Source organism: Cuculus canorus, chromosome 3 (assembly GCF_017976375.1).
Source record: "Cuculus canorus isolate bCucCan1 chromosome 3, bCucCan1.pri, whole genome shotgun sequence".
Lineage (NCBI taxonomy): Eukaryota > Metazoa > Chordata > Aves > Cuculiformes > Cuculidae > Cuculus > Cuculus canorus.
The window spans coordinates 97292592-97436770 of NC_071403.1; the positions used below are offsets into that span (position 1 = coordinate 97292592).

General features: G+C 40.9%; 1 protein-coding gene and 1 long non-coding RNA gene across 3 annotated transcripts; one reads left to right on the top strand and one right to left on the bottom strand.

Annotated features, from left to right (window-relative positions):
• Positions 1 to 9395: 9395 nt before the first annotated feature.
• LOC128851828 (uncharacterized) lies at positions 9396 to 63177 on the bottom strand. Its single transcript, XR_008449323.1, has 3 exons — positions 60451 to 63177; positions 17682 to 17769; positions 9396 to 10028 (listed from the first exon to the last, which is right to left on the bottom strand). It is a non-coding gene; the product is annotated as an uncharacterized LOC128851828 (long non-coding RNA).
• Positions 63178 to 64679: 1502 nt separating this feature from the next.
• PKDCC (protein kinase domain containing, cytoplasmic) lies at positions 64680 to 100553 on the top strand. 2 transcript variants are annotated; one of them, XM_009559502.2, is made up of 7 exons: positions 64683 to 65414; positions 79631 to 79753; positions 82360 to 82631; positions 86150 to 86229; positions 86942 to 87049; positions 96432 to 96605; positions 99350 to 100553. In XM_009559502.2, the coding sequence occupies exons 1-7, from the start codon at positions 64770 to 64772 to the stop codon at positions 99433 to 99435; spliced, it is 1488 nt and encodes a 495-aa protein (XP_009557797.2). In that variant the 5' UTR covers positions 64683 to 64769; the 3' UTR covers positions 99436 to 100553. The 2 variants fall into 2 exon arrangements, with proteins under 2 accessions (XP_053918955.1, XP_009557797.2); XM_054062980.1 differs by lacking the exons at positions 96432 to 96605; positions 99350 to 100553 and adding an exon at positions 92408 to 96425 and having other exon boundaries at positions 64680 to 65414.
• The last annotated feature ends 43626 nt before the right edge of the window (positions 100554 to 144179 follow it).

Here is a 144179-nt window from a genome sequence, read left to right on the forward strand (position 1 = left end):
CTCCTGGGTTGAAAACTGGTTGGATGGCCGGGCCCAGAGAGTGGTGGGAAATGGAGTTAACTCCAGCTGGAGGCCAGTCACAAGTGGGGTTCCTCAGGGCTCAGTACTGGGTCCAGCTCTGTTCAATGTCTTTATCAATGACCTGGATGAAGGCATTGAGTGCACCCTTAGCAAGTTTGCAGATGACACTAAGCTGGGAGGAAGTGTCGATCTGCTGGACGGTAGGGAGGCTCTGCAAAGGGATCTGAACAGGCTGGACTGCTGGGCCGAGACCAATGGGATGAGGTTTAACAAGGCCAAATGCCGGGTCCTGCACTTGGGGCACAACAACCCTATGCAGTGCTACAGACTGGGGGAAGAATGGCTGGAGAGCTGCACGGAAGAAAAGGACCTGGGGGTGCTGGTTGACAGCCGACTGAACATGAGCCAGCAGTGTGCCCAGGTGGCCAAGAAGGCCAACGGCATCTTGGCTTGTATCAGAAATGGGGTCACCAGCAGGTCCAGGGAGGTTATTCTCCCTCTGTACTCAGCACTGGTGAGACCGCACCTTGAATACTGTGTTCAGTTCTGGACCCCTCACCACAAGAAGGATGTTGAGGCTCTGGAGCGTGTCCAGAGAAGAGCAACAAAGCTGGTGAGGGGGCTGGAGAACAAGTCTTACAAGGAGCAGCTGAGAGAGCTGGGGTTGTTTAGCCTGGAGAAGAGGAGGCTGAGGGGAGACCTTATTACTCTCTACAACTACCTGAATGGAGGTTGTGGAGAGGAGGGAGCTGGCCTCTTCTCCCAAGTGACAGAGGACAGGACAAGAGGGAATGGCCTGAAGCTCCGTCAGGGGAGGTTCAGGTTGGATATCAGAAAAAAATTCTTCACAGTAAGAGTCATTGGGTACTGGAACAGGCTGCCCAGGGAGGTGGTCGAGTCACCTTCCCTGGAGGTGTTTAAGGAACAGGTGGATGAAGTGCTTAGGGACATGGTTTAGGGAGTGTTAGGAATGGTTGGACTCGATGATCCAATGGGTCCTTTCCAACCTTGTGATTCTGTGATTCTGTGATTAATAGCAAGTCTGGCAGGAGAGGAAGACTGTGACAAAGCTCTGGCTGAATATTTAGGCCTCCTTAGCTGTTGCTCTGGGCAAATCCAACACCATTCGGCTTGTGGGAAAATGTGCAACCTTTGCATACACATAAGAAGCATTGCAGACTCTTCTGAGGTGGAACAGTGCTGAATGAGAAAATCTCACCAGGATGTCTTCCAGAAAGAGCCATGGGCAACTGATGCTAGGTTTCTGTGCCGCCTCCTCCCATTCATTTCACAGGATGCGATCTGGAGCGAGCACTCCAAGACTGCTGGAGTAAATATGCTAAAACCTTGCTATAAGGTGCAAGACGGGCATCCAGGTGGTGTTAACCTGACTAGTTCTGCAATAACTTACTATTGAAATATATTCTTACCTCTTTCCTCACAAAAATTGTGTTTGGATCCTGAAGATCAATTCACCAGACACAATTCCCCCTACTTTGTGAAGGAAATTAATATGACCCATGCACCGTAAAAGCAATGGAAATTCCTGTTTGAGTAAGACTGTAGAATGTGTAAGGAGATGTATTTAAAAGTAGGCAATGCAAATCTCCGTACTGATAGGGTACATCTCAGCTTTTCTATACAGCCAGTTGTAAAAATATGTGCCTGGTATAGTTAATATCCTGCTTTAAGACAATTTTTTCACTTGAGGCACTAGATATCAACTCCAGCTCTTTAGGGTATCACATGGAAAATGTATTGCTGGCTCTTATGCCAAAAGAGTTCAGGGTTGATACCCTATTAGAATCATAGAATGGTTTGAGTTGGAAGGGACCTTAAAGATCATCCAGTTCCAACGCCCCTGCCCATGGGCAGGGACAACTCCCACTAGATCAGGCTGCTCAAGGCCCCATCCAACCTGGCTAAGTTAATTTTGTAGTTCTAGTACTGCCTTTATTTGGCTGTCTCAAACAGTTTTCAAATGCAAAGTCGGGTTTGCAACAGGCAGGTTGTAATGTTATGAAGGATAAATTAGACACAGGCAGCTTCATTTATTTCCCTGAAGGCAACCTAGTATGGGGCTATAAATGCAGCAAAGGGTACTCCAAGTTCTCTGCTCTGGTCATGAGACTACACAGTCCTTCATTTCCACAGTGATCTGCAAACAGCCTGTGTGGAAAATCTTATTTGGGTTACAGCACTGAGAGTCCACAAATATTAGAAGAAAGAAATAGCAAATACCAAATTATTGCAGGTGGGGACAAAGTTCCACATTGTTCAAAGACTTGGAATTTCTCTGGGTCACTTCAGAGGGAGCCCTTCAGGTCTTTAGTGCTTACAGATACTCGGGGGAAGTACAGAGGAAAGCCAATACTGGCAGTATCAGGAGCAATTAATATCCTCTGGAAGGTTTTGGTTTTCTGTCAATAATCCTAAACCAAATTTTATTGTGTACTCATTTAGGACTTTGAAGTGGCAGCTGTGCTGATACTTTAGGTAGTTGTGCTGAAATGAATGTGTATGTGTGACCTGGTAGAAGAGATCTTCCAAAGACCAAGTCCTAATTGGGCTAATACACAGATCTGAGTTTCAGGATGCTTTTGTAAGGAGAGTGCTGAGGAGTGGAGTGAAGAAATCATTCTCTTTAAAAAGGATTTACAAATCACTCCTGAATTTCCCCACAATAGACTTTCCATTGTTAAGATCCTGCTTCAAGCTGATAAGGGCTTGCACCAAACATGTCTTGTGTCCATAGATTTCTCCCACGTCCATCTAAAGGCAGTGGGCATTTTCATTTTGTTCATTTTGTACAAATAGTCCAGGTACACTAGAAATACATAGAAGGATTTTAATGATAAGAATGCACTGTATCTTCTGACACTATTACCCATGAGAATGATGGGGACTATTGTCCTTTCCATATTGCACGCAGCAAAGACAGGTGGAGACCGTTAGGGAGGTGCTAGAATCTGTTGTTCACTTTTGTTACTTGTGATGATGACCTGAGCCAGGGAAGGAAATAAACACGCGTTTCCCTTTTTTTTTTTTTTTTTGCTGAAAACATGCACATTTTAGATATGGCCTTATCCAGATCACATTCTATCAGACTGTAGCCTTGCCATTCCTGCTTGGGTCCTACCCCCTACTCTGTTCCAAAATAGTTGCAACTGAAAATCCAGCTTGTTATATTTGTTGCAGAAATGAGTAGGAGAGCAGTGACTTTTTTTTTAATACAGTCTGAAAATTCTCTTAACTGCTTAGAGCCGTTACCAGCTCTGCATCAAGAGCTGGCTTGAGGGAAGAGAAGGTAATAGAAACTGCATTTGAAGTCAGCCAGAACTCCAGATGCTCTACTTTACAAATCAGAACCTACCTGTTTCCAGTGTTATCTTTTTGATTTGAGCAATATTTAGACCTTGTGAGAATAGTTTCATTAAAAGGAGAAAAAAACTCAAAGTGTATAATTCAAACATTCCTCCCTGTTTCAATCCTATATTTTTATGGAGAATGTGTGAGATTCTGTGCACAGCAAATGGCAGCAGGTAGTGGTTTGTTACTCAGAATTGAAAGGCTGCTTTTGCAAGGTACCTTGCTCAAGAAAGCACCTACTTTTAGCTTCACTCAAGGTTGAAACTTTAGGAGCCAAGCTGTGAGCCAGAGAGCTGCCTCTCCTTGCTCCTTCCCTAGGGATCCTGTATGCTTATTGTTCTAGGGGCTGGTAGAGAATAGCAAGAGGCAGGATGGCAAAATCCTGGTGACAGAGTGGTAGAGGCTAAATATCAGTCCCTTCTCCTTTCCTTGGAAGAGCTGAAATGCACAGGCACTGATTACTGCTGGAGTGAATATTGCCAGGTTGAGTGACGAGGCAAGACTACTGCTGAACTGACTATTAAGGAATTTAATTTCTTCAAATAAAATACACATTTGGACTGTGTGTTTGATCCACCCTGGAAAAACACAGGGGCCAAAGAGGGAAAGACATACTTAAAAAATGTCATTCCTCTGTGTGCTTTCAGTTGGCCAGCATGTGTTTAATGGGCAGGCTATAACTGGCCTTCCCAAGTCGGTATAAAGAAATGGTATCTTAATTAACATTAATCATTAAAAAATCACCATGAAGGACTAAATTTATTCAACTTCAGAAGTCCTCATGGCAGCCTGAATATAAACCATAGTATTTTTTTTAAATTCACAGTCTTTTTTTCAGGACTCAGCTGTATAGTAGTACAGCTGGAGAATTTCTCCCTGGATATTAGTTAAATGAGGATTTTTGTGCCAGATGTGAGAGACTTCTAAAGGACTTGCATCAGTTATCACTGTTCCCTTTTTGACTGCAACTAATTTAAATCTTAGGCTACTGAACTTTGGACTGGTAGCATCATTAATACGCAGTATCACTTTTTTTTAAAAAAAAAACAAACACCCACCATGAATTGCAGAAGGCCAAGAACTGATAAACTCACTTACTAGATGTTGACTTGAATTGGTTGTGACCCTTGGTTGTCTGAAATCAGAAGCCCAGAAATACAAGAAGACTTTTTCAATCTTGTTCAATGGTGTGTGCAAACCCTGTTTATTTAAATAACAGCAGATATTTTAATGTTCATCATTCAAAGTGAACTTTTTATAACTTTTTCCTCAAGGTTCATGCTTGCTTTCTGACCCTACTGCTCAGATAAGCTGCAGGGTTTGTTGCTCTTTACATACCAGCAGTTTAAGTTCTAAAGCCACTCTTACTGACCTGAGATCAGTTAAATACTCTTCTGGGAAGTTTTAAGTTATTTGCTGACACACAGTTGGATTAGGAAGGACACAATTTTGTGCAAAAGCAGAGGAAAGTGGAGATGTTCCTCTCTGTGAAAGATCTTTGACCCTTGGTCTTTGCCCATGAAAAAAAGGCTGAGGGAACGTTCTTGCAGGGTATATGAAAATGATCTGTCAGTTTTCTTCTCATGAAGAAGCATAAAGAAATCTACTTCAGCTCTATGAGTATAGAAGATCTTAGTCTAAGCCTCAGTGGAATTACCAGAGAAACACTAGTGAACTTCAGCAGAAACCAGATCTGGTCTAGAAAGAAAACTTTAGGATAGGGTATAGGCTTTTTGAACACAACTAAAAAACCAAAACAAAACTTGCAAATCAGCTGCAATGTCTTTCCAAGCCAACTTGGAAAGTATTGATAGTCATGAAAGATTTCTTGCTTTTAATTCTCACAGCACAATGAAATTACAGAGGCAGTGATTGTAGAGCTTAGAACACTAGATTTTCATACACTTTAGAAAGGATCTGGGTGAAACTGGGAATGAGGGGTGCTACACGAAAAAAAAGGCTATTTTGTTGTCAAAAATAACTTGCAAGTGGACAGGACAGAAAAGGCATCTTTGTAGTTTAAATTTATGTGCTTTAACATATTTCTTCTTTCTGTCTCCTCCCACTCTTGTTTTAGTATTTTCTTGGAGAGGATTTTTACTGATCTAAATTAAAGCAATAATATTTTATACTCACAGGGATACTTGCCTGTTTTACATCTCTGGATGAATGTTAAAAAGCTGCAATACTGCTTTTTCTTCTTTCTTGCTATATATATTTGAGTGCCAGATTTATCAGTTCTAGTTTTCCCAGTGATGGAAAATGAATTTACTTCAAATTATAGCTGTTTGAATGAGACCAAATAAAACCCATTACTGTGCACTTACAATATGGCCAAACCTCTGATCTCAATTTCAGCTTTGTAAATGAAGAGTCGACTCTAATAACCTCAGTCAAATCGCTTTGGATTTACACCGTGGAAGCAAAAATCGGAATCTGGAATTTGTGTTTAGTCTGGGAAGCATTTTGAAATTCTTGTGGATGAAAGATACTAAAAATGTATGTTATTATTATGTTATTCCTTTTCCATAACCCACTTCACATCATAGGACTGGCCATGTATCCTAGGATGGTTAAACCCAAACACTTTTCCTAAATTTTACCTCTTTAATTTGATGATTATGGCTTTTACATGTCATAGCTCTGCAGTTAAGGTTAAGCAATCATTTTGATTGGAAACCATTCTCTTCAGTAGTATCCTGGGAAATGTGAATGAAATGTATTCCGCCATTTTTTGAACCAGAATATGGGAAGTTAGTATCTTCCCCATTTTTAATTTAGCCAGCCTTTTCTTGCCAGCAGTTTACTTGAAAACTGCTTAATGCACAGTCTGCAAACTTGGCGTGAACATCTGAGGAGTAATTTTGTATATGTTAAACCCTTGCTAATAATAGTCCCAAGCAAACTGCAAGAGGAGAAACTGCGCTGGCTTAATGTATAACAAATATAACAAACAACTTGTAGAATAAAAAATATTTGGAAAGATACAAAAAGATACTAAAGTCGCAGCACTTAATATTGCGCAGCCCGATGAAGTTACCTCTTCAGAAAAGTCTGGATGTTGAACTGATCAAATCAACTGTTCTTGAGCTTGCAGGTTCTGTGTCTAGATCTGGTAGTCTGCAAATAAGTGTCTGAAAACTAAAGCTTAAGGGTATAATGAAAACCTGAAGCTTAAAGATTAAAACAATGAAAAGGGTAATTTAAGGTGGATGTATGAAGTTATGGTTCCAAAGCAGACATGCTTGAGGTCAACCCTAACTCTGTGGAACCCTGTAGCTGTATGGGGAGCTGGACCCTGCAGTGCATAGGGCCTCTGATCCATGTCTCGCTGAAATCAGTGAGGAACAGCCCTGTCCCTTTAGAGTAAACTTATCTCAATTAGGCCAAGTTTAGGGTAGCTTTGAAGCATGGGCTTCAGTCTTTTTGACCAGAATTTGCCCTGTTCTCCTGCATGACATCTGCACATCAAATTTTGTCCCAGCGGTGATTGTTTTCAGTTTCTAAAAATAAGTTGACTTGCTCAAATCTTTTTGCATGGCTTGGTCAATCTTAAAGTGAGGTTCAGAATGAAGCTTTGTAGTTATTTTGAATTTTTGGGAGTTTTATATGACTTTCTGTTTCTTGAGTTAATAGTTTAGAAAAATATTGGAAAGCACAATACAGCATTGCAGCTATTCTGATATGCAGTTAAATTTTCTGGAAGGATGTCAAATTTTGTTCACGACTGGAACTATCTGAAATCAAACCAAGAGAAGCCAAGAATGTTTGCACTAACTACATTTGCAGTGGTAGCATTTTTCATATTTTCTGCAAATGCAACTGTAGCAAGGATATCGTACCTGAATCTTCTACAAGACTTCTCTTAAAGTGTTTTGCAAGCACTGGCAATAATAAGCCCCTGTAAAATGAGGAATCATGGCACAGGGTGATGGAAAGGTTATCCAGCAAACTGATGTCAGGAATGGGACCAGAGCTGACTCTTTATGCTGTGAGTTAGCTGTTGCACTGGTGCCTTGATAAGTGCTGCTAATTGTCAGTTGGACAGTCTGCTCCTATACAGTCTACATCCCTACTTAAAAAAGAAGGCAGCTCTCTAAGCTCCTCTCACGGTTCATGCCTTCCCTTCGTATGAAATCTCACTTTCTCAATTAAAAATCCTTCTCAGAGAGAAAACTAAAACTAAACATGTTGAACATGTATCTGAGGTAAGGAGGAAAGTAGCTGATGACACAAAGAGTGTTTCAGGTGGCTAGCAGTTTGCATAAGACTCCATAAATAACAAAGAATAAGCTTTTAGACCTGTAAACCATAACAGACATCACTGAAGGCCTTAGAACATAACATTCTGTGTAAGAGCAAGCGTCATTTAGATTTTATTCAATTAGGTACTCAAGCATACAAGCCAAATGGCAATATCTATGTAGTAGTCTTCACGGTAGATCAAGCATAACTTTTTTTCTTGGAGATGTGACAGGACAGATAAAGGAATGCATTATTTTGAGACTTCTTAAAAAATAAGAAGCAGCTAATCAACACCTTTACAATTATCCTATTCTAAAAATTATATTTTCTAATTTATTTGTGAAGTGTAGATACTTTGCACTTACACTTTTAAAATAAAGTACTTATGATAGGAAATGTCTCCACTATCTGATATATAATACATAATATTACACTCTTCATGGAGGAAAAAGGTCTAGTTACATTAGCGGATATTTTGAATACCTTTATTGTAAATCTTTTTCAGGCCTATCAATTTCTTCCAGGCTTTTGCCTGCGAAAGAGCCATATTATGTAAACAGGAAACATATAGGAACTTGTTAATTGCTGGTTTATTTTTCTTATGCAGCAACATAGACTGTTTTTCTTATTGTCTCTGGAGGGATCAAATTACGGCACAGAGCTTACATGCTGGAGGAGAATGTTCAAGAAATAAACTGTTTTAGGCTGAAAGAAAAAGGGAAGGATAGGTCTCTGCCTTCATAAAGCCCGTCAGTGTTCTTTCAAAGCTTGCTTATAAATCTTGGTGAAAAGACAGTTTGGGAAAACTGATTTTCTGTCACAAGGTGATGCCTAATGTTGATGTTTTTAAAGTTGTTATCACTGCTTGCAATGGCCAGTATATATATCTGTGGGGGCTACAGAAGAGAGAAGATTTTATTTTGTTTCTGCTGTGCTGGAATCCATACGTAGATGGCACCTCAGCCTTGCTTTCAGCTGAGATAGACACTCCCTTGAGGCCTTCTGGCAATAGTACGAACACACACATGTAAAATATCTAAAAAGGACTAGAGTTGGCTCTTACTTGAAGAAAATACAGAGGAAAGGGTGTTCATTGATACAGAAAGCTGGAGGAAGACCTGTAAACCATTTGAGAATCTCCCATTTCCAGTTTAGAAAACTACCCACTCAATTAGGATGAGTTTTTGCATATGAACCTTTAATCTTCAACCACGATCAGCTTTTAAAACCACTATAACCATTCTTTTGGGACTAGGTTCTTGTTGTAATTACCTCTAGCTTCTCAGTTTGATTATTGTAAGATTCTCTACTACAAGAACAAGTGTCTCTACATTTCTTTTCTCAGTGCTGTTGTTTGAGAGATTGTGGTCATCAGCTAGTGTTGGATATTGTCCCTTTCCGGCTTTACTTTCATCGGCAGGCACTGTGAACCAACTTGAAGAAATCCTCAATAAATATAATAATCATGTATTGATACACAGTTTATTTCCATGATTCATTATACAAGATGCTTACAGAGTATGTATTACAGTGGGCTGATGCATGACTGAATATAATGTATGTCCCTAGATTCATGTTTGAGAAAATATATAGTATTATTGCCCTGTGAATAGCAGTTTCCTTATCTGACAAGAAGCAAGATGATCATTGCTGTGATCTTTAGGAACCATCATAACTTAACTGGGTAATAACTCTGTAGTGTGAGATGATGGGGTGTTTCTTGGAACACATTCAGTTCCTCAGGGAGGGGGGGAGGGGGAAGCAACCCTCTAACCTTCCAAGTAGTAGTTCTAAGAGGAAAGTAGTGGTGTATTTTCTTGAGAGAGAGGATTTGTGACTGTTAGTGTACTATCAATGCCAGAAGCAGAATATCACATCCTATTGCAAAGTATAACATATAGTGGCATTTAGAAGGCCTGAGGAGATAGGACTATTTCAAACGAGCCATGTGTTACAGAAAATAGGCATTGAATCCAAGTGAAAAATGAGAGCTAATGAGACAGAGTGATGATACAATGAAGAGTTTACCAGTAATCTTCAGCCAGTGGTTTCTGTTCCCTTCTGAATTTCTGTCAAATTCCCTTACTATTACAGTAAAAGATTTCTGAAATGAGGACCAAGACTCTACATAAAACCAAAATAAATCATATGCTATAATGAGGAACTTGTCAAACAACCTGAAAAGTAACAAGCAAGTAGCAGGGAACATTTTACTAACCTGGTATTTCTGGTTGCTTACAATTATTGATATAAAAACTTCTTTGGAGGTCCATGGCTCTCTTAGGATGGCCACCTCTTATGCTAAATTGCATGTTTCCCAGGCAACAAATGCATTTTGCCTCTGTGCTTTAAGTTTATTTAGGAAGAAATGAGCCCATCGGGATGTAGGGGACCTAAAGAGAGGAAGGAAGAGGAATAGTTGCAACAGGAGAACATCAAACAGCAAGCAGGAAAGAGAATAAGCTTTATTCTCACTCAGAACTGGGTCCTGCATACCTCAGTCCAAAGTGTAGCCCCAGTGAAGTCAGTAAGGAAAGTTGTGCAAGGTAAGAGAGAAGTTGACTTCAAATTGGAGGCATTTATCTGAAAATGCCTTAAAAGTAGAAAATCTATCAAATTTCAGTTAAAATAACAGCAATTCTTTGCAGGCCTGCCAAATGTCTGCAGGCTTTGGGTGATTTATTGTTGAATCAATGTGCAGAGAACGCAAAGTCTGCCTTCCCCTCTTTCCCTGCCAAACAGAGGAACCTTCACAAGAACTTGGCACTTGTCAGATTTAAATCCTTAGGGCAGTATTTCTCACCCCAAGTGCAAAATTCACCACTTCCCTGTGAAAATCAGTATGATTGAGAACTATGCGTGTAGAGCAGAGCTCGCTGCTAGCATTTATACAAGATTCATTATATGGGTTCTGGGTTTGTGCTCAGTTCTGTCAGTAACTGAGTGGGGGGACGACGATGACTGCTAAGTCTCCTCCACCCCCATTTCAAATAAATTTAAAATAGCTGCATTGGAGTGCAATCCTGGCCTGCCTAATCTCAGTGCTTTTTTTTTAGAAATAATCTAATCATTCCCACTCTCTCAGCTTCTTTGAAACATAATGAATTGGAATTACATGTAAATGACAGCAATATTTCAAAGGGAGGCTGAAACACAATGTCTGGTCTCTAATTAGTTTTGCAGTGTGTGGCCTGTAAACTTGATGATAAATGAAGCAATTAGCCATCAGTGGCTTCAATTAGATGGCAGTAAAAACGGTAACAAAATAAAGTCACCAGCAAGGAAATTTGCTCTGAAAAGTGCTGCTGTGGATTGGCTTCGAGTTTAACAATGAATTGGGGTTAATCGTCTCGTTTGTTCATTGTTTCTTGGGGGCAGCATAACTGCCTAATTACTGAGCCCTTTCAGGGACCAAAGAAAATGGGAAGGGAAGATGTGACATTGCTCCTTTCTCGAGGAGCACCCTATTTCCTCACGCCAGGCAAAACACAGTGAGGAGAGCATGCCTTCTCTTGCTCCTCTCCTTTGGAAGAGAAGCACTTTGGTTAGTATCATCTCCCTGATAATCACTTAAGCCTTGCATCCTAGAGCACTTCTCAGACATTTGTGGGCAAAGCAAACTTCAGTAGAGTCCTCCCAGACCCTTTTCTTGAAAGAACAACCAGAAGCCAGTAGCGGGCTTGCTGGCATATTGGGAGGCGAAGGGAAAGGCAGAGCTGAGCAGTGCTTTCCAGCTACACTTAACTGTGTAGCGTGTGGCTCTTTTGGTATTGACACCTAAGTGGAGGAAAATAACAATACAGCAGTATTTTCCTAGTGAGAGATTCACCAATGATTTCCCAATTTGACCAGTATTTTATTCAAGGACGCTCCCCTTTGTATAAACAGGACAATTTAGTTGTTACTAAAAGTACACAATAGGGGAAAAGAGTCAGGCTGGTGGTAAAAACTGTTTTCTGTCTGTGATTCTGAACACATTTGTCTGTCCCCACCTGTAAAGCCATGCCTATCAATGATGATTATCATTATTTGTACTGGTAGACACTGTGACTGTCTCATTTTTCATGTGCTTTTCAAAGATGGTGAAGCACAAATAAGATAAAGAAGCGTGAAAACACAAGAGATTTCCAAATCTGGGTTTTAGTTTTCAATTAGGAGAGTTTGTTATTGAAAGCAAGAAGCCAATTTGTCAGAAGCAAAGGCTAATTTGTCTTCACCTTGGAAGACAGGAGGGAAACAGTACACTCTGCTCACTCCAAACCCACTGGCTGGGGAAAATGAAAAGGCCACTTGATTCCAGTTCTCTCAACTTGGCCTCTGTAGGGACTGCAGTAGATGTTTTAGAGGATGATGACTATTTCTTTCCAATGCTCATGGTATCCTAATACACATTCTAATTGAAACACAACAACTAGAGGGGAAAAAGTAAGTATTGTAGTGTCAACACTGGTTATGTGACTTGAGGCTGAACTAGTCTCGCCCTGAAGACAAATTCCTTTTTGAAGGTGTTAAGCCATCTACTTCCAGGAAAGCTGTTGTCTTTCACTACGGATTTTACCAGAATGATACCAAGATGATTTGAAGAGTCTCTGTGGAAAACCGCAAATGCAATTTGATAGTATAAAAATACTGCTATGACACATGGTAATTAACATTGAACTTTCTCCATTGACATCAGCTGTGGGTGAGACCTACACTGTGATCTGAAGAGATGGTCTACTCTCATGACATAAAAGCCAACATTCTAGAAAGTGCAGGATGTGTTTACATGCAAAGTTATTTCTACTTATATTTTAAATATAAGATTTTAAAGATCTGTCTTTTTAAGTTAAAGAGGTCCCTCAGTATCACTGGCATTCCCTGGAGAAAGACCAACAACTCTGCGTGCTCAGAGAATTGTACCTATTTCTCTCTGGGCAAAATGACAAGTTTCCAACAGTACCCTACTTATTTATTAAAGCCGACTATCTGAAGAAAAATTAAAACTTCAGTGCCATTCCCTCAGTTCCCTGAGTAATTGAGCTGTGGCATTCAGAAAGGCTTTGTGGTATTTCAAAGAACAATCTACCATTTTGATGCTCTTCAGGGAAGTCTGAACTGCTGCAGTTAGCAATCCTGGCTGACATCTGAATTCTTAACAGGAGGAATATGCTCTTGCAGAGCAGGGAGAAATAACTGAGGCTGCGTTGCATCCCCTGCTAGTTGTGGTTATTATCAGTACACATATATTACTAGCAAACTGCTGCGCTGGACGTTTAGCCCATAAACTAAAAATACTTTTAATGTTTTGTTCCTCTGTTCAGAGATTTGCAATTGGAAAAAAAAAATAAGGTTGTTATTTAAAAACAGGCTGCTAAAATGAGACACATAAAATATTGCAGTATTTTTATTATATGTAAAATGAACTCTCTGCATTTGTTTTTTATTACTGAGTTACACACAACAAATGAATATGCTCTGAGCCAAAAATTTCTACTCTGTTACACATGTGCACTGTGTTCCTCTGACTGCAGTGGGGTGTGACTAAGCCCTTCTACCCAGTTGAAAGAGTAGGCTGAATGATATTAGCTTAAGCAATGAGAGTCAACAGGAAATGGGGGATTTGGGATCTGAAGAGTAAAATGAGTCTTGGAGCATGTAATTTGCACAATGGCAGTTTTTGGCATTCAGTGGCTTTGTGCTAAAAATGAGAGTTTATTCCTCAAAAATCTCCAATTTGGGAATGTGTGGTAGGCTTGAAAGGGCTCAGAACCTCTTGCCTGAATGACACTGCTGGGGCTGCGGGGCAGATGAAGACATTAATCACTTCCAGCCCTCTGCTTTGTATGGTTCAACGGGAATGAGCTAGAGAGCATTTCTGTGAGCAATGCCAGCATGTAAGACATTTTGAATCACTGATGGGTTAAAACTGGTTGAATCCTAGGGCTAACAATATAAAAAAACCCCTATGACTACTATCTTACTGTTTTATCTGCAGCATTGACATGATAACCTTGCCCACCTACTCCACAGGTGTCTGAAGTGTAGTGGCTGAATGCCACCTAAAATTGCCTGGTAAAACTTAAACTTTTTTTAGATTCCTTGCAGAAAAACAATTGCAACAAAATAAAGAGCAAACTCCCCTCATATTGAAGTAGCTTCAAGGAAGAAGGCAAGGTCTGGACCTCCTTTCCTTTACTTCAATATTAGTGTCATATCTTTGGAGAGATTCCTGATGTACATCAGAGGAAGCCAGTAAAAAGTAAGGTCTGATAACTTCATGCAGAGATAAATAACAGAGCAGATTAGCAACCACAAATCTTCCAATATTGGAGAAAAACAAAGCTTTTCATTGCAAAATTGTATCTCGAGGCAAGTTACAGAGTGGGTGTTTGTCATGTCAGAGAGCCTTCAAAACCTTATAAAGCAAACAAAACTATAATGAAGGAAAAATTTGGGAAGTTGTTATTCAATAGGGTCTGAGCACTGCAGAAAAGCTCCTTCCTTACCTCTGAGTCTGTTGACTCTGGTAACGCCCTGAAACTACCAAATAAGCTCACGACCGTTTCCAGGTTGTCCCACGTTGCAGGGTTAGGCTGTGGAACATTTAAACCATATGTTGTCACATAACAGCCTGCTTCATCCTGCATTTAGGATGGACTGACATCATTCCAAACTATCTCCACATATAGCTGCGCCTTGAAGACCCACATTAAATTGGGTCTGAACCCTTCAGTCCTAGTTCGTGCCAGGCTTAATTCACATTTACCTTCAGTGATTACTGTCTTCTCTCTTCAGTGATTGTTGTTGCAACTCGGTGAAAGCAATGGGAACAAAGACTGGAAATGACTCTACATCCACGTGTCCATGTCCTTGGTCTGCCATTCTTCTTATTGATGCCAAATGGGTTGTTGAAGATTAGTTCCTAGTTCCTTCCCATTACATTCTCTTCCAGAGTGAGCTGTAAACCTCTTATCACTTCAGAGGAATTAGTTATAATTTTGTCTGATTATGAGGTTAAAGTGTGATTAAGAAGATATAAAATGGCAGTGGATGTAAAGTCTATAACATGAAGAGAAGCCAAGTTCCAGGATTAGACAGTTACTCACTAGAGGCTATTTCTCCATGGATTCACCTGCCAAATAGCTTAGTAAAATACTCATTACTTGACTCTGGACAGGTGAAAATTGTACTTAGTTATGACCAATGAACATGGTAGCCAATGAATTAGTGCATGGAAGACCAAAACTCATTCCTGATGGGGTAGAGGTTGAAGAAAATTTTGGATGGGATGGTGTGGAGGAAGAAAAGAATATTAATATTCTCCAGGGCTAGAACAAATATTATGAAGGACGTTTGTCTAAGTCCTAATAGTAATTAATGAATATAGAGTCATCTAAAATAGATTGCTTTCCTAGGAACAAAGGATTAGTAAACAAGTAGCTCCCTACATATCAAAATGTGAAACTTACATAGGCTTTTCTTGCCCTGCTTCTGTATAAATCTAAATACTCCATAGTCACACATAGCATTCTTTTCACATCTGTTCACCTGCTTTTACAAATGTTGAAGCAAAAAATAACTGTATTTGGAGTTTATGAATAAGCTGTTTATTTGTACTTATCAATAACCTAAAAACTACGTTAAGATGAATGAAAAAGACTTTCCATTCTTTCAGGGTGGCTCTCCTTAAATCTGGGATACATGAATATGCACTGTCCCTTGATGTGGTGTTCTCAGGGGAAGCCAAAGGATACCATGGCACACTTCAAAATAGCTACTCACACTGGTAAGACAGATGTTCAAGTGGACCAAATATCTTCTGGTGACCATCACAGGCTTGCAAGTTCTCCATCTGCCTCAGGACAGTGAGGAAGAGTATAAACCCTGATGGCTGCAAGTGAATTTGGTTTTTTGAGTGTTTATTGAGCCTGTTCTTTTAAGTGACTCAGACAAATTTCAGAGACAGTGTTGAGCATTTATCGTTTTTACTTACATAAAACTGTTGCCTCCATCCTTTGAGGTTTATTTTTAATGAATGAAAATAATGCTTAGATGAGCAACAACTTTGAGGAACCATTCACTATGCACCATTCCATAAGGAAAAAAAAAGAAATAATAAAACCTCTGCCAGTGAGAATAGTAAGAGGAGGCTGGAAGCCCATCTCTCACCTCTACCCACAGGACAGAAGAAATAAATGCCAGGCATGACTATTTGCCTGGAAGTTAGTAAAAGATAGAAATGGGGATAGACTACCCAAAGCATCAGTCTTATATGGCAGCTGCTGTGTGAAATCGAGATAGAGGACCAGTGTGCACAGTGGAAAGATGGATGGTTATCTTTTTAAGCTGCAGTGAATAAAGCTCTGAGAAGGACTGCCAGGATCGCTTTTACATATGCAACTTCTGCAGCCACATGAAAGTAATTTTCTAAGAGCTGGCAAATGCTAACAGGGTGTATACCAATGAGCTCTATCCAGAGGCGAAGGTCTTTTCCACAGAGGCTGAATGCATTTTTGGCAGCTTATGTTGCTCAGAGAAATCAATGGTTTTTGTAACTGCTTGTTATCAGAAGGCTCTGTGTGGGGCTCTGCAGTGGTCTCCAGAGCAAGTAGATTAGAAATAGACTTGAATTGCGGTAAATAAGGCTTTACATCAGGCTCTTGCTGTTTGAAGTTTATCAGTGAGCTTCTCCCAACCAAGAATCCGGGGAAAAGAAGTGTTTGTAGCTGATGGTTTTGTGTGTTTTTTTTTAATTATTATTATTATTATTATTATTATTACTTGTATTGCAATACAAAGCAGTGCCCAGAGATCTGACCCCAAATGATTTCCTGGAGTGTTATCATAGTAAAGATGTAAAGACAGATAGTGAGGTAGCCCAACAGTCCTTACCCTAAGAAAGCTTGAAATAGAAGAAGATAAATAAGCTCAAAGGGGACAGAGAGGCATGCAGAGATCAAGAGATCATATGATTTTACTCTGTCTTCGCAATGGAAGGGAAAGAAGAGCTTTGATTTTTTTCCTGTTGATATGCCAATATACTATCAATTAGTCCACATAAAAAAGTAAATGATGTTGACACTCTCTTTTCACACAACTGCTCACTATTTACAGTCCAATACCACCTGACATCGATAGCAGAAATCCCAAAGAGTCAGTGGAATCAAGGCCTGTGTGTCAAATCCTAGCTCTTGGACACATTCTACAGGACCAGACTTGAGGGACGATGGAGCTGCCTGATAAACAAGCGCTGCTGGGAGGGACTTCAGACAACACAGGTAGTGTGGGGCAGTTAGGTGAAATGCCGAACATATAGGGGACAACTGGTCATGGGCTAAAACCACCAAGAGAAGAGATGCTCTGAATTATAACTACCACCCTGTGGAGGAAGTAGTTAATAGACTGTGAAAACAAGGTTTGAGATTATTGTGCTGGTCCAAAAGACACTCTGTAAACACTATTAAATGGATGTATGGAGGAAAGAGTGTACATTTTTGAGATATCATTGAATACTAAACCAGAACCTGGATTTTGATGCCAATGCCAACAGAATGTCCTGCTTGTCTTATGAGCAAAACTGGAGTGAGAGGTGACCAAATAAAGTGTGAGATGGTTATTGTTAGCTCATGGTTTTGTTAGAATATCCATATTTTCCCCTATTTTTTAAATTCTTGGTTCCTGGGCATGTGTAGTCACATTAGAATCTCCTTTAGGACTGTTTTTGTTTCTTCTTGTTATTTTAATGTATATATTTATGGAGGAAAGCTTAAATATGCTATGTGACTAAAAATTGATGATAAACCTGAGGGCAAATGAAAGGAATAAAAGTGGCTATTATTTTGATTCAATTTGTTTTTCAGAGACTTTGTGATTTTTAGGCCAATGTCCTGAATTTTTTAAGAGTGATTCAACATTTCTGAATTCTTTGGCTTTTCTTTTTTTTTTCTTTTGGTCTTGTTCTGAGAAGCCTCTGAAAGAGGAGTCACACAGACATGCAGAGTGGGCCTGTCGTGTGTTACCTCTGATCTGATTTTGCTGTATTTCATAGGAATCCTCATTCCTACCTGGGAGGCTGAAGCACAATTTGGAAGCTGGAGATAAGCTTTCATCGGACACTAGAGGTTAGAGGCTTAGAAATGCTTCCTTTTCCTCCTGAAAGGCAAGATGACAACAACAGAAATGAGAGAGGAAAAGAGAGTTAGGAAAAAGGGAAAGAAAACATGGTTCTGATACATTCTGAACACCACTATGCTATGCCTTGGCTGCTGTCCTGTAATTATTAAAACAGGCTTTTGGCTAATACATACGTTTTATTTCCAGAGGGTTTGCGCAGAATTATTCACATTTATGCATTTTATATCTCATAAGCCTGGATATGAATAATAATGGCAGACACCTGATTGTCCTGAGCAGCCTAATGTCAGTCAAATGAATTCTCCAATTCAAACTAACAGGTAGCAGTAGCTTCTGCAAATAGGACTTTTTTTATGTGGAAGCAACATTATTCAGGTTAGAAGTTTTAAAATATTGATAGTGTTGTCTTTAGCTCTTTTGCTCAGGAATAGATATAGCTGGAATGGCAAATATAACACCAGACACTATTGAACCTGGGATCCTCACCTCTGCTAGCACGGGCAACTAGTTACTCTCAGGTTTAGGATGTGCAAAAGAGATGCTACATTATATTTCTTCCATGAGGTTTAATGGGAAAAGTCTATCAGCAGATTGAAACCAAACCAGGCTCTTCTGTATCGCGATATGGCTGCTGTTTCCTGCAGGATGATTTGTCCTGTGACAGCTACAGGAGAGGCCAATGAAAAATGAGAAGAATGTGCTGGCCATCTTAGATGCCATATTTCACAGTGTGATTTTGAAACTGTTTGTTTTCTTAACTTCCTGAGGTCAACGGTTACAGGAGATGGATGTCACCACATGTGCTCATTTGGAAAAATAACAATGGCCAGGCCTTAGGTTAGTGAACAGTGCTATGGGAAAGTAAAGAAAAATAATAAAAAAATATATTTGTTTGGGGTATGGTCGTGATTTCAAAAATCTCTTTTTAGGATGTTGATTGAGCAAACTCAGTAGGTCTTTCAATTATTCTGTGATTTGTTCCAGAACTGAATAAATTATGCATGCATATTCAGAAATATTTTAGGCTTTTAAAATGAATATTAGGGCTTTCTTGAATTCAAGTATGACTACAGATAGACTTGCATTTCTTCCTATGAACTTTTGATCTCAGCTTAGTATGAAAGCTTTTTATTATTCCTCAGGTACTGAAAATGCATTCACTTAGCATACCAGTCAAGCACTTGAAGACAGGAATTATTAGGGAAAGTAGTCACTGACAATGTCTATTGAACAGTCTAAAAGCTAGGAAGTTTTAAATAAAACACTTTCATTTAAAATTTTAGACCAATTCAAGAAGCTAAAGTGCAATAGTAATGTTTACAGCATTCACATAATATCTTCCCTCCCAGCTCCAAAATGCTTCCCAAATAATGATACACATGCTCATTTTACAAATAAGGAAGCCTGCTGATCTTTATTTATGTTTAAGCACATGGCTAAAGACCTGGAGCCAGCTGTTAGCAGGGCCAAGAGGCACTGGTCTCCAGGCTCCTCAGCCAGTGTCAAACTTGGGGAGCAGTGGGTCACCCAGTGGGTGGAGCTGTCTCTGAGCCCCCGGAACAGTTTCAAAGCCCAAACTAGCTCTAACCTTGCAGCTGCTGGTTGGAAGCACTGCCCAGCCAGATGTGGTCCCTCCCTGTGGTGCAAGAAACCTGGGCACAACTGACTGTGGCGATCCACGCAGAACTTGCAACAGCATTGCCTTTCCTGTATTTGATTAAGTGCCTGTGCAGTATTCCTCTTGCGTGGGCACTCTATCCTGTTGTTGGCTGTGGGATTTGCCACACGATACTCACTGGTTCTCCTGGAAGCAATGCGGGCTGGTCCCCCTAGGCAAGGAGCGGAGAATATAACGCTTCTGGCAATAATAAAAAGCGAGCTGATGCTCCCTCCACTACTTCAGTTTCCTGGCTGAGTCATGCAGCACATTTGTGCGATACTCGGTGCAGGCTAGTGATGAAAAAGCAATGAAGTGGAAGAAAGGAGTATGACAAAAACGAATGGTATGGTATAACAGAAATTGGTTACAATGCATTAGACACCAATACGGTGCAATTAAGCTTAAAAATGCTGAACAGATGGCATAGGACAATGCACAGATTGTTTAGCATTACCCTGAGGTATAGTGAAATATTGTCAGAGGTGTGGGAATGTAGTGAGATTTTCCAAAGAGATCTTCTGGGACTGCTCACACACCCCAGTGTGCTGGCAAGCATTGGGAGACAAATTGAAACTAATAGCTGAGCAGGTGAGACCAACGGGATCTGCACTCATGTTGTTAAAATGAGGCTTTTATAATAGAGAGTGGGACAGTGCTGTATATTCGATAGCTATTTTTGTTGCCGTTATATGTAATTTATTTTATGTAGACATTGGAAAAGATGAATTCCTAGTAGCAGTGTGATTAATATGTTAGGCAGAAACACTGCAGCTCTTCTTTCAATTGCCAGTGTCCATACGCAGGAAAATTTACAGGGAGCTGTGAAGCTATGGCAGCCACTTTAGAGTGCTTGAAATGAAGGCAAGTACTAGATTTAAAACAAACTTAAACAAAATGCATGTAAATAAAGGAAAAAACCCCGAACAGCCTACTATTTTTCAAACAAGCTTAACTATCACAATTGGTTAGTTGAACAAGTTCTAAATAAGAAAAAAATAGTAAATTACACTGTATTTTTTTCAACTTTAATTCCTACATCACATTAAAATAATTAAAGAAAAAAATCCTACTTCTTGACTTCTGTATAAAAGTAAAAGACAAAAGTTGTCAAATATTTGTATGCGGTTTTTGTGGAAACAGCCCAAAAGTGTTTTCAGTTAAAAGAAAAAATGCTCTAACTTTTTGCAAATTATTGGCTTGGGATGTGATGATGCTGGAGAATTGTTTTCTGGTTTGTATGTAAAATGAAAAATTTTCAGAGATCGTATGTCAGACTTGAGATTTTCCTGTTTTCCACAAAATCAGCAGGTGGTACTTGCAAGCAAACTGTATCTTCTAATTTGGCAGAAATTCCCAAGAAGGAAATATACGGGAGATCTGCAGTTTGTTGCAGTGTGAAACTTGGCAAGAAAATTTTTTGCCTGCAAAACTCGGGGCTTATTACATTAGGCACTTATTTTTCAATATGCAATAAGGACATGAAACATCTCCTGGATGCTCCCTAGAGATGGACAAAGTTCTTTCTTGAATTCTTTCTTATGAGAAATGCATGCACATAATTTTGTAAAGGGTTTCCATGAAATAAAAAAGTAAAAGCTGAAAATGTTGTGAGGTTGTTTGGATTTTCTTTTTGTTGCTGCCCCAAACAAAACCCAAATAAATCACATTTTGACAAAACCACAGAAATACAAAGACTGTTGTTTACTTATTTAATTTCTGCTGAAAGTTTTCAGGAGCTGTTTTCTTTCTGCCTGTCAGCTCTCCTAACCTCCTCCTCTCTTCAGGAACCATATCAGTTATCTCTTATTTTGTTCAGGATCGCTTTGTAAGCCTATGTTATTGTTTACAAATATTAAAACTCACAAAGGGAATATACTATTCTTATGAATTCCTGCCTGTATGGTGTTTTTAAAGTTTACGTTTATAAAATTAGGCACTTCGGCTGTTATGAGTTTAGTCCTCCAGTTCAAGGCAAGAAAAAAACCTTCTCTGTGTGTGACAGATGCTAAGACACCAGGACCAAGCCAAATTGTTGTTGGCCTGCAGTTCCTTGGGTTTATGATCCTGCAGTGGGGTGTGTTTTGGACGTGGACTAATGTGAAAGACTATGCCCTGGAGGGGCATTTCATGCCAGCAGAGGGCCAACACTATCACATGCCCTCCTGGGATCCTCTTCAAACTCTTGGCTCACTCCAGAACTCAAGACGGCTTCTCTAATCCAGCCTCCAGCACTTGTAGGCCATAAAATATTTCTTCTTGCTATTTCCAAGAACTATTGCCCGCTTTACTCTTTAGCCTTTGAAAACCTGTTTCCCAATGGCTCTCCTCATGTGTGCATGAGTCCAAACAGCCCTCAGGATTTCCTCGACCCCTTTCTTATCTTGTGGCACCCTCCGAGAGCAAACTTGACAGCGCCAAGGAGAGCCACCTCCCTTTGACGTCTGATTTATTGCTTCTCCTCCTCTAGTTGTTGCTGTAGGTCAACGCCACACTGAGGCAGTGACAGTCTCCCTGTTGGAGGTGGCCCCATTTAACACTGCTCTCCTCAGGGAGGTGGGTGGCCTGGCTACACAGTGCCAGGGCTGATGTCTGACAGACAGATGAGGAAGTCAGTGGGACATCACTTTGCATTTTTTCTTGCTTTTGTCTCTTTTTTTTTTTTATTTCTGTTTCTCTCTAGAGTTGTCAGGGTTTCTGCTCATGGTATTTTTAAACCAGGCTTCCAACAGCTTTTTGAGGCAGAAGAACTGCCAATATACTCTTTTTTTTTTTTCACAGAGTAGAACAGTCCAGATGATGAAAACAATGTCAAAAAGAAACATGAAGATTTAAGCAGAGCTCTGTCAGTCTAGTCTTTTTTTAGTAGTTTAAGAAAAAAATCATAGGAAGCAAAAGAACACTTTTTTTTTTGTGCAACATTAAAATAAACAAAGCACAGTGCATCCAGCAGAACATGCAGCTGAGAGGAGTTCTACAGCAAAGCTTTATTTTTAATGTTTGATTTCTCTATGACTGCATACAGGGACACTGTGTCCGTAAAACTGAATGAAGTTTTAAAAGTTTAAATAACATGTCTAATTGTTCCCTGTCCTATACCAAGGTACACAAGTACCATGGCTCATGTTAGCAGGGCTAAAACCCAACATCTGACAACAACTTCTAACTTGCGATGTACTTCTGCATTGCCTGAATAGCACAGATGTCAATATTTTTAAAAACTAAATTAGCAAATTGAGATAGCAATTGTTTCTCATAAAATAAACCATAGCATGTGTCCCAGACAACATGCATGTGGGAACTAATCTCAACCAAGCAGGGGCTTATTTAATGGATTAATTTTTAGATATGGTAAGTATCCACATTGTAGCCAATGCAATAAGTAAGGGCAAACATATGCTTCATTTTTACAGGGCTGTGGTCTTAAAGCTGCAAAGGTATAAAATAGCTGCTTAGCTGGAAGCCACGAAATTTGCAACCTTTGTCTCTTTTAACCATGTACAAAAGAAAATATTTTGCGTTATTAACTGCTTCATTTATCCAGAATTTAAATGCAGTTTCCAGAAAATATCTGCCATTAGGATTTAATTAGAAGGCACTAACACTTTTTCCAGCATGTGTTACTCTCTTCCTTATGATTTTTGTGGGAATTAATGGTAGGGAACACTTTTCATATTGAACTGATGCAAGATTCAGCCTCATACTGAGTTGTAAAAATTGTCCCCTGACATTTTAGCCTCAGATCCTCGTAAATGCTCATTTCAGCACAAAATTTCTATCTGAAACACTTAGCATAGGCAGAGCTTAAAGTACAAAAGGTATTTTGTATTCAGAAATTCTCCCATACCACTTCCAGTAGTGGCTTGGATGTGGCTGGTGCCTGCAAGATGTTAGGGACTGCTGACAGCAGAGGAGGGATGTGAAGGCCAGTGTCCCCCTGAAACCCTCTTCAGCAGACAGCGTGCAAGGCTGGCAACATGCAAGTTGCTGGCTCATAATCATATTTTGAAACGCTAGCGTGGCCTCTCTGCTATGGAATATTAGGATCTAGATGCCATGTTTCAAGATCTTCAACTTTTCTATGGTTTTTACTTGAATGCCAAAAATAGGTGGCTTCCCAGAGCAATGGCTGTGAAGTATAGTAAGGGATGCCTGCTCTTTCCCCTTGCCCCCACTGACTTGTTTAGATCGGGGTTTCAGAGCCATGCCGATAAAAGGCAATTTCAGCTCAATTTTAATCTATGTGCAGAGCAAAAAGGAAATCAAAAGCCCTAGTTTTCCTATTTGTGGATTTACAATGCGCTGCTTATTTTGGATCATCTCCGCTGGCAGCTTGGAGCTACTCTCTCATTACACACCATGCTGCAGTCATGATGACGTCTTGTAGTGGAGTGCAAATAACATTTATTTTTTCAGGCAAAAAATAGATCTAGTGATTTCTGAAGGTTGTGCTGTTTCATTTTTTAAGGATTTTTTTAGATGATATTGAACCTATGTCAGGAGTAACATTTTCCTGGCATGTATGGTACTAGCAGCAGCGTGGCGAGGCTGCTGAGCCTCGGCTGTGCTCAAGGTACGCTAGGTTTTTTGCAGAGCCTGTTGCATCTCTCCTGGCCTACCATCAGTGATGCCTGCCCTGGGGCTTTTGGGAGCACTGGATCTGGCTACCTCTAAACTAAATGCTCAATCCATGATCTGATCCCTCAGCAAAGCAGTTGTATGGAATGCTCGCCGATCTGCAGTAAGCACTGAAGAACAGCAGGGGATTTTTGGAAGGGATCTGCCATGCTGAGAGTTTACCTGGCTGACTGGTAGCTCAGGCTGTGCAACATGCAGATGTCTGAGTGATAGGCTATTGGCACAGATAACTAAAATTGAGACGATGGAATATCTGACAAACAAAAATGGTTACGTGAGATGCCTGGAAACTGGTACCCTATTCTAGCAAATGCAGACATTACCAAGTGACAAGTTGTATCACTCTCTCATTTTAAAATAGTACGGAAAGAAAAATGTATGTTTATTCCAGTATGTAAAGGGAAATTCAACTAATGTAGACTTCTATGTTGCAAAATTTTTCACACCGTCAATTTATTTACTTGCACAGATCATGTGTCACATATCTGTTAAATAAGAGCCATCCAGAGTGTGTTTTCTTGTTTGAATGTTGAGTTTGAACAGTATAGTTTGAAAGACTCAGAAAAGACCAGATGTACCGAATAACTATATCAATATTATTCTAGTTTCTATATTATTTATGTATAACATATATATGTATTTTATACATTTATATGTTTAGGCAGGTTATACATAACTGAATCGGACCATGTTCCAAACTGCTGCAATATTGGGTTTGTTTCAATGAATACTGTGCCGTATATACTAAGGACCTGTCCTTTTAAGTATTAAACTATCAAAATACATGCTTGACTTCATACATTCACCAGATCCACTGCCACACACAGAATATGAAATAAAGTATGTGCAGCACCAGGCCTTAATTTGTTAAATCAAAAGCTCATTTGACTTAGTCTGAAGTGTTCTTTTGTGGAGTGAAATTTCCCATTTGTCATTAAAGATGATATTTTGTGCTATAAATGCAACTGCTCCAAAACCAAAGAAAAAAAGAAAACCAAAAAAAAAAAAAAAAGGAGGAAACCAGAGTAAAAATGAAACAAAATATTCCTCCTCAAAATTAAAACCAGGATGATATTCTTATGCAGAATGTGAATGTTTTGGACTGATATATGCGTGTGCGGATATATATATATATGTAAACACACAGACAACTAAATGCTAGTCCAGAAAGCAGTTCTGTTAGTGTGTGAATTTGTGAATTATTATATAATTAGACATTTTCAGACTTTTTTTTTTTTTTTTATAAATATGTAGATAGTTTACTAGGGGTACTAAAGGGCATAGGAAAATATCTACCCCTATCATTTCTGCATTTAGTCTGATTCAGTGATCAAGATTTTCACATAGTCAAATTTGGAAAACATTTGGTAAGCGTAAAATGGCTAATAAAACATGGCACTAAAAATTTCAAATGTCGACAGACAGCCCAGGATGCAATTCTATGCCTGCAGTGCTTTGGTGCTATAGCAAGAAGCACAAGTTTGTTCTTTGAAAGGCTGCAACATAACCTGCCATGTATTTATACCTTCAAAAGCAGTTTTTTCCCCAACTTATTTCATGTTTACAACTGAATTCTTCTAAGAATAAGATCTGTGCATGGAGAGAAGAAAGTGTTTAATGGGTGGGAGGGAGACAAAGGAGCACTATCAGTTAGAAATGACTTCTGAGTTCATGAATGTAAAAGAGCAGGATGGAGAGCAGAAGGCCAATGCATTTTCTTTCATTGGAAATCGCACAACATAGGCAGTAATCTTTCCAGTCGTTCATAACTGTGCTTCCCTTGGACTCTAGACTTTCCCTGTGATCAGGACAGGCAGAAAACATGAAACCAGTTAATTAGCCTTTCAGCTGGAAGCATTTTAATCTGCTGATAAAAATCAGCAATTGGAAAGGGTGGAAGGAAGCAGCTGTAATGCTTAATGATTTTTTTTGCGAGGTATATAATTAAATCTCACGGGATTTTCTTACTGGTAAAATATTATTTCGAAAATTCTATCAATGTGTTACACGTCTTTCAAGGATTCTGGTGCTTTCTGTAAACTGCTTCCCTTAAAATGACAAATTACTTATCTATCACTTTGGGTTAGTTGGCCCTGTTATGCAGCGCAGACAGACAAAGCATGTAATTTCATTCCTCCTTGCTTTGCACACTCTTCCTTGGCCTGCTGGCAGAAACCCTCTGGTGCCAGGTCTTGCATTCCAGCTGTTGTGCATTTATCTTACAATCGGACAAATACGTTATCATCCCATAACTTTTTTTGGAATGGGACTGCAGGGCAGACAATATTTGTGGGAAAATGCATGGAGTTTGGCTGCGCCTCCTGATATGCTATGGGATGAAGCTGTTTCTCCCTGCTGTTTAGAAAGGTCATACACAGGCAGGTATTTGGCTAAACGCCACCAAGAACACTTTGCTGAGCCAACTTTCTGCACATCCCTATTAGATGCAGCAGCAGCCTCCTACACTCAGGGAAACAGATGCTTCTCACCTGATAATGCTTTTCTGTTTGCAATACAAACATGTTTCCTGCACCACTGCCACTACAACCTCATGTCTTTCACTGTAATTGCCTTCTGACAGCTACTTGGGTTTCCTCATCCACTTCCCCCTTTCCAGTGAAACCCGAAACCAGGTGAAACTTGCTCAGTATCTGATTTCACTTCCAAATTGAAATTCAAGGCCAAAAGAAGCCCCGGGTCTTTCAAGGTTCACCAGCCTCTTGTCAGACCAGGATACAGACACATACCAATATAAGTCAATTTAGGGCAGTATGTGGAAATAATGTGACTCAAAGTCTATTCTCATTGCTTTGGTCACGTGCCTTTACAAAAATGCACTTACTTGGTATCTTTCTCCTTCCTACTTGTGTGTCCTATATCTGATAGAATATATCGATTGTGCTATTGCATCAAGGGCTTGGCATGTCTGAGGTACAGGACAAATGCCCATTTTTTAGCAGGTGGCTTAATGATATAACTTAAAATGTATGACAAAAAATCACATGATTCATAACCATGTCTAAGACAAACCTCTCACTGAACTGAGAAGTTTTGCTTGGATGAAAATAAACAGGTATGTCCAATTAGGCACAAAGTCTGAACAGGGGGATTATTTTTGTTATTTAAAAAAGTAATTTTATTTTTTTTTTTTTAAAGAAGGAATACCAGCGGTAGTTTACTTTGGATAATTCTACTAAGCAGCTGGACTTTGAGGAGATTATGTAAACTGAAGTAATTGCCAAACTTTTGATGCTTGTTCCTTGCTAGGCGTAATTTCATTCCATATTAAAGTTTCCGGCTTTCACCCTTAGTTCCACATGATCTGTGCTTTGTGTAGGGCCTGGGATGGTGAGTAAACAGTAACTATGGTAATCCTGAAGTTCCTTTGTTCCTATGCCAGCCGTTGGACCCATCCACCTTCTAAGTGCATATTAGAGTTGCCTTAAGGCTGCTCTAACTTACGCCTGCTTGACTCCCGCAGGAATAGTCACACAGCTTGGAAGAACAAGTCTGCCATTACTGCACAGATTTTATTTATTGTTTCAGGGTAGTATTTATGCTGGCCATATTTTATACTTACTTTGAAACCAAAGGTCTTCAGAAGTGGTAATTTTATGAAGAAACCAGACAGTCAAAAACATTGGAGATACAAAACCTGTTAAAGCCCAGTATATTGAAGGTATCCAATCTACCCACAAGCTGCATAATTATAGCAATGGGAAAATGGGGAAAAGCACCCATGTGATAAGGCACCAGCTGTGAACACTTCCATGATCTACAAAAATGCTCCTATTGTTGCAAGTGCTAGCGGAGTGACCCAGGGGGTGAGGGAAAGTCATGGTAAGAAATGTGAACACAAATGCAAACACAGACCCAGCCACAGAGGCATATTTTATCGCTGTTTAAGACTGTGACTTTTACCAGCATATCAAAATGACCATCCTACACTGTTCCAGTGAGATCTACTGTGAAATTTAAACATTTCATCAGCCCCATAAGGTCTCTTCTGGGGTGGGAGTGGAAGTAAAAGAGCAGAGTTAAGTTACTGTATCAAATCCAGGGAAAGTTTTTGATAGGAGAAAATAACTGTATCCTTGATTCTCATTGCTATTCTTAGAGAAATTAATGTTTCAGTCACAGCTGGAGCTCAGCTTCTTTCTTCGCCCAATCCTTGGGAGGGTCATATGTAAGTCCTGAAGAAGTGTGCTGACATCTAAAGGGCAATTTAGCCTAATAAACCGAGGAGATAGATGTGTTAAGGGCAGAATGATGGGCTGCATTTAGGGATCTTGGTCCCCTCTGCAGTGCTCACCTAGCCGCTCAGGTGTTTTCTGTGTTATCTGTGTTGCCTTTAGCACTGAGTGAGGCTGGTGCCTTTCATTCACACAGTTGTTAGTGCAGCCCTGAGGTTCCTTCTTTTCCCTCTTCCCATCTTTCCACCAGCCCATGTCTGTGAGGAAGCAGGTTGGGGCTACGAGTGTGGAGCTGAACAAATAACTAATGGATAATTCTGGGACCGGGTAGATGGATTTTTTTTTTAAAAAAATGGGCTAACTTAATATTGTGGTCTTCTTTTTGACGCACAGAGTGATTAAAGTGTTGTCATTACTCCTGAAAGATCATGGAGTTATGGATGGAGATTTAGTTATGGACAATTTGCCAATTGCTGTTTGCTGTTTATAGTGGGTTCTCCCTTCTCCAAGTAGATAACCAAAAACCATCATGAGAGCAATGACACAACACAGATCGCACAGCAAAGAGCAGCACACAACACCTCTTCAGTGCAAACTCATGAAATCTGCTGGTTCCTCCTTGAATACATGATTGGAGACCCCAGGGCTGGTGGGTATGGGCAGCATGCATCTGAAAATGGGGTAGCTATCAGCCTCTCCAAGGGCTGCATGCCTGCCCTCAGCCTCTGAGGCCCTCACAGATGAGTAGACAAAATGATCAGAAGGCAGTGGGATCTTCCTTCAGTCTCTTCCTATCTGCTGTGGTGGTGACGCAGGATCTCACTAGATAATTGACCTGTTCATTTTTTTTAGCATAAGTACCTCTTGTATATCTTCAGATGTATGGATCTTAAGACTGTCTCCTGCTATCACAATGTGACAAGTGCCTGGACAAGATTTCATTGCTGGGCAGCCTTTACAAATGCCCAGTAAAACTCCTGCCAAAAAGAACAATGAAACTCTGGTCCTGTCCATCCTGCAGCTGACTGATCCCCTAAGGGATGCAGTGACCTCCCATTCCATCAGGTAAAAGCCCATATTCCACTTGGTGTCCTTGTACTCTTACCTCCCTCACCTCCAACCCTTCTCTGAAACCATGAAATATCAGTCTGTGGTGTCCTCGGGCATGAAGGACACAGATTCCTGTGCTAAATTAAAACTGGTCCAGTCTTTGGTTCTGCCAGCAGTTTTCATAACTGCATTCAAGATGACCTCTGCTGAGGTCAGACACTGAGATTGGCACCAACACCTCATGTATGGCAGCTGGTGACCAAAACAACCCATTCTGAGTACTGCAGCTGGGACTCATTAGTCTCCCACTGGGACAAGCACTGCAAGGCAAAGGGAAAGGTCCTCTAAGCCAGGCATGCCACAGAGGGAAGGAGGCAAAAGCTTTGCAGTGACCTCACTCCTTCCTCCCCCAGGATAAGGTGGAGCCACACACTTTTCCCTTCTGAGGCAGCCACTGGTGTAAGTATAGCACCAGAGTGCTCTCTCTAAATTGGTGCACCTCCTAGAAAGAGCACTTCTCATAACTCAGCCACTGATCTTTCCCTCATCACAATGACTCCTCTCTAATGAGGCTCATCATTTGTGCTTCTGCCTGACCTACATGTCTATGCTGTAAGCTCTCACCTCCACTGGACTTTTGACACTGGCTTTGCCCAGCCAGCACACTGGGACTCTTCTGGTTTGGTGTCTGCTGGGTGTTTCAAGACCTGCTATGCAGACAGCAAGGACTAGATTTCAGCCACTGAATATAAAGAAAGAGGTTTTGTTCCCCAGAGAGTCCCTAGATAATCTCCCAACACCAAAATAGCAGTGGGGTTATCTACATGTTAAGCAATGCCAGCATCATGTCTCATCACCAAAGGTTTCCTTACCATAACTGGATGTAGCAGAAATCTCAGTGTGGATACAAGACAGTTTAAAAGACTAATGATTAGGATATCCTATGCAGATATGCAGGGCTGTGCGATAAGATTTTCACCATCCCAAAGAAATCCCATAATCTGCAAAAAAATCTTGTCCATTCTCCGTCCTGCCTCTCCTACAAACAGTGGGCTACTACAATTTGAAACTCTTGTTTCAGAGGATGTTTGCAAGAAATCAAAGAGAGATTCTGAGAGCCCAGTCTGTGGCTTGACTCTTTTCTCCCTAGCTTGATTTGAAATCATTCATTCCACAGCAAAAAAAGCTACATTTGGTGAAAATGGCAGTAAAGGACAGAGTACGAAACATCCCCCTCTGTTTGTTAAGAAGTCACATTTGTTGCTTAAATACAGATTGCCTTTATTTTCTATTTGCTCTGTATTATTCACTAGAAATTTGTTTGCCATTAATTATTAACTAGATTACTAAAAGGTCAAACTAGGTCTACAGAAAGAATCCTTGCATTGGATCATGTAGTATATCCCGACTGGCCTCAGTGGATCAGGTACCTCAGGCTCCATCAGAGCACCAGCACCTTTGCCTGGCTGTGTCAGCTTTGTCACTATTTCCCATGTCTTCAGTGAGAAAATCTGTGTGAAGCACCAGCAGCTGGTTGAAAGATCAGGTTCAAAAGAAGAGCAGTGCAATTGCTGACTTACCCACTGAAACCTCTCTGTTGTATCCAGAAAAGTCATTTACCAGTCACCTTTATTGTAACCTCTGCTAATAGGTACTCAAAAGAGAAATATTGCTTATTTGCCCTGTAGCCTCAGTGGTCCTCTGAGCTGTTGTAGCCATCATGGAACTCTGGCCTATTTTGCACCTCAAGATTTATCTGTTGCCTCTATTTTCAGTGTTCTCTGAAAGCTGGCACCCAGAGGACCGTGAATGCTGACAGGCACCCTCAAGAGGCGATGTATGCGATGTTGGAAGATCCTGCTGACAAAATCCTCTCTTCTCAAACTGATGTGCAAGCTGGCTGATACCAACTGCAGCAATCAACAGTGTGGTTCATAGTTACACTAATAAATAGGAAATTATCTCAGTAGGCAATGCTAGTAGGCAGTAGGACTTCCCAAAAGAGCAACGAGCTTGAATTCAAACTTTTTATGTATCAATGGATTGGTGAATTTGTTTAATAATGATCTAAAGAGCTTCATCTCATATTTTGATCCCAATATATCAGTAAGCTGTCCCTGCTTCACGTTTATGCGCGTGTTGGATTTGCTTTTCCTGCACCTGCTCTTACTGTTAGGTTTCACTGATGAACAGAGACAAAGATTTCCTCTTCTGAACCATTATTGAATTACATTTCTTTTCTTGTGCTTTTTATTTGTGCCTCTGGAAAAGATCTCAGGTTCACAGGCTTAATGCCTGAGTGATCCTCAGAGCCCCATTTCCTCCACATTTCAGTGCTCCAAGTAACAAAAGTCATCTCTCTCTGGTCTCTGGAGTGGAAAAGCTAACTGTTTCCTTCAGAAAGAAACCCCCTTTTGTTCCTACTTTATTACTGATGACTAATGATATCATGAAGGGTTTGCCATCGTATCTCTGTTCTTCCTGCTGAGGCGTATCACAGTATGCATGCATGTGATTTTTGCTATGCTCCTACGTGAATGTGCTTCTTACAGCATCTCTTTGGGCTGCACAGCACATGCCATGTTTCATGGAAAATCCTCATTACTTTGGTGAGACACTGTGTCCTCAGTACTCCAGATGACTTCTCTGCTCAAGAAGGATTACCCCAACAACCTCAAGGGTGGGTTTTATGAAGCAAAGGGTTCAGCTATCATCTCTGCATCTGCCTACGGTGAGAGTTATCTCCAAATCACTGTTGTTTGGAATTGCTTGTTATTGATTCCTGTGAATTGTCTTATTTGTCTGAGAGCCACCCAGATGAACAGCAGACGCTTGAGAACTCTAAATAGGAGTCAGCCACAAAGTTCAGAGATTAATCTGTCCCTTTGGGGTGCTGAGCAGCCAGCAATCCAAACAGCTTGTTGTAAGAGGCTTAACAATGCAGAACAGCTGATTTCAGATTCACCCATTGAAAACATACATTCATGTTGTTGGATGTTGGAATAATGCTAAATCACTTTAATCTAAACCACATTTGAATACAACTCCCACAGTTTAAAGGGCACTGAATTAATCTTGTGAGTAACGGAGTTGCCTTGTAAAATGCATTTCTGTGATGTTGTAAGAAACTTATAAGAATCTTGACTGTGAAGGGGGCAGCTCTTTGAACTTGTAAACCCTCACTGTTTAGAAATATATAGCTGTTTGAACATGAGTCTAAACACAGCAGAATTTGAACAAAATGTTCCCCTGCTTTCTCATATTTTAATGTGCTCATCAGTGAGTATTTATGTATGAAGCCTGTAGTAAGCGCAGTCGTCATTTCTCAGCTGTCTCCAATTGGCAGATCGATGAAAAATTTGGTGTGCTCCCACTCAGTTGAAAAAAGTAACTAACAGGCTGCTAGGTCATTTTCTCTCAACGTTAATCCATCATTATCACCTGAAGTGCATTACTTTGAAGATGGAAAAAAGTCCATATTTCAATTTAAATGATGCCTAACAGGTATAAGCTTGACATTTTCAGTTCCCACTAAGGCTTAAAGAGCTGACAACGTTCTATTTTGCTGAGAATATATCTTTTCCTCCTCAAGGATTTCTATACAAAGAACTACCAGTAGGCATGTCTTTATGCTAAGCAGAGACAAGTCTAGTTAGTTATTTAGAAATGCCTTCATTTTTCAGAGCTTTAAATTATTGTTGTGTTAGAAACAAGTTTTTTCCTCCCCCCCCTTCCCCGTTAATTCATGGCAGGGGCACTGGTAATTTGGCAGGGACTACTTGTAGTCAAAATCTTCATGATCTTAGAAAAGTAGGGTGATGCTGGTAGATAGGATACCTACTTTGTTTGGGAAGAAAATGGAGGAATCTGGTTTTGCAGCAGCCAGATGCTCTTCAGCTTGGATCTGTCATCTAGCAGAGGAAAAGAAAGGCGGTAGCTCCTTTTGGGTGAAATGGCAGAAATTACCTCTATGGAAATCCTTTTGGAGGTATAACACAGGTTCTTCAAACTTGCTGTGGACCAAGTCCTGCTCTGTGTGAACATCAGGACTGCCCACAAATAGAAGGACTGGAACATTGCTGGTATCTTATACCCCAAAGGAGCTTGGATAAGGATCCCACTTTACCTGAATAAGTCCAGCCCTTCCTTGCCTTTCCCCCAAGGCACATATGTGCACAAATACATGCCAGGCGTAATACGGTTGCCTAAGGCTGAGAATGTCAGGTTCAGTCAGGTCTCAAGAACCCACAGATGTTTCAAATCAGAATGTTACCCTAATAGGAATAATGAGGTGTTTGAAAGAATATTTGGTCTGTCCCAGTTGAATAGGAAAAATCATCTTTTTCTACTGAGGGCATTCTGTTCATTTGAACATCTCCAGCTTCAGACCCTTCCCATAAGTTATTCATAGAAGAAAGCTGGTGATGTTTCTCAATGGCAACATTGGATATAATTTATTCTGAACAAATGTCAGGTGGTCTATTTCCAGTGCTGCCGGCCTGGGGTGCAGGCACCATTCATGGGATGGACTCCACATCATCTGGCAGCAGGTGCAGAGACGATTAAGATAGGAGAAACTTTGGGGAAATGTAGTACCCGTTACACTTTCTTTCATACTGGTCACAGCAAAAGCATGTCTTGCAGCAAGCAGATGGGCTCCAGTCTGAATATGTCATGTAGGGAAGATGGTAGCTCCATTTCAGAGAAAGGAAGGAGCTGCAGCTCTTAGAGACCTACTGCCTAAAAGGTCATGGGAGAAGACAGAAAGCATTTTTACATAACATTCTGCTCTTCCTGGAAGAGTCCTTGGAGTATGGGCCACAGCTTTTGTTGGATGTAATTCACTTGCTGTTTAACTTTGAGGATTTTTTTCCTCCTCACTCTACCATTCCTTAGAGAATCTGTCTCGTGCTGAGCAGTTTTGCATAGTTAATTATTAACTACACATTGTTTCAAAAAACTGCTTTGAAATAATTTCCTTTTGTTTATTTTATAGGAAAAAAAATTAAAAAAACTTTTCCCCCTAATTATAGTATTTCCTTTACTAACATATTTTGCATGAGATTGCTGTTTTATGGGAAATTACACAGCTCATTAACTTTTGGAATAATTGGTATCCAACAGTGTAATCGAATCGCAGGCTATAAATAAAAGGAATTTTAAGGTACAAAGTCTTCATTGAGCCTGTCTCCCAAAACATCCAATTTTTGGATGCATCTTGCCAGCTCAGCAACATCTAATTTACCAGCTTTGTTTGAAATGTTTGCCTGTCAGAATGACCTATTCCTACGGATAGCAGAATATTAAATCTTTTTAAACATACTGTTTTAATGTCATATGAACTCACTGACCTTTTAGAGATTATTCTCAAAAGGGGCTAACGAAGATACACACACAAAACCCCCATTTATAAATAGAAAGGCTGAAAGGAGATAGCCAGTTGAGCAAAAATACCAGGTTTTTAACCTGGAGATTTATACTTTTTTAGAAGTTAATTATGCATATTTTCCTGCCTTCCACGATCTGCTAAATATCACTAATCCCATTCTATTTTTTCTACCCATCTAGATTTATACCGCATTCCTCATGTGGTAGCTGGGCCTTATTATCTCAAAGCGTTATACCTATTCAGTTATATCATCGTTAGATGATAGGTGGCCTATAAAACTAAAATTCAGTGAGATGAATTAGTAGTGACATATTTAATGGTCTGATCCTTGTAAGATATTACGATTTTATTTTCACCACCTGTGCTAGTGGTGCACACTAGATAACAAGCTGACAATAAGTACTTTAGACTGTTTAAATATATATACAGGAGGGGAGAGGGAGATGTATAAATATATATACCCATTGAGGGACAGAAACATACAAATTCAGATGATGTCCTTTGAAAAAAACTGTTTCAGAGAAAATTGTGGACTTCTCAAGAGGATGCGGTAGAGGGCCTAGTAAAAGGGGTCAAGCTTAGGCTTGAAAACCAATAATTTTTATACAAGGAAAACCATAGATTAATCAGATGTATGTGTATGTATATACACATATGCACATACATCTTTAGATCAAAATATATCTTTACTTCCTTGCACTGAAGGCAGAAGGCCCAGCAAGGCAGGTTACATTGGCCAGACTTGTATTAATGCCCCAAGTGTCTGCCAAGTGAAAATCTGCTGGGTCTCCAAGAGTGTAAACCAGATGCTCTAATTTCTGCCTCCCTTAGCCTCCTTGCCAGGAAGGACATGCTGCTTGTAGTCCCTCTTTCATGGTGTTAGAGCTGAGACCCTCTGAGGGAGTATCCATAGATATATCATTTCTATTCTTCCCACGTGTTTTAAAATCCACACTCCAGAGCCTCAGGCATTGTCCATTTCTGTCCATCATTCACAATCATGCAGAATGAAGGACCATGAATAATGGTAATGTAAAAAGCAGCAGGCAAATGTGATCTGCAGCAATACTGGGCGGGGAGCAGCACCTCTAACTGGACTTGTCTTGTGTTTATATGGGCTGCTAGCAATAATAAACAAGAATCTCTACTGCTTTGGCATATGACAAGCATTATGTTCAGTATAGAGTTTCAAGATTTGGATCTGTCATTGAAATCTCTGAAACGGTACATATGTGACCAGATCTGAACCATCTGAACTGTTAGAAATACAACTACTCTGGAAAAGCCCACTGTGGAGCCAGATGCTGCGGCCATGAGAGCAGCATTTACAGGCTCTCAAGAGAAAAAAAAGGGTCACACTGGGCCAGGATGGTTTTCAGTACTCAGCTTTCCTTTGGTGATATGGCTAGACATGGAGAATATTTAAACAGAGTTTATAGCAACTGGCAATTCAACTGCCTTGAAATGATATGTATAACAAGGGATCTAATGAAAGACTAAAAATATAATCCCTAATCTAACATGTTTTCTGGACAGTACTGGTATTACCCAGATGAATGCTGACAGAGCAGTCTATGCAAATCAAAAACATCCATCACACTGAAATGAGTTTAATTATGAAAGTTTAGCTTTTCTAGTCAAGCTTTAATTTCAGTTATTCCTGATTTCACACTACTTAGCCTCTCCTTTTAAATTACATCCTGCTGCATGTCCATCATGCTAAAGCTGTTGGAATCATGAACACAAAAGAACACAAAGTTAATTCCTAAAGATGGAGATTAAAATCTTCAAACCCCTATGTTTCTAATGGAATGCTTTCCTTAATCTTCACAATATTTTTAATTTGTGAATTTATTAAAAGAATGAGAATTAATGAACACAGCAGTGCATATGTTTTCAGATCCTGAAGACACATGAGACCTACCGTAATCTCAGACCGTAGTGCAGCTTGGACAGACCTCTGCATAAATCTTATCATCTCTGTTTGGTAATTCAAAAATATTGACCTTCCTGAGGTGAGCACTAGGATTTAGTAACCCATGCACAAACCCACACCAACCTAGAAAAAGCCAGCGTCAGTGTTACCTTTACACATGATAATTTCTTTTTTGTGCTCTGGTCATGGGTCTTAGATGGCCGTACCTGTGCTGCTAAGAGGTCCGGGGTCAAACTATTGCCCCACAGGAGCATGGTGCACACTAGCTTGGGTCCCCACGGCTCAGAGCTGCCCTTCACAGCTGGGTTGCCTGGGCAGACACCAGCTGGATCCTCCCAAACAGCCAGAGGAAAGCAAGAAGTGAGGCAGTGCAGGAGCAGGGTTGAACTTGGTCCCCAGACCCTTTCCCCAGGCAATGCAGGCAACCCTCAGATATGCCTTCACCAAGCAGGGCACGGGGCACAAAGCAAGCTGTTTTTCCTCAGCCACCCAAAAGCTTTGCTTCTGTGTGGGAAGACATCTGTATGTGTCAGAAAGCTTCACTGCAGCCTGAAATGACCCTCAAAACCTACCTGCAGCTTAAAACTCAGAAGCAGCGTTATGCTGGCTTTCTACAACATGTAAGCAGTAGACATAGATAATTCCAAGCTCTTGATTTAAATTTTTTTCAGTTGCATATTTAATACTGATACAGCATATGTTTAGCTGTGGCCCTGCTCATCTGATGCCTTCAAAGGACTGAATTAATCCACATGGAACCTTAAAGACTTTTGTGCTTAGCTTAAATCTGTATTTCTGCGATAGAAAAGTGCCTTGAAGGTACCTTCATCTTTAAAGAAATGATAATTACAACATCAATATTCTCTTTTGAAATAGCTATATCATTTCCACATCTACTTGTTTTGAATTTAAGATGCTGATGAAGTGTCCCTCTGGAAATCCTAGGTTTAAAAAAAACCCTTGCCATAAAGTCAATAATATGATGAAACTTGCCCTAGGCAGCTCTGTTGTGGTTGCAAGTAATTATTAGAAGTGCTGGTTTGGTGAGGGATGTTAGTGCCCAGGATCCCGACCTGTCTGGCACTGGAGTGCTTATCCCTGCAGCAGCTGCAGAGAGTGGTGTGCCACCTGTGAGGAAGGACAATAAGAACATGGAGATGATGGTAGCCATGCTGACCTGTAAAAAGAGAACAGTGAAATATCACTTTCTTGCTCCCGTTCCAAGTCTGGGAGGTCTTACTCAAGATCTCCAGCCTTTGGTAAAGAACTACTTGAAGACTGTCTTCTTTTAATGTGATCAATTTGTGTAAGGAAAAAGAATAATCTTAGGTATATGTTTGAGTGTATATATATACACACACCATATAATATTATTATTATAAAAAATATGCAGGCTTTCAGATTCAGAGTCTCTTCAGGGTTATGTTATTGACGAGTTTTTCTAAACTTTTTTGCAAGGGTGATTTATTAGGAGCACACCTCTTCTCAGGTGACCCTCATCATTACTGTCTACCAGTAGCTTGCTGTCTTTAGTGTTATAGAGAAAATAGGAAACAGCTGTAATTAACAGATCTGAATTCATACCTCTACTGCAGAGTCCTCAGAGAGTTAGTACTTACTGATGGTTAAAGATCTGTGGTTATATCCTGGTTAGTCAGTGTAAGTATTTGCAGCAATGACTGATTTCTCAGTTTTCTGGCCATGAGGAACTAAGCTATTGACAGTAAGAATTTATGTATTTTTTTTCAAAATAATGAAGGGTCTTAATTGTAATTAGTGCTTTTAGAAAAGTGTGGCCTTATGTAAACTGTAGGTTGCTTTTGAACCTTTTTTGTTACCTTTGACTATATTGGTGGTCGTCACCTGTATTTTAAGAAATTCAAGGGGGTAAAGGATTAAACAGTGAAGTTATGTGAAGTTCTTTTAATAACTAATGATCTTCCAGCTCAGTATATGACATTTCTTACGCTATAAGGGCAAGCTGGTATGTAAAGAATGATGCAAGAGACTACAGAATCTCATAAATAGCTACAGCTTTCTTTTTCTGAGTACCTGGGGCAAAGTGTTTACTAGATGCTGATACAGGAAGTACTGAATAGTCCACAATATAAAGAAGTAATATTTCTATGTTTATTTTTTAGTCAGTCCTAAAGATTCAAATTTCATTTATTATTTTTCAGTCTTGTTCTGGTAGTAACCATTCTGCCTGTGAGGCTTCATATTTGCTAGGACACCTTTCTATTTGTTATAATTTAATATTCCAGTAAGCTTATTTTAACAGTGCATTTTACTTTTCATTTGGCGAAAATGTAGCTACAGTAGGATGGACAGCGGTTTCCATTCTCAAAAGCCACCCAGAGCATTTCTTTCACAGCACAGAAATCTGAAGCAAAATCTGGATTTTTTGATAAATTACACTTAACTTCCCCAAAAAGGATTAAATGGTGCAGCTATCCTGATAGGCTTCAAGGTAAGTGGGTTCTTAACATTAATTCCAATTGGTTCCTATGAACTGTTAAACAAAGGTAGCTCTAAAACAGTTGGAAGTGTCATTTTTGCTGTGAAACCTTCTGAATGAGAACCTGTTTCCTTTAGCACAGTAAGGGGAAGGCTTCAGACTGCTTTCCCCTCAGACTCCTTATTTATTAAGGTAACTTTTAATTAACTTTTAATTTTATTTTATCCTCTTGTTTTGAGCCAGCCTGTGTAACTTAATATATGGTTTTATTTCTACTGCTAAACTTCTTTGCTTAATAACTGGACAGGTGGTTAGCCATCATTTAAGCAGCTAAACCATTTAACAGGTCACCACTAGTTTTGCATTAGCACCAACTCTGGGATATTGATTACATGGTTCAGCAGTATAGAAATACAATGCCTTATATGCCAGCAGGGTTCACCTTAGGCTGAATTCTGTTTGATTTTTAGTCTTGGTATGGATGCAAAAAGGCAGCAGTCTTGCAAAAGGCATGGTTGCACTAGACAGCTTGTCTTTGGACCATTTCTCTACACTTGCAATGAAATCGGTTTACGAGAAGTGCTGAACTCTCACCAAATCAGTCCTTCGTGAAGGGGCAGATGCATCCTGAGTGTCTGATGTGCAACCCTTGTTATGGAAGGATGTTTCCCACCTCAGACTGGTTTAGGGGAGGAGAAAGAAGAAGAAGTTCGTATTCTTTTAATCATTCACCACATACACACACACACACACCAATGAAGCTTCCAGCAGTTACTGCTAACTTCTGAGATGGTGTTTGTCATGTAGATATGCAGCCATAAGAAATATGAGAACCATCTGGTTCCTCTCTCCTTAGAGAGCAAACAGCTATCTGCCAAGGTGGGCTGAAGTCAGAATGATTATTTCAAGATAAAAGGCTTGTTTTCTTTCTGTAGTTTATCTCAGACACTCAAAATAAATGCATATATTTATTTTTCCCTGCTGTTACTAAGTATAGCTATATGAAGGTCCCCCTTTTAGCCCTCTTTTTCTATCAGTTTGCCCTTTGCATACCTTCCCTTCTCTTTCACTGTTTTCATTTAATCCCAGCTCAGTTCAATATTTGCCTCTGAGTAAAGCAGTGAAATAGCCACCTAGTCAAATCTACAATAAAGGTTAATCTTGATCTGTAAACTGGATTTAAAGAATTTTTAATGTATTTTTTTAAAGAATGGCTGGGATTTTCAAAGAGTGCTGTATCTTAAAGGAAAAAAGTCATAATTTTGAACGGCTACTGTATTCTCATAATCCTCTACCCTAAACAAAGAGGGATTTCCTAGGAAAAGAGACAACTGTTCAGGATGGTCCAGTTTTTAAAATGATGACTATATAGATAATCACATACAACAAACGTCTGACAGATCAGTTTGACTTTATTTTTTCCAATGAGAAATTTTGAAATTTGCAGACTCACATTTGGAATGTTGGGGCTGAAATCACCCATCCCAAGCCTCCTTCTACCCCTGGTGCTGTGCTTGTCCTTCCCCTGGCAGCCTAATTTAGGGAGGTGCTCGGCCAAGGGCACAGGGTGGGCTGTGAGATGCTAGCAACATCCCCCAGCACCCTGCTCTTTGGGTAAACTGGAAGCTGTGCTATGCCAAACTTCCAAGAAGTTAAAAAAAAAAATAAAAAAAAAAAGATAATTCTTTCAGGAAAGCAGGGAAACAAGCTGGAAATACATGTATCAACATTTGATTTCTTGCTGCTCAAACATACTTCGAGGCTTCACTTAGCCTGAGCTCAACTGCTGGTTGTTTATATAGGCTACTGGCTGTTTGCATTAGGTCAATACACAAGACGGGCTGTTTATACCAGAGCAGCAACAAATTCCACAGCATGGTCTGTGTCTACCACTGCTGCTCTTTTATATGTGCAGAGCTGTAAAGAAAAATTTGGCTCTGGAAATAAACAAGAAACAAACCCTCCTATGTGTGGACTATTCCCTCTTGCCTGAGAAGTGACCAGCACCATAACTTTTTAATGATCTGTTCAAAAATATACAGGATGGGGAATTAGCATGGTACAACGTGAATGGCAAAGGATGGGGAAGAGGAGAAAGTGAATGATCCAAGCTGATGTTTGTCTCCATCTACAGGGGACAGAGACTCATTTGTAAACAATTCTTGGTCTCTATTTCAGCTGTAGATAGAGGTTTAGAGTGCACTTAGCCCAAGGCGTAGCTGGTTCCAGCTTCACAAATTTAAAGGCTCTCATGTTTTGTTTAATTAAAGTGTTTCTTTTCTAAATGAATATGTGGGGAAAAGCTCCCTGTGTGCTTTCTCAGCCATGATCCATGGGAGGAGAGCAATGAGGAAGGGCATAATGTTGAGCAATACCTATCCAGAAGGGGATTATTTCAGCCAGTTGGCCAAGTAAACTGAAGCTAGTCAGCTCTGTACCCTTAACAGCTGATGAAGAGAAGGGGCATCTCCCGAGGGTCATTATTCCAACAAGATACAGAAATGAGCCTAAAGCATCTGAGCAGTGTCTCATCTCACCTCATCTATGGACTATTGATTACAGACGAAGCCTAGATGAGTATCTTGTGTAAGATATCGGCCTTCTCAATGACTAAGGTGAGGGCAGAGAAATCCCATTCCAGCTCCCCCAGTCCTGTGTGCCTGTGTGCACCAGCCTACCAAGTAAGGAAGTAACAAATGAGTTTTGTGAGGATGCATGCAGAATTTGCAAGCCTTCCTTAATACTATAATAAGCACTACTACTTCAATACTACTCCAGCCACACTACTGTGTCTGACAGATTAAATTCCCTCGTGACTCCTGTCCTGTTTGTTTGGTTTGGGTGTTTTTATTTTTTACTTTCAGATGTTCATTCCTATACGTGTGTCATGCAGGATCAAACATGAGTGTCCTGGTTTTGGTTTTAATGTTAACGGTAGATTTTGTTAATAAATAAATTGCTCTGGGATGGTGCAACTGGTTTAGTATAGCTTACTATTTCCATCAGGAACTGAAGCCTGTTGGGGTGTTGGGGTTCCCCATACTTGCCCTCAAGCCAAGAGGTGATTTAATGAACTGCCTGCTCTAACAGTTGGCTTACACTTAATTCTGAACAAGAAATTACTACCGTGCTAGATTTTCTGTTTTCACTGCAATAATATCGTCAGGGTGAATTCAATACAATTTCAAGGTTTTGACTGAGTTTTATGTTTCAAATTAGCCTTTTTCAAATACCACATAGTTACAGCACTATGTCACAAAGGCATCTCATTTGGCAAGTCTGTCCACGTGCAGTATTTTTTTTCTTTACCTACTCTTCTTGTGGCCATTGCAACAGCCTGAAGATTCATCATCTTTGAAATCTTCCAGTTAAATGACAAAAGAAATTTTTTCCTGAGATAGGCAGTACTGGACACGTTCCTGATAGTTACACAAGAAGGAACTGAATCTCACAAAGAAACAGAAGCTCTTAAATTTTGGCAGCATTCAGTAAACTGTCTCCCATTAATAAATAACCGACATAATTTTTAACTTTTTACTACTCTACAGATGCCTCTGACTTGGCAGCTGGCCTCATCGAAGCCAAGTTGGGAGTAAAAGTTTCCACTGATTTCAGCTGGCTGAAGGGTCGGGAGTCTGAGGCTGGATAGCTAGGTGCTGCAGCGCTCCGGGTTGGGGAGCCGGGGGGAGTGATCACTCAGAGAAGCCTCTCTGAGTAAAAACGTTCACTCTTATCTTCTTTAAAAAGCTTTTCTCTGCTTTGTAATCTTAAGCACAGATGAACTTTGCAGGACTCTGCTCCCAGCACTGCCTTGCAGAGTCCCTTTGCTCATCCTTCATGCTAAGGAAAGCAAGCTGTGTGGTATATGGCAGCTGTATGGTTCTGGTTTGGGGAGGTGAAGAGTGTGCATCCAGGCAAATCAATACTTGCTAGAGAGGATAAGATGTCTGTACCTTTCTTTCCCTCTTCCCTAAATCAGTCCCCCTCAGCCCAGAGGTAGGCAGGCTCACACATTGGGAAATGATGTTGCTATGCAGCCTTCAGTGCTCCTCAGACCTCGCTGCCTTCAGGGGGGCAGGAAACATGCCCCTTCTTTCTTGCATGCCTGCAGCTGGTGCGGAGCGGCGCAGGACACCCGGAAAAAAGGAAGAATAAAAACCCCACTGCAGCTTCAGGTTGCAGCCTTGGTGACTCATTGTTCAGGGTGGTTTTTACTCCAGTGGCTGAAGGCTGGTGAGAGCAGCACACGGGCTCCAGGAGCGTACTTGCTCTTTGAAACTCAGAGCCTGTACTGGCAATGTGGTGCTTACTGGTATCAACTTCAGGATCTCTTCTTCACTTTGTAGGGTTGGGCCTGGAGCTCACACACTGCCCTGTTGCTTCAGTGTGAATTTGGAGCAACTCGGGATTTGAAGCCATGTAAGCTCAGGCAGAAATTTGCCCTTAGCAAATGCGCTACTGCTTGACAGGGCTCTGCGCCTGCTTGTTTAATGTAACAACTGCACCAGTTTTCTAACAACAACTTTAAATGCCATTCCTCAATAAATCCATTGGGCTGCTCAGCTTGTATTACATGCCACTGATTAACTACCATTAAATTAGCAGTTAGTGTAATCAGATATAAACATTCCTTTGTGGCTAAGCTGTTAAACTTTTTTTTCCTTTTTACAATTGCGTGTAACACATGTCGGCACGAGACAGGCTCAGTAATTTCACATTACTGCAGCTAAATTATGTTTGTGGGCTCCAGAAACGCTTCTGGTGCTACCAGGCTCATAAACACCTACCTGGCAGGGAAAAGCTACAATTTCTGCCCCAGAGCATTCAGGTTTTAACAGGATCCAGTGTAGTACAGTGAGTAAATTTACTACATAAATATGTGCATGGACCACAGACAAGCAATTGATAGGAGGAGGCCAGAATTGATTTGCTGCTGATTTAAACCCTGGATCTTGGTATTGATTGGTGTAAGTCAGCACCCAACTTGTTACAAGGGGACATGAAAGAAAGGTAGGCATTTGCTGTTTAAAAGTAGAGGGATGTGACTCCATGTGGCTTTCAGCTCTGGGAACTCCAGGCTATCTCAGTCAAAAGGTTATTTTGAGTTTTCAAAAGGAGACATTTCAAAGGTATTGGTTTGTAGAGTATAGTTAACTCTATCTACTTTATGTGCATTAATAGCTCTGCATCCTCACCATTGCTAGGCACTATCGTTAACTCTTTTAAAGACAGAAATTAAATACAGACCTGCAATGATATCCAAAAATCATTTTCTTATATGCCTGTGCAATATAGCACACAATGAAATTATTACTTTAAGTTGCTACCTCAGTGCCAAAGTTAAATCACAAATTTAACAGCCAGCAAAAATGTTCCCGTCAAAGCCTTCCATTCCCTCACAAATTAAGAAAATATCTAAAATTTGCAACATAGCCAGAAGATGGATAAACTTATTTTCAGACAAAAAACCCACTGTGGAACAGGTTTCTTTAAAATGTCAGGGTGATATCTTGTATTTTTGGTCTGTATTAAATCTGATAATGTTTTTATTATTTAGATGTTTTTGTATTGGCTTTTAGATGCTTACAGGCTATAGATTTTACTTGCACATAATTACAGGTGAAAATTCGAACCATCAGATATTGGTCCAAATAACTCATGACCTGGAAGTTAGACTAGATCAGCCTTTTCAAGAATTCAACCCCGCCTCTATAAAAAACTGTAACATCCAAAAAGTAACTCAAGTTGTTGGTTTGTTTTGTTGGTTGGTTTTTCTTTTCATTTTAGTTGCACTAAACAGCCCACATTATATGGGCTGTTATACGTCAATAATGTTGTCATTTACTGTCACGGAAATCTGTAGTTTCTCTTGCTATGTTGGGATGCTTTTATGAGATATCAGCCTTGAAATGGGAAGGCAACAGAATTCAGCTTAGTGACATGTGTTGTCCCTACATTATGTTTGATGATTTGAGAAACAGATGATACAAATGATTTAGGTTTCCAAGACCTAATAGTGGGGTCCTTCCAAATGTATTCTCCCTCACTCCGACTGTGAGAAAGAGGCTGCTTTTAATATTTCCTTCAGGGGTGTAAACCTGTAGAAACTGGATTAGTATGTTGACTCCCTCACTTAACTTTAATCTAATATCCTGCCTATTTTAATTAGTGTAAACACTGGTGTATAGGGTTAAGGGAAAGAGTTGAACTGAAAAAGATTTATTTAAGGATTAGTGTAGTAGCTAAATTAGAATTAAATCCAGGAAGTAAACATCCCAGCAATGCAAGTTGTGGGAAACAAGAGACCACAGCAAAGACTGGCGGTTTGAAACAATAATGTGCCATCATGGGAAGAGAAAGGACGAAGGGGAGAAACAAGTAAATTAAGCATTATTGTACAATTAAGACTCTAAGCCTATTACTGCCACACAGGTTGTGGGGAAACTCCCAATTAAATGCAGTGGAAAGAAACTTTTATCCTTTTCATCTTTCTCCTTCATTTGTTTGCTTGAATTACATCGTGAACTGAAATACCTACAGTATTTAGTATAAAAAGTATAAATTTGTAGAAGAGTTCCTGAGGGTACAGAAATTATCAAATTTGCTGTCATCTGATTTGCTACAACATCTAACGAGGGGTTGTTAGAGCCTCTTGATGAGAAAATGAGCAGAAAGGTGGCTTCACTCTCTGTTAGGCAGTCCTAGGAACCAAATTCGCTTGGAACATAAATGCAGATTTTATCTCTGTTCTGTCCAGCAATGCCACAGCGGTTCACATGGGCTGTGGCTGGTTCCCTGCTCTCAGCACCAGCTGTGAGCCGGCATACAACTGGCTAGGGCTTGTTCAGCTATCCTGCCCTAACACAAAAAATCCGGCGTGGAACCTGACTCCCCGCAAGGCTTGCCCTATCCCCATGCTTGCTGACAGCCTTAAGGCAACTACAAGCTCACCCCCCACATCTGAGAACTGGCCAGAGGTTGCTCCACTTGGATCTTTCTCCAGAATAAATAAGAAGAGTTAAGATTTGAGCGTACTCCTAAATGAAGCATCTTGGACTACAGGAGTCCCTTTGTGCTGAAAGCCAAAAGGAGGCATCTGTGCTCTCGAACTAGGGGAAGCTGCCTTCCAGATTTCAAATAAAAGTCCTAAGCCTGACTGGGTATTCTTTCAGTGATATCTTGGATAGAAACATGCCATCTACTGAATTATTAGTGTTGGAAATTAATTTTTGTTGGCAATTCGCTTACAAGGAATCAATCTGATCAAATCCTACAGAATCACTGAAAAAAAATCTGACAAAAATTCAGCCTGGGGTAATATGGCTGAAGGCTGCTCTGTCTGACTGATTTATAAATTAGATAAAGGCTTGTTCATTCAATAAATGCTGTTTTAACAGGTTTTTTTCCAATATACCCCATGGACTCAGAAAATGTCAAATGTCCTCTTTTACTGTCAGTCCTTATCTGGATAAAAATTGGCCGCTCACTACAGTGCTTCCAAAGAGAGTGGAGGTTCCTGTATTAAACTAGGCTTTACTCACCACAAGCCAATGCAATCCATCAGTGAAAGGCCCACGAGAAGCCCAGCGATGAGAAAGGTCTGAGCTGCAGGCGCCTGGCTGGCAAGGCAAAGCTGGGAGAACCTGTGGCCTAATCTCTTCCAGCAGAACACACAGATTGCTTCCCAGCCACGTATATAACTCAATCTTTTAATTGTTTTGGCAGTTTCTTCACTCTTTATACCCCCAAAAGACTGAAATGATCCAGCCAGCTTAGTCCAAAGGAAAATATCTGAATTTTAACTCCTATGAGCTATTGTCTTGTAAAGGCAGGCAGCTTAGTATTTCATCTTTCTGACTGAAGCACATTTTAACAAGCTCATTCTTGGCAGAAAGTTTTGGACTTAACAATGACTCAAATACATCAAGGGTCTTAACTGCACATTTTCCATAAATGCCACCCTCTTTGGCGGGAGATGCAAAGAAATACTAGCCCAGGGGCAACTTGAACCTTCATAGTGCGTCTTCTGAGGGATCATCAGGGAGAGGGTAAGAGTGCAGCATCACTCTTCATGTAGCATCCTCTCTCTGGACAGTGGAGATATTTTATAAGGCTATAAATTCACTGGAAAAAAAAAAATCACTCCACAAGTTAATTACTCTTGTTCTAATGCTCTTCTCTATCCGTGCACTGAGAGCCCTGTCAGGCAAACATTCCATGGTCTGTTCTGGGTGGATGTGGATGGCAGATAAGAATGCAACAACTTGGTGTTCATCATTCACCTTCAAAAAGCACATCAGCAATATTAAACATGCAGCAATAAGATATCTGGGTAAAAGCTCAACCAAAGAGTTAGCAACAAACTTCCCTGTCCATGTAATTCAAGCTTTCCCCCTGCCTGACACCTGTTCCAGTTGAGCTGCTTGGGTTTAGGGCTTCATAATATTTTTAATAAAGTTGCTTGTCTGAGCTCTCAGTAAAGGGGTGCCTCTGTGGCCTCGGGACATCCTGCTGCAACTTGGGTGATGGACGTGCTCTGCGCTGGGGGCAAAGGGTTCAGCACCTACCCTCAAGGCTGGGAAACTCTCATACCTCTTGCTCTGCAAAGGCTGTGCTGCCCCAGCCTGATGCTGTGAGGAACTGACTGACCTCACATCCCAAAGCACATGTACAACAGAAAGCATCAGCTACGGACAAGATGGAGGATCAGGCATATGTCCATCCCTAATTACATTGGGACGTCTACTTTAAGGTTTTGTTGCTCTTTTTCAGGGTGCATGGTGCCTCACTTTGGGAGTAGTGCCCCTTAGTCGACAACTGACTTCTTCAAGCTAAGCAGATTTGATTTTTCTGACAATGTAGGAGGACTTGGATCTTTTATGACACTCCCTTTACGAGATGTTGGGAAAGAGAGGTCTTATATATGAAGCACTATGAAGTGGGCCCAGACTGTGTAGAAAGGGCAAAATCTGTCCATAGATCAACTTAGAAATGTACTGCTGCAAATAAACTTTAACTCTGCTTAATTGTTACCATGGAGTCCTAAAGAGTTACAAGAGGCCTCTTAGTTTCAAATGAAGTATAAAGATAGAGAGTACTATTTCATGGTTAAGTCCCATATACCTGCCCCTAGAAATCAGATATGAAGGGGTCTCAGCTGCAGTATTAACCCTGAGATGGTCACTGGGCATGTTAGGCCAGTGTGAACCCATTTGCTGGCATCCTGACAGGCCCTTCAAGGACATATATATTGGGAGTTTATATTATTTAGGCTAACACAGGTTGCTGCCTCTACCACTGTCTGCTGTCTCGTCAGCTTGGCAATAGCTGGCAAGGGGCAACTTTTGCTTTACAGCAACAGAAACCTTAAGCTAACCTGGCAGCACCAATCCTGCTCAGTATTTGCTGGTATCAGTTACCTGTGCGGCCACAACAACACTCCTGCTGCCCAGAGGGATGTGGTTTAGCAGCAGTGAGGTGCGGAGAGGGGCAGAGAAGGAAAAGGCGATGCTCCTTCTGTAGCTGGGCTGCGTATGATCATTTATAGTGCTTGTGAAAGTACAGCTGTGATGTAGGACCCATGCAACTCAGTGGGGATTTTTCCATTGATATCAACAGATTTTTGGAGGAGGTCTTTAGACAGGATCAGTAAGGAAAAATCCAATTTACTTCTGGTGTCTTACAGCCCAACACATTAATCCTGCGTATAAAGAACACATCTGAGCAGCGATTTCCTCCCCTTGTTTAAATATATTCAACTACTGAGCTTCTGAATTCCCTTCCAGAGCAACACATTGGCCAGCCCTGTTTGTGGAGAAATCAGCAAGCACGTTTCAGCCAGCGTGGGATATTAACATAGGAAGCCAATGCTGGGTCGGTTCTCCTTAGTTCCTCTTTCTGGCTATAGAGTTTCACAGCTTGGGATATCAGTAAATATTTATGTTTAATTACTTTCACTTAAGAAAAACAACCACAGCCAAGAAAACTACAGAGCAATTTAATGGGTTTTAACTTGCCACACTAAACCACCTTTTTAAACATAATGAATTATATGAAGTCATCCGGTTTCAGACTCTCTTAAAGAGGTAATTTAATTCAAATAAGGTTGCATATTACTAGCTTCAGTGTCTGAAAACATTTATAGTGCCAATAACTGTTCCATTGCCCTGGGTTATTCTGCAGCCTGAAAGACAATAACAAGCTAAGCTTAGAAAAGTGTGCTGTGGTTTTGTGTAACTGATAGATGAAATTGCTAGGTTCATCGCCTCAGGCGAGAAGTGCTGGTTGAGTGTGTTGGAGTCTCCTTTTACGTAACACAGTCTGAGTTAAAATAAAAACAGGAAAGTAAATATAGCATTAGCTGCTCAGCATCATCATTTTTTAATCCTTTCCACAAGAAAACAGCTTACGAAATAACTTTGTGAGCTTCTTCCCTCTGGGTCTGAGTTTGGCAGTGAGAAGCTAGAAAGACTTGCCACATAGGCTGTAAAACTTTGTGAGGCTTTCAGTGTCCTCTAAATGGTTGTCCTTTAAAGTAATTGCATACTCTAAAGCTCCTTATGGGGTTTAAGGGTTTTATTTGCCTAGGACAATTGTAGACCTTGTGAAAAAAGACTGAAATCCAAATCCTGAGCTTGGTTCTGCCAACTTTCTAGATGTTGATTGCTAGACTTGTGAAGGTTTCTCCATATTGATTGCCAAGTATGTAGCCTGCATGTATGTCTATCATGTCAGACAGAAGATACATAAGAAGAGCTCCTATATTCTTGATGTTTCTGCAGAGTGATACACAAGTCATGTTTTGCAACTTCTCTCTTCTATTATAAGCACTTTTAATGAATGCAAAATTGAGGAAATATTTCATTAAAAATTGCTGCAAGTACAATAAAAAGTCCACACATAAACCCAATGTGATCATACTTTAACTTTTCATCGTGACTAGCTGCAAAAACAATACTTTGATGACTTTGGTATGGGACTGTGAGCATAGACAGCATTCAGTGGAGGTAGCTTTGATTTCAGAGATTATGAAATTACAGTATGTGAATTTACATGAAATTACAGTACAGGGTTGTTTGACACTATGTTTCTCCAGTCACTTCCTGGTCCAGGTACCTTTTCTCATTGATTAGTGTCTTACTGAGAACACATTTATTCCCCTTGACTCACACTCTTGCCTTGAAGGAATTCCATGCATCTCAGGCTGACTGATTGAAGAGTGAACCTCTAACCAGTACTTTTATGGGTAACTATATCAGCTTTTGGATCGTTTAAAATCCTTGAAGATACCTTCAGAAAATGTCAAGGTGTTTCTTTTAAATAATGGTCTTCTGTGATAGAGACTGTCACGCAGCATCTGGCTGAATGGAACCATAAGCTTACAGGCTCTACAAATGATGTGGCTGTATTAATTAGGTCTGATTGCAAGCTCTTCACTTCCACTCACACACAACTAGCTCTGACTGCCAATTAATTATGTGCTTTAAAGTTTTACTCTCATAATACAAAAGTCACCCCTGGGAGAACAATGTTGAACATGGTCAATGAAGGTATGATCTATTCTTCTTTAAAATAAGCCACGTATAAAGTTGCTTAAGTGTTCTTACAGAAGACTTCTGATAGGATTAAAAGTGAACTTAGAGCAATGGAAAAAAATATTCTTCATTAGAAGGGATTATAGCTAAACCTTTCAAGACAACTGATATTTTTTTCCTTTTAACTCAAATATGAGTCAGCTGCTGAATGGGGTTTAGAGATTACTTCTTGTCAGGACCTATCAGAAAAAACTGAGATCATTAAGGCATTTAAGCATGTTGAGCATGAAATTTTCATTGTTTTCTATGTTGCATTTTAACTGTGTCTAAAACCCAGTATTTACTTCTAAGAGTACTTAGCCATCTTCTAGGAGAACTAACTTCATTTAAGTTCATGGTCAATAATCAGTCTGGAAAAGCAACCATTAATTTTAATGCAGTAAGTGCATGTATACATTAAATTTTATTGCTTTGTCTGAGTTTAAAAGGGTGAAAGTAGGGCAGCTTCGGGCCAGTGTAAAGTTGCAGGTGCTTGTACTTTACTGCTCACCTCTTAAGAAAGAAGAATTCAGCTTTTCAAACTTTTAGTCCTATGTATCACCAAAATAAATTCCAGTGCTGCATGTCACTGAAATAAAACAGAAAGGCTTCAGGAAGATCAAGCTTTTGGACTGTACCATTTATGCGTGAGGATCCTCTTCCTTAAAGATACATCATCTGTAAAGCATACAACAGACTTGACAGTGTACTACCATTACAATCAGTAATGACACAGATTTCACAAGTCCTGAAACTTGCTACTCAAGCTTCATAAATGTAAAGATCTATTAAGCCGACTATAAATGCATTAAAGAAAGCATAATAAGAAGAACACCACTAAAGCCAAGAATATTTCCTTTTTTTCAAAGGCTTCCAAATATTTTATATGCCGTAGGATCATATGCAGAGTCAAGGCATCACATTTCAAGCTAAAATTAGACATTCAGCAGTAACTTTGAATGTATGGGTTGGAATCAAACTCAATATTTTCACATTACTTGAGTTTAGGCTTTCTTTGTGTTTTTATGCTCTGGTTCAAAAGAAGGGAAATCCCTGATACCAAGACAAGTAATCTGTGTTCTGAGCCAATAAATCTTTCGGGAATTTGAAGCAGGTAGATTGTAAGAGGCCCTTTTAGGAGTCTGAAAAGCAATGGGTGACATTAGATGGATCTTAATGAGAGCTGCAGGTGCTCAGCTTTTAGGACGAAGTCATTTCCCATGTGTTGGCACAATGACAAACATGGAACACTGAACAGTTCTTCTAATTCACAACTCAAAAATATACACTCCTTAACTGGAAAGGGCTGAAAAGAGATCTTTGGAATGTTCTTGGTGCCCTTACGTGTCCTTACCACTGCAGCCAAGTCTCAATATCACTCAAATAATAAGCGCAAATAAGAACCTGCTAACCTAGTAATCAACAACAGCTCCTTTCGCAACTCTTATCTTTTGGTTACATGTTTAATAGCGATATTCTGTGGCTTCATTGCCATCCTGACTGCAGGGGAAAAACCAAACCAACAAACCAACAAACTGCAAACAAAACCAACCAGCAGTGCCAAAGCATGTCTTTGTATTTAATTTTAACAAGCAAAACAGTACAGGTGGAGACTGGAGAGGCTGAGATTTCTCTCTTAGCGTTTTGTGAAAGCATAATTTTGGCAACATGTCCAGCCACAGGCCAGGCCTAAACCACCACCTAAAATCACCTAAACTTCTCTGCGCATCTCTTTACCTCTGTTTGTAGTCAGAGTTAAATGATTCAATATAAATTCCTTTGAATAAACAGGCAAATAAGATCAAGTATTTACATTTCAAATGGATTGTTATTAAGGTTTCAGGCGGTCAATAGGGCCAGCAGAGGAAAATGTTATTATTAGAAAGTTTTCAAGGGAATGTGTGAGAAGAAAGGCTAGTATCAGGGGACCAGTAATCTCTTCCTAACCAGCTTTTAATTCTGCTTAGCAAACATGAATGGTTTGGAGTGTTGAATGAAGAAGCAAGCTACAGAACCTGCACCATGCATTTAAACTACAGCTGGCTGGAACACTACATGCCTGAAGGCAACATTTTTAAGTTCAAAGGTAACCATTTAGTTTTTTATAGAGAAAATTAGTTGTACAGCAGATTTAATTTCGTATATTGCTACCCAGTCCAACTTTTAATTGAAACATATTAAAAAAATAACCCTACTTCTACAGACAGTATGCAGTTTCCTAGAGAGACACATGCTTGCTAGTAAACATCTGTCCTCTGGGCCAGTTCTTGAAGACAGAGGTCAGAATTTCTAAGCAATATTTTCCAAGACACTCTAAAGACTTCCTCTTACCTACCCCATGTAAATTGTTTACAGCCTGCTCCAAAGAGGAACTTCCCTGCAGGACTTTGACCATGCCTATAAACCGACAGAAACCCCCACCCTGCAAATTTCTGCTGGTGAACCTCACCATAATATTTTATTGTCTTCAATCCTATGGGTATATGCAAGGATCCTTTCTGGTAAAAACACAGACAATAAATGATACTGAGCAAGGACAGAGCTATACATTAAACTGTATAAAAGTGGCATTTTCTAGTTGTTTTTGTTGTTGGATTAAAAGGGGTAAAGGGAGCTTTCTAATACTGCTCCAAACACCAGCACACACTGCCCTGCAAAGCTGTCACAGAGCATTTGCATGTGATTTTGGACATTTTAGTATGGCTCTAAGATTTTATTTCTTAGAACTGTGGGGATCTTTTTGTTAAAGTAAACTTTTGAAAAGTGAGGAAAACCTATGTTACACAATGAGGTATTGAGAACCATGTGTTCCATGGTATAGAAAGATATGTTATGATTCTTATCTTTGTGAGACTGTGAAAAAATAGGTCTTTGTCCTCAAACTCATTAAAAAGTTATTTAATAAAGAACTTGAAACCATTATCAATATTTACAAAAGAAATGCTTGAGAGCTGAGTTATGTGTTTTGAAATTCACAGAAGGCTCAGTGCATTGAAGCAACAATATATGTGATAGGAAGTATAGCTGACATTTTCCAAATATAAAAACCAGATGATGGCAGGTTTAATTTCTATGAATTGGAGCAGTAGCTGAGAGCCTGTTAATCTCTCAGGAATATTTTCAGCCCATTGGGGTGCTCAAAGAATATAAAATTCTCAGCATTTCTGGGAAAGCAGTTGAGATCAACATGATTTTGCTACAGGCAAAGGTGGCTCCAGTCTTTGACCTAGATTTGAAGACTAGAATAACTTTGAAGGGTTTTTTTCTTTTCTGGCTAACAGCAATTTTTTATTTTTTTTTTTAATTCTGAGGATAGAGCCAAATTATCATTGAATATTTTATGAATAATAAAGGACTCTTTCTACACAAGTATACATTTTTCCTACTTGCAAAACAACATTGCTGACTTATTGGTTGGTGTCTATTATACTTTAGAGAAGAGTGGGAATAAAAAGCCCCCTGCAAAGTGTAATCAAATTTGACTCAGGATACATCCATCTGGAAAATACTGTGTGAAATGCATCTCCACAAAGAGATGTCGTCATTATCTGCCTCTCTAAGCACCTGAAATCTTCAGAACCTGAAAACCCCTCAGAAATCGTTCTGACTCTTAAGCCAGATGTGTTAATCCTCATTGGCAGGTCAGCCTCCACCAGCCAAGGCTGCGGGGTGCTCCCATTCCTGCGGGGCACGTGCAGTGCCATGCAGCTGTGCATACCCAGGGAGGGCCTGACTGCAGTTATCCTGGGGTCCGATCCAGCCACACAGAGCACTGCTGGGTATCTCCCTGGGGTCTGTGAGTCAGGGTATTTACGCTCCTACAGCCAATGTCAGCAGACTGGCTTTGAAATCCACCTTTGGGATTGTTAAGAGATAAACGCGCCCCAGCTGCCAAAAATGTTTGGTGCCATGCATCTCTGCTTCTTCTGTTCATCATTTAACCAGGAACTTGCGCTCAATTCTCTTACACAGCAGCTGTTAAAAAACACCAGGGTACAGAATAATTCGAGTAATAGTTTTTAACACGCAGCCCAACATGAATAGTCATGATGGAAGGAATCCCATCTTGTACTCTGCTGCCAGAGTACTCCAACAAGAGGTGAGGGGTGAGGAATGAACTCTGGTAAAGCAGTACAGGGATTCAGGGATGTCAATCTCCTGGATCGCAGGACAATCCCAACCACCAGGTTACACGATGAGGTAGCAATACCGAGCCACGATCCCTGATCTTTTGCAGGAGCCACCTGCCCAGGAGTGGCTGCCCAAGCGTAGAGAAGCATCTTCTTTCAACCTTAAGCCAGGCATCTTCCTCTATACTGCACTCTGTACTTCCTGATGAGTTAAACAGCTCTTTTCTCAGCCTGAGGGATGTCCTGACCCCCATTCAGAGCTGGTTCTCCCTCTTGGCATGCCCAGGCTCTTCTAGTGCATAACATGAAGATAAAAGTCCTGTGAGTAACATGGTGCTGCAGTTGGCTGTTGCAATGCTAAGGTGCCTCTTCTACATTTATACTTCCAACAATCTTGGTGTAGTCTTAGTCATACCAATGGCACTCAAAAGAGATCAGTACAGAAGTCTGTGAGGATCAGAATCAGGACCAAAAATACTAAACACCATTTCAGGCAGTAATAACAGCTACAGCCTAAGCATGAGCCCTGCACAAGCCCAGGGATGCCCTATTGACCATGTACTTACTATTGCTGGAAGCGTATTTAGGTCTGAATATTCTCATCTGGGGTCCACACACACAACTATTCAATTACTAAAAGTAGTTATGTGAGATGTTCATCCCTGTGATGTTTGAAAACCTGAACTGTTTCTGAGTGCACATCCTGAAGTGCTTTTAAACACTGTCTTTAGCAGGCAGTTGGCTTTTTAATGCATGACATGGTGTTGATGCCATGTTTTTTCACCGTGAGTGTACTTCACTGGTCATGCTGTCAGGGCTATACATTTCCTACATTATAGCAACAGTTGATTAAAAAATATTTAGGCAAAAGACAAAAAAAAAACCCCACCTGTTTTATTTTTCATTTAAAATTATACTCCAAGGACTTCAAATCTACACTTTAGCAGGCTTAAAAAATGGTCTGTCTGGAATGAAGAGACGTCAACAGGGTCACAGAATAGATGCAGTGACCAGTATCATGGCAGAAAGTAGGAATCTGACTACCAAGTGCATTAGTTTTCCCAGAAGTTTCCGACTCAGTAAGTATTTAATCAATACGCTAAGGCTGAGCTTTAAGCACCAGTTGGATGAGGTCTAATCCATACATCTGGAAACAGCCTGTGTATCAGAGAGTATGTGTAGAGGGAGCTGCTCTTATATTTGTCCCATGTGTTTGCTTTTATTTGATTTTGTATTTGGGTGGGAAAGGGGAAGAGGAAATTCTCTGACATTTTCACATGCCTCTTTTTTTAAATTCCTCTGAGAAACAATTCAACATCTTGTCTATTCAAACGAGTGGCTGTAAAATGACCCGACATCTTTTGTGGATGCAGTCTTGGGTAGGAAGTACCACATTCCCATCCGTAAGAACTACTACTGCAATCAACCTTCCAGCATCCTTGCAGGTAGATACCAAAGGCACAGGAATAAATTACAGATCCAGGTCTTCCCCTTTGCCATGTCTTTGTGAACAGCAAGAAAATCATATTCTGGGTACAAAAGACTCTGCTCTTAATCCTTTCTGGTAGTCTGTGATGGGGGAACAATTAAGATTCAGAAAACATCATTCTGTATTTCTTGAGTCTGGCCCTTGTATTTCTATCCTGCTCTCATTCCAAAATTGTTTAGCCTTCTGGAATACTACTACTGCTCCAAAGGATTTTATGGCCTGGCAAAACATCTGCATTGGTATCTTCTACAACCATGTACAAAAGCTCACAACTCTTAAAGCTCTTCAAGAGTATGAAAAGAGAATAAATAAATTTAAAAAAAAAAAGGTGGTGATTAATTATGCCAGGATTAACAAAATGCCAGCTGTTGCTAACTGTCCTGGGAGCCGGAAGGAAAAGAATCAGCATTGCCATGCTGGAAGTGGCTCAGTGGTCACTGCACCTCTCAAAAGCCCGGGTGAGGAGGCCAGGGTTGAGAAAGTGCCATTTTCTCCACTGGCAGAAGAGATGATGGAAGGGGCTTACTGCATGAAGGGAAATGGGGGTGTGCTGGGAGAAGCAGGCTCAGTGGTGAAGATGGGAAAAACAAGAAGACCACAAGCAAAGCCTAGAGAGATGAGCACTAAAGAGACAATGGAAGCAGACGCATTTCCCATGGCAGTGGGTCTGTGAGGCAGGCAGAGGGCGGCCACTTCCAGGAAAACATCAGGGCTTTGCCTTAGCATTTTGAAGTCTTGAGTTCTAGCCTTTCTTGATTTAATGTTGCAGAGCCACAAGCTGCCCTAGACTCTGGCCCATCCCAGTTCCTCAGAACAAGCTCCTGAATCTTTTATTTGGATGGTATTTATGGAGAAAATTGATGGTGTTAATGGTAAAACACACCAACTTTAAACTATCAATCCCAAAGCCATTCAGTAACCTTCACATTTGCATGACTGCAGGCTATGCTCATGTAGTGTAACACTTACTGCAAATGTTAGTGATGTTGCCTGAACATTTTGCTTCCAGTAATAACTTAGTGAGACATGGCCAGAGAAAATTGTGTCCCAGGTTCTGCAGTAAATACAGGATGCATCCCTGCCCTGCAATATAGCTCCTTTCTGACCTGATCCTTGGCAGAACCCCTGGTTACTTGTGCTGGGTTACATGCTGCTGAAGCTGTTCCTTCACTTCTGAGCAGGTTGTCATTTAAAGTCAATTAATAATGCTCCACAAATTACGCCTATTCACACCTGGAGGCCACCACCCCACCCTCACTAACGTATTACATTCCTGTTTATTAGGCTGAATGGATATGATATACGTGTGTACAGTTTTTGCACTTCAGACGATGAAAAAAGAAGTTGTGAAAGTAATCCCAAGACTCTCCAGAAGCCACGAAGTGGACTGAACCACAAACGCGGGGACAAGGCAAGGTGGTGGGATTCACTGGAAGGAGGGAGTCCTGGGTTGCCTCTTGGGTGCTGCAGCATTGGAGAGAAGTAATTTCCCACTGGCACTAGGACTGCCCACTTTTGGCCCCCAGGGTAAATCCTTGCAGTTCCCTTTAGCAACAAAGCCCTTTGTGAGCAGCACTGGCACCCCACCTACTACTCTGGGGTCCTGATGCTGAGGGGCATTTCCAATGTAATAAAAATCATCAGATGAAAGAAGGTATCTAAAAAGAATTTGTTTTGTGGCTGGTACTTCAAAATACTTTGCAACTCACATCAAGAGGATTTAAAAAAAAAATCTTTCTTTATGAGTTGCTTTCATTTCCAGAATAGTATCCTTGGAAATGACCCACTGGTTTTAAAACAAAACAATAATAAATCCCTGTGAAAAACAGCTGTTTGAATTTCCATGACTGTCATTATCTTCAAAAACCAGGGGAGCCAGCACTGTGCTTAGGTGGCATTGTGGAGAAGACAGAACAGTTGAACAGAGGACTGGCAGCAATGAGACTACTCAAAGATACCATCAAACGTCATCCAGACCACTGGTAAGTACATTTGTCTACATACTAATCTCAAATAAGCCACTTGCAATGTGAATTCACGTCTCTTCCAAGTCATGATGCTACAGTTCATATCAACATAGTCCAGCAAGATACAGCCTCACTGCAAGAGTGTCATCAGTGGGAAGCAAAAGCCACAAACAACTAACCCAAATGCTCAGTGGCAGTAAGTCCAGGCAGCTGCCTGGGCCTTTACCTTGGTATGTACTAGATGATGTGAATACTATTTGCATACAGATATTTGCACCCCAGCTGTGCTGGCAGATTTTGTTTTGCCAGGTGCCAGACAGCACCTAGGAGCTTATGTTCTCAGACTAAGCGGACATGAGGCTTGCTGCCATGTCACTCTCATCAGACCAAACACGTAATTTTTGAGATGCCTGTGAGAGGTAATCTAGAGCCTTTGGCATGCCCTTAGGAAAGGATCAGCCATGAGAACTAACATCAGGTTTTTTAAACAATTACTGAAGGAGTTCGCAGGGATATTATTCACAGACTAGTAGAGGGGCCTGCCACACAGGAGCTCAATCTTCCCTCCTGGCATAATGAACTAGGTGAGCTGGGCAGCAACCAGGAGGAGTGAAGAAGTACATGAGCTGCTTCGAAACATCAGCTTGTCCTCAGCTTACCTGCTTTCATCTTTGTAGAGACATGGGGCAGGTGCTGTCCCTTTGCCAGTCCCAGCATGCCAGGAGGAGTGGGAATGCTGCTGTAGGTTTTGAAGTCATCTTCCAAGCTGCTCTTATACTTCTGCACGTGGTCCTGCCATTTCATTAAATTCTTCTGAATTTGCTCCTGACCTAAGCCAAGTACTTTTCTATTGACATCAACTTTTGCCACTTCACTGTTCACCCCCAGGTTATTAATAAAGCATTAAACAATATTAGTCTGAGTCCTGCTCTCCAGGGCACCTCATTATTAATCTCTTTCCCTACCAGAATCGGCCATTTATTCCATACCTCTTTATAACCAGATTTTAATCCATGACAGGACTTTACCTCTCACCTTGTGGTTACAAAGTTTCCTTAACAGTTTCTTGTATGGGTGTTTATCAAAAGGCTTTTGAATGTCCAAATAAATTATATCCTCTGGTTGTTCTTTACCCACTATTTTATTAACTTTTAGAAGTGTAAGAGGTCTGACTAGCAAGATTTATACTTATAGCTGCTATGTTACTTTTTTCTTTTGCTTGAGATGTGATATTTCCCTGCAGACTATAAAATATTTAGAGCAGCGACTCCCTGAATCTTGTGGCTTGAAGCAGCACCAGGTATGTTGTCAATGTTTAATTAAAAATAAAAGCGAATGTAATATACCACTGAGTTTCTCAACACGTCCTTGTAATGAAGTTAAGCTAACAATGTGAAATTTCCAGGAGTTTGCCCGTCTGTGTAAATATTTACAGGGTCTTTATCACTGCAGTAACAGATTTCCACGTGCATTAATGGAGTTATCCTTGTAACACCTCTCTGATATAGAGAGGCTTTAATCCCAACTGCCCGAAGAACCAGGGCATACTGACATCTGGCACATAAAAACCAAACTGCTGTGCTTTGAAAACACAAGTTAGGAGATAAAACACCACCTCCCACTTACAGATGCTGTATCCACAAAAAATGCAAAGATCATCACAATTCACAAATGTAATCAAAAAGGCACAGTGCCCCATCATCTCTTTCCCGGCTCTCTAAACCCCAAGTTCATTTTTTCCTTTGGAAAAATGCAGAGCACCCCAGGTAGAGTTCAAGATTTTCTCTTTCTTGCAGACTGTTCTGCACTTGCAGGTTTTCGCTGGCTCTGCTATTGACCATTTATTTCACACTACACATCCAGTGTTTCATTATGCATTTTTGCTCCAGCCAAAACTAATACAATTGGCTGCATCTCAGCTTGCTTTAAATGTAGAAGGGAACGGGTTTCCTTTGAGAAGGGGAAGAAACATTAAAAAAAAAAAAAAAAAGAGATCTTATTTAAAGTAAAAAGCACTACAAAGACTTTGCCATGTAAGAAAACCTACAAAAGGCTACAAAATATACATCTGCAAGGCCCACCTCTGGCCCCACAGCCCTGAGGAAGGAGAGGCTTTCCACCCTGCCCTGACAGCAGATGAGACCTTGGCAAAGCAGGGAATGATGGTAGAGGTTAGATGAGGAACCCTCACCAAAAAGGCATGCAGGACATGTACTCACGTTTTCAAGGGATTTCTGGCCTCCTGACTGAGGCTGGGCGTTCCAAAATAATCTTCTCTTCTACATAAGCAGCCCAAAGAGGTGGCCAGGAATTCAAAAGTTTACAAAGTCCTTTCAAAAAAACAAATTATCTCCAGAGTGTCAAAGGCGAGCCATGTGAGTGCAGAGCCCACCTGCAAGAACACTTCCCCAGCAGAAGCTCTGAGGAATTTCAGTTCCCACAAACACATTTCCAGTTGTGTTTTTCAAGTGAGATCTTGAAGTCACCCGTGCTTGAAAATGTGAGATTTCTTTTTTGGGGCCTAGAGTCAAAGTCCCTTGAGACTAACAGTAAGACTTGCTTGAAGATGCCTGCTTGTGGGTGTAAAAACACAGTTGAGTTTAGCTTGGCAAAGTTCATTGATTCTGTAGACCAGTGATGCCTGTGAAGCCTGGCTGGGAGCACAGAGTGGGAGCACAGGTGCTTGAGATTGCCCTTGGCTGGGTTTGGATGCAGACTCCCAAACCTTACTTTCCTGTTGCCTGTTCCTGAAACACTATTTTAGCCTCCAGGATTGCTGTAGCTCTTGCAGCCACAAAATGATTTCCCCAAGGAGCAGTCAGTATATTGCCACAATCCTAATCTTCTTTAGCATGGTAGCATGGTTTTAATTTTTCCACGCTTGATCCCTCAGCTTTAGGAATATTGATAGAAATAGGGACCATGAAGATCAAATAAAGAGCAGCCTGTTGCTTATGAAAAAATACCCTTCAGTCCTCACTCTCTCGGTGGTGATTCAGCTTTTCCAACTGTGCTGCCGAGATAAAAGGCTTGCATGTGAGCAGAAGTGTTAGCAAGGTCTGTAATGCTTTCCGTGCACCGTCTTCCAAAAGAGCCTTGGTTGCTGGAGCAGATATCGTCTACTCCCAAGCCTCCTTCAGTGACGTGGAGACTGGGGGTGCATGTGGGGATGCAGAAAAGGCTTTTGCCCCATTTTCATGCCTGCACTGGCTGTTTGCTGTTGGCTGCAGCTCGCTGTTGACTTTAGTCAGTAGCTCTGTTTACGCACCCGTGTTAGTTTTCCTGGCAGGGTGGTTTGTGGAGGCTGGCAGCCTCTCCTCACCCAGCCAGGCAAGGGAGAGCCGAGCCGGGTCGCCCTAATCAGTGGCAGGCCCTGGGAGCGGGGTAATTAGAAACATGGAAGGGGCTTTTCTGTCTTTTGAAATTTGTCTCTCAACATCAAAGTGCTCCACGCAAGTTGTCCTCCAGACGTCAGCTCCCATATCTAAATGAGTGATGTATTTCATGGTATCTGTCGGGACAGATATAAATGAAGAAAACTGGCTTTGAGATGGGGCATGATGTGAAAAACAGGTGGCCCACTTTAATGGGTTGTGAAGCAGCTGCTTTGCAGTCTGGTTGTGTTCCTGTAAACTGTGCAAAGCCCAAAACACCTTGTTTAAGGGAGAAGCAAAAGGGAAGACAGGAAGAGGGCTGCTCTCCTCAAGTCATTGCTTCCTCATGGTGACACGCAAGGCCCGAGCCACCCATTTCGCTTCACACCTTCTCTTTCCCATCCTGCGAGAAGACCGTGCACCGCCTCCACCTCGCGGAGATGTGCCCCCACTCCTTCCAACACCCCAGTCCTCCAAAGCATCCAGAAACGCAGGTGCCATGCAAGGTACTTGCCAATGCAAGATTTCTCCTCTCTGAGCTGGCCCTCAGCCGCTATCCCAGGGCTGCCTGCACCCCTCTGGGTTCCATTTGCTTTCGTGGCTGGCACGGACCCTCGCGGGAGCTGCCTCCCCCTCCATGAGGTTCTTGGCCTTGTGTCACCCCCGGTTTGGCCTGAAATATTTCGCTGAGATCACTCCTCTTGCTGGTAATGTTTCCAGAGCCTCCTCCTTTCTCAGCTTGCACAACTGATCCGGCTTCGTTCTGACTCTATCTGTGCAGTAATAGAAAGTGTTGGCTCACATCAACTGAGCCATAAATCCAGCGGAGAGTGGACGTTTCAAGTACCCATGGTCAAATCACCGTGATTTCCCTGGAGGAGGCTGCACTGGGCTCGGGAAGGGCGCCTCGGAAAACCCCTTTGCAGTGACCTGATCTGCAATGTGTGATTTAAGGTCACCGGCTGGATAATATTGCACAGTGTCTCCTCGGGAACCCTCTGCCTTGCCAGGGAGGAGGTCTGGTACATTCAGATCTCCCGAACCTACAGAGGGAAAGCAATCGAGCCTCCTGCCGCCTGCGGGGGTGAGGCACATCCCACTCAAAACAGGGAGGGCTGCAGGTGTCCCAACAGCTTTGGAAATGCATTTCATATCGTTATGAACCTGCTTATGTTGCAAAAAAGTTATCTTGGCCTGCAACCCAAGCAATCCCACTGTCTGCAGCAGGAATCATAGAACCATAGAATAGTTTGGGTTGGAAGGGACCTTAATGATCACCCAGTTCCCCTGCCACGGGCAGAGACACCTCCCACCAGACCAGGCTGCCCAAGGCCCCATCCAACCTGGCCTTGAACACCTCCAGGGATGGGACATCCACAACTTCCCTGGACAACCTATGCCAGGAACAGGGTCTGGCTCGGGAAATCTGCAACCAAGCTGCCCTGGCATGGCTGGAAGGTAGCAAATCTGCTGCTCCCGCTAGATAAGAACAGAAACGATCGGGGAAGAGTGGGAAAAGACCCCAAATTCTCCATGAAACAACAAAAAAGCCCTCCAAACAACAAACCAAACAAAAACCAAACAAACCCCAAACCACAAAAAAGCCAAACCCCACACCATCCCCCGGGATACAGCAGGCATAAAGGCCCTGCTCTTCAACACCCCCACCGAATTCCTCCTGCAGGCGCGGGGAGGGCAGTACCGCGGCACTGGGCATAGCCTCCCTATTCCCCGCCCCCCCTTCCCGGTGTTATTTTTACTTTAATTGGTGATTATGCGTGCTCCCGTTATTTTTATGTGGTGGTTAGTGCCGGGCTCCGGGAATCCCGCTGGGAAGGGGCGCCCGATGCTGCTGGCGGGCAGCTGCCGGCTCCTCTGACCGCCCGGTGCCGCCGGGGACTGATGAAGGCTCTCGGGAGGCACTGACTGAACGGCGAGGTTGCTGGGAGAGACGGTGGATCATCCACCTCGCCCCCAAAGGCTGCCGCTACTCCGACTCCAGAGCGCTTCCCTGGAGCTCCGCTTTCTGTCGGCTCCGGAGGAAACACTGGCGATCACAGCACGCTGGGTCCTGGAGAGCCGCCGCCGCCGCCGACTTATTTTTCCTTCCCACCTACCTCCCTCCCGCTTTTTTTTTTTTTCCTTTCCTTTCTTTTTCTTTTTCTTTTTTTTTTTTTTTTCCGGCTTGTCCAATGTGTATTACCTAAATGGCTCGTCCCTTTCCCTTGTTGGAAATGGTTTCCCACTTCTATTGTGGTGAACTTTGCCTCGCCTGACTCTTTACGGCTTTTCTCTTGTTGATGGGCTTTCCTTTGTGGCAGTTTCGCGGGCCGATTGTGTTTGTTAATTAGTTGCTAACAGCATCGTAATGTGGGCTTGATGGATAACCGCGTCATTAGCACTCAACCCCTGCAATTCACATTTCCAACGAGGCAGGGGCTACCCCATGCCGAGACCGTGATTTGTGGCTGTAGCCTCGTGTGGGTGACACGCACCCCGAGGCATCCATCTCTCCGCGCTCGCGTTGTACCGGGAAAAAGGCATGGGAAAACCCCTAATTTTTGTGTGTGTGCGTGTCCTCGTTGCTGCCGGAGATAGGGCATCCCTTCCCAAACCGCTGCCGCTCGCTTTTCACCCCGGACACGCGTGGAAAGGACCACAGCCACACAACTGCCAGAGCCCCCAAGCCCGCGGCGGGGGCTGGAGCCGCTCCGCCCCGCTCCGCCCCGAGCCTTCCCCGCCGGGGGGGCTCGGCTGAGCCTGGGAGATGTAGTCCTGGCTCCCGGGCTCGCCGGAGGCCGGCGGGTTTTCCGAGGGGGACTACGTTTCCCAGGCCCCCCTGCTGGTCGCGGGAAGGGCTGGGCTGTCAATCAGAGCGCGTCGGAGGGGGGCAGCGAGCCGGGGATCTCCCCCCCCCCCCCCCGCCCTCCTCCGCGTCCCGCTAATAATAAGTGCTTCAGAGGCTTAAAAGCAGGGAGGCAAGTGTCATGCGGGCGCTCCGTAAGGGGCTGAGCTCCGGCTGAGCGCTCTGCCGCGGGCACAGCCCGGAGGGGGGGAAAAAAAAGAGGGTGGGGGGGGAAAGATAAAAAAAAAAAGCCTCGGAGCTGGTTCCCGGGGAAGGGGCGAGAAGAGACGAGCCTCAAAGGCTGGCCAAGCCGGCGGCGATGAGGCGCAGGAAGGCGGCGGTGGCGGCCGGCTGCTGCCTCGCCTTCCTCCTGGGCACCCTGCTGAACCTCCTCTTCATCCCCGGCTCCGAGCACCCCCCGCCGCCGCCCCGCGACGGGGCGCCCCCCTCCCCGCCCGGCGCCCCCCTCTTCCCGCTGGAGGAGGAGGGCGGCGGCGGCCGGGCAGCGCTGGAGCGGCAGATCCGTGAGCGTTACGAGGAGGTGCTGCGCTACCGGCAGCACCGGGCTGCGGGGCGGCGGCCGCTGCGGCCGCGGGAGCGGCGGCTGATGGACCTGGCGCCGCCGCCGCGCACCTCGGCGGAGCAGCCGCGGGGCCGGGCGGCGGGGCCGCGGGACGGCGCCGCGGCGGAGCTGTCGCTGGAGCCGCCGCTGCTGGGCTGCCGCGACATCCGCGATGTCAGCGGCGTGCAGTACTTAGGCTCGGGGTACACCAAGGCGGTCTACAAGGCGGTCCTCAACCGGACGCTGGCCGTGGCGCTCAAGGCGGTGGATTTCGGCGGGCACGACATCGCCAACTGCGTGCGGCAGTTCTCGGACCTGGGGGAGTGCTACCGCCTGGCCGCCTACAAGATCGTCAAGGAGATGATCCTGCTGCAGCGGCTGCGCCACGACAACGTCCTGCAGGTACGCGGGTCCTGCGCGAGTGGCCGCGGAGCCACGACGGGGCGGGGGAGGTTTTTTCCCCCACCGTTTTCTTGGCCCCCGCCGCGGGGGGCCTTGTCGGTGGCAAGATCGGAGTTTACTCTCTCTTGGGGAGCCGCATCGCTAGTGCCGTGCTGGGTACACGCAGCCTTGGCAGACACGGATCAACCCGCGGGGAAACCCACTGGGACGGGATGTGTGTTAGTCCTGTTTCTCAGGCGTAACCCCTGCGCCTCGTCGCCACTTCGCCGCCGGCTTGTCCAGCCTTTCTGGGGCTTGTATCCTCTCGCTCCGGGAACCAGAGGCGCGGGTGTAGGCCGGCGGTGTCGACTCAGAGGTCTCTGCCGCTCCTCATCTCTGCTCCCCATCCCGGGTTGGTGGGGAAGGCGCATCGACTGGCACTTTCCGCTGGCAGCCGCGCACCAGCGGCGGTGCTAATTCCCCCACCGACAAGTGATTCGCCCCGCGGGGTCTAAGGGGACAAAGCTGAAGGGAGGTGCGGGATGCGGCATCTTCCCGCCGCCGCCCGCTGCAGGGTTAACCTCACCGGCATCCTCCCGGCTTCGGCTTGTTTTCTGGTCGCTCTTCCTCGGAAACAACACCGAAGTGAGGAAGAGGGCGAGGGCTTAGGAAAGACACGGAGATTAAAGAGCGCTCCCCAAATGTAGGAAATTAAAGGAAATGTAGGTTGAATGTAGCTGCGGGCACCCCTGGAGAGAAGGCATCAGAAGGGCACCTCGGGAGCCACCGCAATGCTACCGGAGCGCCCCTTCGCCGCCTTCTCTCCAGGATGCTCACAGCGAGTGGGAGACGGCGCCGTGCTGAGTACCCGCAGCCTTGGCAGACGGATCAGCCAGCGGAGAAACCCGCTGGGGCGGGCCAAGTGTTAGTCCTGTTCCTCAGCACCGCCGCACTTGCCAGAAGGGCTGCATAGTAGGACTGTTACACATCAGCAGGAATCTCAACGGGTCCATTTGGATGTAAATGCTGGTATGGAAATTCCTATTGCGTTTCGCATAGCTTAAGCGTTGCAGTAGAATAAAAAAAAAAAAAAAAAAATGAACGTTAGACCAGACGGTCTCACAGTAGGTGTTTTTTGAACTGGATCGAGTAAAGGAGTTTTGTGTTTCTTCACTAGCGGCAGCAGGAGTACCAGCTCCCCCACGAGAACTTCAGATCCCAGCCATCAAAGCTCTCGAGTTTCATATACTGATCAAAGAAAGCATAGTCATGATTTATCCACGACAGGAATATAGATATTAAAATCCCTTCCGCCCTTCCTAGCTTCCTATTTCCATATTCTTTCCTCTGTGGTGCCAGGTCTAACTATAATAACTAAGGAGAAGAACATCTAACGAGCTAAAAAAAGCTGTACTCCTAGTAAGGATGTTACTTGTTCCTCTGTTGCTGTGATGAATTCTTGCTGGGAAACCCGTGCTTGGGTGCAGCCATCGTTACTGATTGAGTTGACAGCAGGAAATACACCCTGCAGTTGTAAAGGCGGAGGGTATTTTTTTTTTTCCCAAGATTGTTTTTCTTGCTCGGTGGAAGCAAGCTGGCCAGGTCGAACTTGAAGCATGTGTTTTTAAAGTTACGGGTCATCTTGGTAGGCACTGGTGTTTCTTCTCCGTGTTACTCGCGTGTAGTTTTCAGCTCTGGAAAGATTAATTCGTAAGCAGCTCCTCCTCCTCACAAATTGGAAGGGGGCTGCGTTGTCTGAAGGGTCCACCGTGGTGTTTCTGCGTGTGTGGGCAGCAGGGCCCCCGGCAGCGGGCTGGCAGCGAGGGCTGCGCTGCTAAAGCTGCCTGGAAGCACCGCTCCCCCCGCAACAAACCGTGGAGGAGCCGCAGTAATTCACTCCTCCGTTTCGTGATGTCAGGTGAACTCTGGAGGGGGAAGCGAAGGTGAGATGTGGGGTGTCCCTTGGCTGGAGCAGCTGAAGGATGAACAGGCGCTTCCACAATCGTGGGGAGGAGAAACGCACCCAGCCTTCAGCTGGGAAAATGCTCTTACGGGCAAAAATCCCGCGTGTTAATTGGGGCTTCATATTTACATGCCACCCAATTTAAAAATAGATTACACTTAAATCAGAAACATGTTTTCAGTGTCGTTCGAGTTTTGCTACGGCGTTTTCTTTTGTCTGCCCTCCGTCTCCATCAGCTTGGAGCAAAGCTGCCTGGCTGAGATCAGAAGAAGAGCTCTGAGCCCCCGTAAATCACCCACTTTTTTGTTTAACATATTTCATTCTAGAGACTCACGGGGCGAGGTTACTGCGGCAGGAGTGAGGGCTAAGCTTTTGATAAGACATTACCTTGAAAGGAGACGATAAAAATCGACCTGACAGGCTTTATCTAGGCACGGTTGGGGCAGCTGCCTGGGCCAGGAGTAGGTCTCTGGTGTCACTCTGGAGTCGTCAAGCCGGGGCAGAAGATGGGCACCAGCGAGCAACGTGAAATGTATAGATTGTCTCAGTTAAAATCTCAGAACAGGACCTACTCACTTCAAGACTGATTTCTAACTTGTTTTCAGCAGAAGCCAGCCCAGGGCTTAGAAATCACTGTCCAGGGTTTGCGACCGAGGGAGAGGACATCAGTTAAAAATCTCCTCCCCTCTCCTCTGGATTTTGACAGCTTCCATTGGAGCAGTAGTATCCATACTGCCTACAGATGCCGCAGGCACCAAACAACATCTGCTGGGCTAGCAAAGGCCGGGGGCTTTTCTGCCTTTCTTTCTCTTTTGCTCCTTACCTCCCACTCTTCCCCGCCCCCATCCCCCGGCACACCAAAATCCGAGCCGGTTGCTATAAATAGCCCGAAGGACGTGCCACCCTCCTGCCACCGCGCCGTGCTGGGGGAGGGCAGCCCGCAGCAGCCCCGCTTCGGAGCTGGAAGGAGGGAGCCGGCACCCTCCTGCGCTGCCACCTGCGAGCACCGCCCCGGCGGGGTCCCCGGGGTTTTGGACCCCAACCGGGGCTGGTTTGAGGCAAGCTGGTGGGGGGCTTCGTCCTCCTGCCCCTCCTACCAGCAGCCGCTCCCCTCTCCGGGCTACCTCGTCGTCCTCCCTTGCCGGCTGCCTTTCGCCCCCGTCTCTCCCCGTTATCCCCTCCTCTCTCCCTCTGGGCTTCCTTCTCTTCCTCCGGCGCGGCCCCGGTCAGGGGCTATTCGGGGTGAACGCGTTCATGAGTTCCTTTTGCTGGAAATGAAAGTTTCGTGTAGGTTCAGTCCTAGGAAAGGGATTTTTTTTTTTCTTTTTTCCTGTAAATCTCTGGCAGCTGACAGCCTGAAGTGTAGTTTGTAAGATAACAGGCTTGTTCTTTACTGTCTCAGCAGTTCTCATTCTGGCCTGTCTCTTGTCAAAATCAGCTTTTGCTTTTTTTTTTCTTTTTTGTTAGCCATCCTTCTAAAAGACTCGATTATTGTACAATAGATGATAGAGGGGAAAGGAGCTCACTCCCAAAAGTACCGCTGCCTTCAGACAACATGTTGACATATCCACCATGCCCTGTTGTTGCCTGGGGAAGGAGCCAGATGTGTCAGCTCAGGCAGATGTGGCGAATCAAGTCTACCAAAAAAAACCGTGGAAAACCGGCAAGAGGGAGGGTGGTTTTGCATCATCCAAACGCTGAGGGGAGGGCAGCTCGCCTTCCTATTTTTGCGTACGTGCTCTGTCTCATCGGTAAAAGCGGCTGTGTGCCGGCCAGAGTGCCAGCGCTGGGCCATCGCCCCCCCGGCTCCCAGGAGCGGCGGCCGCTGGGAAGGGCAGGTGCAGATGGCAGGGAAAATGTGTTTGCTTTGGACTGGGGAAGAGAGGTAGTTCATTAAAGTCGATTTTCTAATGAAGGGCGCTAGAGAAGAGGGGGAACTGGGTCACTGATTTATTGTAACAGAGGATTTGGCAGCCCGCTAATTGCTTTGCCGTCGCGCTGTGTCAAATGCGGTGTCTGATTTTTTTGCTTTGCCTCCGTGCTGCGGTTTCTTTTCTTGCAAAGTTCAAATTCTGCTGTCTGAATCCTGGCTTTCCGTGCATTTTAGTGGGGAAGACGATTTAGTGTGCTTTAATTTCTCCCTGTCCGTATTTGAGGAAGACAAGAAAATCAAACCATTTGCAGTTAATTTCAAACAATGAGCGCGATTGTAAAGATACAAAGGCAATGTTTGATATACTGTAATAATGTAATTACAGCCCTGGAGTATCAGAATTAAGGGTGTTGCCATTCATGGGCATAAGCAGCTCTTTGGAGGAATTCTTTTTCCCTTAACATTGCTGAAGCTGAAGAGAAGGGAGGTTTGAAACTGCAGACGTTTTGAAAAGTCCAAGCTTATTTCTGTGATGGCCATTTATTGGCTCTTCTAGTCTGCGTTCACAATATTTCATTTAAGAAGGAGCTGCTACTTTCTTAAAAATAAACTCAAAAGCTCAAGGAAAAGAGTTGTCTTTGTCTGAAACCAATGGAAGGCACCAGCTACTAACAGAGCCAGGGGTATGCTAACTGCTCAGACAGGGCCGTTTCATTTGGCTTATTTAGCTTTAGTGTAAAGTTAAAACACCCAGATGAAATTCTAGGATGGCATCAACACTATAAAAGTCACTATTCAACTTATGATGTCAAAGCGGTTTCCATACTAATTGGTTCAGTCACCACTAGCATGTTTGGGTTTTTATTAATTGATTTGTTTTACATAGTTACAATTACAATGCGAATATTTATCGCTTAAAAAATTAATTGACTGTAATAGTACTGAAAATAATACATGACTTGTGGGTGACAAGTTCAGAGACTTAAGAGGTGCTAGCCGGTCACGATATTTTTAAATGCGTATTTCTAAACAAGATTTTCTTTTCTTTACTTGTGATAATTAACAGACGCTTTACCTTGATGGCTTCCCTATACACATGCACAGCCAACAGAAGAGGGCAGTTTTGATTTTAATGTGAGAATTAAAATAATAAAGCTTTGTTTAGGGGTTTTCTTATTAGAAGTGGAAGTAGACAGTCTTTCTAAGTCTGAAGTAAGTCGATATACAATTGATTTCCAGTGCAAATACCTTTGCATAAGGGAGGGTATGGACTTTCGAAGATGGGTTCTTCCCCATCACTCTTGCATAAATCCACTGTTGTTTTCACAGAAAGGAGGGGGGAAGGGGAGATCAAGTTGTAGCGGAAACAGCTACTCAGGGACCTCTTCCCTGTTGCCAGCTGGTGGGCACTGAATCGCTTTTGTAGCGGCAGTAGTGCAGGATTCCCAGCAACAAGCCTTAATCTGTAGCTGGCTGGAGTTTGACCGTGACAACTTCGGGAATTGCTGGCCTGAGAAAAGTGCTGTGATTGCTGATGCCAGCTGGTGGGTGATTGCATGGAGAATTTGTCTTTCTGAATTTTGGATGGTGTAGCAGAGATTCATAGGTCTTGGGAGCAAACCTTTCAAAATGAAATGCCTAATGACAGTTAACCGGCTGGGACTGGGGCTGGCTGGGGGGTTTGAACATGCACTCCATATGCAGTCATCCATAGGGGATTGCTGCAAGTGGGAGGATCCTTTTAGACTGGCAATTATTTCTAGTGCTTTATTCTAAAGTAACGCAGGTGAGGTGCTTTTAGGACAGGTTGGCTAAACATGAGTGACGCCACCACATATGGTGCAAGACTAGGCTGACAACATCTGTTTAACTGGTGTTAGGATCAGAGGAACTTGGATCCCAGGCAGATGAGCCTGCCAAATCCTGGTGAGGTAGCAGGAGAGGTTCTTACTGCTTGCTCTCTGTGTCGTTCCTCTGGTGAAGCTGCCACCACCACTACCTGGAAAGCAGAGATGGAACTACATCTTTTTCTGGGCCACTCAGCTTTCCTGCTTGATGGTCTTGTAGATGCGCCTAGTAGGAGATGAGGCATCTTAGCCACTTGGGCATCCTTTGAGATCCTTAGTGGTAGGTCGATACAGGGTGTCAGCAATGGACTTTTACGTGGGTGGAGAGAGAAAGCAGGCAGTGCCACCTACTGATGGCTCGGTGGAGACAACTCGCTGCTACTAACAGATGTCCCCACAGCCCCAAGGAGCTCAGGGTGGAGTGGAGAAGGGCAGAGGGAGCAGACAGATGCGGTTTGGCGAGGAAAGAAGAATTACACAAAGTGCTTCTTTTTTGCAAGACTGCTTCCCAAAAGGCCCAGATGTTATCCTGCACTTTTAAGAGTGAAGAAAGGATCTGTTAACAAGAACTCCAGAGCTGCTGGAAGTGCAGAGCTAATACAATTGCAAACCAACTCTAACCATTCATGTCACTGCAAAGCAAGCTGTACGTCATGAAGCTGAAATGGCCAAATAACGTTTTTTCCCATGGAATTGCATGGGAAGGCAGAGGGTGTTCAGCTTGTGAAGCTGTTGGCAAGAATGGATTTCCATAGACACGTGCCATCACACAAGTTAAAAGGGCTACATCCGTCTGCCCTTCTGAAAGCGGCATTCATAAAACTAATCCCAATAATTTGTTGAATGTTTTCTATGATTACTTCTTAGTTTTATATGCCATGTAAATCATTCCAGAAGATTCTGGTTTGAATTTCTGCCTCCTTTATGGGAGCTGATGACTTGCAACCTCATGCAGTTTCCTTCAGGGGAGCCTAGTGTTGCTTCTTCTGCACAGTGGCTCAGGGAGATCATTGGTCACCATGGGATGCTGTGGGTATGATTGAGTTCTCCCTTGCTGTTTGCCTTTTTCAGAGGACTAACAATGAGTGGACAAGGCCACTCATTGAATATCCTGGCTTGGAAATGAATTCTGACCAGGGCAGAATTGTAAGGGAAAAGCATGTGGTATCCGGAGCTTCCCTTTTCACACCAGCACCACCCTCCATCACCCCCGCCCCCACCCCTGGTCCTGAAATGTGGGGTAGCTAGGTAAACCTCTTCTCTCTGATATCTAGTGATAGGACATGTGGGAATGGTTTAAAGCTGGCTAGGGGATGTTTGAGCTGGACATTAGGAGACATTTCTGTACCAAAAGGGTGGTCAAACACTGGAACAGGCTTTTTAAAGATGCAGTCAATGCCTCAAGCCTGTCATTGTTTAAGAGGCATTTGGTCAATGCCTTTAATAAAGTGCTTTAACTTTTGATGAGCCCTGAAGTAGTCGGGTAGTTAGACTAGGTGACTATTGTAGGTCACTTCCAAATGAAATTGGTCTGTTCTGATTGGGGCCATTTCGTACATGCTCTGTCTTCTTGTTGCAGCCATATTTTGGGAAGGGCTGGTAGTAGTTAGCCTGGGAGCAGGAGAGAACCCCTGGAAAGGCATACCAGGGCTGACAGAGCTCTGGACCTCTGTTCGCTGCACAGACACAGAGAGTTGGTGGAGTCAAGCATGAGCTGAGGCCACACTTGGAAGTGTTGCAGTCCTGCTTTATGAAGCATCTGTGTCAAATACACAGGCTGAGGGTTTTTTTAAGGTCTTTTTAATGGGTTTTTGTGCCAACACAGCCATCTGATGGTTTAGGTTGATGCCTTGTGGTATGTAACTCCCGTTGCAATTTTTCATTTCTGTGATGACCGTGAAAACCTTGACAACAACTAGTTCTCACAGGCACTATGCTAATACTAATATTGACTCTGGACTAATTTTAAAGGAGTTGTTATTTCTTGTCACACTCAGCTGAACCACTCAGTTTAGGCAGTAGACACGAAACATGGATGTTTTATATTGTTTGGTCCAATTTTTGGAACAACTTAGTTTGGAAAGAGTTGCTTTTTTTCTTGGACTACATAGCTGCAGACGGACTTCAAGCTTATTTTGAAGCTCTTTGTGATAAAGTACACAGCGGTATGGCTCAGATACATAGGAAGGGAGAATTATGCATGTGATTATATTGAATCCAAGCCGAGCTGTTCTAAACATGCAGTGCACAGAAGGTATTTGTTAATTTTTAGTGCAAAATTGCATCATAATGAAGGATTAATCTCGTGGTGCAGTAGAGTTGAATGCAGTGGCTGTGGATGGAGGTCAGGAGAGCTTCTGGTCTGGCTGTTTATGAGATAATGAACTGAGCCTCCAGGGGTATCGGCCTGTTTCCACTGAAATCATGGTTGTATGAGTGATCGATTTGCCTTCACTGGAAGGCTTTACAAGAGTAGGCTACTTACATGACTAAATATTTGCAGGGTTGGGCCTTGAGCTTGTGCAGTGCAATGCAAATTCAAAGTGCTGTAAATGTTTTAGTAGAAAAATTTTCCACTTCAGAGTGTAAGGCAAGCAGGGAGACTAAAAGGGAGATAACGTTACTAAATCATAAGATTATAGCTAATGTAATATATGTCAGAACAGCAGGTATGTATGTATATGTATACACATGTATACATATAAAATATATAGAGATATCTGTGGACCTCTGAATATACTGACAGATATGATTAGATATACATACATGTGTGTTTCTAAGCAATACATTTCCATTTTTCTATTAATGAACTTCCATGTTTAAAAACAGTGTCAGGTGTGAGATTCTTGTACCTTCTAGCTCTTCTGGAGTTTAGTGTTAGTTGTAGTAATACGGTTAAAGAGAAAAGCCTAGACTGACCTGTGAATTTAGAGTTTAATATCTGAATTAGCCACTGCTTGCCCTCGATTCCAGTATCCAGCAGCGGAAGAAATCCTGCCTCCCAGTTTTCAGCATACAGTTTTTGTCCTGCTCTTAAAAGGTTCTGCGTTGGTGCTGGGCACATGCATGGCAGTGTTTTTCCAGTGAGGTTCAGTAATTAGCAGGGCTTGAATGCTAGATTTCAGTGAAGAAAATAAATTCACTTCTCATGTACAATCTCTATATATCCTGTAACAAAAAAGGTTGACATCGGATTGATCTTTAAGGTCTTGCAGGGAACTCATTGTTTTTTTCCAGGGAGGTGCATGTTACAGGTTTGCAGGTGGTTTTGAGCTGAATAGATGTGGCAATATAAAAAATGAATGTATATTTATATCTAAAACATAAAAATATAGGTACAAATTTCACATGTATATTATATATAGAAACATATGCATACGTATATAACGTGTCATATATATACAAATATATTTGCATATGTGTATATGTGTGTATGTTTATGCATGTATATGCCATCAGCAATGAAGGGAAATATTTAAAAGCCAAGAAATTACTAGATCTGAAGAATCAAATAAATGTCTCGAATCATGTATTGGTAAATCATAGCTGTATCAGGCAGGGCTGGATGTTCCCGCTTTTGCAGGGACTGTCCCAGTGCTCCAGGAATGAAAGGTGAATCCAACGACTGGTTGAATAAAAAAATGTTAGCAATAAAGTAGCGAGAGCTTCTGAAATGTGCTGTTCTGGTTTTGATATGCAGGAGCTCAAACAAATAGCTCATCAAACTACTACCAGTGGCAGTGGGAGCTTTTTATTTCCTGGGGTACCACGTTGCTAAAAAATACCACCTTGACAGAACCAAGTTTGATTAGGTTACCCCCGTATCCATGTATTTCTGAAATTAAAGACTGTGACGTGTTGACTACTGTTTCTACTCATGAGAGTGGGATTTTTTTTTTTAATTTGTACTTTTTTTACTGTGGGCAGCAGCTAGGCCTTATTTACTTACTTACTTAAACTTAGTAAGTTTAGGCAAGTCCAGTGTAAAAGAGGAGAGAATTAGATTTCTAGATGTTACTTTGGTGGGATGCAGTTGAACCTGTTACACTATTACCAGCTGTAATAAAAGTTATTAAAGTTCTTTTTCCTAGAGTTAAGGAAATCTTATGTTTGTTAAAGGAAAAAGAAAAGAGAGGAAATTTTCCAGCTTTTATAGTTGACAAGGAAAAAAAAATCTAAGAATCGTGAACATTAAGGGTAAAACCTAGCAAGGCAAAGGAAAGATGTCAACAAAATTTTTAGGGAGATTGCATGATCTGTACAGGGGGATTTTGCCCTCCAGTAGCTGCAGCAGTGATTGTGTCACAGCTCTGCAGCGGGGCAGAGCCCAGCTGGTCCAGTCCGGCTTGGGGAAGGTGGCTGTTCCTGCTCTCCCCAACTAAGCAATCTCTACAAGTGAAATGTAACACTTTGGAGCTTCTGGCTTGACATTTAATTTTCTGAAAATCCAGCTAAGGTGCCTGCATTAGTGCGGGGCACTGTAGTAGTGCATTAGTGTTGTTTGCACAGACTTAGCCTGCTGATGACAGCTTAATAAGCTCCTTTATTTTGTGTTTTCATTCAGTAAGCTTGTCAGCTTTTGTGTTAGGGGCTGACCTCTGTTTTCACACCCACCCACCCCTCCCCCACCTCAGCTCCTCTGAAAGGGGCACCTCTGTCCCCATAATTTGTACTAAAAGGGAATTATCGAGGGAGGTGAACTGACCGGCTGTAGGGACATGGACTCCTACAAAGCAATATAACTTTTGCAGGGGCTGACCCTGTATGCCCAATGTGCTTAAAACCTCTCAAAGTCAGTGGGAGTTTTGGGTGCATAAACACTAATGCAGGACTGAGCTTTTATGGCTGAGGAAGTCCAAACACTGAGGGAAGGATTCGGGAACTAGGGCATACTTGAAATGAATTACAGCAAATGATGTGAGAACAGGTCAACATTTCATATCTGGCATACATTTTTCTAAACAGACAGAAAGGCATCCCAATATTGTGACTGTTTGCTATTAGGTTCTACAGAAAAATCTGTTGGGGTGGCATTTAAATGCAGTGAGTTGAGATATAGCAAAAAAGATGTGGGATTGTATTTCTTTCCATTCATTTAATTGGAACCATGCTGAAAAGACGTATGAAAACCATCACTCTTGAATATATCCAAAGAGTAGCTTTGTGACAATGAGAATGATGTCCAACCTAATAGAATTTCAGATAGAGGACGTATTTTGGCTCATCCTTTGCTTCCAGCTATATTCAGTTTCCCCGTGTGGTTATTTTTCTTGTTATTGTATGCATCTGGCTATCTGTTTCTTACTTCACTGTCTGGGAATACAAAACATTTTGTCTCATTTCAGACCTTAAAATGAATTGGACAAAACCAAAAAGGAAGGGGAAAAAAAAGTATTTTGAGTAGTACCTCTGTACTTGCTTCTGTGTCTTATTAAATCAGCTTCTTAAATGAAAAGGCCTAAGAATTACTGTCTTGGAATATTTTGTGTCTATATATTCTGTTTATTATAACAACTGTATGCTGGGTGGTGGTTCATCAGGAGGGGATGAATGTAACCATTTTAGATGCTTAACTGGCTGTTAGGACTTGCCCGGTTTGTAATCATCGTAATTGCACATACAAATAGGGCTATGTAATTATACATGCATTTTTGCATTTAGTTTCAGGAATTTGTACAGAAAAATATGAATGTGGCCCAATAAATCATTTATGTCTCAGCCTTCTGTGCCTTTATAACTCTATATAATTATGTAATAACACTGCATCTGGAGAAGTTTCACTTAAAAGCAATAAAGAACCCAGGTTATATTATATACTTTTTGAGTTAGACTTACACTAACTTGCTCAGTACTGTGTTTTTGAGCTTGTAAGATTGATTAAGTTCAGCAGGACTCATGCGAGAAAGTTTTCATGTGAGAATAAATAGCAATTTAATATGCAACCAAAACCGAATCAGGTCATTTAAGCTTCCGCAATGACTAAAGTGATTAAATGGGCATTGATATAATAATAGATACACCAACTACTCAGATACTCAGGCATGAAGACTTCTACCAAAGTACTAATTGGATACTAAAATGAAAGAAGTACTTATGAGCAATGTTCTAGCTCTCTGAGAACAAATCTAAATCAATATTGACACTACTGGCATTCATGGGTTGAGATAAAATAGATAGAAATAGGTATTGTAATTTCTAATTAAATGCTCATACGTACATAGATAAGACTTAATTTATCAATATTTTGTGTGTACAGATTTATATGTATTTCTTTTATAATCAAATGAATATATAACTGTTTGTCTTCTATACTTCTATTCCTGGAATGCTTTGCATAAATGTTTAGGATGTCTAATGAAGACTGATATCTTTTTTTGTATATATTGTTACCCTGAACGACCAGTTATTGTGATACTTTGCTTTCCCAGTCTGTATTCCTTGCTAATCTCCTTTATGGCTTCTTTCCCCCCAGTGGATAGTGTTACTGTGCTGAAGACAAGCGCTGAATTCTGCAGATGGTACAGAAACAGATCTGTCTCTCAGAACTGAGGGTTTTCAAACCTACCGAATTTCATCCTGCTTTCTTAGTCTGCCCTCACATGAGAGATGTGAAATACCTAGTATGAATTGCAGAATCCAGTTGACTCTAAGAAAAGATATATAGTGTATTAAACACTTGAATTTCATTTTTTGTTAGTTGAGAAGGCTTAAACAGAATTGGGCTGATGTGATCCTCTAAGACGGTTTGCAGCACATAAAGGTCTACCTCCTGTAAAGAAGCTGCACAGAAGTGGTGTTGCAGATGATAAACAACAAGCCTGAGCCTGATCTAAATGGCTGTAGGTTAAGATATAATTGCTGTTTTAATCTTTGTCATGATTGTGGCAATAAAGAGAGAGGTCCATTTTCCTATTTCAAATGTTCATATTGGCATCTATCACAAATTCTCTTTCATGCATCAACGACAAAATCTTTTTGGTATGTTTTAAAATAAAATCTTCTAGCTACTTGTTTTTGTTTGTTTGTTTGTTTAGGTTAATGTCCATATAGCTATTTTGAGATGCAGAGCTGTTTTTACACCAAAAAGAAAAATCATTTACTTCTTCTACATTTTTTTGGCATCCTTTTTTCCTTTAAATGTAGACAGCTGCAGTTAGAGCTAGCAGAACAGTTCGTAACAAATCCCTTATTTGCTGGCTTTACCGTGGTCTTTACTCTTCTGTCAGGGAAGTTCACAAGCTGTATGTATGTGCTTGGTACTTGGATCTGCTTGTGGCAGTTGTGTGCAGCCTCACCCCACTCCCTCCATGAATGGCATTTGCTAGTCTGATGCTCAGCTCTCCTGGTGAATTAGGGCCAGTCCCATTGCACTCTGGATCAGCCTGGCTTCTTCTGCAGGGCCATATCACATTTAATAAAGAGAAGACCCTTATTGGCTTCCCTGAGCATTTTAAAACTAAGAGAGATTTGAAAAACCAAATTACGCAGAGCAAGGCAGCAGAGGAATAACAGCAGTGAATTTTTCTCAAGCTGTGTTTTCACACAGACCCTTTTACTGTATGGTTTATTTGACTGGGGGCAGAGATTATATTTAATTTTATTTCATGTTCATGCTGTTCTGGCTGGAAAGTTGCAATCAGATCCTTATCAGGCTTATTTAACTGCCTCTCTGCTGGAGCATGGCAGGGAGTTTGTAAAATCCTGTCCCCTAGCCCTGTCAGACATCATCCCACTCCATATAAAGCAAGACATCTCTTCTCCATAGCTTTTAAATATTTGCCTTGTGCAACTATTTGTGCTAGTGAAAATTCATCATTCAAATGACCTTGGAAAGCAAATACAAGAAGCTGGTGCATGGCCAAAATTGCCATTCAAATGCTTTTAAATTGAAGATGCTACTGGCAGATAATATTTTGGAGTTTTTGCCCTTCTTTAATAATACTGCACTCAAAAGTCAATCAAGTACAATGAGAGACAATTTCTGGCTGGGAAAAGATAAGTTTTGGTATTACTATTCCTTTTCAAGCTACTGTGTCATTGAAATATGCATTGTCACTCAATGTATAAACAGTAATCCCTTGGGAAATGCTATTAAAAGCTATTTTTGCAATGTCTTCTAAGTAGAAATGCAGTCTCATATAGCCAGGTCTTTCATAGAATAAACATGTTTCTCAGATAGAATTACCTTTCTGCATTCGTGGATATTTTATTTTATTTTATTTTATTTTATTTTATTTTATTTTATTTTATTTTATTTTTCTTAATCATTCGTTGAGATAAAATCCTGTGCAGGGGATACGCAGGGGGCACTTCACTGGCAATGTGCTATATGCTGCACACAGGGACTCTGCTGACTACTTTGGGAGTCTCAAGGGAGGAATAGTCCTCAAATGAGAGGACACAAAAGCTATTGGTGGTGACTTCAAGGCAATACAGCGTGTAGAGGTCAGAGCCTTGTAAGAAATGCTTACTTTGCTCCTCATCCCTAAAAAAAATATAAGAGCATGCTGAGATACTTTACACTGATATTTGCTGCTTGTGATTTTTTTTTCAGCTCTATGGCTATTGTTACCAAGATAGCAATGACATCCCAGATACACTGACGACCATCACTGAACTAGGCTCACCTTTAGAGATGATTCAGCTTTTACAGACTTCCTGGGAAGACAGATTTCGAGTGAGTAACAACTGTTTTAAAATTATTTTCAAAAGACTGAGGAATACAAAGTAACATCAAGCATGAAGCAGGAGTTCTGTATTACACAGTGCAATTCACATTTAGTAAATGGTTGCTTTGCAGATGATTACATCTGAGTTTAGAAACAGCATTTAGCACTCCCTTTCTGCAGCGTTTTAAGATATTATGCAATTCTGTCTGTCGGTGTTATCTAATTGTAGCCGGTTATATGCTTTTTACACGATATCTCCAAACATTTCTTACTTGCTAAAACCTCGCGGCCCAGGATTTTTGGCATTGAACATTGTGCTCTGCAACTGGGATTTAAACAATAGAAGGATGTTACATTTCTCTCCTGATCCTTATCATAGGTTAGTTTTGGAATTGTTTTATACTGCTTCCTGCTCTGTTTGTCTTTTACTGGGGGAAGAGCAAAGTAAGCATATACAAAACTCAACCCTGGGTTGTCCACCACGTTGGCAATTTACCAGGAGCGGGAAGGTCACACCTAATTTGTCCACAATGAAGCCAGACTGCAGCAATGCTTTGATCAAGACAGCGCTGTCTTTCTCAATATATATTGGGCTGTGTTGTCAGCTGAGGTTTACTCCCTAAGATATTCAACGAAAACACTTTGGATTGTGTGGCTACATCTGTACCAGAAAATTAAAAGTGTGCCTGACTGATTTTGGAGATGAACCAGTAAGGTGCAGCCCACATCTGTACTGTTGAATTCTTGTACTCTGAAGGCTGATGGCTACATGCAGGACGCCCCTTGGAAGTGGTCTCTGGTCTGTGCTGTCTTGTGGATCACATCTGGGCACTGTGCAGGAGGGCAGCCTTGGTCCTGGTCAGACATGGGCCGGAGACCGTGCCAGCAAGTGTGCGTGTAGGGTCAAGTTTTTGTGCCCAGGAATGTTCCCCGGCAGAGTTTATTTTAGTAATATAGATGGAACAAATGTGTTTGCTGCGTTAAGCTTCATCTCCCTTTTCCTGGAAGAAGCATGGTCTAAATAAGCAGTAGAGACAATCATTACAGCCTATTCCTGCAACTATAATTCTCTTGAGTCAAAGGACTTGGCAGTAAAATTGCTCCTCAGCTCAGCGTCTCTGCACTCAGCAGAGTTGCATGATACAGAGCAAAGCCTTTATCTGTGTGACTAAAGCTTGTCGTATAAGGACATTTGCAGTCCCAGCCTGACAGCAGGTATACGGGGCAGCAGCCTGCAGGGGTTGGTCACAGAGATTGCCCGTGCAGGGGCATGGGCTTTTTGGTGTTTGAGGAAAGGCAGTAACTTCAGATGAAAATACGTTATAGGTTAGTTTTGATAGGATGTGCCTATTATATACAGTGTGTTGCAGGGTGGCACATTCATAAATCCTATGTCCTTCCAGAGGGAGGAAGTTGGGGTCAAACACGGGCCTGTGTTCATCTGCACCTCCAGGTGATCTGTGGTATCCTGTAAGTAGGATAAAAATGTTCTAGTCTGGTCAGTCAGATTATATAATGGTGAGGTAGTCCTAATGTCCTATGGGTTAAAGGTCTGTGAGAGATAACTTCAGATATGTTTAGCTTTCTTATGAGGGATGCATTCGGGTGCTCCCCTGAGAATGCCATTTATGCCTCAAGATTGGATTTGGATTTGACTACTTCAATGCACGTGTTTTTAACAGTGTATTTTAAAAGGAAACAAAGTATATATAAATAATAAAAAGCTTGCTAGACTGAATAAGACCTGTTATTAATTTAATACATAGAATAAAAAATTCCAGTATTTAACTGTGTTCATATTAATGTTATGTTTGCATTAATATGTTACATACTGGACTCTAAAAGAATGCCTAAATTAGAAACAGTACTTTGGTAAGGGGACTGAGTTCAACATTCATTGGGTTTGCTGAATGGTAATAATTACTCAAGTTTCTAACCTGCAATTGAAAAGCGCAGCATCAGTGCAGAGCTTCTACCTCACCCTCAAAGTGGCGCATGAGGGTCCACTATGGTAGATCCACCAATGTAGACAGACATGTACACTTACCCTGAGGCACAATAAGAGTTATGGAGGTCTTGTGGAGTTCTTTCTGGGAATTTGCTACCTTCTGCCCTGGAAAAAGGCAAATGTAAGAGGAACCAGTGTAAATAAGTTCTAAAAGCTGTCAACAGATGGGATCAGTACAGCAACAATACAGACACCGTCTGCAGCTTGAGCTCCAGTCATGGGCACAGGGCAGTCCAGCCAAAACTTCCAGGCCTGGAGTTTGTAAAAGAGCAGAATCAGACTGCATAGTAAAGGCCTGTGCGTAATGTGTTATTAAAAGTTAATGCTTTTATTTCTATTAAAAGTTAGAATAGCAACAATGAGCCTTGTTTCAAGAACAGTGTGGGAAAGTGATGGTAAAGAAGATTATTTTTGTTCCGAATCTCTAAGGGTTTTACAATCAACTGTGTAAATCCTTTGAAAAAATACCTTAGTTGCAACATTCAGTTTTGAGGATAAGTTATAATGCCTGTATTAAGCCATATATTTATGAATATATCTTCAGCTAACGTGGTTTCATTAATTTACTTTGTACTGAGAAACTAACTTGAGGTTTTTGCATTTCAGATATGTCTCAGCTTAGTTCGGCTTCTGCATTATTTGGCTCACTCTCCTCTCGGCTCCGTGACATTACTGGATTTTCGCCCTCGGCAGTTTGTGATTGTGGATGGGGAACTGAAGGTGACGGATCTGGATGATGCCAGCATTGAGGAGAGCTCTTGCTCTAGTAACAGTGACTGCTTTATGGAATTCCCTGCGAGGAACTTCACCCTGCCCTGTTCAGTTGAGGGACGGTGTCAGAGTATGAATGAAAAGAGGAATCTCTACAATGCCTACAGGTACGTGATCATATAAGTTAAAAGATTTGAGTGGGCAAAAAGTCTCCAGTATCCTTTACAGTTACTCACACCAACAAGTACATGTTGTCTCAGAACCATTACCAAAGAGTAAGTGAAGCCATGAATAATTGTTTCATTTGTGCAAGCACGGAGCATTTATAACTTTGGAAATGTTTTGCATACTTCGAGTGTGATTCACCACTTAGGCTAATTTCATGTTGGTTGAATCCCACTGAGTTCTTCACACAAGTAGGGACTTTCATAGGAGCGAAACAGAGGTGCCTGTGGAGATGGGGGCCCTTTAGCTCTGTGGTGAGATGATTCATGCAGCTTTTCTTCAGTGTGAGTTAAGAAGGGTTATGTTTTTTACTGGTAGCTGAGGAAAAGGCTGGCGTCAGAGACAGAGTTAGAGTTGAAGCACTCGTCCTGCACTGTGGCTTGATGCTCCCCCACCTTCACAGAGCCTGCCTTAGTAAGGTGACCTTGCTGCAGCCACAGGGTGACAACCTTGGTTGCTGATGATCTGGGGCATAATCCCAAACCTTTGAAAGCAAGAGGTAGTCACTTTTGTCCCTCTCCCCTCCACCCACTGTGCCTCTGACAAGGAACACATAAGCGATGGGTCATGCCAGACCAGTTGAGGAAAACATTCAGCTGATGCATGTCTTCTAAATTTGATTTTAAAGTTTTTTCCAAATTTTCAGTGGCTCTGTGTTTGTAGTCTTGGCTCTCCCATGTTAGTCCTCTCTCTCTCCTTGGAGGACTGGGCTGGGCTGCTCAGGAGCCATGTCACTGCTTTCCAGGGAGACAGTAGCTGATGCTCCTCAATGCTCCTCCTGCCACTTCTGCCAGAGCAGACAGCTGCCTTGTCTGATCCAGATAAGAGAATGGAGGATCTTAAAGCAATGCCATAATGGTGTGCTCATTTCTTAGACTTCCCTTACAAGTATGATGCCATTCACTGCCTGTCAGACCACAATGAGGAGAGGCTGCTCCAAAGTGAATCTTCTGCTTTGGTCTCAGGGCGCTCACCAGCATGTGTGTTGCATTAGCTGACCACACTGAAATGGGCTGCACCACATGACAGCCATCTGCAGTAGTGCAGCACAGTGCTTAATGCGTCCTGCAAAATTTTCCGTTTCCATTTGCTTGGTTTAAAGATCTTGCTTAGCTTGCTAGTTTTTGCTTAAGAGTGTTTTACTGGCCTGGCTAAGAAACCTTTAATAGGCACCCATCCATCTTGGTCAGAAGTGGGGGATACGTCTGTGGTGTGGTGGGCTTGTAACAGGTTGCTGGTCTCGCTAGAGGAAGCAGTCTTTTTCTATTACACTTCATAATATTGCCTTTGAACTGTACGCCAGTGTGCACACGAACAGTGCCCCAGTGTTTTCAGCCCCCACTTTTGCTTAATTTGATAGAGACAGTGGGGTTTTGTTCAACAGCGGATTCATGCAATAGTAGGCTGCAACCACCCATGCTAGGCATTAGCAATGAACTCTGCACTTGCCTTGGAAGGCTAAATCTTCAGTTATAAGCTATTGATTTTCCTGTTTTCATGGATGCGCTCTGGTGCTGTAGGGTGAGAGTTTACTCTTGAGAAAGAGTTGCTGGTGCTTCTAGGTAGAAGTAAGAAGCAGCAATATATCAAATAGTGCATAAACCCATAAAATACAGCAGGCCCTAGCCTTGAAAGTGTAATTGGGCTATCCTCTAGCTGGTTTCTTTATGAGGTAAATAATTAAAGGAGAGAAAACATTTTAGAAAAAAATGCTCTACTATGCAAGAACTGGGTCATCTTAATTTTCAGATGGTTATCTTCTGTCACAAATGTATCTCTATGGGTTTTCCTCCAAATGTTTGGAGAAACACTTTTCAAAACATGGAATTGTTTTAAAAGTAAATATAATTAATATTTTGGACTATTAACCAATGGCTAAGATGAATTCTCCATCATTTATGATTCTTAAATCAAGATCAGGTAGTTCTCAAAAAGAAAAAAGGAAACATGCTATAGGAACAAATGTAAAAGGATCTAACAATCCATATTATGCAGATGTCGAGGGATGCCATTGGCCCTGCAATCAGTGAATAACAAATGTGCCTGCAATTAAGTTGTGTAGAAGTCAGTGTGTCCACATGTCAGAATTTCGCGTGGGTGTTTGCATTAGAGCAAATTTCTGTAGTCATGGAAAAACAATAACCTCCATGGCCTGTATCCATAAAGCATTTAGCAAAGTAAATGGCAGCTACTGATTTTAGCAAAGAACTACTCACCATCAGTCAGACTCTGCTTTATGGATAATCCTAAGCAAAAAAAAGTAAGGTAAAATTTAACAGATAAATTATTCATTACAAGCTTTATGCTGCTCTTTGGAGTTCTAGGTTTATCCTGAATGTTTCATAGTCATCACTAAGAAAACTTACCTGGGGTTGTTCCTGCTTGGGAAAAACATAAATTTTCTAAAATCCAATTTTTGTACAGAATGTGAAAGGGAGGTAAAATCTCAAGGAGACATTAATTGTGTAAGTGGAATATGTCAGCTCCATAATACCTGCGTCTATGCTCAATCTTTGCCATCAGTAATGTATTTTTTAAATTTATACTTATATAAGATGTCTGCTAGTCTCTGGAGGTTTCTGTTTGACAGTGTGGTCTCTGTGTATGAAAAAGCATTTCCTTTGCAGGCTAAATGAAAAGTAGGGCAATTTCCCAATTATGTTCCTGTTCTGCTCATTACCTAAGATGGTCTGATAGTTCTGTTTATATTGTCAGATCCTGAACTGTCCATTTCCATCTTAGACTGCCATGACACCGAGTTTGCAATAGGTATTAATGTTCGCAGAGTAATAGAAATTCAAAAGGAACAATGTGAAAATTAAGTGTACTTCAAGTGGTGGTAAAAGCATATTACTTTTTATTTTGTAATTAAATATTGTAAAATGGAGACTATACATCCATCGGTGAATATCTACATGAATGCATCTTGAATTTAGATAAATTATGAGAACAGAGAAGACGTTCTGATTTGCAGTGGCATTAAAATGATAGAAGGTGACTTTCCAGTGGCAATTCATTTGGAAGTCTAAGAAAACCATAGAAAAGAAAATAACAATCAATTATTTGAACTGAGCAAAAATTTGATTTATGCACTTTCAAGGTTTGAAAAAATCCTCAAGACCTCTGGGGTTGATGGCATCCTTTCAGTTTGTCAAAGTACAGACAGCTTTGCAAATAGTCACAATCCATGGGGCTTCACAGCAAATTTCTGTATTAATGGAACATTTATATGTAGTTACAAGGCAGCCTTGTGTATAACGGTGTAGTCTAGGTAAGCCAGACAGCTGTGTGAATAGTCCCAGCTATATATTTATCTGACTATAGAATATGCTTATACTTCCTGAATAGGTCTGTGGCTTATAAGCAATAGGAATTTTATTCCTTATGTTGTTCTGTAGTTACCAGATATTTGTAAACTGTTTATAAAATGTATTCAATATGGGCTATTTTTCTATTGCAGGTTTTTTTTTACGTATCTTCTTCCACACAGTGCTCCATCATCACTGAGACCATTACTGGATAAGATAGTCAATGCAACAGGTAACTGCAATAGACGTGGTTATGCCAACTGTTCCCTTTTTCAGTTTGACTCTTGCATTTGGGATGTGAGGGATACCGCTTTAGGTTCACTGCAATAATTTGCTGGGGTTAACTTCATCAGAATGCAGTCCTTGTGTGATCTGGATGGACCGCTGTCTCTGGCAGGGGAGTTTTATTAAAAAAGGCAGGATACTTCCCCATTGCCAGTGGTACCAGTGGTGCTTTCATACCTTATTAGCCAGAGGCAAGGGACATTACCATATATCTTTACTAATTGCCAAGGTAGTGCCTTTGGGACAGGAGTAACTGCATGTACCAGTAAATCTGATTTGAGGGGTTTTGGTGCGTTGTTCTAGGGGTTTTATACCTTGGTGCTGTGTATGGGGACTTTAATGGTGCTGGGCTTTAACTAATTAACAAGCAAAGACTTTGGAGTTGTCTAAATTAGGTGAAGTCGTTCCTTGTGGGAAGCTCACTTCACTGTTTTCTGCCTGTATTTCTGGGGTTCCCTGCTGGACAAGCCAGCCTTTGACATGCCTGTCTCATGTCAGGTATGAAACCCAATTTGTAGTAACTCATGGACTTGATGTGCATATGACAGTGCTGTTGTAGAACAGGGCACTTCTGGGCTCTGATGCTTAGGCTTTATTCAAATACAACATCATTTTGTCCTACTCCTTACCTAACTCACTTTTTTTCTGTACCTTCAAAGGAGAACTTCAGTGGGGAATAGATGAGACGGCTGCTCAGCTAGAGAGAGTTTTAAATCTATATAAAAGTGGAGAGTACCTGCAGAACACGACCCGGACGCCGAAAGCTGGTAAAGTAGTCTTTCTCAAAACTAAAATTGGAGGCTTTGTCTTTATTTTGAGATTTGAAAGGGCAAATGTGCAGAAAACAGGGCTCAATAGCCCTTGAAGTCATGCCTATAATAATCTGTTTTCTGCTTTTTGCTTTCCTGGGTGTCTTCTGAAACCCTCCTCACTATATAAGGTAGCTGAACATCCATAGGTGCTGGCTGTAATAGGGATAAGGAAATCCAATGGAGCATTGCTTTCCATAGCAGATTTATGGAAAATGTTTTTCATCACACCCAAACACTTCTCTGCTGTTGGAGCATGAGAACCTCCTCAAACATGAGGCAATGTAGTCAAAGTGCTGTAACCCTCTGTGGATTTCCTGGGACTTAGGGGAATATCTTACTGCAAAAGCACTTTTAAGTTGGAAGAATAAAACTTTTGCTTGCTTTGCAAGAGAAAAATAAGGTGTCCCTCGGCTGTCTGCTAGCAATAGAATGAGAAAGGAAAAAAAAGACAGGATAGGATGAAAATGAAGCTCCATAATAGTATCTTTTTATAAAATCTCTGTGACACCTCAGGTATGTAACATGCAATTCTAGCAGCTATGACACGGAAAAATGCATTCTTCCCAGAAGGACAGCTTGTAGAGAATTATACACATCAAAGATTATGTGTAATGGAAATGACTGTTAAGTCTAACAATTGAAAAAGCTGTTTTGCAAATTATTTTTGTGTTTGTACAATATTAATGTCAAACTGCCAACACAGTTGACTGTAAGTTGATAGGAAAATTGTGGCTTTGCTGCAGAAGCGCAGTAAGGAGGGAAACATGAGTTCTAGATGAAGATGAATGTTGGCGTGGGGGGCTCAAAACTTATTGAAGCATTTGCACTTTGAGAGAGACACAGGAGCCAAATTTATTCCCATTGTAGTGCTGTAAGCCTCAAAGGGCTGTGACACCAGGGATGAATTTGACCCACTTATCAAAAATAATTCAATATTTATTTTGTTGTAAAATTGTCAGGAAAATTGTTGCAGGTGTTCATTTAACTTTCTAATTTTCAGCTTTTCATCACAATCTGTGCTGAGTGATGCCTGTCAACACAGCAAAATTATTTTCAGCAGTACAATCAATAATACAAACACATTCTTTGTTGAAGAAGTGCCAGGAGGGCTGAAATTTTTCTGTGATGCCGTTTGATTCCTGATTTAACTGCTGTATCAGGACAAGATGAAGTTTTGAGTTTTAGAGGACTGTCATGTTTGTAAAGAATCTCAGGGAGAGAAGCTTAGGACAACAGTAGTAAATGTAACAGGTTTCTAGTAATATGGAGCAGAACTCCATGTATACTTGGGTACTGTGATAATTACACATTTTTGTGTTAGTTTAATTCTGTGGAGTCCTGGGTAATATAATGCAGAATCCACTACTTGTGTTCATGGTTGCTAACACCCTTCTGTGCAAGGAGCCCTTTTCATTTGTAGGATGCTACTCATGGACTTAGGCACTGTACAGCATGAACAAAGGTGTTGAAAATTCGTAGATGCTTTGTGTAACATATTTGGCCAGTGCACATCAGAGACCATGAGTGTAATATTGAATTCCTTGATAGGAAAATGTTCTCAACCAATGGCAAGCCTAAGAAATAGGATACCTTAGTGGAAATCACACCTAGATGAGATATGTTTTCAGACTTAGCTGCCGTCCCTTTAGGATGTGCAGGTCTGTTTCTTTTTTGTTCTAAGGCTACTTTAACCAAACAGAAAATGGGTTGTAATTTATTTGTATTGTAAGGCTCCCTTTACTTGCCAGAAAAATATGAAGAAGTTATATTGTGGGAGTGAAAATACACCTGCCTTCTCAGGCATATCACTTTTACTCTGACCACTTCCCTTCCTCAATCAATGTTTTTGAGTCTAGGAGGAGGACAACAGTGTTGTTCTGTAAAAGCAAAGCAAAAATACTTTAAGATTGTAGAATTTTTTCAAATCTTTTCTGGCTTGTGCTGCAGCATAAAAAAAAGTTCAAGGAGGATATTTTCCAATCTAGTGCTAGGTTAAGACAAATTTAGAGATGATTATTTGGTTCTCAGGGCAGACTGGAGTTAATCAGAATTCTGCATTCACATGCTGGTGTGCCAAGATTTAGTAGGTACAAATTTGCATCAGTTTTTCTACAGATGATGGAAATCTTATAAGGTGACTGGCTCCCAAGATTTTTGCTCACTCAAACAGTAGAAATGACAAGAATTAATGAAGTCAGTCTCCTCTGGCATCTAAAAAGTTGCAGCAAAATAAAGCCTCTCTGCTGTCTTATGTACTTTGAAATCTGAAAAGCAGAACTGGAGGAGAATTCAGATCCAAGAATTGCCAGACTTACTGTTTTGGGGTTTTTTTTGGAAAAGAAACCACAAAAGGTTCAGGTAATGGTGCTTCAGAATGTGTCTTACATCTAAATGCTTTGAATTATCCATTGTCTTGGACAGAGCATTATAAGTTAGTACTAGGAAAGAAGAGATCTTGATCTTGGGCAAATAATCTAAGGGTGTAACTTAAAACAAAAACTTTGCGGAAGCAGTCTATTATCCACCTAAACCTATGTTTTTGAAAGGAAGACCTCCTGCTATGAACACCATGAAGAGAGAAAGGTGATATCGATAACCAGTAGGGAAGCAACCTGAATAAAGTTCTTGTCAACCCTAGTGTTCCCATAAATAAAGTTTAACAAGATGACATAGTCATATTACAGAAGGTTTTGGATATTAAGCTTTCACAGTGCTTCAGCTGTAAAAGATTTTATAGTGCTGTAAATTATATTATGCTCTGGACTTTGCTTTAGTGTCTTAGAAACAGAGCAGAGGCACAGGAGACATTTGATAGCGATGTATGTGTTCTGTAATCATAAATCACACTGCTGTTAATATTGATATAGGAATATCACAGTGTTTAAAACGACACCATGAGCAAATACTTTTATATTCCATTGACTGTTGATCTGTCTTGCTGAAATCCAAAAGAACATGAATTAAATCAGCAATCGTATTTTTTTTACATATGTTATCTAAAAATGGTCAAACCATTCCATTAATTATCCAGATTAAAAAGACCATAGTAAAGATCTACTGATATTCATCAGTGAAGTCCCATCCCAGTATTTTTGTTACTTCTATTAAGTGACACTGGTTGGTACCGACTGGGTGTCTGTCCCTCAAGTTAAGCCCCAGCCCTGCAGTTAACTCAGAATTTACTCAGAAATGCGTGAAATCAGCTAACACTAGTAAATCCAATAGCTTTGTTATTCATTAAAGCTAATAGATGACCCATTATTGGGCCTGAGGGTGTGCAAGCCCACAAAAAGGCATAATTAGCTGTTGCTGTTAGTTGAAAGTACATTCTCAATGCTAAAAAAGCTGGAGGGCTGGACATAAAGCAAAGACACTTCATGTTTTCCTTTGTTTTAAGACAATCTGGCAGGATTATGCTGTATGTAAACATTTACACTACAACAATGTTTTAAAAAAATACTCTGCAGGGTCACTATAGCGACCTGTTTAGGAAATTGTAAATCCACCCAAGGTTATTGAAATCGAGGGAGGAGTCTGTGTGTGTGTGTTTGTGCACATTTATATGTGTAAGAGAGAAATTTTACAAGGTTGCTGGAATATTGTTTGAGGCAGTTTGTATATCCCATGGCAGGCCACAATGCTGAAGGTGCTTGAAGGCTCAGTTGGGAGCACACTGCAGCCCAGATTCCTGCTTTATCTGGTACTTATGCTTTTGGTCTTTCTTTCCCAGACATGTCAAGGCTGCTTTGTGGCAGCTGAGGGGGGAAGGTGCAGTGGGCTGCAAGCACAGGCAGAAAGTCTCCCTCTGCACCTTGCCATGCTCAGAGGGCTTTCACATCAGCAGCTGGGCAGTCCCAGCTCACAGAGGAATACAGGAGCAGGTTGCTTTGCACCCACATGGCACTGGAAATATGTTGGAGGAGCACGTGTGCTTCCTGCCTCTGAGCTGTATAGTGACTCCTTGGTTATTTCTCACACATTATCTCCACCATGGTGCAAACCGTATGCCCTATTCACTGAGCATTGTGTTAACCTCTTGCTAAACTTCTCCAAGTTCAACTTGGCAGTGTACAGCAAAATGCTTTCTGCAGATGTGTCCTCCTCTCCTCTGAAGACCATTTAAAGAAGTCACTGCGTGTCTTTTACAGGCGCTGTAGGCATCTGTCTTTCAGCTTAAATACTGCATACACATGACTCTGTACATCTTCTGGCTTGTCTGTCATCAGCATCATTGTTTTTATGAGTGAGTGGGCTGGAAGTGGCTTACAGGTATCTGTGGTACTAGTTTGGGGTAGTTGTCTCCAGTAAATCGATATGCACCGCAGAGGTGGCTGTGGGTGTGGCAAGGCTATCTCCTGGTCTGACAGCAAACCCATATCTTGCCAGGCCTGTTTGTCCTTCCAAACAGTTGGGATTCATCAGAAATGATTGAAAGCAGAAACATGAGGGATACACCTAGCATCCCACTGATCTGCTGTGTCCCTACCCATGGCAGGGGGGTTGGAGCTAGATGATCTTTAGGGTCCCTTCCAACCCAACTATTCTATGATTCTGTGATTTTGTTTTCTTAGACGTACCAAAAGAAAAAAAAAAAGCTTTCTGTAGCTTAACTGTGCATACAGCCTCATTGTCAGAAGCATGTTTGAATGTGAAGTATTGAAACATAATAAAAAACGTGATGAAGCACACTACAAACACAAATGTATTATTGTCTATTTAGGATCCAATTCTGTTCTTCCTAAGCTCCCTGGGAATTGGTGGGGACTTTGTAGAGCAAAACACTGCTCAGTACCACTTTTTGCTATGATTGGCAAGATCAGGTTCTTTCTGCTTACTTGTAAGCAAAGCAATTAAAAGCAAATCCAGAGTCAACTGCCAGTGTTCCTCTTGAGAGTGGAGGAAAAGAGGAGGGAGGAAAAGGAGCAACATCACTTCTTTTTGAGGGATGAACATTACTGCATCTGTAATTGAGCCATGGTGTATTGGCAGGTGATAACTAGAAAAGTGAACTGGGCAAATTTCCAACGAGTAGCTGTAGTTGGTAGTAAAAATGTGATCTGGCTGCTGTGGCTGAAATAAATGGTCATTAGGACTGATTAAAGTCAGATTGAGGGTGATTCAAACAAGCTAAAAGGTGGAACCACGAGTGGTTTCACATAGTTTATTATATACTTGTAGAGTTATTTATATGATTCAGTCTAGTACAGTGAAAATTAGTATGTTTATGGATTGTAGTCGGCTTTGGGATGACACAGGTGATTTTTGATGGAAAAAATTTAGAACAGATTTTAAAGCATTGATTATCTTTTGTAGCTCTTGCCCTGATTGGCTGATATTGCTTTTGAAGATGTGTCTGTTGCCTGTCACAAGAAGGTGCTCATTTGGAAAACTACTGTGGCTGCTGTGGGGACTGGCTGTGAAACTTCTGAGAAGATTTTGGCCTGATTAAACCAGCAAATTTTGATTGACCAGAGCAGACCTGTAAAAACATTTTCAAACTTATAAAACCATCGCAAAACAAAACTTTTGAGGATTACCCAGATTCAGTGTAGCAAGATATTTTCAAGTTTCAAAATGTTTACGGGACAGGACAGATGTTTCCTAGCAGGATTTATTTGTATAGCTGTGAACAGCAAAGCAGCTCATATGTTAAGCTGGAGTAAATCTGTCATAAGTAATATCAAAATCAGGCTTACTGCATTATATTTATTTGCTTAAATCCTTGCAAAATCAGTAGATAGAGGAAAGGATGTTTTGATACTGGCAGGAGTGTCTTGCACTTCTCTGATCTGTTCCTTGTCCTTAACTTGGTAGACGTTATGTACTCTGTGTCAAGCTACATGTATGTATGCAAAAGTGTAAATTTATGGCTACATTTATAGTATTAGGCAAGTATTTATTGGTTTTAAACACCATTAGTCTGGAAATCGACCAGAACTTTGACCTTTTTATGATGTGATTTACTGCCATGAGCCTTCAAATTCCATGGACTCCATTTAAGCAAGTTTCAGGTCTTGGTGGGATAAAAACCTGAGCTGGAGCTTTCTTTAAACCAGTGGAGTATTGCTTAATTGAGCAAGTAACTGCACTGTAGTGACCAGGATGATCTTTTAAAAGTGTAGGGGAAGCTGAGCTCTCCTGCTGGCTGGGCTAATGGGGTTCAAGGAGGAGCAGGAGGCCAGGGCACGTCTTTATGGAGGGGAATCCTTCAGGAGCCTTCTACTTCATGTGAGAGGAGTGCATTTCTGCACAGCTTGTACAAATAAGGGTTGAGGGGTCAGCTCCCTAATTTGTCACCATGTAAACAAGATTCCAGGGACATTTGCCTTTGCTGTGCAGATGAGGAATGCGGTTACCTTGCTTCACTCAAGATAAAGTGAATTTTGGAGAGAATTGTGGTTTCCTCAGACCAGCACTTGGTTGGCATTGCAATGAGTTTCTGATTATTTTGACACTAATAGTTTAAGAGGAGCTATTGTATTGGCTTCCCAGAGTGGCAGGAGTACCCGGCGGTTTTGGGAGTGCAAGCCAAGGTGTGGGGTCATGGCGTGTACTGCTCTCTGCTTCTCATGGCTACCTTCCCATCGGGATGTTCCCTGGGAAGGGTGCTCCTGGGTACCCATCTCTGCTACCTGCCATGCAAGCGGGGAGAGGGGCTGCCTTCCTGCCTTTCCACCTCACTGCATCCCACTCCCCTCTCCACAGCCAGCATAGGCAGGAGGGTCAGATCACCAGACTGCCTGCGTTCAGCAGTCTGTGCCAGTGCAGGGGAGGTGCCAGAAGCTGCCTTTGCAGACCCTATGTGCCTCTGTGCTTTCACTTAGACTCCAGTGGCAGCATTTTCAGCTGTCTGGCGTTTAGTGATCTCCCAGCCAAGGAGAATGCTGTGTATGGGTTGTGCTGCTGTGTATGGGTTGTGCTGCTGTGTACCTTGTATGCTTGCCTGTTCCCATGAGCTGCTGCGGATGGTGGTGACTTCCCTCACGCAGGAACTGCTGGGGAGCACCAAGGAGAGTAGAGGCAGCTACTGGGCTCTGCTGCATGGTGAGCCCACTTGAAGTACCAGCCTGAAGGTTTCGATCCTCTCTGCCACTGGCAAGCCAGAATCTCACCATTGCAGTTATTGCTAGCCCAACTCTGTTGATTTTTGTGTCCAGGCTGCCCAAAGGATTTACTGGGCTTGGTCACCTTGAAAGTCTGTGGAAATGGAGAACTTTATCTCCTACCTCTGACAGAGTCTTGGGTCATGTAAATCACTGCTGCTCTTTTGAAATCTGTTTGTCAGCTGAGAGCCGACCCTCTGACAGCTGTAATAGGAGCAGTGTTGAGAAGAAAGAAATTATGGCATATTAAAAGGCATGTCTTTGCATAGAAGGGTTTAAAAATTGAACGATGATTCAAAATAAGGCTCTTTCAGACAAGCTCCTGCCTGGCATAGAAAAAATATATGATGTGATGTGCAGCTGCTCTGCTTAGTGACCTGATGGTGTGCCAAGGGATACTGCAGCTCCATCCCAGTCCTGGCCCGGAGCCCAACAGGCTCTTAGAGCACCTGTGGGAATGGCGAGGGTGTGCTCTCTGCTGATGTGGAGAATCAGGCAGATACTTCATCTTTTGCTGCTGCAGCACGGGCCATCCTTGTGTGTATGTCCTCTGTAGCATAGGATTTGGCATAGGGCAGCTTTAGGTGGCACTTATGTAACTGAAAAGTTGTGGATAGTCACTTTTTATATATAGTCAACATGGCATGTACGCTGATAGAAAGAATTGTGTATGGTGCTGGTAACGGTGAGATGATTTTTCTGCATTTAATTTGTGCACATAATTTTACTGACCTTGGCTGTGAGGTGCAAATCAATAGTCTGCAGTTACCATACAGACATAAGAGAATTACATTCAATTGTTGTTGCATTGTATAGTCGACACAGAAGTTGGAAAGAAGGTACTTTACCTATCTGGGAAGTAGTATTTTATTTACTTGTCTTCAGAAGAAATATTTTTGATGGAGAAATGACCATTTGTATGTGAAACTACATTTTTATTTTGTCTCTTTGTGTGCCTGAGTCTGCATTTTCTGAATTAATGAAAATGTTGCTGCCTTTGATTTAAGCAGTATATGATCAGCTCTGATTTTGCTTTTTGTTTGGGAATGTTTTTGTGATCATTCTAATAAGCTAAGCTTAAAATAGAATGCATTTACTGCTTCTGTTTCCAACTATTTCAGGGTGTGTGGTATGAATGAGCACCTGTGGATGTGTACTTCTTTTCACAGTTGAAATACTGGCAGTTTAGAGCAGTAGTCACATTCGCCTTTGACTCAGTGGTGTTCATACATTATGCTGTCTGAAATACTAGCAGGCTGACTATGCAATGTCAGGCAGAAAATGCGTGAACCAAAGTGACTTAAGAATAGGCTGTGAGTCAGGGCAGGCAGCTCTGGTTTCCATAACAGATACAATTAAAGAACTATAGGATGTATTTTTTTTTTAATGGGATAGGGACAGGGGAGATGCAGGAGAGAACCATCAATTTGTGTGTCTGGATGCTAAATACAAATGTTTATGAATAATTAGTTGAGTTTGCTGATGCATTCATTAGAGAAACCACCATCAGAGGCTGGGAAAGCAAGAGGAGTTGTGAACAGAGAACAAGAGGCAGCTCATAAAGGCAAGTGAGACTGAACGGCAGCCAACGGAGAAGAGTAATCGGCAGGGCAGTGCGGAGGCGCTGGGCAAGGACCACGCTGACATGCTCCCTCTACTTTTTTTTTCCTTCTCTTCAGAGGCCCATCCAGCGACTCCCCTTTTGTGCTAATCTGAGCAAGCAAAAGAAGTTTGCTTAATTAAAAGCCTGTCTTTTCTTCCTTCTCTAAAGGGGCCAGAGGAAAATAGCGTACTCTTCTGAGGGAGAGGGAGGGCTGGGAATGCCTGGTCGGGTCTCAACCCAACAATCCTGCTCACTGTTAAGAAGTAGGACAGTGAGTCAGTTCATTCAAGTGGATGCTGTTTATTCAATGGGACATTCTTCCTGTAAAACTCCTAATAAAACCAAAGCCTCGCCTATGCAGTGGGGAAGGGAAAAGGGGTTTGTGCACAGACTGTTTATTTACAGAAGCTTTCTGGAAAAAAAGGTGAGAAGAAGAAAGGAGGAAAGGAAAAGGAAAGCAAGGTGCAGAGCTATAAACACGTTAGGGAGTAAACCAGGGCTGGTACAGTCTAGCCCGTCACCTTTTTTGTCACATATCCTGCTCCTAAGCTGTTGTAATAAACCTTGCCTGTTAGAAATAAGCAGTTTTCTAGAGCATTCAAAACAATTGCTTTACTCTGGTTATTTGCAGAGTACAGACGGGTGCCTGAAGCTTTTATTCCTGATGAGAACTATAGATGCTGGCCATCTTACCATCATAAGGGCTGCCTCCTCTCCGTGTTTGATGTCAATGAAGCCATTGAGATCTGTGACAGCTACTCCCAATGCAAAGCTTTTGTCCTAACTAACCAGACAACTTGGACAGGTAGGTCACAGATGCTGTGGAGCAAAAGCTGCAGCGGAGTCATATATTCTGGCTGCATTAACTGTTTTAATTCAGTTTTGGGTGTATACTGCGCCGGGCTGCGGGATCCACCAGCAGCAGCTAGAAGTGGGGTAATTTCTGAAGCTCAAACTTAGGTGGTTTGGATTTTGGTGAGTCTTCTCTTTGCAGCCATCAGGGGAGCAGGAACCTGTGGGTGGACTCAAAATGAGCTGGCATCAGAGGGCTGTGTCATGTGGACTAGAGGTCTCCAAACTGCAAGATCCAGAATTCCGTTTTAAAACACAGCAGCATAAACAACAACAAAAGCCTGTGATCTGTTTCAGCAGTTAAATGTGCAGAGCATGGTCCAACATCTGTATTTAAATAAATCTTTTCAATACATATGGTTGTTGCGCTTCGACACAGAACCAGACAGATTCTCCCATGCATCTACCTGGGACTCTTGGCTGCTGTCAGAGATGCCCTGCCGCTGATAGGAATACTGTGCTTCTAGCGGTAGGGCTTTGGCTAAAGAATAGCAAGAAGGGAGGGTTTAAAACCAAGTAGAAATAGAACTTCCAGGGAAAATCCCATTTGCTACCACAACTCAATTGCTTGTCTACAAGAATACACTTGTTGAAAAGAGAAATACATTTGCCAAAATGTTTTTGGGCCTGACAGTATCTCTGTTGTTCCCCTGAAGGTAGGCGGTTTGTGTGACTGACATCAAGTGGAGAATTTGCTCTTGCTTACTGCTTCTGCACCAGGATTGTGTCTATTTCAGGCAGCTCCAGAGCAATCCAAGAAATAAAACTATTACAAATCTCTGCTAAAAATTTCCTGTAGCCATAGCTCTGACTGGCTGAGGGGTTCAAAAAACTGTATGCTGTAGCTAGGTCTCAACTATGCAGCCCTTCCGTGCATGCCCAGGAGAGCTGCATGGCCCTGTGGCCAGCCTGGGCCAACTCAGCTTGAGTGTTCCCCTGAGCACCCTGCACTCCTTGAAGGGTAACGAAAAAAGACATGTTTGTGCCTATAACGTGCAGTGGACCAAATCCGTATTCTTTTCTGATCTTCCCCTGAGATAAAGACCCCACTGAGGTCAGGGTGAGTTTTTCTTCTTTGAGTTACTGCCACACATGCAGGGCTATTTCCCTTCCTGCAATTGCCATTTTCTGCTAGGGCTGCGTCAGCTCCCCTGCTCCTGTCTTTGAAAGGAATGGTGGCTGATGCTTGCCAAATGACTGAAGTCCTTGCTCGGCCATAGACTTTATTATGTTATTTGGTCCCAGAGGCTCAACTCTCTGTCTGTACATCTGTGGATACAATATGACTTAAAGTCAAAATTTATCCTGTGTGCAATTAGGTGTGTTGGTTGTGCTTAGTTGAGCAACATAAATACACACCAAAGCCAGGCTTATATACTTGCCTAGCCTGTCCCTAGCTCTGGAAGCATCACAAGTGAGTACAGAATTTAGACAGTTTATACATTTCAGAATAGTTTAGGCAGTGTGCTGCTATGGCTTTCTGCACTTTTTTGTGCTTCTGAGAGATTTGAACACAGACTTCCATAGAACCTAGAAAAAACTGATTTATGTAACCTTGGCTGTGGCCAACTGGTGACTACTAGGTCATCATGTCAGACTATTTAAGTTGATTAATATACTAAAAAAGTAACTATTATGGCACAGGGATATTCATAGGAATTTTAGAGCAGCTTATGTCTCAGCTTGTAATATGAAAAGCAAATGAGACATACTAGCAGTGTTTCTAGTTTATTTATCATTCCCTTTACCATGCTATTCCTGATGCCTGAGCACTTGAGTCCCTAAAATCTGCAGCACGGAAGTTTTCTCAGCAGTTTGTCGTGTGATACTTTTTAAGAAAGTAGTGTTATGAGAGCCCCCTAGAGAAGCAGGCTGGGAGTAAAGAGCATTTGATTTTCTGATATTTAGAGAAAGGGAAGGCAGAGGTTGAATAGCTGTGGAGTATCCAGTTTCTGCTCCAAAGAAAGGCAATGACAGTGCAGGTCCGTGGGATGGCAGGTACTCATTGAGAGGCAGGGATGTGAATCAGAGGCCAGGTCAGTAAGCGTGGGTAAATAGGAGAACACAAACACCACTGTGTGAAACCTCACCAAACTCAGCGCCCACTGGCCTCAGACGTGTATGTGGCAGATGCTTTACACTGCCCAGGCGGTTAGCACTACCTGGTGTTTTCTTGTGTGAGGAATAGAAACCTTGTTTGAGCTTGTTTAAAACCCAGAGCTATGAAGGGATCAGCAAGAGCTATTTCAGAGAAGTCACATTGCATTGATTGGTTTTGCAAAAGTTCAAGCATGCAAAGATGATTCTACTTTTGTACAATCAAATGAGTAGCCTGAATCCAAGCTTGGTTTTATTAGTGTAGGAGTCTTCAAATAAATTTTGTAAAGGTCATGTGAAATTTGCCTTAAAATCTTCAGACCTTTCTTCATTCACTGTGTTAGCTGTGCGCAGCCATATCTTGACCATGATTAGATAAAAGTAAACCTACTGGAGGCAGGGGAGATTTAATGTCATTTTAGATGAAAGCATTTCAATTTTATTCCAGGCAAAATTAAGAATAAGTTCACTCTTGGGTTGCTCAAAGAATGCGTAGGTTGAAGAAGAATTTGAAATATCAGTATTTTGAAGTTTGCAACTTTTGCTCATCAATTCTAAATACTTTTTTTTTGCTCCCCCTCCTTTTTGTATTTGTTACAGGTCGGCAGCTTGTCTTCTTCAAGATGGCCTCAAATCATATTGTGCCTGATCCTGACAAGATAACATATGTGAAGGTGACAGACTGACACCTAAAGTGGCTCAGTCTGGCATGAGTGACAAGAGCTGTTTGTGTATAAATATAGGCAGCTGTTAGGTATAAGGCGGCTGTGGCCAGGGAGATAATTGCACTATTACTCATTCTAATCTACAGAGTGCTAAACAAAACTTTAAAGAAATAACCTGCATGACCAGGATGAATGTGCAATAAAACAATATTTTGAAAATGTGATTTTTTTTTTTTTTAGATGAAGCAAAATACAAGAAATGATACACTGTTAGGGTATAATTTTGGTTAAAAATCAGCTGGCAGCTCTGGGTTTTCTGTCCAAAGTTAGCATAACGTTTCTGACCTGTGCATGTGTGTGCAGGGATGAAAGTTGATAATTTCTATGGGAAGTCTGTATCCTCCACGCTAGTATTTATTTGGGCACGTACAATCACAACAGAGTAACTGAAGCATATAATTTTGTATGCTGAATAGCAAATGTTTCTAAAGACAATCAGCGTTTGTGTAAAAGTTATCAAATATGCAATGCCATTGTATTTGTGAAAAGGAAGGAACTGGTTATGTTTAGAATTGCAAGACTGTAGCTAATTTTCATTTTTGCTTCCAATGTTGTCATAAAGTTTGAGTTTTAATTTAAAAGAGCCATTTTGTAGGTCTAGCAAATCACATAATTATATGAATAGTCCCACTGAAAGGGTAGGGACTTACCCAAGTACTCAGTGCTTTGCTCAGTAGGGATAAGCCTAAGCATATGCTTACAATTAAGCCTGTGCTTAAGTCTTTTGTTGAATTGAGTTTGAATTGTTCAGGAAGCCACATCTTTGACAGACTAGCAATCCAGCTTGTGGAACAGTACTAGTTTAATGACTATCTTGGAGTTATTTGTATTTTTTATCATCCAAACCTTGGTTTTCTAAGGCACTGCTTGCTAATTCTTAGAATGAATGAAGTAAATTACTTTAATAATGACAAATGAATGCTAGCCTTAATTCTACATAAAATGCATTTTACAGGCATGGTGTGTCTAGAGAATCTGCTTTCAGTGAAAGCAATTAAGTAAATGCTAAAGTGACCAATGTCATACTGTTTTGTAGTTTGTACAGTCAGAAAAAAAATGTGCTTTTGTTTCTTAAAAAGTTTATTTTTGTAAAAAAAAATAATAAAAGATAAATACAATTTCTTTCATACGTGACTTTTTTTGTGTTGCAAGTAAATGCCTCCATCCAGTGAAGATTTAGACATAAATAGAATATTTAAGCCTGGAATGTTTTTTCTGGGAAGGAACTGAGGTTGTTCCACTGGCTCCCAGTGAGGTGTGCATTTCTGGGGGTATATGGTGGCTCTTGTGGTTGCCTATCACAAAGCAAGTGACCATTAGAAGACAAGGCAGCTTTTTTTTCTTTGTAGTTTGAGTCGCATCAGGACCAGTCTTTTAATATTTGGAAGGGATGAGAGTGGGACCAGATCCTGAAGGAATTACTCATCGAGGTAAAGTGGGTTTTCTTGCTGGACTTTATCAAGGAGGGTCTGAGAAGGAGAGCAAGAGAGCCAGAGAAGCTGGGCAGAAGTGTTCATTGCCTGTGTGACTATGCAAGAGAGATTATGACACCATTGGCAGCATATCTCTTACTGTGATTTCTCTGAGGTCACCAATACCCTGACAACTTCTGGCAACTGACTGAAATGACAAGCTGCAATGGCTGTAACTCACAAATTATCAAACTCCCAGTTGTAATAGCTCAGCTGATTGTGTCACCATGCACTTAGGCACCCATCAATCATGCTGTGGTAATAAGTAAACACTACAGATTCTTTTAAAATTGCTACATAAATCATGCCAACACATACTGCACAGTTCATTGAGGTGATATGGGTTCTTGGCACTGAGGTACTGGTATGTATTTTGAAAGTCTTTAACCTCCCATGATTGCCTTACTATTAAGGACTGTACACTGCTGCAAAAAAAACTCAGCATTTAAAAACAATGTAAACGATTAAATTCTTCAGTTGCATTCCTAGGTAAAAAATGTCAACATTTAAAAAAATTAATTCTATAAATGCTGTGGGCAGGTAGCTTAGGGTAATTTCATTCCATCACTTTCCGCGCACTGGAAAAAAAAAATGCCTCTTAAGTCAGGAATTGTTTATCCCTGGAATTAAACAAACTTGCCAAACCAATTTACATCAGCTTTTGCCAACAGAAATCAAGTAAACAAGAAAGAACTGTAGCTGTAAGCCAAGAAGCTGAATTCTAAATTTGAGCAGTAATCAACTTTATACAGGCAGTTTTATAACTCTCTGAAAGAGTAAAGCTTTCCAATGGAAATACTGATTAAAATCTTAATAAGAGAGGTGTGATACTACAATAAGTTAATTTTATAGCTCTAATAAGTGCTGGCAAAAGTCTGAATTTATGGGGAGGAAGTGTCTTTGGCAGAAGTGGGTCAGATTCAGCAAAGTGCCTGCCTGGCGCTTGTGGCATGGAAACTCATGAGAAGCCACAGAAAAGGAGGAGAAAGAGGAAGAAAGGCACAAAGTGAGCTGGCAGATTTGGACCAGTCAGCCTGGGAGCTGCTCCGTGTTTTCTATGGAAAAGGCTTTTCTATGTGTTTGGGTTTTTTTTTTTCCCCTAACATCTCGACTGCTTTTTACATTTTCTGGCTTTCTCAAGCCACAAAGTAGGAACGTGAAAGATGACACCCACAGGGCTTTAAACAACTGACGTCTGCATGCGTGCATGCACGTGTGTGCATGTGTATACGTATTTATGTACGTGTCACACTGAACAGGGAGAGCTTATTTCCTCAGTGAAAAACCGATTGGCTGTGAACAAAATGAAGTGCTAAACAGGATGTTGAGTTCATCTGGAGAAGTGAGAGCTGCACGGAGCAGTGGGTGCTGTAACTCTGCAAGGGACTGTGCTGAGTATTCAGTCCAGTCTAGAGCTCCATTCCTCTGGCTAGGCTGCGGCTCACAATGCCTCCAGGAGCTGCCCACCATCTCCAGGATGGTTTGGTGGAGGACCCTAGCCCCACCACTGGGAATAAATACCAGGCAGCAAAGCATGCACTGCTTGGCATCGTCTCTGGCCTGACATCCTGGGAGTTGTTATATGGAGACATGCCAAGAGCTTTAGTCTTTGCTTAGACCAAAATAAAAATATGTTTCTGTTTTTCTGTATCTTGTCTGACTCTACTGTTTTCATTCTGGTCATTTTTCAGAGTTTGTCCCCAACTTCAGTGCATCTTTTTAAGTAGAAAGCTGAGGTCTCATGTATTCAACTCCATAAACAGGTTGTTAGAACTTGTATCACATCTAAGAGAAATCTGTGGTGAAATTAGTAAGGTCACCAAGTGTGTTCATCACTTTGAGAGAAAACAAGTGGGCCCTGTTGTCAGCTGAGGAGCTCAGGTCAGTTGGTATAGTGTGAAGAGGTTTGGATGGGCAGTGAGGCACTGGTGAAGAATATCGGAGAGATGTTCTTCCATCGTGATATAAAGGAGTTTAGTGTAAGTATGACTACTCCTCTAACAACTGGCTGTAACCTGCAGCAGGCATGTGTTACATTTGCAGAGAGAATTGTTATTCCATTTCTACTGGTGCATGTGGGGTGCTGACCCTATTAGTCTTTATAAGACCCAACTATAATAGCTTCATGCTATTTAGAGCAAGACACTCTTGTTGAGAATAATTTAGATTAAGCAAATTATTTAGAGGACTTGTAATTCAAAGCATATGGAACGTGACAGCAAACATCCAGAGATCACGATATGCTGCCTGTCAGGAAGAAATATGTGAAGAGAGGGATGTTCAAAATTTGATAGAGAGCACCTCATCTTGTGTTCAGTAGCACTACATTCTTGGAAGACTAACTGAAACCTAGTACCAGGGGGAAAAAGAAATAAAGGAAAAATTGAGTAGCATGACTGTTCACAAGTCTTTTCCAGGAAAACATATCCCTAGGCTTTTGGTCAAAATGTGAAACATTGTTGAAAGAAGTTAAACAGATTCGGGTTGAGAAGACTCAAGTGAGGTTTTCATCAATCAACTGCAGAAAGAAGAAAGTAGGGCTCAGAGAAGAAGAGGGAGATTTGTGAAAAGCAGGCAATATATAAAGATTTTGCAGTCGTGCTTGATGGTTTTTGAGATGTGATCATTTGATCCTTTTTTCTTTAAAAAAAAAGAAATTTTTTTCTCTCACTGAGTTTTAACCCAAGAACGAGATATATTGGCCTCACTCAGGCCGACTGTTTCTGAGAGCTCTCAGAGCAGATAGGGTTCATATACATCCTTCAGCACAGACATGGACCTTGGCATTTTAACTCTAATGAGTAAATTGCTTGCAAGTAAGTACAAGGGGTTTTGGTTTTTTTCAAGTTGACATGGATGCTTTTCAGAGCTGCTTTTTAAAAACATAAAGGAAGCAATACATTGTATCTCTTCCCTTTGTAGATGCAAGCAGTCAAAAGCTCCCTTAATGTAATAGGTGCCCCACTTCCCTATATAAGCTGAGGGGAAATATAATTCAGGAAGAGACACCCTCATCATGAAACTGTCTTTGATGTGGTGCCAGAAGGCAAACAACACATTCATTAGAAATTGTGGCTTGTAAACAAAAAATCCCTGCTAACCACAGTTTTTCAGCAAATCACTGTGAGGCTGAGAAGAAAGACTAAACTATCCAGTGGCTACTTGAAATGATAAAGCCAGAGTCTGATATTGCTTAGCTTGATTCCACCAGAGTAATTCAGTTAATCCTTGTTTTATGTTCACGTGAAATGGAATTAGACTGTTACGCTTTAAACTATCTATAGAGTAGGAGCTAAATAAAACCTGCCTCTTGTACCTAAATATATAAATGAGGAAAACCCCCACTGATTTTCCCATACATACACATCTGTGTGAGCACTCGTGTAGGTTCTTGTGAGAGTTAAACAATGACAACATGAAGAGTTGCCTTACTTTAAGATGGAAACTTTAGCAAGAGACAATAAAATAAAGATATGCTATTTAATAAATAATCTTGGGAAAGGAAGCAGAGTTCTATAATATACAGTCACTTTAACAGGTATAATGATGTTCTTATTTATCATCCTTGTGCTAATTTAAAGTGTGCCCCAAGAACAATCTCCAGTTTTCAGTATTACAAATACCTGGCATGTATTGTTGTTTATTATTTGCTGCTTTCTATAAATACACTAGAAGGAATGTGGAGCAGCCAGTCAGACAAATAGATGACCAGGGTCACAGTGGCACTTTTAGAAGTGGGTATATACTTAACATTTTATACAAGACCTTGGCTTTGTGTGGCTCCATGACCTATTGAAAACCTTATATAACTTACTCATTCTTGGACTCAAGCTGTTATTTAGCATGGACACTACCATTTCTACATGGTGTACCATCATGGCTTTTAGTCCCAAGAGTGGGACTAAGCGTCTTTTAGGACAAACCTAAAGCTTGTTTGAAGAATGAAAACACTTCAATTAAATGTGAGGTGTTCATCTCTATACAGCCTTGGTTTCTGATTCATTAGAGAATTTAGAGCTCTTAAGCAAAGAGAATACTAGAGAGGCAAAAAGTAATCCTCATTTTGTTGTACAGGCAATGAATCTGCAAACAGATTCTGAACGGCCTACCTGGAGAATCGAAAAGTTTCATAACCTAGATTGTGGGTCAAGGTGGGATAAGTGAAAAGAAATCACCATTTTGTTGCCTTATATTGCAACATATGTTCCATGACCTATAATTATTCTGATATACAGTTCTACAACTGTGTTTATATGGAAACAAATGCCTCTCTGCTTCTTTTTACCAGCTACTAAAGAGTATAAATAGAAGAGGACTCTGTCAGTGTAATAATAATCTTGCAATTCAGAAACCACTGTAATTGTGGTGCAACTGATTCTGCACAGCTTCTTTGCAGTAACAATCAATGGACAAGAGTAGGTGACTAAAATCAGGAGTAATTCCAAAGTGCATATTGTTGCTAAACAAAAAATATCAGAGGAAGGTGAACATATCTCATTCTAAAAGTAACAGGAAAGGGACATGAGAACTACCTAGTAAAAAAAGTGTAAGAGAAACAGAGATACCATTTATATAATAAATACTTGTATAATATGCTGTGGAAGAAAAACAAATATGCAGTACCAAAAATTCTACCCTAAATCACAGGAACAGATTAATGCTTACCTCTCTGAAGTCACCAGCCCATGTAATATCAATTCTCAGTTTCTTTGGTACCCTCTGCAATTTATTTCTGTGTGAATTTTGATCTTCCAATTCTAGCTCAGGGATGGTGATCTCCTTGTATGTGACAGGTGGAAACTGCAGCAACACATTGACTGCTCAGCCAGCCTTGATTATTGCTTCCTGTTGCAGTTCTGTCATCAAAGTTGCATGGAACATGCCTTCAGCTTGCTTGGAATTGATTCCTTAACTACTAATATTCCTAATAAAAATGACTACAGACTCCTGACAAAAGCTAGCTTTCTTATATGGTGAGATAAAGCACCCTTCAATGCCATCTAGTGATGCTGATAGAATCTTTTTTCAAAAACCTAGGTCTTGTGCATTCCAAATAACTTTTATGCTTGGGTACACTATGATCATTATGTTTTCATAGCAAATCCAGAACAATTTTTCTTCAAGTAATTTCAGCAGATTTTACTAATTTATGCAGCTAATTTACTATACCAAAATACTGAGGTTTTGTTCCTTCTGAATTGTTTGGTGATGAATCTGCCTCAGCTGTCACTTGGGAAGGAAAGTGCCATATCCCACACTGAATGCCCTTAACTTAACGTCTAACACAGGACCCTATGAAGTAGGCTTTTCAGTACCTTCCAAGGGACACGAATCTCACTTTAAAGCAGAGCTCCAAATGCAGAATCTTACAGAAAAACACTGATAATTAGAACAATTGCACAGTATTTATTGTAGCAAACCAAAAGTGAATGGAATCAGATTTCTGTTTCCATGTCCTCTCAGAGCTGTTGAGGCTGATAAGATTTCATACAGCCACAGAAAATCTGGAGAATGGAACTTAGAGGGGATGAAGGAGGGAATGGCAAATTTGCTGTGTTTAATGTATTGGACACCATCTGTATTTTATTCAAATAGGGTTATATATTTTGTGAAAATAATAACCAGCCTCATGAGTCAGTGTGTGCAAGCCAGTCACCTGAATATCTATAATAGGAAACATGTTTTAGGTTGGAAGTTGCAAAAGGAAGTCAAGTGTTTGAAGTGTCAAAGTTGGAAAAATATAAAATATGCCTGACACTGTAGCTATTGAAGCCAAAATGAATAAATCATCGTCTCAGGAAAGAAAACCCCACCAAGCTCTTGGCTATAACCTTCATTTTCCTACACTCAAATAAAATTACATACAACCTGATAATTTAACCAGACTTGTCAATAAGAACTGATGGCTTCAACAGGCTCTATCACTTCATGCTTCAGTATAGACTTCAGAAGCTTCCAGTATTATTATCCAAGAAATAAATTTAATGTCAAAGTTTTCTCTTTAAGTTGATGGATAGAAGAGCCTTATGCAGTGGAGCTGATGTAAAGTATTTCTTATTGCAGAACACTAGAGTAAAATGAAATTAATGCCAGCTTAGTAGTTTATTCCCTATGTACAGCTTTTTCCTGTGCAGTTATACAAGAAGTATTTTAGTATCTTTCTAAGTAGGGCAAGCATGACTTCCAAGAAGGAATTTGAGAGAAACTTTAGGGTAACAATAATGAGAGCCTGAGTTTGCAGTCCGGTTTCCGTTACAGTCTCAGTATTGATTCTGCTCAAGTTTTAAGCCATTTTCTTTTCATGTTAGGCTCAGTGTCAGAAATGTGATTTGCAGGATTAATAGCACTTATCTATACCTGTCTGGGAAAAGTTATCAGGGCACAGTGTTTTCTGGCTTTGTCTGCATTAAGGTTTTATTTATAATAGACAAAGTAGCCTGATGGAGAGATGAGAAAATATTGCCTTTTTATCTGCAGCTTGATGTGTAGTAATCTGGGCAAAATGAAGCCTTTCATTTACTATTTAAGATGCATACATACCTATTTATTTATGTCTCAGAAGGGAATAGCCCCTAGAAATTGCAAATCAAAATAACATCTCATTTTCATTTGCTGAAAATAACCTAGCTGGTCTCTTACTTGCTAAAAATTGATTAGCCTCTGCTGTGTGCAGCCAAAGCTGAACGTACCACTGAGGGAAATAGTGATCAGGATTGGACTCATCATCCTGAATCTCTCTTGCACTCTGGCCCTAGATACGTGTTGCAAAAGACTTTCCTTACCTGTGTGGGCTTTGTACAGCTCTCAGAGGACTGTAGGTCCCCTGGGGGACTTGTCGGAATGTTCCACCAACTTCACCCTTTCTAATTTCTTTCTCTTTCTTAGCTGTGACACAGAGTGAGCAGTGCAGCTTCTTGGCCATGGTGTTAGACTGTGAGATTACTCCAGCTTCACTATAGGAATTACATTTAGAGGTAAATTGGACTTCTACTGAATGGTGCTGGGGAAGTAAACTGGGCAGACAACACAAAATCCAATACCTTCCCCCACACTAAGCAGCAATTAGCTTTCGAAAGGTCATTTTGGCTTTCAAAGGACCATGTGGAGTAAGGTGTCTAAAACGATGGTCACACTGAGAGTCTGTTACCCAGGCAACCTTTGTCTGCTCCAAAATGACCCTGATAGATCTGACCAAAAAGCCAGTCACCCCAGCTTCGATGTCTGACGGTGGGCAGCAACTGACCCCAGAGAAAAAACACAGACCTGATGTTTCTTCTGACACTCTCCTTCGGTCAAGCAACAGTTCAGGATTTCCATGAGGTTAAATTATTAAACCAACTCTAGTTGTTACCTACAAGAGTGTGGTATCAGTTGTCTTGGCAGCTGTAGCTGCCAATAGGACCAATATCTCCTATTTTGAAAATAAGCTCCTCAGCTTTGGCTTGGTGCGTACAGCAGGAGGAAATCATTATTCTGTGACTGACTGCTTTTCTATTGACATGATATCTTAATTAAATCTACAAATGGAACACGTCGTTGGTGTTTTCAGTAATTTTTTTCCTCTCTGAATTACTTTCAATATTTGTTTGTTCGTCAGCCAGAAATACAGTCCAAGGGAAGGGGGAAACAATGCTCAGCTTAGAATCTTGATATTACACATACAGTCCACACAAGGCCATTAAAAACATATATTTAACAAAGCTTCAAGCTCCACAAAGAAGGTAGGGCATTTCAACATCCTTGCAGATTAATTTAAACCTCTAGCAGCAGTTGATATTGCTAGGTGTAGATTGGAATTTTTCGTTTTATTATTCATCTCTTGAAAGTTATTTCGGAAAGTTTCTTGAAGTACCACTGCTGTTGAAACTAAAAAAGGTGCAATATTGCATTCTTTTTGACATGTATTACTCGTTCTGGAATATTTCATATATTATTAGTTTTGGACTAAGCAATAAGTTTCTAATTTTTCTTGACATAGTTTGTAAAAAAAACTGAAGCAGATTCAGTGCTATCTGATCCTATAGTGCAGGATCTCTAATCTCAGTCGATAAGTTTGGGTCCACAATTACATTGTTGAAGGAAGGGATTATAGGTTGAACTATTTAATGAATTATGGTTAGGTAACAGAACACTGAATTTGGATTATTAACTTGAGATGACTTATTGGAATTAAATATCTCATGTGTCCACTTTTTTACAATATTCTTGTTAAATTTGCTGTTTGTAGTAGAAGTTTTAAAGCATATCCAAAATCTCTCTTTGAAGTGACTTGTTAATCAAATGTACTTGGTAGAAGACATTAATATGCATGAAATTGTTTTCCAATCTCCAATTGCAGTTAATTGACAAGCTTGAAAAGTCCAGTGATCAAAGGTAGTGGTCTGTTTCATACACTGAATACCCTTCTTCTAAATGAACATAAGAGATCTGATCCTCTTTTCAATCTGTGTGAAGATTTTATGAATGATTCTTTATCTCCAAATGTCTAAGTTTCAAAGATATGGTTTCTCGTAACTGTAGAAGGCTAGTAAGAACAAAATACAAATAGCTAAGGAATTGGAAAAGCCGAAATTCCCTTAGCCTTGAGAACATCTCATGTCCTAGCTCCAAACGAGAAAAGTTTGTGAAAAACTGCACGAGAGTAGATAAGAGAGAAAAGGAGAGTGAAGCCTGCCTTTTTTCCCTGGTGTTGTGTTCACTGTGGGACTCAACCCAAAAAGCTTATTGCTGTCACATGATGTGCATGAGAGGCAAAGGAGGCTTAAAGCTTTCACATTATAGCTACTTTAATTTGCCACTCTTACTCCTTTTGATTTCTTGCTCTATCATGTAACACCATCATTCATATCTAGCAGCTGTATGTGAACTGATGGCTTAAGTCTATTTTGTCATGAAGAGGTCAAATTCCCACTGCCAAGCCATCGTTTCTGAACTGGACTGCAAAATGAGGCCTCCTCATGCAGCCTTTGCTCTCAGGCTAGTCTTGGCCTGTTACAAACAAAGCCATTGACTTCCAGCATGCTTGCTTCTATGAATAAGGCCTGTAAGATATGGCCTATACATTCCAAATTGCCTCTTTTTTATGCCATTCACACCAGGGATTAATATCTGTGGGAGGCTTTTGTGAAGCCTTCACCATCTTGCCCTTCCACAGTCCTGCAGTAGCTGTGACTTCAAGGGTGCAGCTACATTTTTTATCCATACTGCCCCTTTGTAAATCAGCCCTTTCGTTTATTATGCAGAAACTGAAATTTTTCTTTCAGTCTGCAATTTAAAGTCCCAAGTTGCCTTTCTTGGAATACTGTTGAAAGAGGTGAAAGCCAGTGTCTCTCATTTCCCACTGCCAGTTGATACTTCCCTGCCCTCTGTAAAAATTTCAAAATTAGCGAATGACAGCCGCCATGCAATACAAGCTGTCCATTAGCACACCTAAGAAATGACACATTGAATATTCATTGTTCCTTGTTGCAAAATGTCATTTTTCCACGAGTAATCCTTGAAGCAGTACAAAGAATACATTTGCATAAACCATTTGTCAGAAACAGAAGACTCTTTGTGAAGAACTATTAAGAAACTACATAATCTACTTTTCTGTTCTTATGCGAATTCCAGGGAGAACACAGAGCTCCTTTGTAAACAGAATCTAAATACAAGTGCTGGATATGTTTTTTCTGCAATCAGGATTTCAGAAATAATAAAATTGGAGTTCAAAACCAGAAGTACCTGAAATTATTAAATATAATGTTAATGATTTCCAGGCAGTATTTGAGATTCAGAAAGTTTAACACTATTAATATCCAGGCTATTTTGACTGATGTGAGCTCCCCTTCCTTGGTTCTTCTAGATAAAGCTGTAATTAATCTGCAATACAAATTTTGGTATCTCCACTTCCTGGGAAAAATTTTATAATACATCAGGGGAAACTGATTCTGTAAATTCAGTTGTGGGTTTTAATAGCCTTCATAATTCATTGCTCTCAATGATTTTCTGCTTTTATTGCCTGTCTGAGCCTTTTTGTCTAGATAGGTGGCCTTGAAGGTTGCTTTTTTTTTTTTATGATACCACCTTTCCTCCTTAACATTTCATTGCCCTTCTCCAGTAGCTGATCTCGTGCACACTTAAAGAGGCCCTCCACCACCTCCATGATCACACGGATTGGGATAAATAAGCCAGATAAGTCAAGGCAAACAAAGCCCAAGTGTGGCACACTGAACAGCCAAAGAGATTACTACTCATGCGATTAACATCTTTTCATGCCCCTTCTCCCACTGCAAGATGGTCTTGTTTCCTTTTCACTGGACAACACAGTTCAAGTATTTACTTGTTGCATTTCCCTGCGGCGAATTACTCCAGCGTTTCTACCCTTCCCTGGGAGTGCTCCTGTGCCTAGCTGTCCTGTGTAGGGAAGGCACAGAGGCAGTGCTGCTCAGCAGGGAAGCACTGGCAAAAAGCTCCCCGTGTGTTTTGCTAGGCAGTCTTGGCAGAAAGCATATTAACGTAATCACTTTCTGTTTTATTAATGGATAACTCCTTGTTTCAAATGAAATATGAAACCTTTCCAGATAACATATGACTTCAGCGCACAGTGCCAGTCATTCGGATTAGCAGAATGCAGCCAGTCACCTGTAATTATTATCAGCAGAACTCATATGGACTAATTATATACCACCTTTAATCCAAGTGTATCGGTCTCTAGCTAGCAGGCATTTACATTGGCCAGTCATAGTAGGTGCTGAGTGCCCCCTGATACCAGGCAACGTCAAGGTGCTCTAATGTTTTCCAGGGCAGAGCTGGACCTGGCTGGAAGTCTCACAATGCTGTTTTTGGTGTGCCTGGTTTCCAGCTGATTACATTCAGGAATTTGAATAGAAGACAAATAAATTGATCAGGTTAAAAAAAGCCCCCAAGAATGAAAAGGGTAGGAACTACCAAATGTAGGAAGCCTAGTTTAAGTTATTCACATTTAAGTGATTGTGTAATGCTATTTTGTGACTGCACAGTTCTAGATTCAGCACAGTGCCTACACTCAAAAGCCCTGCGAGACTACAGCTTCATTCCAAGCTAAGCCCAAGCTTAAGTAGAAAGTACTCATCCCTTAGAGTTTATCCCAGGCTTGAGGCTCAAATCCTCGATCCATCAACTTCTTAGTTAATTACACAAATTGACATGCATTCAGCAAGGGAACTAAGATCTCTTTTTCTCAGATGGTGGTACAGACAGAATTCTGCAAAGGTCCTGCCTGGAATTTAAATTAATTTATTTGGTTCACAGCAGTTTGGTGTTCGCTTTCCACAACGTTTGTGTGATCAGACTTTACTGACTCAAATATTTGCAGAAAGTGGATTACTGGAAAACTTGAGGAAACACATTTCAGCATAAAAGTGGAATGATTTCTTCTGGATTTCTTCATTCACACTCTCAGTGTGAAACAGAGCCAAATCAATCCTTTAGGCCAATCTCCTCTATGCAGCACAACACAAACAGCTTATCAGTGACTCCAGCCAAAAATGAAAAGGGTATCTGGTTGACTGAGTTGTGATCCACTTGCCTGTATTGAGAAAAGAGGTGAATTTAATCAGACAAACTCTTACGGGCTTGCCACAGCCCTGACTGAGGCTGAAGGTAATTTTTCCTGTGGGGTTTTGCACTCCAGGATGTGGTGTGCGTCCCATGTCTGCCTCCACCTCCACTCCCCACTTCCTGCACTCCCTGGCCCTACTCCTGCCCCTGATGGGATGAGCCAGCTCATGGTGAGAAAAGGTTTAAAAATATCCACCAACCTCCTTTACTGAACTAACCAATGAATAAAATAATGCAAATCAGAATAATATTTGGTGGAAATACAAATTATTTAATTTTAGCTCACCTTTAGTCAGACTCAAGAGGGTTTGGTACATGCAAAATGTAAAGCATGGAAGATAATCAGAAGCAGTAAATGCCAAATAAAAAGCACAAAAGATAATTAGAAACAGGTTTAAATATTTTAAAATGCATTGATAACAACATAAATATTTTATAATAATCATTCCTTCACAATTTATTTATATATTTCTTTCATAAATTGCGTTTAAGACACAGCAAAAGAAGTATTTCTCTTATGACGTGAGGTATTTCAACAGCAGATGAGTTTTAGGCACACATTTTTTTATCAGCATACCACAATTTTGCACCCTGGCACAATTTCCAAGATGGCAAAGGTTTGTTTTCTTTTTAAATGTTGCTTTACTGTAGTTTTCTGACTCCTCTGCAAAGTCCCAGCAAGAATACAATTTTACTGCTAGATCCTTGAACTGATAGCTGTTACATGGGCTTTTTGGGGTGCTATTTTTTTAGGTCATTATTGCAGCCAGACAAAATCTGTCACCTGTATTTAGCAGGATCCCATCCCCAAAGTCTTCTAAAAATCTCAGCCTTTCCAATAAAGTAAAATTTTGGGTTTCTGAACTGCCCAGATGAAATTACAGAGTAACTGTGCTTAACAATGGGTAAATAGAAAGCCTATGCACATTTTGCACACTGTAGCTTAATACTGAACAATTAATAAATGATTGCTCTTTAAAGAGAAAGAAGAAAACAGTATGAAAATAATTATTATATTCAAAGTACGTCCCTTTTCAGGGATTTTCTTCTGATTATTAATTTCTTCATATTCCATATTTATACTGATTTCAAATTGTACCTGCATATTCCTCCTCTCATAAATATGTTAATTGGACATATATTTGTACTGAGAAAACCAGTTACTAAAAAAAAAAGCACTCCAAATGAATAATATATTTTGTGGCATGCTGCTGAAAGGGGTGATTAATATGACCCACGCAAATACAAGATGTTCTGGCAAGTACATTTACAAGCTTTGCTCTTCAAAACCCAAGCTAGGTGCATGAAGATTTTTGCAGAATGGAGGTCTGCCCAGAGCCATGGGGTTTTTGTGAGTTGTATCCTTTCCCTCTTTCTGATATGACTTGTGTCCAAAATAAGGTGCTGGCAGCCAGCAAGTTGCTGTGTATCTTGCAGAAGCACTAACTTGTTAGCTGAGTGATGACTCCAGACTCAGCGTTCTCTCAGCCCTCACTTGCGACAGTGATTGCCAAAGCTAGTGGTGAACTAGATAAAGAGGGGAAACAAGCACAAAGTACTCCTTTGGATTCCTTTTGAATTTTTAAACTGTGACACATCATATGGCCCTATGTTTTTATATAGCTTAAGGCCACACATTCATTAAGAAAGAATGCAGTGTCATTATTTCTCACTCTCTGTTTGCAGGCACGAAATTGAAGTCTCACATGTTGTGCCAGAATTTAAGAGTTTGTTACTTTAGCCATGATTTGGATTTCTAAGATCACTTTTTTATCAGGGACTGGTGAAAGTCTATCTTAACGGAGTGGTTATAACTTTCAGGAGAGCCTGAGCAACTCCTGGGCTTAAATGCAGAAGGCACGATGAGAGAAGCAGGGAAGCAGTTGTTCTGTTTTTCAGACAAGGTCAAGACAGTGCTGTGATACAAATGAAGGGAGTCTGATGTGCTGGAGATACACACTTAGAGAGGCAATTGCTTAGGTATTGCTTGAGATTCACCATTTCTGAAGCTGCTAGCTCTGCTGGGTTTACGCTTGTGCTGTAGAGAAGCATGTAGAGCAGCAGAGGATCCAAATCAGCCTGTGCAGCTGGTGTTGCAGATGAAAGTTTGGGAAAAGCAACCCACCATAAATGAATTCCTCTGTGATGAATCCATAGTGGGTGGAAGCATCACAAGACAGTGGTAGATATGTTTATTTGACAAGAATTTATTCTAACAGTCCCAAGACAACCATGATATTCTATCTACATATGATATGTAGACGGAAGAGTAACTGCCGTACGTAACACCAGTCACCTTGATTACAGGACATCCCTTCTACGGAGTAAATTTACTACTTTCCCAGGCATTGATCTATCAGGGAATCCTTTTCAAATTCATGTGAGTTTTATTAAATGTTGGGTAATATGTGACTCCATCGAGTGAATGTAGTGCCCACTTGTGAGACTTTTGTTCTATTCAAATCTTTGTTGACAAAGCAGCAAGCTCTACTATGGGCTGCTGGGGCGGGGGTGGTGGGCAGCCCAGACTAAGCCACAATTTGATTGATTTGCACAATAGGAATGAAAATATTCCTGAAACTCTTGAGATCACTCAACTCTTCCTGCCAGACTTCCATGAAATATAACATGCAATCAATTTAGCTTACAGCCAAATTCTCCCCTTTCAGCTCCCTCTTTCCTTTGGTGTGTCAGTGAAGATAAATGAAAGAAGCAATAAGGAATACAAACAGCAGTAGCAACGAAAGCAGCAATTGCCTGTGGAGAGAGGGCTTATGGTTCCAGGCCAGAGCAGAGCCCACAACTACTTGACCAAACACGGGAATGAATGAAAGGTTCTTTTGAAAGGGCAAAAGAAAGACTGTGTTGACCTCTTGGTAGAAAGAGAAAACTTCAAAGGGTTTACAATAGTTAAAAGACCCAGTTACACGCAACAAAAATTACTTGCGTTGGATGCTAACATAGTGCAACTAAACAACCTCACAGTAAGAGATATAGCAGAAGGTGGAATAGAGAGGGCATACTTTCTGCTAGTGACTGGAAAATTACCAAAAAGGCTAATTCTGTCAGTTTGGTCTTAGGCGTAGGGTTCTTTTCAAAGCTGTACATGTGAGGAAAACAGAAATGTAAACAGAACTCCTAACAGACTTCGGAAAAGCCTGGCATGTATTTTCTTTCCATTTTTTTTCTCATCAAGAAATTTTCTCATCATATGCTTCTTTTGGAAATGCTTGTTAGTTCCTTAGGTATGACAGAAACTATGTTTGAGGAAGTTAGAACCAATGAAACAGGGTATTGAAAGAGAAAGCTTCTGAATGATCTAAGTGTTGTATATGATTTATGAAAACTATATTGGAAAGGGGAGTAAAGTCCTAATTGTCTGAGATAGTTGCATTCTGCTGTTTTTCTTTACCTGAGGTTCAGGTTTTTTTACTTGCTTAATACAGCTTAGAAGGTATTTAATTACACACATAATTTTAAGCAACAGAGAGGGGGATGCTGGCCCCAGTGAGAATGTGCTCAGGGTTAAGCAAGTGCGTAAAACCTTTTGCTAGACAGCGGTCTTGCAGGGCTCTGTCTCTGAATTCCAAGGATTTGAGAGCAAGTAAGTCACAGCACTTCAATGAACAAAGACTTTGCTCTGTAATCTACTCTAGTTGAGAAAGATAAGACCTCAAATGGAATCTACTTCAAGACTAGATTACACATTAAGATAAGCATATTACGATAAGGACCAACTGACACAGCTTCTGTAAGGGCACATTGTACTGCTCTATTTGTCAAGAATTCCTTGAAAAAGTTTGTAAAGTAAGAGATGAAATGAATCTTTTGAACATGATTTACATGGAATTTCAAAAGCCTTCTGACAGGACACTGTCATAGAAATAACATTCTATTTATTTTATTATAAATATTATATTATTATAATAAATATTTTATTATAATAAAATAAATAGAAAGTCATTTTGCCACCCTATAGGATGCTTGGAATTTATAGCAAATGGCCAATTTGAAATTAAAAGAGCAATGTGAAAACATGATGGGCTGTTTATTACATTGATTTTTTTTTTTGATCAAAAGGTTTAGTACAGTTTGTTAAATTATTCTGAACTGGTAGCTTCTAAAGAAGACCATTAGATGCTCCTAGAAATACTTGTATTTGCCCAAAGCATTCATGGTTATTAGGATTCTGGCAGCTTTAATGTAAGGTAGTAAGCGTCAGAAAATATAATAAATATTGTAATGGACTATGATCTAACACTATTCCCTGAGGGAATTGATATGAATCATTGTGAGCATTACAGCTTAATGAATATGCCTTTCCAAAATAAACTAACAAAGAGAAGGATTAGAAAAATACTTTATAGAAGTAATACATCACTGTAATAATGATTAAATAGAAAACTATGAATAACGCATTTCCAGTTGCACCACAGTTCAGCTTTAGATGCCTCAGTTTGAATTGACATGATATGCATAGAAAGCATCTGGAGAAGAATAATAAAATCAGTCAAAGTTACACGAAGATTCACACAAATGACTACTTTGACTACAAGTGTCTGATATCCGAAAGACAAAGCTAAAATATCAGCCAAAATGCACTTTCTTAAGCTTTGGACTGCCCACATTCAAATTTGTGGGTTTCTTGTATACTTAAAATAAGCATGTGCTCACCAGATGTGTGGTCAGTCTCTTTCAGCGTGAGAGATGGGAAAATGTTTTTATGAGAGCCATTGACTTTTTTTTCGTAGTTAACTTCTGCAGACTTTTTACACAGTAGTCCATGAATCCCTTTATCCACAGCCCATGAGCTGAAAATGGTTGGCTTAAGTGAGACTGAAATGTGATTTCAAACACAATATAATGTCATTGAGAAGAGTAGCCATCCTTTCTTTTCTTCTTTGCCCCACTCTACAGTAACATAACGAGTCATCTAATAGAACTCAGATGCAATACATTCAGGACATTTGAAATAAAGGAACTACTACTTAATCTAGTATCTTTCTAATCAATTTGTGATTCATTGGCATGTGTAACTGCAAGAACATGGATGTAACATTCAAAATTGAATAATTGAGTATGGGTCTTCTGTGGTACTTGAGTAAACAAAGTTTTGCATTGATTCAGCTTTTCCTATCTACACAGGAACATTTCTGTTTTAGAACAATTCCTCCACTTTTCCTAACAGAAAAATACTTGGGATCAGTGAGGATTCTACCATCTATTTATTTTCTTTTTTTTTTTTTTTTTTTTTAATCCTCAATAGAAACATATCTTCTCTGAATCTATATATATGTAAATATCCTATCCTTAAATATCCTACCCGTGATGCCAATTCCATAACACCATTAGCAGAACCTTGTCCTATGGTCAGGAGTATAAATGCTCTGGGGAATTCATACTCCAATTTATCATATTACAGATAGAAAAGTTCATAGGTTTGGAACCGAATTTCAGTTTATAAATAACAATTTTTCCAGAGTGCAGTTGATATCAAAGTTCAGAATGACTCAGATATTAATATCATATTTTCTATTAGGTGGGTTTCATTTATTTCTGAATATATTAAACCAATAAAGTGAGCTGAATGTGTAAGGCAAGACTTTGTAGGTGCCCTGTATTAAACTGCTGTATTCATATCAGATATGACATGGAAAATAAGAAGCTACTGCCTTTTTTTCTGCCTTGGTGAATTTTTATTTTGATACTTCTATGTGGATAGGAATAAATGGTACATACTTCAACCTGTTGACTCACAGTCACTGATTATTCTAATGTGGACAGCTGCAGTAGCATGAAGATTGACTGTGCTACCTCATAGGCAGCAGCAACCATCTACAAATGCCAGCTAGTGCTTCTCGTGGGGATTTGTGATAGGTTACAGAAATAAGTCAAAATTACTTCTTTTAGCCAAATACATGCCTTTGTTTTCGTATTTTGCAGTCACACTTTTTGTCCCCACAATACTCTTTTTTACAACGCCAGCTCATTTCAAGTAACTTTGGCAGAGGCAGCTGAAGTTTGAAAGCAATTAAGTTCTTACAAGTAGTGTCAAAATCAGTGATCAAGTAGAAGAGAGAGAGAAAGGAATTTTCGAAGTGTCCTTTCTAAAGGAGAGACTGCCACATGTATTTATTATACACCAAGGAATCTGTGCAACCAAGAAATGGAAATACTCAAAAAAGCCAGGGTTTTGTAATTATAATATGTTAGCAAGGCTTCCTTTGGCCAAACTTGTATATATGTGTGAATTCACGTCATATATCACTGTGTGATCACACAGTTGTGCTCTTTCTGTGGCAGCTTGGCACTTAAAAGGCAAGCCATAAATAAGTTCTTTTTTTTTCATACAGTTGCAGTTCCCTTGATTTATGATTAACAGAGAAATAATCACTTTGTATTTTATTTACGAAAGATGTGGTCATACTGGAACTATAACCCAAGTAGTTCTACTTAGTTCAGAAACTAATGCAGTATTTTTAACAGTGAGGTTTATGTGTGTATACAGATGTATGTGTGTGTACATATTTGCATACATTTTATACAGTGTATATCCTATAAACAAGACTGTCAGGTTGGGAACTTTCTTCAGCATGTTTTGTTTCAAGCAGGACATATTTTTGCCAGCTTTACTCTCAGTGAATACTATCTACTGGTGACCTACTCCACTGGTTTATGTCAGATTACTCATGGAGTAAAGAGCTAATTACTAGGAGGAAAGAATGCTGCCAAGTTTTTCAATTTTATCACAAAGTCTTGCGATATTTTTTTTTTTCCTGTGCGCAAGATGCTGGAATAAGGGAAGTTCATGAGAATCTAAGTTTCCATTAAATAGTGACTTGCTAGCCTTCCAGCATGTGAATAAAAGTTGAAAATATGAAGCAAATAACCTCATGGGGTCAAGAAATGAGAAGTAAAATATAAACATTTTTCTTCCATGATACATTCTCATGATATCTCATAATTTTCCAGTGTCAATGATGAATAGCAGTGCCAGAATTTCTTCCTCAAAATTTGAAATGAGATGACTTCAGGGAAAAAGAAATATAGACATTTGGTTTTCTGCCTGAATAGATAGATGAGAATAAACAATATGTGGGGCTGAAACAACAACAAAAAGTACTATTATGGACTGAGCAGAAATATGGCCCTTCATCTGTGACAGTTGTCAGAGATATTAATCTCATTTCTGGAATCAGATTGCTGAAACTAAAGCACTATTTCTTAGCAAGTACGAGCACAAGCTCATTCAAGACAAACATTGGTATATGGCTTTCCTGATGATGGTTTTACAAAACTTTGTGTTTCAGTGAAAGAGAGATCAAAAGACTGAAAAGCTACAAGGAGCTAAAAACCAAGGACATATCTTCTATGCAGCCTGGGCAATAATAAAATGGCAAAACAATGATGGGAGAAAGGATTCAGAGTTTTGAAAGGGAGCACTTTCTGTTCATTGAATTTGGGAAATGTCTACTCAAATTGTATAACAAATTGAATCACATCAGACAAACTATACTCCATCAAGAAAAATGGAAACTTATAAAAATGAATCATATCACCTTGAATTTGGCTGTTTAAATGGTTAACATAGCCTCATAATCCTATACAAAGTGTTAGTGGTTTCCTACACAATTCACCTTCTTTTAATTTTCAATTTTACGTTCTGTGTGTGTGCTTCAGCTTCTCATGAAGTTAAGAAGACATACTAAACTCTAAGAAAAAGTGTAATAAATTGCAACAACTAAGAACTCCAGGACTGTGCCATCAGGAGTAATGGCCCAGAAGAAACAACACATATTTTAAGAAACATGATTAATCAAACTCGCAGCGAGAAAACCCAATTTAACTTACTCAGCTTTAGCTTCCGAGAAGTAACAGTTTTCTGCTGCTATGAAGGGTATTCTGCATGAAGCCACCTGAAGAAAATTTGGAGCCAAACCTTTAAACAGAAGGTAATCAGCTAGTGTGAAATTCCCCAGAACCTCTCCATCATTTCCCTCTCACTTGTTATTCTGTCTTTGGCTCATCCCCAAAATAAGCCAAGATTCCTGAGACATAGCTCTCCATGCCTCCTGATGTCTCTCTACTTTATGGATACTCTCCCCAGCAAGAGTATCACATGGATATCCTCTTCTGCATTTTTTATAGCATTCTCATCTCTAGCTGTAAAAGATTAAATTAGAAGACTATGTGACCTGCCTTTCCTGGTCAGTGCCACTCTAGCAAGCAATCACTGGAGGAATGTCAACTTCATGACCCATTACTCATATGAGGCGCCAACTAGGAAGAGTGAGCCGAAAGATCCAGGGGTTTTAAATTTATTGTCGTGATATATCTAAAAGTAAGATAGACTCTTATAGTGTAGGGAGTGGGAGGCAGAGGAAAGAAAGTTTAGCAAGTCTCTCAGGTCAATCAAAGACTTTAAATAATGTGACTCTGGCAAGCAGGGTTCCCTCTTACAGGAGAATGTTAATTCTGCTTAGTTCATTTTCATCCTGAAAAAGGCAGATTAATTTTTATGCTCCCTCAGTACAGCCATCAGGCCAGACTTTGGGCAGACTTAGAGCATCAGATTGGATTTGGATGGATGAATACTATACCAGTCACTTCATCTTTGTGTCCTTCATTGAGAAAGACTGGCTTGTGACTCAGCTGCTGATCTTCTGCAGTTTTTCTGCCCAGATTGTTTAAGCCAGCTCTCATTTCAGGGGAAACAGTTGGGGCAGCAATACCTCCAGAAGTTTAGTTTGACTGTCCTGTGCCTACTACAGTGTGGCCATTCTCCGTGCTTCCATAATCTTTCCAGCCTCAGGTCTTCCTCGTGGCTTTCCTACAGCTTCACTCTCCCTATCCTGTGGTCTTTTTCTTTTTGTTTTTTCTTCTTATTTCCTTTTGGCTTTTACATGAAGATACATATCCCTTTGTTCACTTTTTAAAAGTTGCATATCCTACTGACTCTTCATTTCTGGGCCTCATTTCCAGGTATACATATCTTTGAAACAAATCTGGGAATGGAAGCAAACCAAATTCTTCATGGACATGAACTCTGCTTGCTTCTCTGGCACAGTTCAATCCTGTTTCCCCACTAAGACTGATACATCTGTTTAAACTTCATACTCTTGCAGAATGTGACTTTTTGAGGATTTCTGTAGCCAATAGTAAGTTAAATTAATATTTACAGAGTCCCAAGCCTGATGTGCACTTCAGAATGCTACTAGAAGGCATGTGGGGAGGCGGGAAGCCTATAAGCTGGGGCACAGCATTTCAAGCTTTAATGTAGAACCTGAAGCGTGGTTCTGAGGAAGAAAAGTTGAAACATAACATTTGATGTAGTCAGAGGTATAACTTTTTATGCCATTGACAATCCTATTTTAGGGGACCTGATGAAAAAAGTACAACCATGGGAGGCTCAAAAGTAAGGCATTATAAGGATGAGCAAAGGACACAATTTCAGACTAGTCTCTGGTGCGTGACATGCAGTGCTCTGGCGTGTACCAGTATGAAAGAAATTCCAGAGACCCTATGGGACAGGAGGAATTTTTTAAAAACATTACAGTTCAGAGCTGCTCTGCGTTACAGTATTTTCTTTTAAGTGTATACAGTTTCACAGCTTCTGCAGTGCCAAGTATTTTTTTCGTTGACTTTGTATTAGATTTTAAGACATAATAACAATATATTATCTCCCTTACATTAATACAAGGCAATATAACTACACAAGGTATTTGTGAATTAGTTGATCAGACTTTCAAGGGACCCCAGCTCAGTGGAATGGAGAAAGAGTATCACATGTGTGTGCCAAATTCTGCCATAAACTACCCATATGACTGCTGCTGCCTGCGGTGGTTTTGGTAGGTTTTCAAAGGCAGGAGAAGAGAGAACTTAATCCAGACTGTTGATCTAAATGTCTCCTCATACATGTGTAATCATTCCCACCTTTTCTTCCTCTTCAGTTTTCCTAGGACCTTCTTGGCTCTTAGTCCTGCTATAACTGTTACTGGGCCATATCCCCAAGCTGACCAAGGACCACTCTGTGCTCACTTGGGATTTATCTGCATGAAGTTTCCTAAGATTGAGGCTTCTGGTGCTTGGAAAAATGACAGTCTCATTCATTATATTTAACTGGCATCCAGAAGAATGAAGCTTTAACTTTAAAAATATTATGCTTCTGCTAGAAATGATATTAATGACAATATTATTGGTACTATATTTTCCTATTACATTATAGTATTAAAATATGTATGTATTAATATATATACACAAAGGGAAACACATTTTAAAAACCTGGTTTCATAGCTGCTGAAAATGGCTCATTTTTCAGGCTCTGGCTTTTTGCAAGGATAATCCCCAGCACAGTAGTAAGCCAAGACACCGTAGACTGGAAACAAAAGTATATGACTCAAAAGAAAGGGTCTCATTCATGGCAGAATTACTGCAGCAGCTCACACTTCTGTGCTGGGACAAAGCAATCTCCAGAAGGGTGTGATCTTGGCTGAGAAGGAATATTTTAAGTCCAATCCTCCACCAGTTTTGGTTTATGGTGTCTCACGGGCTGTCAGGAAGGTCAGTGTGTGTGCAACAGCTCACCCTTCCCTGAGGAGCTGTGAAAGGCGGTGCTGCACTCATTCTTCCAGCTGCAGCCGTGAAGGAAATGGGCTATCCACATGCAGGCTCACTAATGCAGATGTCCCAGAGCAACTGCTGGTGCTCCCTGCTATTTTGGCACCTAGAATCCATCTTTTCTTAACAGTACCCTGTAACAGGTATGAAATGTATCCGAGCATAGCAATTTATAATGCCGCAGAAGAAAAAAGTCTTAAAAATGACAACATGGCAGGGGAATACTTAGCCTACACCTTGGCAAAATAATTGTTCGTTGTGTGCTATACATCTTCTGATTTATAGTAAGGCTTCAGGAGGGACCAAATTAAACCCTGGGGCGAATTCTTGCTCAAGAATTTCAAAAGGAAGATTAATGAACTGGAATTTTTTACCTATATCATTTATAGTATTTCAATGGACAGAGAGGTTGCTTTCTATGCTAGAAGTCCCACCTACATATTTATATTTAAATTAATGGGGTTTTAAATTTTTCATATAATGCAATTTGCATATTTTTACACAATTAATATTATGATTTATAATAGATCCCCTAAACATGTCAGATGCTCTAGCTACTGTTCCACATACACATGGTTCTCAGTTTCAAAAAGTTTAGTAGCTGAAGAAATGAGTTTGCACATGTCTACATTGAGGTATGGTGCTTCTCACTTTACATGCAGAAGTGTTTGTATGATCGGGCCCTGTGCAAATGACTAGAAAATGGGTATTGCAGATCTGAAAACCATAACTCTCTGACTTACTTCAAGGCCATTTCTTTTAACATTTTTGGATTCAGAAATTGATAGGTTTAATACTTTTAAAATGCAGCTTTTCTTGGAGATGAGTCAAGGATGTAAATTTGGGGGAAATACTTCGGAAACCTCTTCTTTGTTCTTCTCTCCAGAAGCTGTATCAAAATGTAGTGGTATGAAAAGGACCTGAAGACCTCTGTGAAATAATTTCCTCAGCAGGAGTGTGATGGATTATGACATTAAGTGTTTTTGTAAGAAGCCTTTGCTACAGGGGTTATACTAGGACTGGGAATGGCTCCTCAGAGCAAGATTTAGAAGAAATACCCGGTAGTGCTTTGATCAATATATCAAGGGAAATCAGGGGGTTCTGTAGTCCTAAGAACACTGATAGCAAGGTATTTTGGGGGACATAAGCTTCACTTTATCTTCCCCAGAGTGTGAAGCACCTCCATGAAATGCAGCACAGATGTTGCTGTTTTTCAAATAGAAACCGTCTGTTCTCTACCTGGAGAGCCAAGGAGTGCCACAAGGCTTGTGTTGCCCACAGAACCTGCCTCTCCCTTCACCACCCATTGCTGGGCTCTTTCCACCCAAAAGGGTCACTAAACCAAAGCTGGTGCTCTTGTACACCATAATTGGTCTCTGAAAATATTTTTTGGATAAGCCTACTTGGTTTTTGTGCGGTAGGGCATGGCTGGACCTCTGCGTGGCGGTGGGAGCTGCTAATGATGGGGCTGCCTGCCCTTGCTGAGCCTTTTTAGAGATTCCCTTTTCCCCAATGCAAACCAAAATAAACAGAAGTGTCCATAATGATGATGAATGCCCACCAAAGGCTAAAATAATGTGCAAGTTTCTAATTTGTTTTTAAATATAGAGATTTTATTTGTGAGTTTTTTTGTGTGAGCCTCTCAAACACCATTAAACTCATACTCAAATATTTACAACATGTTTAGACTTACCGTGTTCACTTCTGAATAAATTGTTTGACCTTATTTGCACATGTGTTAGAAGAACTCCCAATGACAGATGATCTTTCATAGGAAATCACAACATGTAAGTGAAATTGAAGCTATGCTGCTGCCTTGCGCTGTATATCAAAGTGCTCTGATCTCCCCAAAACATAAATTTGCAGAGCAGCCACCCTGGCAAACCCTGGGTGGGGATGGAGGAGAGTCCTCCTTTAACCTCGAGTGCACAGATGCACGCTTCAAGGGTCAGTTTACGCCATGTCAGATGAGGGCATTTGACATACAAAACCTGCGAGGCTGATGCTACCCAGTCATTCAAATCACATAATTAATGTGCTTCTGGGTTCCAATAATAAACAATTCTGATGTCTACTTGCCACAGCCAAACGTCCCCGGCTAAGTAAACAGCTCTTTGCTTAAAAGTGGCTCTTATCCAAAATTAAGTTTTTCAGTGATCAACCGGTCCTGCTGTGAGTTTGTATTTCCACGGTGGGGGCAGGGGGACCAACTACTTTAGTTTCCCACTGATTATGTTAAGATTGAAAGGACTCATTAAAGTATTATTTATGTTTCTGTACCTATAAATTTTATGCTGTTTGCTCACATTATCTCCAGACACAGTAGTTGCACTTAGACCAAGTAACTAAATATTATTCTGATTATAGAACTAATGAAAAATATGGAAAATATGAAAGAAAAAGTGAAGGAAAATTAGGATCATTCAAAAATTCCTTTTTATATCTGAATGGCTAAAACCCAGTCATCAGAGAGCAAGACAGACATACTCATCATTGTGGTGTCTCAAGGAACTGGAAGGCTCATTGGGAAAACATTTCCCATTTGATAGCAAAGTATTTTGTTCAGACTTTTCTTTCATTGCTCAGCAGCTTTACCAGCTTTTTAATAGGAAGGATGAACAGCAGAGAAGCATCTCCTTCCTCTGGTGACACTACGTGCAACTTATTGAGTGAGAAAAATGATGAAGAGCTCCCTCTACCTGGTGACCCAACCTTCTCCTTCCATCCACAAATTTGATGTTGAACCATTTCCATGGACATCATGGAAGTGGCTGTAAATCAGCAATCCTCATTTACAATATCTGTGTCCAATAAAAGTATCAGGCCAATTATAGTTCTTCAAACGGAAGCCTAAGTAATATCTGTTCCCAGTTTAGACACAGTCTAGACCATTCTTCAGCCATCCTAAAGCCTTTCTGGAAAGGCAATATTTCATAGGCATTTAATCACTGGCTCTTTGTTGACATGACCAATAAGAAAGTTAATTTGTGTCAGTTGTAGTGGTGATTTTGTGATGGGAACATCTGCCCAATTTATTCCTGATGAGACTTAGTCTCAGTCACTGTTAATTGGGCTGGGATGAAAGCTCCAGATCCTGTTACAAGTACTTTGAGTAAACCAGTTACTCATAATTTTTTTCACATTGTTTATCTCCTTTGATTTTTAAAATTGCTTCCACTTGATATTTTGGGCCCAGGTGTCTTTTGAGTGGTAATAAAACTTTGCGGCAAGCCACTGTTGAATCCTAGTGTTCCTTTCTACCTATCCTGATAGTTTAGGTGACAGGATATCTTCCTGAGCCCTTCACGGTCCTTTGACTTTTCATGTCTGTTAATTAATCATCCTGACACACAGAGTTCTACCACACCAAAAAATGTTGTAAATATTCTATATATAGTTCTCAAATAAGATTAGCAACCAGGGATTTCTGCTATGTGCTTTTATCACGTATGTTTTACTTTGATGTAAACATTGTTTCAAAAAGAGTAAAAAGATCTTTTTCATGCTATGCATAGACTATTCCATAAACATATGCATTCTGTCACACCACGTAATAATTAGAAATAGCTGTAGATTCATTGCTAACTCCATGTTACTTCAAACTGCCTAGATTTCAGAAAACAAACACTCAGATACACATCTTTGATTTTAGGCAGAAATTCTTTAATTTCAAATTCATTTGCCTGTAAAAATCACTAGGACTCATTTAATGCTTATGAATAGTAATGAAATAGTAAAAAACTATAAACTAATTAATTTTTTAAAATCTTACAAAAATAAAATTTCACACTAAAAATCCACTTGGTTGAAGGTGTTTAAATTTCAATGTTTCTCGTGCAAAAACTACAGGTGAAATTCAGAAATGTTCTTACAACATTCCTGAATGTCTTTGTTGCTACTAAAGATTTTTTACTATTCAGATAAATTGGTGGCATGTATAAACCCCTGCTGTTTCATGAAATTGCAGTGAAAGAAATATTAAATATCAGAAAAAAAAAAGTTCAAACGCTTGCAAAGGGAGGATGCATTTAAGTGAGTTTTATGTTCTATACAGCTCTGTGGATAATAAGATTGGAGTGCTGTGTTAAACACCGACACATTTATTTTCTATCAGACCTCTCTGAGTGCAGGCAGTCTCTTGACAAGAAAGGCACAGTTTAAAGGTCTTATTTGCTCTTACCCTGTTTATGCAGTGAGTGTATCTTAGCCAGTAAGAACAGCAATGCCAAATAACAGAGAAGTAAAACTTTTTTTTTTAAAAAAAATGGCTATCAAAGGTAGTAGCAGGTTCATTTTCATAATATCTAATGGATCAGATTAAAAACTCAATGAACTCAAAAATATTCATAGTGTATTCAGGATGGGTTGGGTATTTTGGTATTGTCTGGAGATGAAGTTTGGTCCTGCTACAGGGAAATAATCTTGGACAACCTTGAGACACCTGTAAAACGCTGTAGTTCCAAGTTGCACTTGTTCCTTATGGCTCCTCAGCTCAGAGCCACCCACTGTGGGAAGGTTTTATGCCCTACCACTAAGCCAAGCAGAGTGTCATGGCTCAAAACTGGATCTCTTCACTTAGTGATACCTCAGCTGTTCAGTGCAAGATTAAGGCCTGAATATCAGTGGGTAATCATGCTTGCCATCTTGGATCTTTCACTTTCAGAATCCCTTTTTATCCCTAAACTCTTCTATAAAAAAAATTCTAGGAAATTATTTTCAAAGAGTTGTTTCAAGTGACATGCTTAATGAACTGTATTAGCCCAGATAATTGAGAAGAGCCAAGCCCTAGGTTTATTACAACAGCTTTAGCTACGGAGTTATTATTGATGCTGTGCAATTATCAACAAAACAATGTCCCACTGATCACTCTTCAACTTTTATTTTTTAAATATATTAAATGACCTATGGATAACACTAATGTTTCTGAAGATTAGTGAAGTGGGTTGGGGAGGAAATTTGTTTTAAAATACAGATCAAGAAGTAACCTTTTCTGCCAGATGCTTCTAATGCAACTCTACGAAACCAAGTTGGCACATTGTTTAATAATCAGATTGACTCAGATTTATTTTCTCCAAAATTATACCAGCTAGTAGAGAATAGACAAAGAAAAAATGTTTTTTCTTGATGATGTAACACCTACAGTTTTAAAAGGCATTTGGATGGGTAGCAGATAGTCTGACTTTGATGAAACTCACTGTGCATCTGTGACTTGGGTGTATTTGAGATAAAAATCATGCTTGTCTATTATTGAGAAACTGGCAGAGACACCTTCTGCTTAATTCTCATTTGATACACAGAGGATCAGATCTACCGCCTCTCTGCTCTCTGAGGCCAAGGAAATTCTTTTCATTTGCTCTGCTAGCATTCAAGTCAAAAAAGCATTTCGGCTATCAGGTATGCAGTGACAATGCTCTAATTCATCATTTAGTGCTATAAAATTTTAGTACCGCTAAAATGAATAATGATCCCAGTATTTCCCTCATTGCTTGATACTCCACTGCAAGTGGTACCAAATCTGAGATGGTAAAACAGTTTCCCCAGCTTGCTAAACCTTGCTGAGTCCTTCACTCTTCTGTGTTCAAGGCAGTGGAATCCAGAGTGCTCCACTGTGCCAAGATGTTGTGTTTTTATGACCAGATAAAGTTGTGATACAAATACAAGCAGGCAACGGGACCTCAAAATTTAACTTTCATTGTTCATTGTTCAGAAATAAATTGTCCTAGCAATCCTTCAGCAGTAACAATATCAGCAATACTTATCAGAAGCAGACTGATGCCTTTTGTATGAAAGGCTCTGATAAAGACCCTGCAGGGCAGAGCAGACCACAATTTAAACAAGTGGAATGAACAAAGAGGTGTATGGCTTATCTTTTGTAGTATTTTCCATGGCTTCATAGTATCTGACAGTGGAGCCAATGGGAATATATACTTTCCATGATAACAGTTACATATGTGGCTTGCACTTTGGATGTCTCCACTGGATCACACAGTCTCCTGTCTGCTGATGCAGGGCAGGGCAGCTCTGGCACATGGGATCAGCCACCACTTCAGCTAGCCTGGCCTCTAGAGTGCCAGGTGATTTGAGGCTCTGTCTTAGGATGGTTATTTTCCACAGCTGTAACTATTGGTCTCCAGGTAAATATTTTTTTGGGGGGTCAATACAATAGTTATCACAGTTCTCAGTCCTAAACCAGGAGCCATAGGGGAAGCTACTCTAAGGTCACTATAAGGTCTCCTCAGAGTCTTCTCTTCTCCAGGCTGAACAAGCCCTACTCTCTCAGCTTGGCCTCATATGGGAGGTCCTCCAGCCCTCTGATCATCCTCGTAGCCCTCCTCTGGACCCGTTCCAACAGCTCCATATCCTTCTTATGTTGAGAATTCCAGAACTGGACACAATACTCCAGGTGGGGTCTCACAAGAGAGGAATAGAGGAGCAGAATCATGTCCCTTGACCTGCTGGCCACTCTTCTTTTGATGCAGCCCAGGATGTGGTTGGCCTTCTGGGCTGTGAGCGCACATTGCCGGCTCACGTCGAGCTTCTCATCAATCAGCACCCTCAAGTCCTCCTCCGCAGGGCTGCTCTCGATCACATCATCCCCATCCTGTATTGAAACCACAGATTGCCCTGACCAAGGTGTAGAACCTTGCACTTAGCCCTGTTAAACCTCATGAGGTTCTCACAGGCCCCCTTCTCCAGTTTGTCCAGGTCCCTCTGGATTACATCCCATCCTTATGTTGTGGCAACTGCACCACTGATCTTGGTGTCATCTGCAAACTTGCTGAGGGTGCACTCAATCTCACTGTCTATATGATTGATGAAGATATTAAACAGCACTGGTCCCAATACAGATCCCTAAGGGAAAACACTTGTCATGGATCTCTATCTGGACGTCAAGTCATTGACCACTACTCTCTAAATACGACCATCCAATCAATTTCTTATCCACCTTACTGTCCACTTATCAAATCCGTATCTCTCCAATTTAGAGAGAAGGATGTTGTGGGGAAACGTGTCAAAGGCTTTACAGAATTCCAGATAGATCACATCCATTGGTTTTCCAATGTCCACTGCTGTGGTTACTCCATCTAGGGGTAGCCACCAGGTTGGTCATACAGGACTTGCTCTTGGTGAAGCCATGCTGGCTGCCACTAATCACCTCCCTGTCCTCCATGTGCTTTAGCACAGCTTCTAGGAGCATCTATACAAGCAGTTACTACTAGTCCGAAAGGCCGTATTTTTCAAATATGTAACATTGATGCAAGAACCTTGCTAGACAGGTTGATCCAAAGCTTTCCAAAGACTGTGGAAAATTCTGCACTGTTTTCATTGAAATGAGGCTCAAACCCAGTGTTTCCATATGTGAGGACAGGGACCCTCATTGCTGTCAGCGACTGTGTAAACTATGATTTCTATCTCCTATTTGGCTTCACATAATATGTTATCAACAGAATAAGCTAACTTTTACATTTGGATCAGGAATATAAAGCACAAGTAATAGATATGGAAGTAAATGAAGGATATCCCTTCTCAGTCTTTCAAGTATGGTTCTGTTACTGAAAGGAATGAGCTGTGGAGACTTCACCCCTTTGGCTTTCTTAGACGGGTGTTAAATTTTCCAGACAGTTGTCTGTAATATCTGTGGCCCTGTATCTCATGAGAGACATTTCTGATACCCTCTGAGGTTAAGGTTTCAAAAATATTATTGAAAAAATGCCCCTTTTTAGAATATTCTTGCTTTGGGTAGTTATAAAAAGAGAAACCCATGCCCTGAGTTTGAAATCCACACGTTACTCTCCATGTGGTTTACACATGTGTAACATAGGCATGTTTTTATGAATGGTTTGTATATTGCTTAGCCAGACTCCTGTGTTTAAACAAATGTGGAAACAACACAATACAGCTGTATAAAGAATTTTTTGTTCATAAGTAGGATCTATAGATTTTCAAAGCTACACTTCCAGCAATAAAGAAATTGTCCATATAGCTGCAATGTACTTCATGCCTTGATAAAATCTTTCATTCTTTCTGTCTGGAAAGAAAAGACCTACGAACATTACAATGATGCCAGCTTAGAGTTACAAGAGTAAATAACAGTCAAGGCTGAAGGTGCTATTCATTACTAAGATATCAAAACAGGCCTGTCTGCTTGGCAAGGAGATTTGATCTGGTGTTGTTTCTAAAATTAATAACATCTTATTAAATTAAATGCTTTAGAAACTGGGACAGTTGAACACTAAAAAAGACTGAAAAATGAAATGCAAAATGTATGGCATTTGCTGGCAGTTCCCACCAAACATTTTTCTATCCTTTCCCCTTTCATTCAGACCATGAAAGGAATAGTTGCCATAGCACATGAGAAAGTGGCCTCATTTCTTGTACTGGATGATTTAAAATATTACTTCCTGAATTACTGTACTCTGAATCATCCAAGAAGTAAAGACCTAAAAGCTGAATGCACAGCAGCTTGCCAAAATAAAGTGCTGAATTTGGACAACGTGAATTTTAGGTGTCAGATGTAAGACGGTTAACATGATAAACTGTCTACTGTATGTTCCACTACTAATTCGATGAAAAGATGAGTAAAGTTCAAATTCTATATTGCGAATACAAAGAAAATGGACAGCCTTTTACTGATGTGTCATTCAGTCTTATTCCTGAGTCTCAGACACAATGCAGAATTGCATTCTGCCCATAACAGATGTACACGACTACGTGGAAAAGAGTTGTTTGACCCTCTCACAGGTCACACCACCTCATCAACAGTGTCTCTGACTGTGCTGCAGAACCCTATGTTTCTTCTTTGTTGAACTCATGTCAATACGGGTTCATGAAAGGCAGGTCTTGCCAAACTAACCTGATCGCCTTCTATGACAAAGTGACTCGACTGCTGGATGAGGGAAAGGCTGTGGATGTAGTCTTCTTGGACTTCAGTAAAGCCTTCAACACAGTTTCTCACAGCATTCTGCTTCAGAAACTGTCAGCCTCTGGCCTGGACAGGCGCACACTCTCCTGGGTTGAAAACTGGTTGGATGGTCGGGCCCAGAGAGTGGTGGTAAATGGAGTTAACTCCAGCTGGAGGCCAGTTACAAGTGGGGTTCCCCAGGGCTCGGTACTGGGTCCAGCCCTGTTCAATGTCTTTATCAATGACCTGGATGAAGGCATTGAGTGCACTCTCAGCAAGTTTGCGGATGACACTAAGCTGGGAGGAAGTGTCGATCTGCTGGAGGGTAGGGAGGCTCTGCAAAGGGATCTGAACAGGCTGGACCGCTGGGCTGAGGCCAATGGCATGAGGTTTAACAAGGCCAAATGCCGGGTCCAGCACTTGGGGCAAAACAACCCTATGCAGCGCTACAGACTGGGGGAAGTCTGGCTAGAAAGCTGCCTGGAGGAGAAGGACCTGGGGGTGTTGGTTGACAGACGACTGAACATGAGCCAGCAGTGTGCCCAGGTGGCCAAGAAGGCCAAAGGCACCTTAGCTTGTATCAGAAACGGCGTGACTAGCACGTCCAGGGAGGTGATTCTCCCTCTGTACTCAGCACTGGTGAGACCGCATCTTGAGTACTGTGTTCAGTTCTGGGCCCCTCACCACAAGAAGGATGTTGAGGCTCTGGAGCGTGTCCAGAGAAGAGCAATGAAGCTGGTGAGGGGGCTGGAGAACAAGTCTTATGAGGAGCGGCTGAGAGAGCTGGGGTTGTTTAGCCTGGAGAAGAGGAGGTTGAGGGGAGACCTTATTGCTCTCTACAACTACCTGAAAGGAGGTTGTGGAGAGGAGGGAGCTGGCCTCTTCTCCCAAGTGACAGGGGACAGGACAAGGGGGAATGGCCTCAAGCTCCGCCAGGGGAGGTTCAGGCTGGACATCAGGAAAAAAATTTTCATGGAAAGGGTCATTGGGCACTGGCAGAGGCTGCCCAGGGAGGTGGTTGAGTCACCTTCCCTGGAGGTGTTTAAGGGACGGGTGGACGAGGTGCTGAGGGGTATGGTTTAGGGAGTGTTAGGAATGGTTGGACTCAATGATCCTGTGGGTCCCTTCCAACCTAATGATTCTATGATTCTGTGATTCTATGATTCTATGATTCTATGTCCAAAGCAGTGTTGCATAAACATCCCACTTGTTTATCACAAGGTTTGATATCTGAGACAAAATTTATAATTCACTTCCTAACTGATGTTTTGACCTGGAAGACAGTACTGGACTTGTCCTCTTGTAGGATCCTTCAAGAAAACTAGTAAGCAATGATGTTGTATAGACATTGGTAATTTTATTTAAATGGAGTTTTAAAAGTCTGGTTAATAGCAGATTTAAAAAAAAAAGTAAAAGTATATTTTCCACAGAATATGAAGTCAACCCAAAATATACACACCCTTGTGAGCCCAGTAAATGCATTCCTGTCACTAAAATAATCAGTAGCTGTTCTAGCTGATTGATGATTAAACATTTTCTTATTAAAAACATTGGTTAATTAAGATGATCCTATGCTACCTATGGAAAGATGTGAAGGCTCCTCCCACAAAAAATCTAAGAAAGTAAGAACCAAAATAAATTAGGCTAAAATTTACTTTCCACAAATTGTGGACTTACTTTCCACAAACTGAGTTTAAACAAAGGCAGACATTTGTGTCTAAAGTGTAGCTACACAATTGAGTTCCGGAGAAGGCTGACATTTCTAAACACTTCTACGTTAGCATAGTACAGAGACTCATGCCTTTGAAATTAGGTAGTTTTACATAGTTTAAATACACTCTGTGTTGTGCAAGGAAAAGCAGTACTTCAAATGCAATATTACATATACTCCATGCTGATACACCATTTTTAAACCCTCAGCATTTTTGATGATAACTAATATGTATCAGGACAAATAGATCCAGTAATGTTAGACACTGACAAGCTGTTTATTCAAAGTTGAACTGGGAAACTCAGTCGTTTTGAAGGAATTTTGTCTGATACTCTTTCACCATGTAGCACATCCTACCTTTCTCTGCAGTTAACACTAACAGCTTTAGGAACATGCTCTTACTGAAGCTCTCCTGAACTGAAGGCATGAATCTTCGCCATTCAGCTGTGTGGAATTCCCTATTCAGTTGTGTGGAATTAGTGGAGGAATTCCTACTTTGCATGTGAATAATGGATTTTTCCATTCCATAGCTGCATTATGAAAAAAAGGAATGAGAGGAAAAAAGAATAGAGAAAATGTTAAGAGATCAAAAAATTTTAACATGTAGAAATCCTGTCTGAGGTGTTATTTAATTTTTTTTTACTCTACTTAAAAGATTTCTGTCAGTTTAATTGAAAAAAAATAATAATTTTAAGAAGAAAAGCCAAAGCATGTGACTTTAGAAATGTCCTTATTAAGTATTTTGTGGATATTTTCCCTGGTTGTTTTATTTATTTTTTTTTGGTTGAGACATTGCTAAAGCTGATCTAGATTTTGTATTCCTTAGGATGCATTTTTAGTCTGTGTATTTATGTACTGTAATTTTGTTTTCATCCAGTGTTATGCATAAAATGGAGAAATGCAAGATACTGACAGAGGCTAAAAAGTGCCCTGTCACTGGTACCAGATGAGAACAAATGAGAGAATTCCCCATTTTTTCCCCAAAAGAAATAAAATTTCTAATTTCTTCAGAGGAACCTAGGTTGTAAAAGGCAGGGAAGAAGATTATGTTCACCTGGCAGAATTATCTTCTAACACAGATTCATTTTGCTTCGCTAAACTTTTTAGCAAGGACTTGCATTGCTGAGAAAACTTGCTAAGAGGAAAAACAACACTCCCTTATTCAGCGCTTTCCCCATTCATTTGTGCTAAGAAAAGATAAACTTGTAAATTCTGAAAGCTTGAAAAATAAACATAAAATAAAGGCCTCTGTACATCTTCATTTACAGCAAATTCACCAATGAGACAAAAAATAAACTCAGAAAATGTAGTCGTTAAGTCCAGCTTATAGATATCCTCTGTTGCTAACACAGTCAAAGCAGCCGGAGCTAATCACTTACTCTGGCCTGAGGTCTATATAAACATCAGTAGAAGAGTTTCAGACAGATCTGAGGCTGGGAGTGATTCAACAGAAAATTTAGTAAGAGACATCTTGTTGAATTGCTGGCAGGATGCGCAAAGTCAATATTTGTAATAGTAATTAGTTTTGGAACTTAGACAAGTGACTTGATACACATGTTATGGCATTGTCCTTTAGGTCTTTCCTTTGGGAAGTAAATAGTTATGTTAATCTAATCTTGTAGAAAGTCTCTTCCTCTCAGTCCTAAATTTCTTCTATAAGTGAATTTGTCTAATTTAGCAGCTGCTCAGAAGACGGCTTCTTCCTTGCAAGTGAAATATTCCTGCTGAAGACAATCAAAACTAAAAGACTGTTTGTAAGAATTTGGTAGTAAGGTTTTTTAAAAATGATATGCTGCAGAATAACTTTGAAAAATGCATTTTGTCAGTCATAACCAAACACTGTTCAAATAAATTCTAGCTGGACTTGTAAAAAGGCCAGCTTCTTCCCTTTGGAAGCTTATTCTGAGACTTCTACTTGGAAACTACAAAACCAGATGGAGGGACTACGATCATTCAATCTGACCTCCAGGATAACTTAAACACAGAACTTTCAGAAGCTCATTCCAAAAGACGCATCTGATATAGAAAACATTCTGGTCCTGATTTAAAATGGCCTATGGTGGGAATTCTCTGTAACCTTATTAAGATGTTCCAATGGCTAATCAGTCACTGTACAGAATTTGTTTAGCTCCAGTGCCCGGACAGTTAAGCTTCTTATAATTTGATCTTTTGTAGCTCTGAAGAATTGTAACATTTGTGTTGCCAAGAAAGTCACCCTTTTATGTCCTCCCTGTCACAGGAATCTGTTAAGAGTTTCTGAGTATTTCAGCATAAGGCAGAAATTTCATTCCTTTGTTTCATATTTCCAAGTCTGTTCTGCACTCCTCATGGTCCTTCAGTACTCAGCACAGAACTGGACAGTGGAACCGAAAGTAAATGTCTTGTGATTTTCCTTGTCCAGCTTATTAATATCATATTTCTTCAGCTAACTTTCAGATAAATTGACTCTTTTAGCCTTAGCACAGCATTAGGTACACCTCCAGGACCCAAGCATTTCCAGAGCTACAACTTGCCACATGTAATCTGCTGTCTTGGCAGCATTCACTTTGCGTAGCTGAGTGTCCTGCTCTTGGCAGTACTGGAACTCAGATTTATAGCCATGACTTTTTCACACAGCAGTCCAGGTGACTCTCTGTGACCTGGTTTTCTAAGCATTTGCTTTCTGTGTTCTTTTCAAATTTCTCATCAAGTAAGCAGTCAGGTATATGACTGCTCAAGTTTATTTCAGCTCTGTAGAACTAAGAATGGATTTTACTTTTCTCATTTCTCTTTGGAGAACTATTCAGTTGTCCAGACTCAGGCTATTTCATAAAGCTGTATAAACTTAGCAGGGTGCTCATTTCTTATTCGAAATGTCACTGAGTACTAACATAAAGCGGTTTTCATAAATCATGCTATATTGCGCTATTATTTTTATCAGCCAAACTTGTTGCTTCTTGCTTCAGTCTTTAGAAAAAGATATTAGATTTAGGTTTTTTCTTCAACTAGTTGACATAATTAAATAATTTTACTTTGCATCTTTATCTGTAAAGTACTATGTCAATTATTCAGGCTTACTTCTACTGTGCCTCATTCACGATGTTTAAATATTGGCATAGAATTGGATTTGTCTATCTCTGAGTAATTTCTGGAGTTTTCTGAAAATCTAGATTTGTGCTGAAGAGAGTTCACTTGACTTTTCTCTTTTTAATCTTGTAGGAGGCTGCACAATTAAAAAAGTATTCAGCTGTTGTAATTGCTATTTAGCATGTTTCTTGTTTACTTGTGTAAGGAAGACTATTTTGCTTTCATTGAATGATAATAGGTGTATCAAACCCTAAGATGGCACTCTCCAAATATAACATTATTGAACATTTAGTTATGGGGAATGGTTTGTATTACTGACTTTATCTATTGCTTTATTTCATACAAACCCCCCCCCCCACCTGAAGATTATACCTGAAAAACTGATTACATTTTAGGACCTTTTCCACCTTCCAAATTAAAATACTGCATCAGTATTTTTTAAGAAGGAATTAATGAAATGTTTGGTTGTATCTTAAGTGGGTTGCAGGCAGCCATGCTCTCTCTTTCTTTGGAAAAACCATCAGGGCTCAAATGCTGTCATGAGCTCCATCTCAGGCCTTCCACTGGAACAGGAAGCACAAATATCATGCCCATTGATTTGGCCATAATTTCACAGATCTTTGTCTTGTTCTCTGTTCACAAAGCTGACAAAACAGAGAACTCCAATAAAGACATTCCTGATGTGGCAATCCAGCGGATGCTTAATGTCACAAGATTTCTCTTTGGATGCTTGAGAGCATCCTCAGTAAGATGAGAGCCACACTGGTTTGTCAGCCTGTCATGTCTATTGTAACCTATGTGATGGGCATAGGTCTGTGGTTAATCTGGTTCTGTAGCTGTGGAAGAAATCCAGGCATGCAGAAACCCCCTGGGAGCAGAGGCTGCAGCACTCAGGAGCCACTGAACCCACTGTTTGAGGGCTGTGGAGTATTCAGCCCGAGGAGCAGAATTCCTCTCATTCTGCAACAACCGTGATTGTATAAACATACAGCAGGTCCTGACTAGGTTATTCAAGAGGCAAGTACTCTTTTATAACTTACTTATACTCTCATTCTTTCCCTTCAGGCTGGTGGTTATTTGGGTCAGAGTTCTGTGTATTAACAACAAAAAGAAACTTGGATGGTGTTTCAGAAATAGGATAGCCTATCTATTTCTCTAGGTACCTTCACTTTCAAATGTTTAATAACAACTTTAGTCCTCAGCAGGCGTTCAGATTGCTTATCAACCTGCAACAAACCCAAGAAAAATAGAAATATGAAAAATGAACAATTCAATAAGCTTTAGATAAAACTGACAACTAGACTTCTTTCCAAATGGATTCCATATGGTGAATCAGAATCTGCTTTCCATTACATGAATATAAATCTGGAGTTGTTCAGCTGATTTCACTGGGGTAACTGCATTGAAAACAGGCAGCAGAATTTGGCCCAATGAGTAGAGGTACAGCTTATCCAATTGTTGTTGAAGTTCTTTCAATGCACTGATATACTTGCAAATATTCAGTTCTGTCGCCACCTGTTAAATGCTCTAAAACTCTTATTTTGTACTTGGTAGATTAGCAAGGTGTTGGACAGCTAGAACACACAGTTAAGGTGCTCCTGGAAGTCATCGTTTTCATTGCTAAATAGCAACAGTATCTGCCATGAGCTGAGGATAGATGGCTTCTGGAAAGTGAGCATGAGAGACATTTGATAGTAATCAGAAAAACAAGAAGAAACTCTAAACTTTGATTTTTCTCTATGCATGAGAAAAACCTAAGTAACTTCCTCCTCTCTTTCCAAAGCCCAGCAGCTGTGTATAAAACCCAAATCACATGCTTCTAATAGAAATCTCAGCATGGTTAGAAAAAATTAATGAGTATTCATTAACTGAATGTGTTAGGGTTCAGACAGGCAGCTGAGTTATAGCAGCTTAATAAGTTACTGCTTGGCAGCAGAGCTTCAGTAACGGTTGGTTAGTGGCCATATCTGTCTTAAGTTTGTCCTAGTCAGTTTGAGAGCATTGATGCTGCAGTACAGCTGATTGGTGGTAACTCCACAGATCTCTATCCCCTCAAGTGGCCAAAACACTGTAGTTTGATGAAGTTGATACTGGATCCTACCATGTCAAATCTCGAGTATTCTTCATGAGTCAGATTCTGTGAATTACTTACATAATTCATGTAACTAGTTACACTGAAGTGAGTAGAAGTATTTTAGACTACAAGCCCATGCCCCTGCACTAGCCATGAGATCTCTTGAACATGTACGGTCTCTTTGCCAGTGAACTCCGACACATGTAATTCTGTGTCCATCAGGAGCAGCACCCCTCCAGCTGTAGGAGACTCTACAAATGATGATAATGATGAGTGGAGGCTATGGAATGGTAGAAAGACTCATCTGAAACACGGCAAAAGCTGCCAGTAAGTTGTTGTTGATTTTTCTGATTGGTTTGTTTTAGTTGTTTTTTTTCTCCCTGAAAGAAAATCAAAAGCAAGCTAGAAATCAAAAAGCAATCTGAAAAAGTTGCAAGAAGTGCCGCATTCTGGACTTGAATGACAGATGATGGTCCCATTCAATGAACATTTGTTTCCCCAGCTTCTGCTTCTTATTCTGCCTCTAAGTTAATGTTGCTCTGTGTTGTCCAGAGATCAAAGGGGGTAAAATGTAGACACTGATTTTAACCAAAGGAGCTTTAGCCACGTCTTTCTTCTTGCTTTCTGAATTTAACTAGCTCTAAAATGAAGAGTTTGTGTCTCTGCTAAAATATCTCATACTGAAATTCAAATGCAATTGAAGAAACTGAATTTGCAGTATCTGCTTAGACACAACTCCAGATGCCATTAAAAAAGACCAGATGTCAAGTATTTTCTGTTATATTTGAAACCAAGGGGCAATAAAAGTTCCTATCTGACTTTACTCATTTTAACCTTATGGAGAATCACTGTGCAGATATGCCCACATATTTTTGTGATATAATCATGACATAGGAGGTATCGATGCTCTAGAGCATGATGATAATATCAGCACGTCCAAGACAGTGTTGAGGGAAATGATCTCCAGATTCTCTGTCTTCATTGTTCTGGTCACAGATGAAAACTTGGCTTGACAAATAGACAGGACTGAGTTTTCCCACAGTTTCTACCCAAAGATAATAAGAACTGTGTGCAGTGTGTGAGGGCAGAATTACTATTGTGGCTTATTCTATGTCACATATACAATTTTGACAGGGCTAAGAAGTTTGTTTATATGCTCATTTTGATTATGGAGAAAAGTTCCCAAAAGAAAAGGTCTATATGCTTGTACTTCATGCAAGAGTGAGCTTCAGGTCTACCTCTTGTTTATCTCGATATAGCTCCAGCCCCTATAAAGTGCTAAAGAAAGTTCTTCATTTAAAACATATGAATCCTCAGACAAGACTGCTGCCATGCTTTATGTTGAATACTTGCTTGAAGATTCCTCTGGACCAGAGCCCAAATAAATTGACAGCGACATTCTGTCAGATGGTACAAATCTGGCTCATCAGGGCCGTGCTGGGATACATGTGTCATCTTGCAAGTTTTCCAGAACTTCCCAAGAATATTCCATTTCCCTCAAAAATATTTCTGAAGTGAAGTTGCACAGCACCACATTTGATAGCTTTCCATGAATGTGTTGAAAACACATGTCTGGCCTGTCACCCTATGGTGGGTGATTAAGATTCTGCTTTTGATGGGATAGTTCCTTGATTTGCAGCTGGTACCTGGTGCGTGCCAAAGAAAATTTAGATGCAACTTTATTGATACTGTATATTTCTGAAGAAGATCAAGCAGAAATTAGAGAATCCAACAGTTTCGTAGGAAGAAATAAGCATTTCCAAAAAATCAAATTTTCCATCTGTTTATATTTTTTGTGGTGTTTGGGCTTTTCTGTGGTTTTCTGGAGCTTACTTTTTAGCACTGCTAAGAAAGTTGGTGTTTCAGGCTTCCTCGGTTTCATGAAAACCTTTGTTATGGCTTTGGTTTGGATGAATTCATACTCAAGAATTCTGCACTGAAGGTTAGGGTTCAAAACCTAAACCTCAAAGCAATTCTGTGCTAAAATGACTGAGCTTTTTCCTGTTTATTTGTTGGAACCATGGAACTTTCACCCAAACCACAGCCTCACCTAGGGCTCAACTGAAACCTGACCATAGTTTTGCTAAAAATCATCTCAATTTTCCAGCTAGGTGTACAGATGAACAGCACAGTCCTATTTGAGCACCTATCACTCACAGATAATTTTACCTCATAACACAATACCAAGGTATGAAAATATTTTCCCTGACTCATGTGGAGCTTGAAATATTGGTCTGAGAGTAGATCAAGGTATATTTGCTCATATGGGCACACACAGATAGAAACTTGACCTGCCTGGCCAATGCAACTTTGGATCTGAAAGCCATAAAGTTGAATTTTCCTGATGCCAGGGTTGTCCTAAATGGACAGGTGTTGTTCAAGTGCAGTGCTATGGAAATATGCCTGCATGAATTTCACTCAGCATCTGGCTTGTGTCTCAGCATCTCAGAGGAGGATTTTGTCTGCCTGTCTACTCTTGTGTGGTGCCTCACAGAAAACAAATGGTCAAGCTGGTAGTCACACTGAGGCTTGCTGTCCTGAGTCAGTGCTGTCTGATGTCGCACCCCTACAGTCATCCAGCCCTTCTCCTCTCTACCACTCAGCTGCAGAAACTTCAAGTTTGAAACCTGAAACTCCTGCACCAGTCATTTCTGCACAGTTCTTTTCCTTCACAATCCATCCTTTTGAGGAGGGAATGAAATCTTGCAGTCTGCCTCCTCCTCAAAACATTTCAAACTTTCACTTATCATCACTTAGAATAACTTGCCTGACTGGAGTGGGAGTCCAGGCAGTCCTAATTTGTCCATTTGCCAGAACACTTTGTAAGCAGTCAGCCTCTTATCTTTTGTGTGAGGACGGGGAAAAAAAATGACCTTTCTGCGCTAGCAGGTCATGTCATAGGTCATCCTTTCATTCTTCTCACAATCAACTACATTTGCAATCAAAGAGACAGCACATTTTCCACTAGCAAAATGCTCCTTTCAAAAGCAATTGGAATGCTTAGTGTGCACCATGCTTGTCCCCGGTGCATACATTTTTAGGAGGAGAATTAGGAAAACTGAAAGATACAGTGGATTTTAATCTCCCTGTTTCACAGAGGGATATAATACTATACTGCACAATAAAGTGCTTTTTCCTATCAAGTCTTCAGTAATACAATCTTTTTTTAATTTCATTTCACGATTGTTAGAGCCATCACAAAGAGTGGGGGTCAAGTTTGTTTGCTTTTTTCCTTGTAATTTAAGCATTCCGTCCTGTCAGGGTTCATTTTCCAGTGACCTCTGAATTCATCTAAAATTGCCCAAACGAACCAAAGTGCATACAAGTGTGGGAACTCATCTGTTTGTCATCTCCACCCAGAGCAGACCTGCAGCACAGCTTGCCATTGAGTCTAAGTAGAAAGGGTGAGCGTGTCTGTGCTGGCAGTGAAGGTTTGCAGGCTCTCTGAAGTGTATAAAGTTTAGTTGTTAGGCTTGATATTAACAATGAATCCGAAAACAGCCATTTTTACAACCCAGAGTTTCTTAAAAGAGTAGTAGCTTTTGGTACCTTTGGTTTTATATGTTTGAATGAAGACATTGCGCAGCTGGTTTCTCTAGAGCCAAGGTGATCCCTAAGTATATTTGAAAATCTTAGGGTACACTTTTATTTTAGGAAATGCACCTGCATTACTTGACACTGAGAACAGAAAGAGAACAGAACCAGGAAAATATGTGTGTCTAATTATTTTCTTCAGAAATTTTCTCTATGCTTTTTTAAATTACAGGATTTTTCTTGTTTTTTCTTAGTGAAGGCTTGCATGTTTTTATTCCTGTGGTCTGTGAGATGGGATAATATTAGTTGTTTCTCTTGTATCTTTTCAGCTAGCATGAATAGGAAAAATGTACTTTTTGGTTTCCTTTATTATAATTTATAAATGAACTGACTGTGTATTTAGAATGTTTGGGTCTGTTTTAGTCTGTTCCTCAGCCTGCATATATGGTGAATTTATTAATGGAAAAATGGTAGAAGTAAACTAAGTAGTAAAATCCTCATATGTTAAACAGCTGTTTTAAATATGAATATAGTATATACGTAGCTTATAAAACCTTCAGAAAGAACTCCATGGAATGCTGGAATTCAGTTTTACTCCATTTAGTTTACAGTGTAGGTTTGCAGATATTACACAGAAGTTTCGAGAGAAATTAGGTAAGCACTGGACTTAGGGCAAATTATTCACAGAAAAATATTTATTTGATGAATTTTGTTTCTCTTCTATATGTGAATTACTTGTGAATAAATTTATATTTTATAAAATTATTTTCTTGTTCAAGCACAGCCAGGTCCATTGAAGTCTCTGAACGACTCACATTGATGCCAGTGGGCTTTGAGCCAGGGAGCCATCTGAGCTCTCATCAAAGGTAGTAGGAGATGGACTGGCTCCTTGGTAAGTATATCCCAACCTCTGCATTTTTTTGTAAACTATTCAATTACTATTTTGTTCAGTGGTTTCCAAATATTTTCAACTTCTTGTCTTCTCACGTTTTCCTAGCAAAGGTGTGGGACTCCACATTTAAGCCTCTGGACAATTTCTTCTTGCTTCCTTTGTTACATCTCACAGAGTAGAAGTAGTGTATGGACTTCTACAGCTCTGCAGGTCGCAAGACAAAAAAAAATCCCCTCACTTTGTCATCGAATAATCTGCTATTCATGAGAAATGAGCAGTCATTCAGCCACAGACTTCATTCTTCAAATCTTCCCAAAATATTTCTTTGAAAACAGTCTTAGTCCAATACTGTTGCAAGTGCACATCCACAATGCAGTCACAATATGTTTTCTTTCTGGGAAAGAAAGAAAGAAAGTAATTTTCACGACTTTCACATGACTGTTCAGGAACAGCTCTCTACACTGATCAGTCTCAAAAAGCTCTGCCATATGCTGGCTGGTATTTCCTTATTTTCTATGTGTTATTTTGTATACTTGACAAACAAGCAATCAGATGAAAAAAAAATAGCCTTTGACCCTATTTTGAGACTGACAGGTAGTAGTTTCATATTTATTTAGACAGATCCTGTAGTGAACGATCCTCCCTGGGGATCATTACTCAGTGGAGTGACATTTGCACCCACTTTGGAAAGCTTTAAGATCACTGATCCATGCTAAACCAGTGCATTCCAGGAAAATCTAGTGCCAAGGGGCATTAGTTCTAACACATATCGCCTTTCGGGACAGGAAAGAAACGAAACATTATTATCTAACATCATTACATCTTCTTTGCCTTTGGCTGCTACAATAAGCAGATTA

Bases quoted from the DNA above. Each gene is read 5' to 3' on its own strand.
- PKDCC (XM_009559502.2), top strand. From the start codon at position 64,770: ATGAGGCGCAGGAAGGCGGCGGTGGCGGCCGGCTGCTGCCTCGCCTTC. The intron at 87,050-96,431 runs GTAAAGTAGTCT...GGTTATTTGCAG, and splicing joins GACCCGGACGCCGAAAGCTG to AGTACAGACGGGTGCCTGAA. The intron at 96,606-99,349 runs GTAGGTCACAGA...TATTTGTTACAG, and splicing joins TAACCAGACAACTTGGACAG to GTCGGCAGCTTGTCTTCTTC.